Source organism: Lepeophtheirus salmonis, chromosome 4 (assembly GCF_016086655.4).
Source record: "Lepeophtheirus salmonis chromosome 4, UVic_Lsal_1.4, whole genome shotgun sequence".
NCBI classification, from domain to species: domain Eukaryota; kingdom Metazoa; phylum Arthropoda; class Copepoda; order Siphonostomatoida; family Caligidae; genus Lepeophtheirus; species Lepeophtheirus salmonis.
In genome coordinates this window covers 35444052-35588230 of record NC_052134.2, presented here as the reverse complement: position 1 = coordinate 35588230, position 144179 = coordinate 35444052, and the positions used below count along the sequence as shown (strand labels likewise).

Genomic DNA, 144179 nt, shown 5'->3' with positions numbered 1-144179 from the left:
AAAAACCTATACACTTTTCATTTGGAAAAACAAAAATTAACCGTGCAAAAAGGATGATATTGTTTAAATATGTTGTAAACGTGTTTAACAACATAATAATTCAAAACATTGGGAATTTAATCAGAAGTCAATTCGAAAATAAAAAAATAACGTTTACTTTTTTATCAAAGTAGTACAGGAAAAACATATTCCTTCAAATGAAATAAAAGTTATTTGCATAATACGAATAAATAGTAGACCTTTTATCATTTATGTCTTTCCATACTTGACAATAAAAGTAGTTAGCATGATTATAACATAAAAAAACTTATATAAACTTTCGAAGAGAGCCAACCTCCACTAAAAATAATATCTCTAGAAAATGACAAAAAACGACACAAATTTGAGTTTTGTCCTAAAATTCTCAAAATTTAAATGTAGCTATGTATCTAAGTTTCTTAAAAACATTATGGTCGACTATTTATTTTACTATTTTGTGTGACCTTGACTTTTCAAAATTTAATGGTCTCGTACAGTTAACATATATAATTTTACTGGAAATTTCAACTAAAATCGGTTTTTAATTTTTTCTGTAATTCTGCTTAAAAACAAACAAAATTGTTGAAAAGTGATGTTGATTTTACATTTTTAACATTTGTGTGTCACCTAGATCTTTCAAAGTTTAATAGGATCTTACTGTTAATATATAAAACCCTTCTACAAAGTTTCATCAAAATCAATCGCTTACTGTTAATTTTTTGTAATCCTTTTTACAAACAAACAAACTAAGTACATAGTAATGTTCAAAACCGTTTACATGGTTATATATAATGTGATTAATGTCATTTTTATTCGCCTAAATAATGAAAAGATCTACAATTTAGTGCTAAATTACTCTACAATTTTGTGCTAAGTTACTATCCAATTACAAATTAGATTTTGTAACAATTTGAATTAAATGTACTTTTCTAAAATATGACATTTTTTTGCATCCTATTGTATATTTAGTTTTATAAATTTAACCAGGGCCGTTACTAATATATTTTAAGGACCAATGACAATTTTGATACAATAACTTTTTTATTTAATCAGATCAGAAAATTTTAAAAATGACAGCTTTTTGGAGAAGACAAATTTTAAAAAAATGTATTTTTTTACTACGATACATTATTTATTTTCAATTGTGGTAAAAAAAATCCAAGTTTATATAACAAAAGTTATATTTATTACATAAAATATTAACAAATATGGCATACATTTTTTTCAAGAGGGTGTATAAGTGCTTAAAACTACTTCCTTCTTTTGTTAAAAGTATAATATGAAATTTTGAGAAATACGTCTAATACTTAAATTCTACTCTATTACAAGGCATATACTAAGTAATGGGTGTAAATTTAATTATGTCACACTTTAAATTAATGAAACACTTTTGAATTTTTCTCGTAAGTATTTATTAGCTCATATTTGATATTTTGTCATATTGTATAAATAAAAGAAAATTCCTACTTTATTCAACATGAAAAAGTCCGTTGGTCTCAATTGCGCACCTTAATTTGCCCTATAATGGACGAGCAAACCGTAATAATGTTGGAAGACAGCTCAAGTTTTATAAACTTTGTTGAATTGTTCGGTTTTAAGGACACTCAAATTTAGTACACATTTAGCACAGCCCTTAGTCTCAATACCCGTGGTTAAGCTGTAGTTAGGGGATTTTTATCAGGCCAAGATGGAATTCAAAAGTGCTTCGGTTAATAAAACGTCGTATTATTTCATGTACAGTTTACCAGGGTACATTTATTTTTTTACAAATTTCGAATACTTTGGCATTGACGAGGGGAACATCCAAAACTGATTCCCAATTTCTTTTGGCATCTTGAAAATGCGTTGATATTTTTGAAAACTTTTTTTTTTGGTAAGCACAGAACAAAATCAGCTGAATATTTTGTTTTGCATACTTCTAAAAAATGGTTTAAAAAAGTGTGTAATAATTAAATTAACGCTCTACAGAATTGTATTAGAGAGCTAACTAAAGGATGAATGTGGCATGTCTATGAATAATAAAATGAGTTATGGCCTTACTTTCAGTCTTTTCAAAATTCGTCAGGCATATTTTAAACATTTTATCTAATTTGAGTATAATGTTGTCATAGTAAATTAATTTAGATATAAGTACCAATATGAGTAAAATTAAAAAGTTTCTATACTAAAAATAGGATAAATTTTTATTTTTTAGTTTAAAGTAGAGCTTTGTCATATAATGAGGAAACGAATCCCGAGTTTTATACACAACAAATTCATAAAACTAACCAAATGCTTTCAACTGTATAGTTGAGCGAATAATGTAGTCAAACTAAGCCAAATGTCTAGTACTTTAATACATGGGCCCTTTAAGTTGTGGGCCTGGGTCATTCGCATTTTTCCCTCTGCCTTGCTTGACTTCTAATTGCTACACTATCTTATACTACAGCCTAAGTTTAGTTTACTTATATCAGTTTGTTTACAATCGAGAATGGCAACGTCTCGTGGCGCACTTATACAACTCCCTGAATGATGCAATTTTTATAATATATTATTATTTGTAAATTCAAATTCAAAATTGTATAAATGGTATCCTTTTTAAATTTTTTTTATTCACCCTCTAGCTACCTTGCCACTACCTTACAAATAATATATTATATATTTTGTCATCATTTTAGTAAATTATTTGTCGTCAAAGAAGCTTCATTGCCAAAAGGCTCGAATTATTACAATCACCAAGATGAAGATGGATGATTGGTTGGAGCTTTGTACCAAGAATATGTTCATTTAAAAAAGTTAAGCACCAAAAGGAAAATTAACTGCCAAAAAGTCAAAGGATTCCAAGAAAAACTTTGAACAACAATGCCATTTTTGGCCAAATTATTGATAAAATCTTAGAAAAGAGCAAAAAACGAGGTAGAAAAATTATCAATTTCCAAAGATGTTTTAATTTTAAAGAGTGTGAAGACTGAAAGGAAAGATGCGTACATTGGGGAATATATAACTGTTCCAATATTAGAAGGAACACGTCTTTTGCAGTTTGTAAAACCCGACTTTTCAGCAAAGTGAACGGTTGTCAGAGGTAAATGCAAAATCATTGACGTACAATCATTTTGTTGAAGATAAAAAATATGATGACCAAAATAACGATGTGAGTTATGAAGCCCTCAAAAGGTCATACTAAACAGGTACAACTATATTTATCCATCACGACGCTTTAAGGTCTCCAAAATGCGTCTTTGACCTCTGCAAGTAAAAAAGTAAGGTCAAAAGCAATCTCAACCTATATACATTCCTTTATATTTACATGCAATAGGGATTCATCTGACTAATAGTGTTAATCTAAACTATTAGTCAGCTTATAGGTAAGCAATAATATGAAGTAATGTTTGATTTTAAATTGATTTAAATATCAATATGTTACTATTCAACCACTACTGAGAAATTTCGATGCATAAATACAACCTTTTAATAATTTAATATTTAGTAACATATCTATTCTAGAAGGAACAAATTCAATTACAATTATAAGACAATATAATGTTTATTTTGTACTCAAAATAACTTACTTTTTTCAATGTTTTCAATACAGTACATAACAAAAAAAGTTTTGGTTCATAAGCATTTAGAAATTGAAATTGTGCAAGGAGGAATCGTCAACCAAATTTTTGGATTTGTGTTCTACTTAACCTGTTGCAGTATCAAAAATAAGGTCCGCTGATTTTGATAATGTTGTAGTAATTGTATCACCCTAATATATAGGCAAGTAAATCCTACGCATATATTAGAGTGATGGTTTTTGTTTTTTTCTTGGTAACCCATAAAGTTTTGTTTTCATTCATTAAAGCTTTTATCATTATTGATTCCTTCTTGAGGAGAGAACATTTAGTATAAAGTTCAAACGAAAGTTTGTGTGCTTATGAATGGTAAGACTGAGGATTTGTAGGTAAGTTCTTAGTGTAACCCTCTGTTGAACTCGGAAAATAGTTGATGACCTACATATTTTGCAGTGATTCTTGCATATGTCATTGTTTTATATTTTTTGTATTTATTTCCATCGTATTATAGTGGCTTGAAGTTAATATAATGAAACGTAATGGTAGCTAAACTGCTCTCACCTCAAAGAATATTTAAATTGTTAGGGTTACCTTGTTATTTCGGGTTTCTTTTTTAACATCCCAAAAATGCTTAAGATTTACAATATATGTATACATCATCTATAAGTGACTTACTTTTATGTTTGGTAGAAACTGATAATCTTTCATGGGGTTGTACAGAGAATACGCTCTATTGTGTTAGGCATCATGATCATGTATTCCAAATACTTTTTATTTAAATTCCTTTGAAACCAAATATAAAATATATCATATTTGTATTAGAAGTATGTATTTTGATCAAATTCAAATACGCGTTAAATGAAATCTGTCAATCAATAGATCCTTCAAAAAATACACTAGAGGTAAATCCCTGCTTAGATGTTAAAGTGTTTCTTTAAAATATCCTTTAACTCTAGTTTTTTTAGTATGTCACCCTACCAATATTCTCTTAACGGTTTATGTACTAATAACCTATAAAATATATTTCAATATTGCGTTACTTTTTCGACTAACAATATAACACAAAATGTTGTTGAGGGCATTATAAATCTCGAAAATAAAAATCAAGAAATGGAGAAGGTACAAATTTACTACTTTACTTACATGCTTTACGAAGTGGCAAAGATGGTTTATACCTTGTTTGGTGGCCTTGATGTAGTTTTAATCAATCCAGGGATAACTTGGGGGCTTTGGGAAGGGCCTTAAATACTTTTTGAAGTTGTGGTGGTGGATTTTAACCTACATGGTGTGCTTACTGTAGTCTTTAAGAATCCATGACATTAGGGTTCATTTTGAAGTGCTCGGAGGGGACTTAAATGGGTTGCAAAGTGATGACAGTGGTTTTTAACCTTTTTTTGTAGTCCTGCCATTGCACAAAACAAGTTTTTGGGGAACTGTTTTGTTATTTTGTTAGTAAAAGATGGAAAAATTTCCCAAAAGCAAATTGCCTAGAACTGTACAAACAAGTCTTTATTTGATAGACATATTTAAGTAAGTTATAGACTTTGTATTTAAATCATTTAGATTATTTAAGATACCCAAGAATTTTTATTTTATATAAGATACATATATTGACTCCGATATGACCTTTTTAAAACAAAATCTCTCAATTTTGTATGGTCAGGATCCGTTTTTTATTTTTAAAAAAAATGTTTTGAGTGGGAGGGGTTAAGTCATACGCAGCCCGTTTTTTTATGAATTAGCAGATCTAAAAGTATTGTTCCCTATTTCAATTTAGTATTGTACTGTTATAATTGTAGAACGACGAGGTTATCCTTCCTGATACCATTTTAACTTTGTTGTAAAATGTTATCCATTGTTCAAACACTAGCTTTAAAAAAAAAAGATTTACTAGGTATACGAAAACTACTTTTTTTTTAAAGTTTCAGAGCCTTAGCCTTTTTAATTATTCGAAAGCGAATTATGCTACCTTAGCCGATGGTGGAGTTATTTCTTTTACACTTTCATAATAGTTATTAATAGTTCAAGAATCGAATTCAATCTTTTGATGTTTCGTAGCAAACTTATACTTGAGATATACCTCTGTATTCATCAAAATATTTTTGTTCGTTCGCCAACGTAGTTTTCAAGACTTTTGTGGATTATTTTTAATAACAGTCCTCATATTTCTTCATATTATTTCCATTTGTGAGTTTAATATCAGAAATTGTTTTTGAGACTTAGACGGAGTCTGAATTTTTTTTTGTTAGTTTAGTCACAACATTTGAGAAGTTTCTAGTAATAGTAAGATTGATAACCACTGTCAACTAAGCGTGAGCTCATTTATAGACTGATCTTCGTTCAAGCCTTTAGTGAGATTTAGAAATTGTGTAATGGAAATAAAAAGATTAAGATAAAGACTACACTAACAGCATTTGGAAAAGGCCTGATAATAAATCGTAGTAGGAAGTTTATAATGATTTTAGTATGACATTATAAATTATTAACTTAAATTTACTATCAGCAATGAGAAGTATTACGAAGAAAATAGAAAAAATTTAATTGTTAATATTGAACAAATTTGCATTGAATAAATCAATATATACCTGAATGCTTCAATTATTATAAATAAGATATCTACATATGGACGATTACACGCAACCAATATTATTTTTTTACAAATTAAAATATTCATTCTCAAATTTCAAATGAGCTTAATCATTGGGATTCTTAAAAACAATTTTAACTGATTGTAAAATATATTTGAAGACTTCCGTCTCTCTGTTTGTTAAGTATAGACTCCCAAAGGTATGAATTGATTGTGCAGTTCTTGACAGTTGAATCCCTTACAAGACACGACTTTTTTTTTAAATCCCCAGAGTGTCTTTGGAAAGTCGTAAATGTGATTTTGCCATGTTTGTAAGAATTTATTGTCCTATTTAAAATTCGGTCTTGATCAATTGTATAGGTTCATTTCTCATGACGTTATCAATGACGTCATACGAAGAATTTTATATTTATAAAACTCATGTAATTGGCTATGGGAGAAAATTTGTACAGAAGATTTTGTATGACGCACTCAAAGAGAAATCTGAAACTGTGTCCTTAATGCATTATTTTATACAATTTGGTTTCGACAATTTAGATCAGATGGTTCAATCAAAATGACTGTAGATGCTGGATTCATTGAATGTCTTATTAGTCTTTCATTTTAATAGATGCATTAATAATTAGGTTGACAAAAAATGTTGAAATAAAGTATAGTTTAATCCTACGTTAAGCCCCAGGGCTGTTTATCCACCTCAGAGATTTAAATATCCTTTTAATATATTTAGTGTATCCTATTTTTGCTTTCACTTCTATGTAACTTCTTAATTTGTCTTATACTTCTTTTTTTCATATATTCTGTATATGGCACTTCATTAGTTTATCGAGGTTTGAAAGAATATGGTTTATACATACCTTGTTAATATTTATATATATGAAAAGGGTATGAAGGATGCTTCATTTTCTTCTATTATCAGGTTGCGTTATATAATGATTTAGAAATAATCTATTATTTATAACAGTCTACAAAATTTAATATTCTTTTTTCAAACTACAAATTTAGTTTATTAATTTACTTGTACATATAAAATATAGAAGTAAAAAAGTATTCAATTTTTTCCCTCATGTTTATACCTATATAAAGAATAGTTTACCCAACGTTCGCAACACGAGAAAAAAAAGTAAAACACTCCTGTGACTTCATTTCTTAACCGATTTTATTAAAATTGTCACAAAAATGAGCATTATATCATAAATTTGTCATATAATCAAGAAAATTGGAGTTATCTTGGACCACACGCGCACAAAGTTCCTGGTAACGTCCCACTAACTTCTTCACCATCCATATGGGTAAAGTCTAGAACGCCCTCCTTATCTCAGCTCTCAGGGGTCTTGTGGTACTGTGGGGACTTTTATTGGAAACCTGTTCTACATTGCCTCAGACAAAATATTTTAAAGGATTCAATTCCGGGAGTTAGGAGGCCAAAAACTCGGCAACCAAAGTCCAAAGTTCAATTACCTGTGTTTACCCGTAAAAAATTATGGAAAAACATCCTTAGTAACAACTCTACTAATAATTTATCAGGAGGTCAAATACTTGGTATTACTTCTTAACTAATTAATTATATATAAAGTTATAAAATGAATAAATAAAATACTGTCAAATATTTCGACAAATTATGTAAAAATTTTAAACCAAAAAAAAATGTATGGAAGTGACAGTGAAAATAACTGTCCAGCCAGGTTTGACCATTGTTATATTAAAACAATTTATTCAAAAAATAAATATGCGTGAAAAGCATATCCAGGGATCGACAGGACCTAGACAAAATAAATTGATTTGACCTCTTCAAATATCAAATATATAGATTGATAGATTGACCCTCATTTATTCAATTTAAAATATGTCGATACAAAGAGTGTCAAAATTCCTAATTTCTTATATTTTATGCGGAACAAATCAGTTGAAATTTTAGGGAATTATACAAAAATATCTTTTATATGTATGTATATGATTTATAGGTATTATTTACCAACATGTATATATAAAACTAATTTAACCACCTGTTGTACCAAATTATATTTATATAATTCCATTTACACGAGAAAGTTTTTTTTTTTTTTTAAACTAGTTGTAAATTCTGACAGTTAGACTCTATGATATTAATTAAAGGGATATTGCTTTAATATTTGAATTGAATATTTAAATATTACGTATGTATAATAAATGAAATCCATTTGCCTAATAATTTTGAATCCTAGGGTTATATCGGTACTATATGATTGAAAGTCAGTCTTATACTTACCAGTATCTGTCTTTTATGGTGCTCCAGGCGACTAGTACCGGTCTGTGGTTCAACCAGTAACGGGTCGTACAAGAACTCATTAGTTATTTTTCTGTTGTATTTATTAACTAAGAGAGGGACGATAATAAAGGGGTACTTACTACTTCATCTACAGTTCGTAGGAGAAGAAGAAAATATTAAGTATGAATACAAATTACAAAAGATAATTAATTGTGCGAGTTAGTTGTTAATTATTTATGGGTTGATAATTTGTAATTGACTCATTGGATTTCACGGGCTACAAGCTACAATGCCGACTACATGTTCTTTGCAATCATACTTAAAAATGTATTTTTATCCTACCGACTGTAGACGTACACCTCTATCAGACTTCCAGCTTAAGTGGAGTGGTCCTTTATTTTGATATGACGTTTTCTCCTCACTTCTCCCCAAAAGTTAGATCCAGCTAGCAAAATGAATAAGAAATAGGCCCCCGCAAGTATTATCTAGTTGTAAAGAAACATGAATAATCAACGGATAGCAGATCTTCTTCGCGCCCATTACTCAGTATCAGAGTTCATGGAACATTTGAATTCCTCTGTTGAGTTTGTCAGTGAGGTCTGGAGGCTCATAACCATCAGTAAAAGCCTCTGCAGGTAGGCAGGAAGTGAAAGACACAGTAAGATTGTCACTGAAGACTTCTTGACCAGTGTGGCCTTTAAAATTTATCCCAGGGAGTACCAGGAGGTAATGAACCCCTAGTTTTAGACTATCTACATCCCGAAGAGGATTACAGTTGGCCAAAAAGCTCAGTACCTGGATATTAGGCCATTACAACTAGGAAAACCTCACCAATTTCTGGCTTCTAAACTTGTAACCCCCTCATCTCCAGACTGCTCGACACTGGACTATGAAATATGGGCCTTCGTAGAGAACATAGCTTGGTAAGTCCGCCCCACAACACTGATTTGCTGGATGTCTCTGTTGAGAAAGAGTGGAATGATATGTCTAATGACTAGGCTATCCATTTTTGCAAGGCCTTCAGGCCCAAACTGGAGGCCATGGTGATCAAGGAGGACATTTTGAGAAATAATTGATGATATTATAAGTTAGAATTAAAGATAAAAAATACTCCTGAAACTATATACAATATATAATGCACCTGTTGTTTTTGATAAAGTTGAATTAAATCTCACTATTAACCACGGTACAATTTAGTTGCTCTCACTCTATAGTCAAAAATATCATACAAAAGTTTCATAATCTATGTATAGTTAACAGTTGCCTCTATGTGCTATGGATAGGAGAGGGGAAATTATAATTATATTGTACTTGTATGAAAATAAAGTTTATGAAAATTTAACTTATTCATCTAACATTAAACGAACTAAGACACTGTTATTTGTCAATATTAGTCCAAATATAGTTGGCTACAAACCTTTTTTTTTTTTTTTTGTTTGCTAGTCTTCGAGTATACTTGAATATGACATTATAAATACAGGGAGCGGGGATCAAATTGTCGCCAAAATATTTTTCTACAAAATAGAACACAAAATATACATTTTTTAATTTTTTTATTGAAAATCAAAACTATGACGAGCATATAGGTATAGAGTAGCCATTCATTCGATATAACCACCGTTGGTATCAATAACGGCCTCAATACGGCCTCTGAACCGGTCGTAGGCTCTTCTGACCATCTCATTGTCCATGTTACCAAATACCTCCTTGATGGAGTCCATCAGGCTGGCCTTGGTGCTATGGGGATGTCTGTTTGGATGTCTCTCGACATAGCCCCAGACAAAATAGTCCAAAGGATTAAGGTCGGGAGAGGAACGAGGCCACAAATCCTTGGTTATGACGTCATAACAGTTCTCGGTTAACCACTGCATGGAGATTTTGGACACATGGCAGGGTGCTGAGTCCTGTTGCCACACCCAGGGCCTGTCTCAGGGCACCCCTTGGATCCAGGGCAGAACCACCTTCTCCATAACATCCAGGTAGACCTCTGTATTGACCTTTAGACCCGTTTCAAACATGTGGGGAGGCATAACATGACCTTCACTGCTGACCACCCCGAACACCATGACCATTGCAGGGAACTTGGTCTTCATTACCTTCCTCACATGGCTGCTGCAGGTGGCTATCCACCTGTTGTTCTGCTTGTTGACCATCTGATCTTGACAGAAACTCTTTTCATCAGAGAAAAATCACAGCATCCCGGGCTGCTTTGGGTGCTTGAGCTTGTTGAGCAATTTTTTTGACTTCATCAGCCTGTTGTCCTTTGCCTTCTGGGTCAAGATCTGGCCCACCTGCATCTTGTAGCTCCTGCAACTTAAATCCACAGTCCCTTATTGTTTTCTCATGGCAGCCCAGATCCCTCGTCATGGTCTTCATGGACCTGGTAGGGTCATCCTCAACCATCTTCTTCACCTTGCCGACAAAGTCGGTGTCCCTGACGTTCCTGTCGGCGCTCTCCTCCTTGTGTGCCCTCTTTATGGTACGCTGAACAGTCCGTAAATTTACTCCTAATGTTGAAGCAATCGTTGAATTGGAGATTTCACCTCCAATATTAACCAATGTCATGACTACGGCGGACCTCAAAAGCTCCTAGTTCCACTTATAGCTCTTTATCTCCTCATATGATGACGGCATGATGCTAATTGAACTACGTATCGTCAGCTGACGAGAATTGCTTTCCTATTTGGTAACCGGTTTTTTATGTGATAATGTCGTCTTCAAGTTATCAAGGTTTAAAGTAGGCGACAATCTTATCCCCGCTCTCTGTAACTATGAAACCTGCATGAAGTTTGTTTAACTAAATTAACAAGGTTAATTCTGCGAAAAGAAGAAAAAGCTGTATATTTTATGAGTGAAAATGACAGAGCATGATAATGTGACATCCTGTGCTATCATAAAAAGCGACATCTTGCGTGTGAAAATGCCTATTTTTATATAGCTCTGGTCTCATCTATAGTGGTACATACATAATACATTATTAGTACAAAGGTAAGTTTAAATATCTTGATTTTTCCGAGAGTCATTGTGTAAGAGAAAATCCGCACGAAGGTTCTAAGTTCTTTTTATCTCTTAAATGAACACATAAGAACAACACACAATACACACACAAAACAATTATTTCCATCAGACTAATTAAAAATGGACAAGAGCATTGTTCTATAATTGTCTGTATATTTTCTACTCTTAGGAATAATAGGCTTTGTTCCATGTAGGAATCCTTGTTTTGATATTGGTGGGGATGAGGTACGTGGGTGGGTAAGTGAGTGAGTGAACGAATGTTCACATGCAAAGGAAATAGGTAGGTATAATCTATGTGGTAGATTTAGGTTATATGTAGAAAAAATGGAAACAGGTCACGAGTTACGGCATGACGTCACTTGTAGAGCATATTATTTTTGCAAATCCGATTTATGAAAATTGTTCTTTGTAGCTAAATCTATCTTTATTAGTAATAACATTTCCCGCTAAAATAACTAGCTTAAAAATGATTGTGGCCCGTCAACATAAAAGCAAGCTAGAATTATTGTTTTCAAAATTGAGAAAATCATTCTTCGACAAATTGCAACAGTTTATTTCCTTTTACAAATTATTCTGACTAATCCTAGTCACAATAAAAAAAGTTAAAGATAGTGGGATTTAATTTGAAAGTGACCATATTGGGGTCAAATTAAGTATCATAAATTAAACAAAGGTTTGAAACAATGGCTGCCATTTTTTTAGTATTTCAACTCATCCCGTAAATTTGCCAATAATTGACCGAATTAGTCAATGTTACATTCATTGGGCTGTTTGTACTCGTATATATGATGTAAAAAAGAATAATTGGACATTTTTCATTTAAGCATTTTTGTTTAAGAATATTTTTGTGTAACTCAATAACATATACTTATACAATATATTTTACCCGTCATTACAGAAACAAGTTAGATTGATTTACAAAAAAATTGAGTCTGTATTACATTTGTATTCTTTTACAATAAATTATTGTCAATTTCAGTCCTCAAATTATTCTCATTTTTGTGCGTCCAAATTGAACCTAAAGTAGAAAATATTCATAGTCACAGAATTTGAAAATGATAGATTTTTAATATTTGAAAGGCGATATCAGGGGTGTCCGAAGGATGATATTTTTTGGGGGATTGGTTTTTAGAATTTTTTTGAAAAGAAATTCTAATGTTTAATTTTTTTTATAAGCTTCAAAAATCCACAACTATTCACAAAAAATAATATTTTTGGAAAAAAAATACAAAAGTTCATAAGCTATTCTAAAAATATTTAAAATATCTTAGCTAATCGCAAAAAAAGAAATCTTTGGATATCTACAAAATAAATAAAAAAAAATTTTAATTTCAAATATTAAATTTTATTGAATAACATTTCAAAAATATATAGTTCTAGTTATTTTTAAAAAATTTAAAAAATTAAATTTTTTGGAAAAAAAAATTCAAATATTTTTAAATTTGCTAGTAAAATACAAACATTCCTTAATTTGGGAGGGGGCTGAAGCTCCTCCGCCCCACCCCCTTCGCACGCTCCTGCATATTGTGGTCAAATTTAAGAATAATAAACCAAATGAAGGATATATACTATTAGTTAGATTCTCCAGTGTTTCAACTCATCCCAGATATTAGAATACAAGGCCTCGAATTGATCGAAATATTATAATGAAATATTGAGTTCCGTGCACCTACATAAATGAATTTAGCTTGTTTTGTTTTTTTAATTTAGCATTTCTACTTTTTCTTGATTCTTGTTCAAGATTGTTTTTATGTTAACTCACTTTCATATGTGATTTAATTAGTTCATTATATACAAAAATATATTTCTATGTACAAATGTATGGCCATATTTCAATACAATATGGTGTAGGTTATATATTTTCAATGCATATTTTTAAATTGATTGGCGCATAGTTTCATTACATTATATAAATAAATGTCTAATAAAACTGGATATAAATTTCAATTTTACATTCATTATTAATTTTCTTTATTAATGTGTCAAAATTTAATTCGAAGATATTGCTTCAATAAAACAACCCTCCACAACAGTACAATAATATTTAAAAGGCAGAAAATTATGAAGCAATATGTATCGTGTACAAACAAGGCCGGTTATACTGTAGGACGGCTTATGGAAACAATAAATGTGCGGATTTTCAAAAAAATATAAATTTTGATTTTTTTCTTTTTTCAAGGATAATTATTTCGAATCCTTGTTACTTTTTAAATTGCAACTTCATTTACACAGTACAAGCCCATATTTTTTATAATCAACCGTGAAATGGTCTACGCCCTTTTAAAACTGACCCTCTGTACATGTTGGAACTTGTATAAGTTGATTGAATAGGTAAGAATTTCAACGTCTCATAAAACTTTTTATTAATACAAACATCAGCTTCTTTAGTTACGTACTAAAATTGAGAATTAATTATCTACTAGCGAGGGTACACGGCATTGCTTGGAGTAATTAGACGTCGAAACACAGACAAAATATTGAAATTTTAATATAAATTATATGTTATTTTCTTTTCTATTTAATATAACATGGTGAGCTTTAGCTGCATACACTCGCTGCTGAATTGTTATTCTTGGATCAATTAGTTGCACAGTTCTGAAATATTAAGTGCACACTCAAAAGTGAAGCATATACAGACAAACAGACATTCAAAAATATTGAGGATTTAAACTTCATAATGTCCCACAGAATACTTATCAATGAGTAACTTTTATCAAGTGAAATAGTCTAGCATATAAGTCCAAAATTACATCATTACTACAAGAAAACAATTCAAATATTACAGTATTCTAATTTTTTCATCCTATTTTAGTTTTTACTATTTGTAAAATTTGTTTGAATTAGGTATAACTTGTATGAAACATATATATTGTAATTGTAATTTAGTTTGTGATATTTTATTTGTTTATGTTTATAATTAACATACTAAGTAGAATAAAATAATCAAATGCATTGGTTTAAACAATTGAAATCCAATTAATACTGCTTCTGAACTAGACTGGTAGGTTAAAAAAACCTTTGACAATGAAAAACCAATTCCTCACGCTTCCAAAAAATTTATTTTGATTATAAACAAATACAAAACTAAAACATTATTTCATTGGAAACAGAATCTTAATAAAAAGGTTTTTTACCTTTACTTTGTACTTTTGAGGATTAAATTGTTTCACATTATTATTATTATATTTTTTTTTTTTGAATGAGTTTTCGAACCTACGAACAATGAGTCCAAGAGAATCACTTCACCCGGGTGTGTTGTCCAAAGAGCTACTTCACTATTTGTCTTATAGAAATACTAACTAATATATCAATCGTTTCTTCTATTTTGTAGTTATTCATTACCCTCACCAAAATCATAAAACAAGCAGCTTATGTTGACAAGGGTCTTAATTCAGTAGTACCATAAGTATCGCTCCTGCTTTCTTCTGTCACTCTACAAAATGTCCATCCCTATAATAACCCATAACAACAAAGGCTTTACAACAACTTTTATAATCACCTATCGGGCTCTTTCATTAAAAAAAAAAAAAAGTAACTAGAACCCTGTTTCCACTACTATTTACATCATCTATTCGCCATCCATATAATCTATTTGGAGATGGCATTTAAATGAGAAACGTTATTTGGTGTAACTGTATTCATTGCCAAGGATTGATGAAACGGTTAAAAATCGAATTTGAGTTAAAACTCATGAAAAATTAATAGGATAATATATTTTGAAATATACAAAACTGAATCCTTTACATTTTGAATTTTACTCTAGTATATTAAAATGTTATAAAATTCATGATATTTATAAGAAAAGTTCACTCTTACATCCCTCATGAGAGTTGAACTCTGGCTAAACATTATAATGCATTATTTCGTTATAGTAAAAATATATTAAATAATAAAAAAAGAAAGGCAATACGAAAAAAATAGAGCACTAATTACATCTGTATCATTTGTATGTCAAATATCTCCTCAATAAGTGAGTTATAAATTTTAATAAAATTATATCAATTGATAGCAAAATAATCAATTATTGAAATTATATAAGAAAAATAAAAAAAACGGACAACATAATTACAAAAATGTTACTTTTACGAATCAAAATTATTTATTTTTTCATTAATAATTTGCATCATAAAATACATTAGTAATCGAAATTATATAGTTTTTTTTTTTTTTTTGAGGAAAAGAGTTGGATGCTACGCGACTGTCTCCGATATCCCTTACGATATTACGAATATATGAAAGCTTTTTAGAAAAGTATTTTATTTAAATTGTTCTATGAATATAACCATGGTTGGAATCATATTTTCTTCTCTTATTCTTTTTCAAAAATCTGTCAAGGCATTCAATTCCTCATTTATTTCCTTTCATTTGTTTATTTTTTTAAGCCGAAATAATGACCACGAGTATACATTTCGCAACAATTTAGATATTTACCAAAAAAACCTCTAAATATTCATTTTGAGCACAGATGACGTCCCTTCCATCTAACACAAACAATTTTGTCTTCCCTTGCTAAATTATTTCGTAGACAATTCAATTTCGCCAAAAAATTGATCAAGTGGGCGTATATTAGTCTCTTGGTTTTAGTTTTTCCCTTACGGTATGATATGACTTTTCAGAGCAATAAAATTGATAAAATGAACATCTTTTCTAGATGTTTTGTTTTCAGTTACTCAGGCGTTCCATAAAGAACGTAAAATACGGTGCCCATTTTGCACTCAATATGCAAGCTTAATGTTTTTTTACGTTTAATTTTTAATTGTTTCATTCTCTGTTTCTTGTTGACTGCTACCACACATAATATATTACTTCATTTTCCTTATTTCATTTATATTAGACTGTTCCGTTTTGGTGTTAGTATTTTTCTCCCTTTGCACAAAGAATTTTTCTGAAGTGTATCATAAAAAAAAGGAATTTGGAAAAGTTTCAGGCCTCTCAGATCATTTTTAGCACGGTACAGGGCATTTAGTTTATTAAAATAGTATTTATAGGTCAAAAGTGAGCATTTTTAGGCTTCTTGTACTGTCAAAAATATTAGAAAAAAAAATACATAGTAATTATTTTTATGAATATATAAAAATTTTCAGTAATAGTTATAGAACAAGAATGAGGAACTGCAAATAGTTAAGCTCATTATGATCGAAAACTAAAATATATCTAAAGTACAATATTTTACTCATATTTGGAACGCTACAAGAAGTCTAAAAATGCCCAAATTGGATCAAAAATACCATTATTTCTTTTTTAAACAAAAAAGGATCTCTACCACAATAAAAAGAATTTGAGAGTCCCCAAACATCGCGGAAGTCTCATTTTTTATTCTAGCCATTAAAAAAGATATTTTTGGAGGGGAGATAAAACTGAATTCAAGACACTCTAATGTAAGTATCAATGTAGATTTAAATTTACCTACTTCAAAGATGCATTTATTCATTTGTAACAATCTAATTGCATTAGACAAGGGGGGGGGGAATCAAGTAAGTATTGTTTTACTATCATGTCTGCCCCTAATTAAGATTGATTAAATTAAAAGTGTAATTAGATTAATTAAGCTACATAATAATGAATAAAATGTAAGAATATGTATTATGCATAAGCATTCTTATACAAGTAAAGTCATAATTAAATGATAATGACATGGTTTTTTTTTCCAAAAATAACTTTTATGCAACTTTTAATATAAATAAATATTTATCTTTTATGAGTTTGTAATATTAGGTAAGCTGAAAAGTTCTTGGACTGTCATAAATATTGTGCTGAAATCGGCAAAAAGTTATGTCTCCTGTTGGGCACTAGGGGCATACCTTTTGTTGGCTATTTCCAAGTGTTTTGCTCAAGTAGTTCATTTGCACAACATGTGTAATCCTTTATGTGTTTAGCCACGTCAATATTAAAATTGATATTTCAATAATAATAAAAATATCCTTTGTGTTACTAGTATTTTGTCGGGCCTTATTTGATAATATTTTATTAATTTGTAACCAATACAAGTAAAAAAAAAAATTTTAATGTCATATTCAGTTCTTGTAGTACTTGACAAGCTGATTGTGAATCTGTAATTAGATTTCTGGTTTTCAAGAATTTTTAATTTGAAATTTTTGAGTATTTATTAGTTTGAGACAACTTTTTGATATAAAAAAATCAACAATTCAGTTAGTTGTTGTTGATTTTTTTTTGTTGACTTGTGAAAATTTTGAAAGTTTGATAAACATTATCGAACAGTGTATGTTCCAAAATGAATAAAACATCTTTCACTCAATTCATATCTCTTTTTTTTCATATTCATCGATGTTGGGATACACAAATAACAAAAAGGCATTAAAAACATTCTTTGAGACCTCAATAATGATTTATCAAAATTTGTTAACTATTAATAAACTAATAAATTACTATACTAAAAAAACGATTGTACACAGGAAGTGTATGAAAAGTTAAGATTTGGTATAGACGAAGAACCAAAAGTTTTTTTTTTTTAGTGGATAATATGGTTGTGCCAATATACAAAAAATAACACGCCAGAAATCTACATATTTATATATATTTGTGAAAATATTCTCCCAAAAATACTTCAATTTTATTCCATGATATACAAGATAAATTATAAAGCAATACTTACATTGCTTTATTTCCACAAAACCTCGATTAGAAAGTGCTTTTAATACAATAACGCTATAGAAAATTCAAGAACAAGGGTTAGAAAAAGTAGTATTACTATTATTGCAAGATCATATACAAGATAAATATTTTACTTCCCTTTTTCTACCCAAAAGACAGAAATATGTTCCATAAATCAAACCTATTCGATTTTTGTTTATTTATTTTTTACTTATTTATTTGTTGTATTTTATATATATAATTTATCCAAGTATAAGAATCTGACTCGAATGGACTTTTTTTTCTTAGTGCACGGAAAACTGCCCTAGAGAAAATTGCCAGTTAGGAAAATTGCCTGCGGAAAAATTCCCCGTATTTTGTTCAAACTTTATGATGAATGATAACTCTTTATAAATTATCTTAATATTATTTAGGACAAATATCTAAACATATTTGTTTGTTCCATCCTCCAGTGGAGTAACTTCAAGTATGAGTAATCGTATTGCAGTATAGGAGGAGGAAGGGGGGAATAAATAGGCCTCATAAATATTTTTGAATAATCTCCGCACTTTAGTATTAGGGGGTACTTTGGATGTATGTGATGCCTTGGCAGTGGTTTTTAAGGATCCAGGGGTACACCAAGTACCCCGAGCAACCCAAGGCCTTTGAACTAAGATTATATATTAGACTGTACCGAAATTTGGTATCGCCTAATATTTATTTATTTTAGATTTTATAAGAGTTACATAAGAGAGTTTTCGTAGTCCAAAATTAATAAATTGGTAAAATAGAGTATTTTATTTGGCATAAATAAAGACTAAAAGTAACTTTGATAACAGTACATTTGACAGATAGTATCAAAAACCGAGATTTTAGTTGTAAAAATGAAGAAAAAAATCAAAATAAATGCGTGTAATACACGGTAATGAAAGACAATATTGATTTATTAGAAGTATGTTTGGAACTAAAATACTCATATAATGAGACAAGATAGAGAAAAGTTACTAAATAAACTTAAAAGCCTGTAACTTGATTCAAATCGATAATTTGACAAAAACAACATCAAAATTTCCTTTTTTACGAGATTTTCAGATTTTCAAATCAAAACTCGTCCATGAAGGACCATTTTTTCGGAAGTTTGATGGTTATTTTCTTGTTTAGAGAGAAGAAATGAAAATAAAAATATAAGGCGATACCAAGTTTCCAACTTTTGTCATCACGGTACACCCGAATATATATATATATATTTTTTTTATTTGGGGGAGGGAGGCTTGGTTCTTGGAATAACAATAACAAAAAAATCTTTTAATTGAAAAATTGTATTTCAAATGAAAAAGCAAAAATCCACAGTTATATAAAAAAACCCATAGCTAAATCCATAGCAATTTTATACAAAAAATAAAAATAATTGCCCGAATTTACCGGGAAATATTTTGCTATAACCTCGTTATCTCAGGGCGGGCACTGATAAGGTGTCGTTTAAGTGTCCTTCCAATGACCAATAACATATAGCCAAACAACGAAAGAGTGGCCCAAGAAAGAAGCACCTTAAAATAATGTAGTGATCTTACCAGTCTTAGTATATTAATTCCATTGAAAATATGTATCAGTTGACATGCATACAAAATTGGGAAGGGTTAAATACTTATTTCCTCTACTGTACACTAGTGTCTACCCGTACCATAGTGGGATTGGGGTACTGACACATCTACAAAATTACAATATAAAATTAGTATCGGAGCCAGTACTTAGAGTGTCAGTAGGTCATACAACTATTGAACCACTGATAATCTAACTTCCTAATTTTTTTAAGCTGCTCCAAACAGTAAAAATATACGTTTCCAAATTTATGAACTTGTACGCCTTCACTCTTTAGTAAAAATCAACCAGACACTCTTGTAATTTTCTGTCCTTAATGGTGTGTTAACCTTGTTTAGGCATTAGAGGTAGCATCCCCGATTTATAACTAAGCGTGTTGATATTAATTTCATATACCAAATCTGATTAAGTCCCGAGCGCCACAAACTCATCTTTATCTAATACTGTAAAGGCAAATGTATCATAATATCGATATCAATTATGATATCGGAACTGGTGCAAAATATTTTTATTGTATCAACACTACTATTTACAGAAATATATATTGTTATTATATTCGTATTGATTTCAATTTAGTTTTGTTTTCTATAGAGCATCTACCAACTTAAATATATTCTAATAAGGCTATTAAAAAGAGGCTCTCTTGTGTCAATGCTCTATATATCTTTGAAACCTTTGTTTAAATGTTTTTTACCTAAACAAAGCCCCTCCAATTACCCACACACACAATACTAAGGTGCAGAAAATGAGATTATTTCTTCTACTGATCTTAAAAATGAACAAAAATCTAATTAAATTTGCAAAAAGTACTTAAAAGCAATTAAATCTTTAAATTAATACATCATGATTTTGTATATTTGTGTATAGCCAAACTGGGTGCATCATTAGTCGTTGACCACTATGAACTTGTAAAGGAAATGAATTATATGCAGGAAATACTCGGTCCTAACAAAAGTTTATTGCATACAAGTCTAGAAGTAGGAATATTTTTTAAATTTTATTCCTCAAAAAATTCCTTTCTTAGCCTCGGAAAAAGCCTCCATTTGATAGTGGAAGTACTTTTTAACATATCTTCTCTGACTTAAAATATTATTTAGTCAATTTTCTACTGGCCTCCTCTTCAATTGGCGTACATAAGCAAATATTATTGAGTAATTCATATGTAAATGCAATAAAGACAGTTTATGCTTTGAAACAGACATCATTGATCAAGACATAGAGTTAACATTAAATTAGGAAATGAGATTCGCCACACCTACTTGTTCCAAAGTGTCCTAGACCTTAACATTTTTACTGGTGTACATCTGGGTAGTGTTGGACGCGTGGGAAGGGACGCCATAGAGCTAGGAACATTCAATGACCAAGAATACATCGTTATTTAGATTTGGAGATATCCTAGACTTGACAGACCCAACAAGGACCCTAGATCGAACAAATCGAGGTTTCGTAAATATTGTCTTCCTCTAAAAAGTTGCAACACTTATTCACATTGTTCTTGATATTATAAACGTTGTCTATAGAGATGCAGAACCGGCCTCCAGCTAATATGCAAGCACTCTTTTTCGTAGTTACGGCATTTTAAATTTGTGGGTTTACAGGTTTTCTTTTTTCTGTTTTTGTTTTTAACGCTTTATTTAAAAAATTAACAGTCTAAATATATCGGAATAATTTAAATTCACAACACATAACCTCTCAAGCTTCTATAAGCCATAACATTCAATGACTTATGACGCACCTGGTACACTGTAGTATGTATGTACGTAAGGTATTTACATCAAAAACTCATTTTCGTTTTTGTTAATGAGAACCATAGAAAGAATGAAAAAAATTAAAGGATTCCAAACTGTCTTTGTTTTACAGTAAAGTCTTTTATATATTAAGTGGCAAAAACTTTCTATTTCCTCTGTAATTTAATATGTTGTAATTTTGTGGTGTTTTTTTTTGTTTTTTTTACTCACAATATGAGCAAAGATGTTTCAAAATCGGATTAGGAATTAAATTCTGTTTAGAAGGATTTATGCCTTGCGTATCATTTGCAAAAGACCAAAAAAAAAATATTTTTTCTTTTGGTAAAAAGTGTTGACCAGATCCTGAGTCTAAATAACTTTGTAAGAAGAGCCGCCAAATATAATGAGTCATGTCATTTCGATTCAGGTTTAATTAATAAACATAGAATATTTCGACAGCTAATGAATAAGTTCATCTTGTACAATGTATTTGACAGCAAAAATAATCTAATTTTAAGTTATAATATGTTAATATTTTTATGACAGGTTCAGCGAGTAATAAACTTATTAATTTTGCTTCTTAAATTTAAAATGTTAAATATTCAATCTTGTTTCTCTACTTTTCTCATAATATCAATATTCTTTTCACTGATTCTTGAATCAAAAATTGTTTTAGTATTTCAATAATTTCGACTAACAATGATGTCTGTAAGAGATATGTACTTTCAAGGGTGTCTGAAATAAAGTTTTTTTGTTATATATAATTAAATTAAATATATAAAATAATTAGTAAATAAGAATTACGGTCTACATATATTCCATATATTACAGTATTCATTTGTTTCATGAGACTCGGACTTTAGTTCTAACTCAACTTTTCTAGAGAAAGAATAACACTTGATTAAAAATTCATTTTATTAACTTCAAATATAGGGCAATCTACTCCTAGACCAGAGATATTCAAGCCGTAGCCCACTTAAGGGTTAAGTGCAAACCACGACTCATAATCACTTAAAGTACTATTTGTTATCAAAATTTGCATAATATCATCAAAACGCATAGAACACAAATTATTTCTCATACAAATGATTTTTTTTTAATTTTCGCTCTGGAAAAAAAATTAATGAGAAAATAGTGAAAAAAAAAATATAATAGCAAAAATTGTATTTTTTTCTAAAACCAAACTCCAACTCCCTAACTTTTTTCGAAGCATTTTGGACTTGGAAAATACATATTTAGCCTAAATTTGGACATACCTGCCCTAAATAATCAAACTGCTGGACTAATATCTCCTATAAAATTCACACACCTCCGATGCAGTTTGACTTCTATCACAGGTGTTAAACATAAAAATAGTTTATATTTATATTACTTTGATTTTATTCCATTATCTCATGATACAGTTATCGCATTATTTTGTTTCAACTCCCTTAACATTGGACTGAGACATGAAGTGATTTCCAATTTCTTGATTTAGGAAGAATGTATCGTTGTCTTAAGCGATGTGGTGGACTTTTAATGTTGACCAGAGCCATCCAAACATTTACTGGTCTACTCAGTGTGCGTTTTTTACATATTTTATTTGATGAATGATTTCATCGAAAGTTATATTCAATTTTGCCATTCATTCATAGAATATTTGTCTCCTACTTAAGAAGATATTTATTATGTTTTCCATCATTCTATAGTACAAAGCTACTCAAAATGGTGGTCCACGGTCAAATCTAAACTTTTTGAGTGCTGTAGTTATGTCACAGTAGACACAGGAGCAAAAATATAGTTAAATAACAAGGAGATCCAAATGACAGATTTATTGACTGATGCATACATTGGAATTGGTCTATTCTGACTAGACAAATGCCCTTGAGTAGTTCTGGTAAAGTAAAAGCGTCTATTTGGTTTAACTTTCCACTGGGTAAGTGTCCTTATTATGATAATAAGGAAAAATTAGAAACAATATTTAAAAAATTTATAAGTGTGACACCACACCAAAGAGTAATCTCCGTGGGTAAAGTGATCTCAAGTGTTTATGTGGTTTAAGGGGGATAATTCTTTTTTTACGCTACAAGTTAATGTTTAAGACAATCAATATTCTTCTTTTTATGAGAGAGAAAAACAAGGATTTTTAACTCGTCTACTGTCAATTTTTTTATGTCCTATTCCTCTACCCAATCAAAATAAACAGTTTATTTTCATTAAACATAAACGTCTTTATTAGCGAGTGTTCTCGTCGATGTCAAGGAAAAAGGGACATTTTTTGCGAGCATATTCGTATGTAGCGGTGAACGTGTTAGACAATATGCAAAGATTTGGGCTAAGTATTCATTTCTTAAGAGAATTTGCCCTTTCTCAAACTCAAATTTTGCAAGAACGGAACATAAATATAAATATTTCAGATTCTTTTCTACAGTATTTTGCAAAACGTTGTGGCTTTGCAAAAAAAGAAAAAAACAATGGAGAACTAACGACTATGACTTTTTGCAAAAAATAATATTTATTTTTTGTAAGTTCAAAGTATGTCAAGAGATTTTTCTGTAGAGAATATACATGTATAGATGTGAAATAACTATAATAAAAGTTTATGCAAAATGAATATGTATTTGCAAGATGTAATACATAATTTTTTGCATAAATTAATAGCAATGTAAAATATATTACACATTTAATATAGTGCAAAGAATAAAATAATATGTTTTTAATGACATAAATATTAGGTTTTGTTTTTTTAAAAGAAAGATTCAAAAACCAAATATATATGTCCAGTGAAATATAATTGACATTCAAGTTAGGGAAATGATTCGGTTCGTTGTAGTATTGTTACAATTCTAATATTTTAGTACTGGCTACGGTACTAAATAGTTTTTTTGGTGATTTCAGACTAGAAAAATAAAACAAAATGTCGATATGAGTATTATTGACATGCACGTAGAGAATCGTTCGCATGCTTTTTGTTTGGAAGGACCTAGCTCAGAAATTAGATGACTTTTCTTTTAAAATATTTTTTTTATTCTGACCTTTTTGGTAAACGATAACTTTGTTTGGGTCAAGAGGAGGTGTAAAATATTTGAAGGGTTCCGTCATCGGTGGCCATTTTCTCATAGCGTAATGGAACTGCAAGAACTAACTACAATGTCTTATACAGTACCGTTTTAAATGTGAATGTATCGCGGTACCACTAAAGTACCACTTCCAGTAGCAATTTAGTATAGTACGTATTGTCATACGTGTTGTATTGTGGTACTACTGGAGTAGTGGCTCCAAAATCAGTTAAATATAGTACCTTGGCGAATTCTACCTATATGTACATGGTAATATACCCTATAGGTAGATGAAGAATCGTCAAGCATATTTTTTATAAGATAAACAAATTGATAACTAATACCTTAAGAATATAATTTTCTCTGATGTACTGTTTTAAATGCGTGTGGTATCGTAGTATACCGAACCACACCATATGTTGGTTATGTCTTTGTCAATGAAGTTATTTCAGTTTAAAATTTAGTCCCATGCTTTCCTTCCCTACTCCTTCCCTGTTATTCGTCCTTGGAACCCATCATAAATTTTAAAATGTCCTCTATATGGCATAATTTTTCCAATTAATAAGGTACTTAAGGTTTTCAATTGAACCACATTAATGGTTTATAACAACATTAATTATTCAGTGCTGATTCCTATATCAAAATTGTTCCCAATATTTCCTTTCTTTTTCGACAAAAATGTCGTTAACGGAAAATCACATGCACGTACCGAATATAGGTACCTCCATTAAAATACAACATTTTTTTAAATGGCACGTTTTTGTTATATTTCAATGTTTAACCATAATAACTTATTTTAAAAATTACAAATATTACACCTATAAAAAAAAGAAGGCAGATGAGGCAAGGTGACAGCCTTTGTCATGAATTTGACAGCTGCCAGACTACCATGCGCCACTTGCTGAACAAGACAAAAAACCTTAACGCCAACAAGATAACTCCTCGTCAGGCTTTAAAGCCTTTTGATGGAGTAAAGCGTGTGACCGAGTACAAAATCCTCCAAAACTGTTCCCCCCCCCCCCCGGGTTTTTGTACTTTTGGGTACCTGAAGTGGAAGCTTCTGGGAGTTCGATAAACAACACAGAACCAACTGAAGGGATTCATTATCACTGCTTGAGCCAACCTAGAGACGAGCTTTGTAAAGAACTGCTGTGCAATGTGCCGCACCAGGCTAGAACTTGTCATTAAAGCAACCGGTGACTATTTGATAGAGAATATAAATAAGGTGCCTGAATTAATTTTTCCAAATTTGATGATATTTTATTAAATAGAATTTTTTTGTAAGTTTCAAACTATATTTTAGAAGGAGGAGTCTGTACCTGGGCGTTTCAGCCATGATGTTTCTTGAAGACAACTTTTTGTTAGATTCTGACGCGCATTTAAGTTTACAATGGGACATCAAAGTTTGGGAAACGATAAGCAGTATATCGGAACTTATTGTACTTATTAATATTAAAAATTTAAAAGTTGTAAGACAATTAACCTTTATTGCATTATCCTCTTTTCGAACCATTTACTTACAAAAATATATTCATTCTTTCACCAAATTATAATTTGAGTTCAACAAATGCTAGAGCCGCAATGTCATCCTCTACAATTTAAAAAAACTAACATCTATTTTTTGTCAAATGTATCAACTTTTACATCAAACTAATTAAATGGACTCTAAAAGTTTCGGGCTAATCTAAGGAAAATCAATTATATTAAAAAAAAAAAGAATATATTAACAGTTAATTTTGAGCTGTTTTATTTTAATTTTAAGGCATAAATTGTGAGACTGATGAAATATTTCTGTGGTCCGTCAACACAAAAGCAAGTTCAAATATTTTTTTTTCAAATTCGACTGTAGATTACTTTTTTATTATTCAATGAATTATCAAAATTGTAACTAAAGTAACCAAAATTGATCGTCACAATAAAGAAATGATAAATTGATTGATTTGATAAAAAAAACCTTTATCGGGGACAATAAAAGATTTTGAAATCAAGTAAAGGCTTTAAGCTATAGCAAAAATTCTTCTGTACTTTGATTTATCCCCAAATTTGAATACAATGCTTATAATTGACTCATATATGTCTATGAAATATTGGTATGTATGGATATATGATGTAACAAAAATTGATCTGGAATTTTGGGAAAATAGTATGAAAAAGTTTTAATTAACGATATATGCTGGATGTAAATTGATCACCTTTTGCAAGCAATAATTCCTTCGATACAAGGTCAAAAGTACTTACAGGCATATACTACGTCTGTTGCAAATATATCAATCTAGTTACATTATCTGACATTGCTCTGAAGGAGACCCAGGGTCATGATGAAGGCTGGAAATTTTAATCTGAACAAGTGAAAGACATCATTTCTAACTTCAACTACCTAACTATCATTCTGAACATATTTTTATTATTCAATTAATCACATCACTAAAAAAATTATATTTCCTCCATAGAGCTTCATTTGTTGAACTTTCTTTTTTTTAATTTTAACCATGGTCTCTTTCTTCTTTTTTTTTTTTTTTTTTGTAAAGATGATTTATGTTATGAGGCTTTATCTTTGAGACTAAGTTAATAAATTTTGAATAGTTAAATGCTTCTAATTCATTTTTTAGGCTCAAGTTACTGATAGGATTCAAGAATTTAGCATGGTGGATCATTTTAAATCAGCAAAAAAAATATAGAGGTCAAGTTCTTGTGACATTTTGGCACGATAACTTTTTTAAAATCCTTGTCATCCTTTCCAGCGTTTGTTAGTATCATCAACTGTACTTGTACAGCAGCCAACAAACTTATTGATTGTATTAGGATAGTAAACTGCATGGGGTAATTCAACTATTGTATCTTTTTGTACATTTTTTCACTTACACTGATTATTTATTTGATATATGAGATAATAAATATTGTCTCAATTAGCTAACACTTAACAAACAAATTCTTGCAACTTTCTTTTGAGTGAATATTTAATTACGTATAAAATGTTTTATTGATACTTGCGAGGATTTTGATAATATTTACATATCTAACCATCAGTGTTATAAATACATATCTATTTCTCTTTTAAAAACGAAACCGTTATTTTCTTATTCCAGATTCAATTCACATTTGATTATCAAATTTATTTTCTTGTTATCTTGATACACATGTCTACAACGTAAGGTAAAAGAAATCAGCTACTTTGCATTGATAGTTTGTTTTGACTGATAAAAGGTTAGATGTCTTTTTGTGTACTCCGTGATTTTATACTATTGAAAAAAAATTGATAGAAAAAATCAACTACGAGGAAAATCTTTTGAATATTTTTGAAAGATTGTTTTTTCTTCAAAATAGTTATTTTTTTGCAAAATGCTACATTTTGTAGAACAAACAAACTTTTAGAAAGATTTTAAAGGATTCCCCTAAATTGATTTTTTCATTCCACTTTTTAATAGTGAAAAATTGCAGAGCACACCCTAAGACGTCTAACTTCTTTATATGGCAAAAACATACTCATAATGGACATGTGAGGCAAAATTATAAAAAATTAATTCCAAATGAGAAAAATACGGTTTCTTTTTTATCCGACCTTGTATATACTCTTACAATAAACGAAACCTATCGATATTTGAAAAATATTTTATAATATTTTTTGTTAAATAAACTTCCATTAAAATATTATAAAAAGGAATCACAACAATTTTACTAAATATTTTACACCCACTCACAACTAATTAAGTACAAATAAGAAATCCTTTTTGCCTGACTTAATGGATATCTAATGCATTTCCCAACAGTACCTAATTAACTGTTCATAATTACGGAAAATACTTCAGTGAATCCACACAATCTTTTTGATAGTTTAGTTGAAAGTATTTTTCGATTTGAGTTATAACTATCGACTTTGAGCTTTTGAAGATGGAGTCGAGCTCAGACAAAGAAAATGTTTTTCGTTGAATTGATAAAATATAAGTCCAACAATTTGACTAGCTCAATAGAGCTTTTCATATGACGTCTATTGTTGATGTTAGCCATTTTAAGGCCCTAAAAAACAAGTTATTTTTTTTAATAAAAATTATTTTTCATTAATATTATAGAAAATAACGAAGTATTGTTCGTCAAATGAACTTAAATCTTAATGTATATCAAAAATATATCCTCTAATTCTTAGTTTTATTATATATATAAAAGAAATATGTTGTTTTTTGTTGTTTTTTTCTACTTTTTTCTTCCCTAATTGATAATAAATATATATTTTTTTTTAATTTATATATTTCATAGGGATTTAAGTACATATTACTTTGATTTTATTCAAAGTATATTATTTATCACTGCCATCAACTCTTATTTAATGCAGATGTAAATTTTTTTTGTCCTTAAAGTAATTTGATTAAGTTTTAACTAAATATTTAGTAGAGTGGAGTTCGAATAAAGACATCAGGCAAGTAAAACTATTTTTTTATTGAACTGACAAAATCTAAGGTCAATAATTAAGTACATTTATCAATTATTAGTAATCAAACAATGTAGGTAATTTTATAGGACATTTATTATGCATAATAGGAAATTATTTTAAAAGCTGTATCTAAATGATCACAACAAAACTTAAATTAAACTATTTTAGGTTACCATGTATATATAGTTATTAACGTCTAGACTCTATCAACTCTAATTAAATTATTTTACGGAGTTTTATTTAGATAGCAAATAATATATAAGAATAATCTAAACAATTTTGGGAAACAAGCATTTAAAGAAATATAATTAAATATTATATTTTAAAATTTATTAATATTTAAATTTATTTTCATGGATCTTGTAAGTTTCAGAAATTTTTCAAATATAATAAAATCGCGTTTTTTTCCGAGTTCGATAATCCAAACCCTAGTTGAAAGAGTTTTTCCCAATGAAGTTCATGATCTGTGTATACATATTAATTATTTGTTTTTCATACAAAGAAAAAAACACACATGATTCCAATATTTTTAAGCCATTAAATTATGCTTGTGACCTATTTATGGAAGGGAAAACATATACATACAGTTTTAAGTGTTTTGTTGTCTATTAATATATTCAGTGGTTGAAGATGAATGTTTTTGACCTTTGAGGTCTGGAAATGTGACCTCATATGTAAATAACATGTATGTATGTACAAACTCATATATTATGTTGATTGCGTATTCCCATGATGGATTGAATGTTCCTCATTTGTATTCTTTCTTTTTTTTTTCTTAAATATTTGAAACGAAATGGAGAATTGATTTTATGCCAAGAAGCTTGGACATGTTCATAGTAATTACATCACAACCTATATGGGTTTTATTCTTAAAATTAATCCTTAAAATATCAACAAGGCCAATCTAACTAATTTTTTATATTCGATATCTTGTCCTCCTTCCTCTATCAGTACCAGCCATTCATAATTTTGTGACTATGGTAGTAACTCTGAATATCAAATGAAATACAGGTTTTTTTATTTGCTGAGTCTATTACTATACTCTATATACATAAAAGTACAAAAACATTGCATATATCAACAATCATGCCCACAGAAAAATTGGCCACAAGTATGGTACATTAATAGTGATTCATCTACAAATCTGTCCCGTCTACAGATGTGTCTGTCCAATCTAAAAATACCTTGATAGTTTTCCCATCTGCAGATGGTCAATAATAAAATAACCCTCTTAATTTCCCAAATTTGCACAAATTCCCAAACGGAGAATTGTGTAGAATGACCTTGGGATCTCAAGAGATGTAAAAAATCACCGCTGCCACATCAAAGAACCCTCTATAAAATCGCCTATTCTCCAGGTCACCGGGATGTACAGTATAACTTTGGGCCCTTGAAACAGATTAAAAACCCACACCGCCACTTCTTGAACCGTAAAAGACCCTTTCTAATTTCCCTTTACCTTTTTACAATAGCAGCTACGACACCCGCTATCTATGCTCAATAGTTTTTCTGAAGATGGGACAACTATGAGTTAGTATCATTTTCTGATTTTTTTTCTTATTTTAATATTATGGAGGGCAATTTTCCTAGAACCAATATCAATAGTTGCAGTATAAGATTATAGATTTTGGATTTACTTGTTTTTACAAGAGACTTTTTATGACGAAAAAGTCAAACAATGTTGTTTATAAATTATATATACTTTTGACTGATAAGGCAAATAAATACAATCGGATATCGATATAAAAAAGTTTGTTAAATTAAGGGATTAGAGAGAAAGACTACTCTGGCCATATATGTAGAGTAGCACATATGAGTTTCATTTTAGGGTTTTTTATTATTTCTAACATTTTACCCAATAAAAAAGTCGTTTCGAACAACTATTTTAGCTTTCAAGTAGTAATCATTAATTTTTAGCATATACAGAAGATCTCACTCAAAATATACAAGATAGATTATTAATAAGGGAAAAATCTCAAAACTATTTGAAATAAGATAATTAAATTATATGTTTTTACTAACATCATTTTTAGTTGCATTCAATAGTATTTTCTCTCCTTAATTAGCAGAAGTGGGGATTTGGACTCGAAAAATGAGACTAAACTTGGACTTGAGTCTCTATTTTGAAGACTTGCAACTCAACTTGATTCCACAGAAAAATACTCAAATACAAACTAGTGACAAGGTTAAGAGATTGAACATAAACTATGTTCATGTTTTCCGTTCATTTTTGAGCACATGGTTAATATTTTAGTGATTAACGGCCAAATCTTTAAATTTATCCGGGTTTTTTTTAGTTTATATATATATATTACTCAAGGAACAAAACTAAAATCCTATGGCAAAATAATGACCACGTGACCATAGTTTTTTTTCTTCAAAATTTAGTAAACTACGTGAATAAGTTTTTTTTGGAAACCAGGGGTGTTGAGGGTAACATGAATATATATTACTCTATAACTAACAAGACAACATATATTCACACTTTTCATTAAATTTCCCAAAGGAATTTGGATTCTACTAAGGGAAGAAAAAAGTGCATACGTAACATTTGAAAATGATGAAATAGCATCTCAATATTAACATCTTGCAGTTATTTATTTTTTGTATGGAACTAATTTGAACAAACTTTGGTTGTCGTTGAGTATAAAAAAGAAAAGATGAGTAAAACTATGCTTAGAATGAGTAGATAAGCAGAAAAAATATAAATGGCTCAAACGCTGCTATATATAAAAAACTGATTTTTTTGAGTAGTTACGAAATTACTCTAAACTGATGTACAATGTGTATTGCTCAGATTTATCTGTTTTTACATTATTAATCGTACAATTTTCTCTTTTGTTTAGTATTTCTCAGCATGTATGAACTTATGTATTATTTATAGTTTGAAAAAAACTATAGAATATTATAAATGTAGTATATGGATTTAGAGGGAATATTTAGTACCAACAATTTTAATGTAACTCTCAACCTTTAATTTTAAAAAATAACCGAAATTGAAAGTAACTCCCAAGTAGTTTTTTCTATCTCAAAACCTTTCGTTTCACAAAAAACCAAAAAGAGCACACAATCAATAGCTAACTATTCACAACTTATCAAGAGCTCATTAAAATTTAACAAATCAACTATTAGAGGAAGACAAATCGACAGCTTACAACAAATATAAAGTAATTTTTTATGTTATGGAGGTTACGATTTTTTATCATTGTTTGGACAGTTTTCTATTTAACAGTAGGAATATTACAACATTATGAAAAAAAAAAAAATCAAATAATTGACAGTTCATAACACTAATACCGGGAATGGATAGGCAAATCGACAAGTGATAAAAAGTACATTAGAGTTGTTGATTTTATGAAAATATTATTGTCATAAATTATTTTTTTATCAAATTCATAGGTCCTGATTTTATCATTTTATTAATCATTGGCACATTCAGTATTGGAAAACAGTTCATATAAATAAATAAGTCAATTGCAAAGGAATATGCGATGTAAAAATTACACAACGACATTAATAGAATGGATATTTAAGGTTCCTATAAATAAGAAATTTTTGAGTTGTTGAAAAATAAGGAAAAGTTTTAAGGGAGATAAGCATCTCATTGCCTTATATGCAGATGATGTTACCATGACAGTGGAAGCAAATTCAGAGGCTCAATTAATAATGAAGCTGGAGGTACTATTAAATTTCTTTGGAAAATGTAGGAAGAGGTATGGTCTGAAGTTGAAATTGAGTAAAAATGCTATTATGCCTGTCGGTTCATGGAGTCCTGCTCAAGAGCTCAAAGTTAGGAGCTGCAAAATAAAAAGGAAGATTGATATATTAGGCATCACATGGCAGAGTAATGGTATCCAAATTAAGTCAACAGTAGATCAAAAAATAAACCTCTGGAGGAGGTTAAATATACAAAAAGAATAGACCTATACAATACTCGTGTTATTCTTACTGTAATTTATTAAGCTACAGCAAGTCCTATAGTTGCAGAAAAGGCGATTATGGAGGAAAAGGTATGGCTTGGTAGACTATTCTTTAAAAACTACATCAAGGCCATAAAACGACCAAAATCTCACCTGGGAGGAGGCATATCCCATTTTATTTTATCCTTCCGCGAATATACTGTAAAAATTTTGTAGACATGTCGGGGAATCCCTCACTGGAATGGAGAAGGACAATTACTGAAACCAGAATATATAAAAGCCTTATGATGGGAACCAATCTTACCAATGATGTAACCACGGCACTATCTCAAGTGTGGGGTGCGGCTCAACATTTTATCTGGACTAATGATCCTGTCTTTAATGAATTTTTTCTTCAGGAAATTAAAGGATCCATCTATTTTGGAAGAAAATGCTATTAGCAACGGCATTTTAGCTAGGCATGATATTAACTCCTTAGATCTATTCAATGACTGGATATTCAAGTTTCCTCTTGAGAGGAGGTCAGGTCTTTATATTATGCCATGCAGATATGCCATGCAAGACCATGCAAGACAGATATATTATGTGATCTACAAACACGACGATTGAGTCTCCCTGAAAACTGGAAGAGCAGAATCAAGTCATCGATGAGAGGAATTAATGACGGAAAAAAATTCACAGTCCAATTACAGATCTCCGCTAATTGTATTTTTTTCTCCAGGCCATGAAAGGACTGTTGTAAGATATTCAATGACACAGTCCATGCGTTTGTAGATTGCCCGTTTTTAACCATTCTGAAGAAATATATAAAATTAAATGTACAAGGTTTGATGAATGGAGATGAAAAGTTTCAGAAAGCAATTGTGCCGTTTGTACTTTCACAGTGAGAAAAAGGTGCTTCATTCGAAACCAAAGGAATTGACTATGCTCTGCTAAACTCAACAGCTCTTATTGCGAGCAGGCTGACGTCATATGAACCGATTGTTGAGGAAGAAATGAGGGGTATAATTTTGGCCGCATCTGCGAGATATGTGGCCTTATCGCTGAAAATTCCAAACATTGAAACGGATAAATGGACTACAGCATCAGAGTTCATCAAGTTTATTCCATCTATAGAATCCAACAAGGGAAGAGTTTTTAACAGAATAATCAAGAATTTTAGGAAAACATTGTCCTCGTATTGTAATTTTATCGTTTTAATTTTATGTATTCCATTTAATTTGGAGATTTTAAATCATTTGATGAATTTGTTCTTCATGTATAATTATAGGGGATGTGGTTCAACTCTGGGCACTAAATTCAAGCTAAAATGCTTTTTATGTATCTTTTCGTCATTGCCCTGGACTTTATTATTATTATTTTCTTTTATTCATCTGCAGGCATATATCATCATCATAAGAGTCTTTGAAATAATCGTCTCAACTTTTGAAATAATCGTCTCAACTTTTGACATAATCGTCTCAACTTTTGAAATAATCGTCTAAACTTTTGAAATAATCGTCTCAACTTTTGAAATAATCGTTTCAACTTTTGAAATCATTTGCTCCTCTTATTGTAAGAGAAATGAGCCAATCCAACGTATTCAGACGTATACCAAATCTATCGGCTTGATGTTCTACACCATAGATATTCGAAGTCTCACTCGATAACAATAATAAATATATGTAAAATGAGGATTCCAAAGCCTGTTTAAAAAATAAAGATAAACATTCTTTGTTTATTTCGACTTGTTGGTATTTAACGTGGATGTCTCAAAACTTGTACTGAAACCATTTATTAGACCACCAGGTAAAAGGATTTATAAGAATCAAAATCATCATATTCTTAGTGACACCTCTAAATTAAATTAAACTTATTATTATGAATTTAAAAAAAAGTATTATAAACTTCCAATAACATACAAAAGTATGGGGAAAAAAATTGTCTAGATGAGAAGTCCATCTTGAATTTTTTATCAAAAAATCGCCAAATCGAAATTTGTTCAGAAAATTCCGAAAAACTGAATTGTATAAATTATTGCCATTCTAAAAAGGAAAACAAAACTAACAAGATTTTTTTCATACGTACAAAATAACAAAAGTAATATAATTGGTTCATTTTTTCAAATATTGCAAAAATTATTTAATACATTGCTCCGGAAATTGAAAATATTTTTTTTGTTTTCTGAAGGATTTAATATTTTTATTTACGAAATGTATTGTTTTGTGGCATTTTTTCTGAGAAAATGACAATTGACGTTATTTAATAAAGAGAAGAAATGAAAAAAAATATATATTTAGAAAAGGACAGATATTTCCATTTTTATGTGTTAAATTTATATTGAAACGAATTTGCAGATAATTTTCTGCAATCTTTTTATTTTATCATAAATACAATATTTTATAGTCTTCTTACATTTCTTGCACCTGAAAAAAAAACAAAAGTGCCTATTTCAACGATTTCTTATTTTTCTCATAACTTTTTTTGATTTTTAATAAATTTAGAAAATATTTTCATTAGTATTGTTGTTTTTTGAGACGCCAGTTACTTCATGGTGTAAAATTCAACCCCTTATATACAGGGAGCGGGGATCAAATTGTTGCCTACTTTAAGCCTTGATAACTTGAAGACGACATTATCAAATTAAAAACCGGTTACCAAATAGGAAAGCTATTTTCGTAAGCTGACGATACGTAGTTCAGTTAGCATCATGCCGTCATCATATGAGGAGATAAAGAGCTATAAGTGGAACGATGAGATTTCGAGGTCCGCCGTGGTCATGGCATTGTTTAATAATGGAGGAGAAATCTCCAATTCAACGATTGCTTCAACCTTAGGAGTGAATTTACGGACTGTTCAGCGTATCCGTAAGAAGCTAGAGGACACCTGGGATGTTGATGCCGCCATAAAGAGGGCACTCAAGGAGGAGGGCGTCGACAGGAAGGTCAGGGACACCGACTTTGTCGACAAGGTGAAGAAGATGGTTAAGGATGACCCCACCAGGTCCATGAATGCCATGGTGAGGGATCTGGGCTGCCATGAGAAAACAATAAGGGACTGTGTATCTGAGGATTTAAGTTCCAGGAGCTACAAGATGCAGGTGGGCCAGATCTTGACTGAGAAGGTAAAGTCAACAAAATCGCTCAACATGCTCAAGCACCCAAAGCAGCCTGGGATGCTATGGTTTTTCTCTGATGAAAAGGATTTCTGTCAAGATCAGAAGGTCAACAAGCAGAACAACAGGTGGATAGGCACCTGCACCAGCCACGTGAGGAAGGTAATGAAGACCAAGTTCCCTGCAACGGTCATGGTGTTCGGGGTGGTCAGCAGTGAAGGTCATGTAAACTCCCCACATGTTTGAAACGGGTCTAAAGGTCAATACAGAGGTCTACCTGGATGTTATGGAGAAGGTGGTTCTGCCCTGGATCCAAGGGGTGGCTGGAGACAGACACTGGGTGTGGCAACAGGACTAAGCACCCTGCCATGTGTCCAAAATCTCCATGCAGTGGTTAACCGAGAACTGTTATGACGTCGTCACCAAGGATTTGTGGCCTCCTAACTCTCCTGACCTTAATCCTTTGGACTATTTGGTCTGGGGCTATGTCGAGAGAAATACCAACGGGCATCCCCATAGCACCAAGGCCAGCCTGATGGACTCCATCAAGGAGGTATTCGGCAACATGGACAATGAGATGTTCAGAAGAGCCTGCGACTGGTTCAGAGGCCGTATTGAGGCCGTTATTGATGCCAACGGTGATTATATCAAATGAATGGCTACTCTATACCTATATGCTTGTCATAGTTTTGATTTTCAATAAAAAAGTTAAAAAATGTATATTTTGTGTTGTTTTTTGTAGAAAAATATTTTGGCGACAATTTGAATTTTTGTGTTTTGGGAACAGAATAAGCCCCCTTTATATCTCATCCGAAAATTGTCTCCAACGTGTTAGCTTGTACTGGTTCAATAGAGCTACACATGCAAAGTTTCAAGTTCCTAGGCCCAACGTTTTGAGCACCCACAAAAGACACTCGCACAAACACAAACTGAATTATACAGATTATAATTATATTATTGCCATTACATAGCTAAATGAAGTACGGATATTATGTGTATCAAATGTGAATATCGGTAGTGGGGGCAAACACACCAAAAGCTTACGTACATACTTTGTACATTAACCCTGAAGGGAAAAATATTCGGAAGGAGATATTTTTCATCTTAATTATCAATATTTTTTAATATGCATTGGTGATTCAAGAACTGGTACCAATACAGACTAATTTGTAGTAAATATTTTACCTACAAAAGACCTGTAGAATATGACACAGTCTGGACACTACTCGGACACCATACGGGTTTGGATTTAACTTGACCTTGGAAAAGGTGTACTCAAAAATGTAGACCTCTAATCTTCTTTATTAATAAAATGCGCTTAATATCTTAAAGCTGTGTGACTATTTGATCTAAGAAATTTCAATGTAGCAACAAGCGTATTAAACGAAAGCTCAGAGCAGAATATTCAAGGATTATTAAAGAAACAATCATGGTCAGTTATACATTGAATGCTATAGATTCGATAATAAAAAGGGTTTATACATCTTAATATCAGATTATTTTTTAAAGATAAGTCCTTTAGTATCTGTCTTTGCAATTTTAAGTATTTTTTTAGAATTTTATATATCTTTTTTTTTTAACTTACAATCTTTAAATAGAACATGTTTATATTAAAAAATGGGCACCATTATTCATAATATTAAAAAAAAATGTTATTTCTTCAAATTTGCTTTTCAATAAATTTGGGAACATAGGCGAGAAAATTTTTTGTATTATAATTTAATAAATAACTCTGAGGAATTCCAGGAACTTCTGCTAGTATTAAATAAAGTAGTGTAATCCAAATTTTAAATATTCAAACTCTCGTGCATTGATGCATGTTAATTTTTTTAGCAACAACATTTATCGTCAGATATTCTATTGTTTTTAATTCATTTGAATAAAAACTTTTAACAGAACAAGTTAATTAGTTAGTTTATTTTCATATATTTAAATTTTGATTATTTTATCTTTACATAAAACCTTTTGTTAAATTGATACAATGAGTTCTTCTTGAATACGTTTTATGTGAACTTGGTCGAACATAACACAAATGATTAGTTCAAACTAATAAGACAATATATATTTTTTTCTCAATGATGATATACATTAATGACATTAATATCTAATTAAGTAATATTTGTAAAATTTCCTATTTGCTTCAACTTTCAAAAGTTAATATACCGAAATGTTAATTAATAAAAGAAAATTACAGCATTCAAATGAAATAAAACTTAAAACATAGGATACACAAATTGAGGTTTGATAAGTAAATAAACGACTTCCTTTTTATAAGACATATTTTACAAAATTAAATATTTTTATGAAAAGGATATTTTTACACCTGAACGGTGCTTCTATTTTTAGTTAAAAGACAGGATATTGTCTACAATACAATTCTCTTAGGACAAATTTATTAACATAATTTTAAAATTAAACTAAATTTAAATTCATTTGGTTTTTTATAGAACAGATGAAATATCAGGAAGTTATATAATGTTTTCAAAGACAACAATAATTAAATATTTTAATAAAAAAATTCAGCTCTCGTTATTACCATAACAAAATTTTATAACTGAGATGGATTTAAAGAACAGACATACTGAATACAGTATAATCCCGGAACTCGTCACTTATTTGTTATGCACGCATTCTGCTGTAGCCCCCACTCCAAGTTGCAAACTTATCCATCCATTTCGTTCAATTCAAAAAAAATATTCTGAGCTATCCATTTCCATAAAAAAAAGACTTACGGACTTGTTGTCGATTCTGTCATTACTTCAGTATTCTTTGTTTCATTTATGAAATATTCTTTATGTTTCTTATAACTCTTTTGCAATCAAAATCAAATCGGAAATGTAATAAATATACGTACGTATAATCTTAATTAATACTTTTGTCTTTAGAGCTATAGTCCGCCAGTTTAGACTAAGACTTTGATTTTATTTGTTGCATGAGGACTAAATTTTGACTTGGACACGAATCCAACTTTGGTTATAATATGAGTCTTACTTATTATTACAAATTAAGAACACTATTTACACACCATCTATAAAAAATTGAACATGATTTGGAATTTCGACGAGTAGAAAAATAATAAAAATTATTCTTTTATCCACAAAAATCCCATTTTTATTAAAGATACGAGTCAAATGATGATCATAGTGCAGTTGAAGATTTTTAAAACTATCAGAATTCAAGTTTGTCGCCTGTTTCCTGAGATTATTTTTAAGTTACATCTATCTATTGAGTTGTAAATATTAAATTTTTTTGGTGTTAGTTGTTGTCTCCCTTACTCTTAAAACAGCTTGCTTGAATTTAATTGAATGAAATGCCATGAGAACTAAGCGGCTCTCCTTTCAAATATTTTTGAAATTGTCATAGTTACGCTGATGATTTTCGATTTCTTTTTTTACATGCCGAAAATGCTTACAATCTAGAGCCCTATTTATCTATACAAAAAATGAAACTACAGCATTGAACTATTGTATTTAAACATGGAGCCCCTTCATGCGTCTTCATAGTTAAAGCTTACAATTTTCAAGTTTATTTACTCGTACCTATGAGTGGTAAGTCGTGACATTTACTAATTTGTATGTATAATCTTTCATCTTGTAAAAACGAACACACACACAAATGAGATGAAGATTAATTATATTTTTGGTTCTTATAGAAATGTTTATCAAGATGATTTATGGTGCTATTTTTTGAAGACGTTTGTAAACGTAAGTACATTCTCAGAAATGAGGGATATATTATGTACACTGAGCTATCTCCCAGTTGAACGTCAAATTCAAGGGAATATGTGATACAAACTAATATATTATTGGACAATTTCACAATGAATTTTTGATAGTGCACCAACGTTACACACGTTGTTATCTTTATTAGATCACGCAACCTTCCCCAAAAAAGAAACAGAAAAAAAACCCACAATCATCTGGTAGTTAGCCAAATAAGTCAATCATACCAACCGCTGTTTATATTTTAAATACTCGTCGACTATCACTGTCACACTATTTCCTCATCATTTTTAAAATGAATTACATATAATTCAAATCTAAATAGTATTTTATTCGATACTGTATTATAATATTGCTTAATATTTGATACAAGGAAAAGTTATTATATTATTTCTATTAAGAAATAGCCAAAAAAAATTCATAGAAATAATAAAATGGTCAATATAATTATTTATATAAATAACGAGAGATCAATGAGAAATTGTATTCCTGTTCTTTTGGAAACGGAGCATATGTATAAAATAACTTATTAATTTGTGTATTTATGAAAAAGAAAAAATATATGAGATGACGTACCAAGGGAAAAGAGTGAATTGACAGCTGAAAACAAAATACTTAATGTATTTTTGTGTTAGCGATGTAACGCCGTGTACAGTCAACAACAATTCATTTCTATTTATCATCAGCTATTGATAGATTTGTAAATTCTAAGGATTTACTCGGACGAGAAATTTCGTCTTATTAGCAAATTAAAAGGGAGAAGAGATGTTTTAAAAATAATCATTAGTTCATGTGCTCACGAAAAACAGAGAGAAACACTTAGTATTTGCTGAAGATTTATAAGTATAAGTCCTTGTTAGACTTGGACTAGAATTTAGAATATAATTTCGTTTTGCTCGATACGAAGTGGGATTAGTGTTTATCTTCATCCCTGCATATTTGCAAAAAGTTAATCTAATGAATGGGGTTTTTTCAAATTATAAGGTTTTTTTTTTTTTTTTCAGAACAAATAGAGTGATGTGGCAGTATACAAATGTTGATAGCTTAAATTTTTGTCTGTTGTTGACGTGTATTACAATCAAAACGAGCACGGGGTTCCTTCACAAGCATAAAAAATTAACATGTATTTTGTTATTAACGGTCTTAATTGCCTTAATTGATAATACACCATGTACGTTCTACACTTTATTAAAAAAAAAAATTAACTAAACCTAATTATAGTTCATGGAATCAACGTTCAGAACACTGATTAGGAGAAAAGAAGAAAAAACATCGACATCTGACAACAAAATGTCTATTTAATAATATATTTTTGTTTTGATAAATATATTAACGATATTCTACGGTTTATACGATGTCACCTCATTAATACAAAAATATAATATGTGTTTGTTGTCAGCTGACGATATAGCTTTTTTTCCTTCCTCCTATCAAACATTCATAGCCCTAGGAAGCTAGTGGTGTGGACTGGTGTACAAATGCCTCTATGTTTTCTGATTTAAATTAGAGTAAGCCCTTTTAAGCTGCTGTAAAAATCCCCAAAAATCATTGTAAAGATTTTAGGATATTCTTTCTTTGCTGATTTTTCTTTGCATTACATTATTACAACTCATTATTAATCTCTTATTACATAAATATGTAGTGTATTGTCAGCTCTTATTTATTTGGTCCAGTCAAGGAGACTGGTCCTTAGAACTGATTAAACACACGACGTATAAAGTTGTAAACAAGGACCAAACTTTTAAAGTTTTTCAGGACTGAACTGGACCGGAGCAGGACTGAACGGAAGGGACTGCAGTATTCAGTCTTTATAAGAATGGATACAACACTAGTAATATGTATTTGCTACTTACTATTTCTATAAATAAGTTTTGGCTATAAATCTTAATTTTTAATTATGCGCACTTTTTTTTTTAAATACTCTGTGTTTAAAAAACATTAAATTAACATCAATCAAGACATGCTCATTTCAGAATTTTCGTAAACAAATTACAACTTGTACACAACATAATATACAATTTACTTATTTCAATCCCCGTTGAAAATAATAAATTACAGGTTCAATCAAACTGTTTGTACAGTTATTTTAGTTCTATACAATATTGTACATACATCAATTTCAATGGTAATTGTTACAAAATATGCCTAGGATATGCGTCATAGCGATCCCAAAATAAAATTTGAAAATCTTTTAAAAAGAGACGAATTTTTCATCTGTTCTTTTAATTTTAAAAAGATTTGCTCATTGAGAATACTCTTATTCATTTTGATAAAATTGTGTGGAATTTCTTTATTTTATACCTTGTTATATTTAAATGACATCATAAATTGTTAGTAGAAAATAAGGGGTGAATGACGTTACAGATATGAAATACTTAAAGTGGAAACATGACGTCGCAATATATCAAATTTGATTTTAAAAGGGATTGATTCTCTATACAATTACTTAGTCTAATCAATTCACTAAGGGGAGTAACCAGGATTGCTTGGGGGTTTAGGTGTCGGTAAATAGTCAAAAAGACAAAACAAACAGGTGGCTTAGTACCACAAATATTTGGTGCCTCAACATACAATTAAACTATAATAAAATCAGGAACAGGAGAACCACAAAATTTTTGGGGAGAAATTATTTTGCCTACTTTTGACTTGACAGGCCACATAAGTAGCTACTTTTTCTTTTTTAATATGAAGCGCTGAGCTTTAGCTATACATGTTCTTTACTACATTGTTATTTTGTATATCAAACAGTCATGCAGTTCTACGATATTAAGCACACACTCATAAATTAGTCCACCACAAACAAATAGACAGACTGAAAAAATTAGCTTATATATTACAAAAGATTACAAATTAAGGTTATAGAAAAATTGCCAATAGGGAAAATTGCTCATCATTGACCAAAAATTTCAGATTGGACAATACTTAAATATATAAACAATAAACATTATAGTTATTTTCAAAATTATCAAATTTTGCATTTGTTTCTATGGTGAATTTGAATCAGACTTCAATGTACTTTTAAGCTCAATTTAAATGATATAACCTTATATTTCTCTGAAATATTCTTGAATTTTACTATTTCCTTTGCTCCAGAAATACGGATTGCACTGATATAAGTTGTACTCATGTTTTGAAAAAATATGGGGTTTTTTTATTGTTTATCTGCATTGCTAATATTTTTACAAATTACAATATTTTCAAACAAATACTCAATCATCTTATGCTAACAATTAGAAAAATATATTTTAGTTAATTCAATTTAACGTTAAATTTCTAAAAAAAATATGGGGTGATATTCAAATTGTATTCAAAAGTAATAAAGCATACGAAAGCTAAAATAAACATTAATATGCGCAGGATGGTGCAAATATACTAAGTTGTCATAATAAACAAAAAATATGTAAACTATTAATAAATCAATGTGACCCCACTGACACTCACGTATGTAAATAAAGTACTTCTAAGTAAACAACTGAAGGGTTATTCCTCTTATATAATCTAATAATAATTAATGAAAGCATAGCTACTCTTCCACCAAACACTATTCAAATTGTCAGGGTAATGTACAGTGATTTCTATCGGGGTAATTTTGGGCATGTTAAAAATGAAAATGAAAATAAACATGATAATCCTGACAATTAAAGAATGTTTTAGAGGAAAGCTGCTAAAGTTTTTTTTAGATCAGTTGCCACCAGACGTAATTTAAAGGTAGATGAAATAAACAAAGAAATAGACCAGAATTATACTGATGTCGATCCTCAATTCTACTCTGACTTTAACATGGACTTACAATTATTACTCCCTACAAAATCCTCAAGGTTACTCTCCATCCTTTATGAGCACAAACAAATGTTTAATCCAGTTTTGAATATAATTGAATTACATATCTACGGATGTTCTCTCCTCAAGAATTATTAGCACTCCTCAGTTTGGCAACTAAAAAAAAAAACACACAAAGAAACGTTCGAACTAATAAAAACACCTAATTTTCATCACTAGTTATATAGCATGTCATTTTTCTGTTTCTTTTTTGTTTCTTTTTTTGTAAAGGGAGAGTTCATATTTTTGCCAACTCTATAATCAATGGGTGATGATCAATGGGTGATATAATTGTACAATTGCAACTTAAAAAATCTTTTTAACATGTTGATGATGAATAAAACTTCCTAATGACTATTTTATCTTTCCATTTACCTTTTAAAATTGTCAAGATGATACATTATATAAGCATACAATGTATAAAATAATTTCTACCTGGATGTTCTCTTTAAATAAATACCTACATAATTAAACATGCGTGTATGAATTTGTTTGTTTGTTTGTCATTATAAAATGTATTCAACATAGGATGCAACTTAATGAATGCTTAGAAGTAAAACGTATAGAGTTTTAATTTCCTTTATACCCTATCATTGTTTTTGTTCTGTTTATTCCACAATGCAGTTAATTTCCAATTTATTATATAGTGTATTCAAGGTTTTACATGATAAAAAAATACATCATGATATGTCTAATTATGAAAAATAAAATTTTCAAAACCTCAAGTATATGAGTCTAGGACGATCCATGATACACTTCTATGATGTGCTAATTCTCTGGTAACCCCAAATGATCTTTTGAAGACTTTTGAAATCAGAAATAAATGATTAAACCTCTTCAAGCTTTAACAGCTCATCTGTTCTTTTCTAACAAGTTCCCCATTAGACGCTCATTTGTACATTTCTTTAGGTTAGTTCGTTCTTTCTTAAAGTAGAAACTACGATCACATGATCAAGCTAGATTATAGTAAACAGTATGATTGTGAGACAATTTCATTGCAAGGTAGTAGTATTGTGTGCAATTTCATTGCACTTATATTATTTTGGGATAATCAAACTATTGAGTGATAAAAAAAAATTACGGCAGCTGCTTCCCTAAGCATCATGGACTCATTCGAGTATCCAAAAATACACACGGCCCTCAGATATTACAGGTGAAGTGATGTCCCTCAAGGCAGTTTAAACTCCCCATCTGCGGCGTTTTTAAGCGTCAAGGGCCCCTTCTAATATCCTTATATACACCACGATCAAATGACTGTGAATATGAACTACTAGACCCCGGGGTAGGTTAAATTTATCTGCCGCCACTTCTCTGATCATCAAAAAACCCCTTCTAATATCCCTAAATACTGCTCGACTCAGGGATAAACTTCCGTGAGCCAAGGTGTATTTTGGAATATTACAATATATACTTGATATTCTCATGGAAGCGGCAGCAAAGGAGTTTAACCTGCTTTAAACCTCTTGGAAATTGCTCACTATAATATTGTCTTGCAATAAAAATAACACACAATCATATATATTATTTACAAAGACATGGCTTCACGATAATATAAACGACAATTTTATTCCGCAATGATATTACTACAGTGATTTTGTCTAGAACCTATTTACTACAATCATTTTACAGTAAACTGATTCATAAAGTATTTTTTTAGAGCGGGGAGGCGAAAATTTTTATTTTACTTTTGTTTAGAAAATACAATTTTTTTGATATTTTTTTAGAAAATAAACATTGGATGACGTTTATTAGAAAATATTTTGTGGAACACCTGGATAACCTCACGGAGCCCTTGACGATGCACCACGGAGTCCAGTTTTGACTCATTTATCTAGAAGCACAAACAATGTCAGACAATTATGGTTTGTCTAGGAGCACTAGGGGATGTGTGACAAAAACCAAACTTATCATATGGTCCCACTGGTATTTAATGAGTTAATAATATACAGTTGAGCAAAAATTTATCCTAACCCTTTCAATATTTGCCATATCTATATCGGTAATTTAAAAAAAAAATCGTTTTTGGTATGTTTTTTATAATAATTAGTATTTTTTGACTAAAAATATCAACTTCCCATAGAATTTTTGCTTGTTTCAAAAGTATTCTTACACCTCCAAAAAGGTAAGAATAAAAAATATATTTTTTTAGTTTTTTTTTATCCTTGTAAAGTCTGGAAAAATCTATAAAGTACTCGAGACATCAAAAATTTCATTGAACTATCTTCTGAAGTATAAAAGTGTGATGAGCCAATTTCTTGCTTAAGTATTATTCAACTCTCAACATGACCAAGACCAAGGAGTACAGTGAGGACATTTTCCAGCTTATAGTCAATTGCCATCATTAAAGTGACAGCTATAAAGACATTTCCATCAAGTTTTCCTTCCCAAATCATCACCAAATTCAAATGACTGGCCATCTCAAGAATCTTCCTCGACATGGTAGGAAGTCCAAGGTGAGCTCAACAAAAGTGAGATATGTAGTGCAGGAGGTTCCCAAGAATCTAACAACGACTCTCTAATCTATCCACCAGGGGTTGAAAGCAAGAGGAACTTTGGTTGGACAATCAACCGTACAAAAGGTTTTGTACAAGAATGGGTTCTGGGGTTGCGTGTCAGGAAATACTCAACTCCTCAAGAACAGGCACATAAAGGCCAGGATGAAGCATGCCAATAATCACAAAAAGGATGAACTCATCTTCTGGTGCACTGTGCTGCTTCCAGATGAGACAAAGGGGGAGTTGTTTGGCCCCAACCAGCATCGGCACAATTAACGAGATACAGACCAATCCTTCAATCCAAAAAATATTATTCAAACAGTGAAACGCAGTGGTGGAAGAATCATAATATGGCTTGTTTTGCTGCCAATGGAATTTGAGAGCTTCACAAAATTGATAGTACCTTGAAAAAGGAACACTACATCGAGATTCTTTAAATGCATCCATTTCAATCAGCAAATATGCTTAAGCTTAGAAGATATTGGGGGTTCCAGCAAGACAATGACCCAAAGAACACATCCAAAAAAGTTCAAGAATGGCTCCATATGCATAAGGTTAGGGTAATAGCCTGGCCAGCCCAAAATTCTGACCTTAAGCATATTGAGAATATGTGGACTACATTAAAAAAAAAAAAATAGTGTAGTATAGACATCCAACAAACTTCGATGACCATTGGAAATTCTGTCAAGAAGAGTGGGCCAAAACCGATCCCAGTGTTTAGCTTAATTTGGTTAGGAGTTATCCCAAGCGTATTCAATATATGAAGAAACCCAGAGTATTCAATCATTTTGCTCTTTGTCTATAAATACATATGAAATGCAAATAAAGATATTTTGTTATTTTACTCCGAAAACCATTTTGTACCATATTCGAGTTCATACGACTTTATTCATATTAAAATGAAGTATAGTATGGAAGGTTGTGCAAGACTTAATCACTACCTCAAAAGATCTTAATATGTTTTAAAAATAAAAATTATTACATCATTATATATTCAAATCTATATTTATATACGATATATATTATTGATTTTGTAAGGATATGATAGTTTTCTCATAATTTCTTACTTTTTCAATCTTTAATCCATCCAGAACAAAATTGATTTTTAAAATTTATGAAACCTTATCAAATTTATATAGTCAATGTTTAAGTATCTCTTAAAGGACTAAGTATTTATTTATGTTTTGATATATTCAAGTAATTACTTTGAAGGAGATACTAATATAATGGAATTCTTAACTTATTTTAATGACAAAGGTTATAAAATGTCAGTAATACTCAAGAGACTATTACACTTCAAAAAAATATGTGAGTAATTGATATCATAGGAAAATCATACAAACTTTATTTTAGGGATTTTCACAACTCCTAATAGAATTGAATATGGAATTTAAAAAACTTTGATGAAGTCACATTTGTAGATCTGTGTAATCAATCAATATTTTTATAATTAAATAAATAACAGTTGAAAACATTTGAGAGAAAAAAAACATTATTGGCTAAATACCTGTTAATTTACAAAAAAAAAAAATTAAGAGGCGCAAAAAATATACATCGATGAGGTAAACGCTTTTCTATACATGATAATGATTATCTCAGTTATGATTAACATTTTTTTTTTCTATAGCTGTTATCATTATTATTTAATTCATGAAGAAAGAACATCTATGCATGAAGTAATAACTAGTTTATGTGCTCATGAAAAACAGAGGGTAACAATCCCGATTTGCTCAGGATTCATAAGTGTAAATCCTTGTTGGACTCGGAGTAGATTTTAAGATTGACGTTGGAGTAATTCCCCCCTATATGTCCTCATCATATAGGGAGGAGGATATATGGCTAATTCCTTCTTTTTACGACTACTTAAAGCAGATCTAATAAAACGTCATGACAACTAAGCTGTTCTCCTCCCAAATATTATTGAAACTATAAGGACTAAATTGCGGTGAGTGTAAAGAACACCCCTAGGAGAATGTCGAAAAAACTATTCTAACTTTAAGACAACATATCTGCTGACAGAGATCAGTAGGGAAGTGAAAGTTATCCAAACTATCGTGAGCATACATTTAAAAAATAGTTATATTTTGGTAACCTACAAAAATATTAGTACTCTTATTTTTTATTTTTCCCTATTTTGAATATTCAAACGTATTACAAAGCAAAAGACACTATTGTTTTTTATATTGATTTCTTTCAGCAGATATGATGATAATGAAACTGCCAACATATATTTTTCTTTTTGATTTACAACTACGAGGATTTACACAATTTTCACATCCCTAGAGATGAATAAAACTACAGTCCTTTCTGCTCGAGCATTTTAGAATTTTACAAATAATAATCAATATGAAAATTTATATTTTTCTCACACCAAAATATACTTCGTTTTCTAAATTTACGCTCATCTCAATTTATTGAATATTCCTATCCCTACCAAAGTTTATAAAAGCTCAATTACTTATTCTACTGGATTTTATTCGTATACAATTTTACTTACATCATTGAAAAATAGGATAATGGAATTTTCTCTAATTTTATGATCAATTGTAGCAAATGTTTGTATGTGTTTTTAAATGGACTGTCTTTAGTATTTTGTTACCCAAGTCTACATTCTAATAGTAATTTTTAATTAGTTTAATTTTCCTTTCTGATATGTATTTATATTCATTTAACCTACTTTACTTTATCTGTTAAAAAAACAATGGATATTTTTTTAAGAGAAAAAAAGAAAATTTACAGGACACTTTCGATAGTATTATTTTTTCTCACTTCAATACAAAGATACATTTTCAGGAAATAAGATACTTTGATTTATTGACTAAATAAACCGTATCCTCAAATGCCAAAAACTAACTTCTTTTCTGGATTCCTGACATGATTTAAATAAGCAAGGACACATTCGTTGACGTCTTAAAAGCTATGTTACTTCCATTGATCCAGAATGTGTTTTTAGGTTACCATACGAAATTGAGCACTTTTGCTCATACTACCAAAGTTGTTTGGAATGGTATCTTTCAATTTTGTGCATTTGTGGTCCTTTGTTATCATGATTGCAACCTTCTGGACTTTTACTTGAAGGAATTGGCAAAGAAAAAGGTCAATGTTGTTTCAAAAGTAAGCAACAATTAGTTTATGGAAGGCAAAGTTATAAAGGAACTTGGAATAGATCTCAAAAAAGGAGATTGGTTGACAAGATGCCAGCCTCGACTCTGGATCACCTTAAAGCAGAGGATGTCATCACTAAGGTTAAGCGTAAATAATACTACAGGGAAACGACTCGAATTGGCTCAATGATAAAGACGTTAGGACTCGAGGAGTTCGATGATAGATTCAAGGGTTTTATACTATGTATTATTATGAAGTTTAAAACCAAGAGGCTGATTAAAAAACTCTATTATCTCATCTCCCCTTCTTCATTCTATTCTCTTATGAGAACAATTTATTGACACGATGTTATATCACAACTACATTAAGTATTATCTAATATTTTTATCTATTTAAATTGACTACGATTATAAATGTTTTTTTATTAAAACAGTAAATTAGTATGTATTGCACGATTTAAAATGTCAATTTTGAATCAATTTAAAAAAAACAACCATATAATTAATTACACTAAAGAACCAATTTTTTCCCTGGGATTGAAAAAGTGGGTTCTTATTTTTTTAGTTGAGAAACATGAAAATCACCTTTATAAGCAGAAATTCTTGCTTTTATGGCAACAAAGAGTAATATTTTAAATACCAACAAGAATGGGTACTCGGTTATTGTACAAAACCTCCGAATAAAATTAAATTGAGATATGTATCTCAGTTTTTTTTTTTTTTTTTCCAAATTTATGAACGATTACGCAATTTTAATTATTTTTTCTACCTTGACCTCATTAAATTTAATAGCATCTTAATGTGACCATATATGTATAATATTCTGACCAAATTTGATCAAAATCAATTACTAAATTGTGCCGTAATCCTGGCGACTAACAAACAAACAGAGGGGAAAAAATAACCTCCATTGAACTTCGTCGGTGGAGATAATAAGGAAAATAAATAAAAAAATTCTAGCAACAAATCTTAAATAAGAATTAAAATTTGTGTATTTGCTTTAATTTTTTTTTCTTATTACATTATAAACTTTTGTTTCTTAACTTTACGACAAAGTATGATTTTTATCATAGAAAGGAAAAATGAATAATTTGTTAGACTTTAAAAGAAAAGTTTCAGTTTTTGGTCATTTCTTTTAAAATACAAAAAGTGTCAAAAATTTGAGCCCTTCCTTGAAAATTATATAAGAAATGTTCCTTAAATTTTACATTAACCTTTTAAATTATCTGATATACATATACTAGCATGATGTCTAAATAATAATTAATGTATGACGGTACAGCAAGACAGATACAGAAGGATAGCTAACATATGTTCTATATTATTAAAACTTTTGCATTGCCTTTTTACAGTTGAGATTGCGAGAGGATAAAAAGTGAGTAACGAAGCCTTGGTAACCTTAATCCTCAGAGTCAAAAATAATTTAAACAAAAAGAAAAATTATAAAAGTTAGAGAGTAATGAGCCTTAGGGCGCTCAATTATTCTTTTAGGAGAAAAAGTAATGACTTTATTTATGTTTGATTCCCAGAACTTTGTATAATTTATATTATAATTAGAGTTCCAGAATATATGACCTAAAGTGAGTGCAAGATTTTTTTCTTGTTGACAATCTGAGCAGTATTTTTATTATTCAAAGCTGTTATCATGATTCTTTATATCTTGAGGAGAGAACTAAAAAATAATGAAACCACATGTACTTGTACTCTGATAATTTGTTGGGGAGTTATAAGTTTAAATCTTTGTTTGACTCAGAATAGAATTAAGGAGAGACTTCAAAGCAGTTCCCGCTTATTTCCTTGATAGAGACTGGGTGGTATTTGTGTTCTTTTCCTTCCTCTAATAGCTACTTATAGTCATAAACCTCATAACCGCTAGCCTGCTCTTCACCCAAAAATTATTCATATTGTCAGAGGTTATCATAAGGTTTTTCATTTTTTGAACATATCGACAGGTAATATTTTCTACAACTCTTATTATAGGAAGATTTAGAAAAAGGATATGAATATGTTTGCAAATGAAACAAAACAAAAGAAATGCTTTTAAGTATAAATAATTATCAGTAAAATATTGAATCGAATATTAATTTGTTTATCATATCAAATCGGTAGATATTTTGATATTATGGAGCGACGTAGCTCAGTGGACAAGGCATTCGAGTTAAATTAATATATATTGAACGTAGTGGGCATAGGTTTGAATCATGATGGGGCTTAGAGCAGGAAATATACGATATGTATCTTAAATTCAAAGACAAGTTCTTGTTCAGATGGAGTAACTGTAATACTTTACTTAGATATAATCAGTGTAGTAATTCAATCTCACCTATTGAAGGAAGATTCAAAAAAAAAAAAAATCAAAATCAACCCATGGCATAGTTAAAAATATGATAAATATATCATAAGGATATTTCAAACTAATTGAAGAACATAAAAAGCTTTTATTCATATTTTTGATTATTAAAATCAAATCATATTATAATCAAAAAGAGTTAAAACTGTTCCCGGTCTTTCCTATCTTACAAAAAATAAATTAACTTATCAAAAAATAGAACTAAGCATTAAAAGCCTGAATGCCCACCACATAAATACAAAATATAAGCACATAATGCAGTTTCAAATTTTGCATCAAAAGCAGAAACTTTTTGCTTGAATGCATTAATGGTATGAGTTACATTTTTATTCATTATGTATAATTTCCTTTTTGGTGACTTATGTCTATAGGAAAAAGTATGATGAGTTTTAAATCAATAATTCAATAAGGAATTGGGGAGGGGGAATAATCATATGTGAATATATAGGTATTTAACCGTACATTTTTATGTAACGTCTACACTACTTACATCCTTCTTGAGTGAATGTATGTACTTCGAAAAGCTTTCAAAGGAAAGCATATTTGCCTTTGTTTGTTCTCTCGTAAGGAACTATAAATTTGGAAAGTAATTTGAAATATCAAATGTAGATTTAGAGATTCAATCGAAAAAAAGTCCAGTTTTCCGTTCATTTTTGAGCGTCTGAATTGAGAAAAAAGTTACCGGCTATTGGAAAAATCTTTGAATAGGGTACATTTGCTGCCCCTTTTTATTGTTCCTCAAAGACATATTTAACCCCAAGGCCAGAGCTAAGTCCAAGTGAACATTGCACTTAGGTGCAATTATTCTCTTGAACTCAATGTGTGTAGGTTCGCGCCTCGGTGGTTAATAGAAAATAAAATATGTATACCAAATGTATACGTATTTTAAAGACAACTCTTAGGTCAGATAGAGTAATTATAACACTATGATGTTTACTTAAACTTATATATGATATTGCAACTCTATCTAACCAATTAAAGGAACACTAAAAAAATAAGTAGGAAAAGGACGACCACGTGATTGATTTTTGTCTAAATTAAGAAAAAGTGTTTTGTACCCACTAGAGGGACTGTGTATATTACAGAAGTTAGAAGAATTACTACAAATAATTATGTAACTATAATAAAGTGTTGGCATCCGTGATAACTCAAAAGTCATATTTTGTAAAGGAAAATTTCGGGCAAAATGTATCACGTAATTCTCCTTTTTTTTTTTTTTAAATGATGAAATAAGCGAAAATAAATTAATAAGTGAGCGCTTTAATGAAAATTTGTCAAAAAATTGGAGAAAATGTGAACAGATCCAATCTTGATGTATTTTAAAAATGAAGTAATGTGAATTTCATCTATTAGGAAAATCATTATCTTTTGCCTTTGTATGTATTTTTTTTTTTGTAACATACTTTGATTAAAGACTAAATATAATTCAATCTTACATGTAGAAATTAGGGAAGTTGGTTTGCTGTTTATAAACAGAATTGCATAAAAAGAAACTTTGTTAGAAGGTTATATATATGTTTATAGTAAGAGGCCTTTAAACTTTAAGATATTAAAAATAACCATCTGAATTTGATATTTGAGTCTTATGATTGTATAAATATTGTAATAAAATAATTTATTATAAAAATGCTCAAAAACTGAGACGAAAAAAATTGAACACAAACTAATCGTGAAGCAAAGTACACATGCAGTGGGTGTATATATTGTTATTTTAAGGGAATAAGTTTTTTAAATAGCTCTATGAAAGCTCACCTTAGAAGAATTTGAATTTCAATAGTTTGTTGTGGGATTACTCGACTTGAGAAAATTCGCCTTGGGAAAAGCTCGCCAGGCAGAGGAATCATCTTTTTTTATTATTTAATGTTAAATATAGAAAGGGGATATATGTTTAAATCATTTGTAATTCTTAGAATTTTATGGCAAAATTGTATTTCTTAACTATTACTTAAAAGATTAAAGAATTGGAATCGGCATAGGGATTTTAGTGTGGAATTGTTCCATCACTAATTATTTTATGAAATTAACGAACATATTTTAGTAGACGGTATTTTCGAACATATTTGGCATTTTTCTTAATCCATAAAATGTTCGTCACAATTTTTATTCCTAAATTTTTGGAACTTATATTGTTCAATATATAGAAGTAAATAGAAATGGATTTCTAATGCTAATAATTGAAAAATTGAATGATATTTCTCTGAACTTCTTTAGAATGATACAGCATATTTTGATGCTGGTATAAAAGCATAAAAAACGACACTCTTCTTTAGACCCATATACCTTATTTATAAAAACTAGTGATAAGGAATGTTATGGCTAATATTACGGAAAAATATTCAATGTATAATTTTTTTTAAATGTGTATTTAAAAAAATATGGATCTCAAAAGAGTTTTAGTTCATTTTGTAGTGATCCCATTTTTTATGTGGTATGTACTAATAATATAATCAATATTATCGTCATATTGTTTCCGATTTCAATGCCAATTTGATGACGTCATACTTCATAAAATGAAGATAGATGCAATCAAAGGAAGATACTTCTAGCTTGATCATCAATCTCAAGAGGTGTTTCAAATCCGTATTCCGAATTCCATGAAGGACAACGGGAGGATAACTCATCTAAGAAAAACTACCCGACCTCTTAGAGTTGAATGGAATTCCTTTGGAAGAAGATACCCTAATTGCAACAATTAAGCAATCAATTCATGATGAGTAGAAAATTTTAATTTTTCCCAATGAGATCACTTAAAAAATACAAAATGGAACAAAAATCCTTGGAGATACCTATTTTTTAACTAGATCTTTTTTAAATTGTACAATGAATATTTTTTAATAATAGAAAGCTATATTCCTACTTACCAAATCAATAAATTATAAGATTCTAAAGAGAAGTATCGTTTTTCGTCATTTTTCAGCCTAAAAATGGAAATATATCGAGTTCCAAACAAGATAAAGAATCAATAAAAACACATTTACATTAACACAGTTTAATTAATCCTACTTTTAATTTGGATATCGTATAAACGGTAAAAAAAGACTGAATTATAATAGTCCCGAATTACTAAAATTTCAGATATTTCAGAATTCAGATGACTATGAGAAAAACTGAGATCAGTTTTGGATTTTCCACTTAATGTTAGATTCCTTTTTTTGGCTTGAATTCAATTGTACAAAATGAGTGTTCCCCTATTTAATTAATAGGTCAAAATTGCAAAGACTATATTATAACAATATATATTTGGTATGTTTATATAAAAACACTCATAAAGTTTATACTTCAATGAAAATATATTAAGTCTTCATTTTTGGGGTTATATCCTGGGATTTCTCAGGGTTCTATATTTACGAAAAATTCCTGAAGATAAAATATATTTCATAGGATATCTTGCATGAAATAATCTATTATTATCAGCTTTCTTCATGTAATTCATACTTGTATAATGAAAACTTCAAAATATATAGAAGACAAAGTTTCTGACAATCTATTTTTAAATGCAAATGACGTGCATTGACAAAAAATGATGCCCAACAAAGCATCTATAACTAACCAACAAATAAATATTTAATTTATTCTTTACCTTCTAGCGTAAAAAAATAAACGTATTAATTTTGTACCTTACACAAATATGTATGACAAATAATTTACTTTTTCTTCTTAAAATATAAAAGACATTATTTGAATTTAAATGTACAGTAGAGACCCGGAATTTGTCCGACTCTGTTTTCAACATATTCAGAGTTTGACACCAAAATGGGGAAAAACTTTGCCTCTAAGCTCGAACAAAACTTTTTAATCTTATCCTTTTCTTTTTAGACAAAAATATGTATGCAACATTTTGGCCTGAAGCCAACCCACTGAACTATTCTGTCTGAGCACATGTTGAGAACAAGGTTTCCTGCAAACAGCACCCCAATACCAATACTATGTGTGTTTCCGTCAATACAGTTTAAGAAAAGATGAACGAGGCCATGGTAAGTAGGATTTGTATCCCTTCAGCAGTCGTTTGGAAGCATTTATTGAGGCTTTGAGTGGCGTCATTGAGTTATAAATTATAGACAATAAACTTAATTATGCATTTGCAATATATCGTTTGAATCTTGCATATCTAACTTTTTAGCTAGATCTCTATGAAGTTTCTGATAGGCAATAGAGATATACTGGATACATACATAATAAATATGATAGTTATTTGACTTTTAAGTGCATATTTTATAAATGTTTAATGATGATGATTGTATCATTTCATTTAATAATGTATCTATGAATAATAGACTGGTTCCTAAAATTTGTGGTTTTTTGCCCTCAACCTAAGCATAAGGGGTACAATTGAACGATCTCGGATTAATTAACTATACTGGTTAGATGACATGCAGTGATAATTATATGAACTTCTTCCCTTTGAATATCGCTTTTCAAAAAAGTTAATCCTTTGTTATACATAATGGGCAAAAAAAGCGTGCAATATTAAGGGCGTCCACAGGATTACATTTTTTGGGGGGAGAGCCTTGGTTTTTGGATAATTTTATGATTTTTTTTTAAATTGAAAAATCCATGGTTATTCAAAAAAAATTAAATTTTTGGAAAAGAAAATTCAAAAATTCCTAGCTATTCACAAAAAAAATTTTTAAAAATTGTGAAAGAATTTCAAAAATCGATAGCTACTTACAAAATAATTAAATTTTTTGTAAAAAAATTTAAAATATTAAGTTTTTTGCTCGGTTACATAATTTGTTCGAATGGCAGAAAAAATTCTAGTAAAAGGCAAAATTACTTAATTTGTCTGGGCTACAGCCCTCCGGACGCCCCCGACTATACAATTTAAGATCAGTCTTATATATAAATATTTACTCGATCGGACTAACAATAAACCCATCCGTTATTTATGACTCAATTCTCTAAGAGTTTCTCCACCACCTCCACAATACAAATATGTATAACAACAAAGAATAAACATATTCACAAATGTATTGTTGTTGCTTCAACTTAATGAGTCATTCAGACAATGAAAATTCAATGTACAGTTAGCCTACACTTAAAATCTAAGAACAAACTGCATTCATGTCTGCAAAAAATGCATATTTGTCCAGGTAGGTAGAGATGGGTACATGAGGTTTTTTATCTACTTATGAATTTATTTTGGTTCTACAGAGTATTTAACATACATAAGAGTAAATGAACTTTGAATATACATAAGCAAATGAATGCATATGAAATGGGGTTGAGCGGTAAGTTATGAATAGAGTTGTAAAAAAATATGACCTTAGACGAGTTCTAAACCATGAAAAGACTCACTCCAAGAGCCCCATAAAAAAATATTAATAAAAAATTCATTAAGAGCCCAAGCCCTCCAGGCGATTGAAGAACATTTATAATGATGGCCTTTACATTGCTAGAAATTGGCATATTTTTTGTTTATAACTAATGGAGCATCACCGTTATTTACTTATTAGTCGTTTGTTTTTATAGCTGAGGCTAGTGCCTTCATCTTCCAACTAATATATTGAAACTAAATAATAAAAGCTAAATACATCCTGGCAATCATGCGAATATTGATGTTTTTCAGGCTTGTTATGTCCTATTTTAAAAAGAGAAGAAAAGATCAATTGAATGATTTTTGAATTAAATTACTCAAATAGAACATATTAATCTATTGTAGACATAAAATAGTTACTTTTTGTTAGCTACAATCTGGGCGGTATTTTTTTAAACTCTCCTAAGTTGTTATCATTATTCGTTAAGTCTGGAGAATGGAGCATCCAAGTATAAAGTGGGTGTACTCATGAATTACGGATAGTAACAATGATGATTTGTTGGTAGTTATAAGTGTAATTCCTGTTAGAACTGGGAGTATAATTAAGGATTAAAAACGTGGTATTTGTATTTGTTTCCTTTGTCTTACAGCTGCTTGATTCTCATCTAATAAGACCTCATGACAGGTTTTCCTGTTCTTCTCCCAAAACAGTTTTAAATATTCAGGATTACAATTTTTCCTTACTTTTATAGAGCAGTATGTAATATTTTGTCCAAATGATTCCAATGATGGAAGGAGACTGAGTGATATTAAATGCATTTGAATTTTAAATTAATCACACTTACTTAGTGAATGATGGAACCTGGCATGCAACGTCACGTCAACTTCAAATTAATACTATAAATATAAATGAAAAAGTACTTAATATTTTCGCGAAAAAAGGAAATTTGAAATGTACATATTACGTTTAAATTTGATTTTCTATTTATTTTGATAGCATTTGATTAAATTGAGGTTAACATGAGTACCTATACCTAAATATCAAAACGAATTAGTTGAAGTAGTCACGTTCTTACTTTCATAACTTCTCTCATGATGTGATTATATACGCTATACCTACATAGAACACGTTGATACCTTTGTTGTATTACACAACCTTTCCTTCAAATAGAGATAGGAAGAAAAAAAACAGAATCATGTGATAATTAGCATATGTGGGGAAAAGTCTTTGTACTGCAACTCCAAATCGAATATCAATTCTTTGTTCACAAGTGCAGGCCCTTTCAATATTTTCATCAGTCCAGTTCAAGTCCTTGAATATAAAGTTAAGTTCGAGTCCTGATATTTCTTTGGAGTTCATTTAAATTTCATAACTATTATTTAGAATATATAGTGTTAATGTTTTTGTTGAGCTCAGTACAAGGCAATGCCTCTTCCCGTTGTGCGTTTTCTATGGTGAATTCTCCCAGGGCGACTAGTCCCACGGCAGACATTCTCAATACAAATGTTCAAAAGGTGAAATTTCCTAGATCCAATAATAAATAGTAAAATATCATTTATAAATAATAACTCATTAAAATCGGAAATTCATTATTTTCTCGATGCTGATTCTAGAAAAAGCACCCAATTCTATGATTTGCAATTTCAGATAATCGTCCCATCACTCATTTTAATATTGAAATATTGTTCAACTCTCGTAAATTTCCAAGTTATACATGTCTAAAGAACATTTCTACAGTGTGGTATAATTGAGTAGCTACCATAAGAGGTAAAAGGTTTTTCATTAAGAGCGCTTCAACTTTTTTATATTTAAAACACAAATGGTTAAAGATTTTGCAAAATTTATTTTTTTCAGTACAAATTATAAACATTTATGTATATAATTCCAATCGCTGAACCCGATTTTCTACTACTTTTTTCAATAAATTGACTGATATTATAACAAATTAGCGTTCGATATTTTCTCTGAGCTTTTCTAACATCGTTGGCTTATTGGTGTTGACCAATGACTTCATGTGACCACAAAGAAAATAATCTAAAGGTGTTAAATTGCACAATCGAGCACCCAATTAACTGGTCCATTTCTCCAGATAAAGCGCTCACCAAATGTTCTTTGCAATAAATCTATTGTTGAAACCACATATTTGACAAGTCCATACATTGCAAATGGTGTCCAAAAACAATCAGTTATCATGGTACAATAGCGATTTCCATTTACAGTAACGTGGCGATTATCATCATCAACGAAAAAGTATGGCCCAATGATTCCTTCAGTATGAAGTCCATACCAAAAAATAACCTTCTTGGGATGCAATGATGTCTCTTGAAGGACTTGTGGATTAGTACCTGAGCAATAACTCATATTTTGCCTATTAATAAAACCATTGAGCCAAGAATTAGCTTCACCACTAAAAATGATTTCATGCTCTTAAAGTAACGACAATTGAACGGTTATTTTAATAATAAATTTGGATAATTGGCAATCGCTGATCAAGAGTATTTCGTTCCATGATGAAATGCATACTAATTAAGTTTCTAAATATAAAATAAAGAACATAAATATGGAGTCCTTTTTTGGCTAAGGGGAAAAAATTGAAGCGTCCCTAATGAAAACTCTTTATATGGAGATGAACACTGACACACAAATACTAGAATTTATTGCTATATTTATTTGAGAAAAGACCTATAAAAAGTGAAACTACGGAAACGTACCTAAAAATATTGATCACGTGATTTGTGATTAAACAACTTTGATTTGTTGCTTTGGATATATACTGATCGAAAAGTCTAAATAAACTAAGGCAATAATAGAAATAAAAACAGCTAACAGAAAAATAGAACGTAAATTTTTGTAGAAATAAGATATATGCCCATTTGTCTCTAAGCATATAACAAGATTGCTAATATAAAAAAAAATTGATATGAATAAGGTTTTCAAAGTAATTTGAGTCATTTAATATTAATGTGGTTTCTTGTGAGTGTTCTTAAATTATTAAACAGTATCATACTTTGTCATGATTATAAATTCCGTTGGTTTTTTATAGTATATGTACATCAATCCGAAGTTTGAAAATTATTTGACTCATTAATCTTTAATTTACAAATTAATACAGACTTGAACCTTTCTATGTAAATTTATAATAACAACATCGATGTATTTAATTTCCTTTAATCAAAATTTTGAACTATGATAAGGGTTTCAAACTTAACTATACAAATTTTTACATTTGAATATAAATTTACAATTTAACAATATTATATAATATCACACCTTAACATATTGAAAAAAATCAAAAGCTTTACACAAAATTTAACTTTTTGGAACAAAAAATTCAAAAATTAAATTTCTAATATTTAGTTTTTGGAAAAAAATTCAAAAATATTCATGTGCAAGTTATCTGTACCGCGAAAATGATTTTTTTTCTAAAGCAATTTTCTATGCAGCCAGTTATAAGAATAAAAAAATTAAACCAAATTCTGAAAGATTGATGAATTATAGTTTATTTTATATAATAAAATCACCTCTAGCCTCAATCACAGTCACTATCTTAACCCTGAAAGCGCGAGAGAGCCTTCGCCATTTGGTCGCTTAGTAAAATCTGCATTGTCTTCTTGATCGGATTGATAAGTTTGTCTTTGGTGTGGCAGGGAGTTCGGTTGGTCTGTCGTTCGGTCGTTCCCCACATAAAAAAAATCCAGGGGATTCAGATCCAGCGAGTTTGGAGGCAAAAGTCTGGCGATATCAAGTCGTCAAATTGTCTCTGGGGCATTTGAGACTTTTTTTTAAGGTGTGGAAGGAAGCTGAGTCCTGCTAGCACATGAAAGGCCTCCAATTGGCAACCATGTTAATCCAGGGTGATAGAAGGGATCAGAAAAATAAATAAAGAATTTGCAACGATTGATTTCGGGAAGACTTTTGACTCTTTAACTCATAAATTTATAGTAAACCATTTGTATATGGCTGGTTTACCTCCAAATTACATTTCAAATATGGCAACAATTCTAATGTTATCATTCTCAATATTCAATCTGGCTGGCAATAAGAAAAAAAAATTGAATAGAAGATACAAGCAAGATATTGCCATTAATCTGCTATATGAAAAATTAATCTATAATCCATGAATCGAAGGTCTTGAATTAAGAAGGAAGTCATTGAGGATAATGCTAATTGCTGACGACGTCTCTGTATTTATTGCTGGTTCACGGGAAAAAGTAAAAACTGATTAACGAGAACTGGAAAGGGTGTTAGTCCAATTCTGAAAGGAATCTGGATTAAACGTCAGCCTATCACAGACACAAGTTCTTACATGTATGGGAAATGACCTTATTGAGGAGTTTCCTTCGTATTCATACGATGACTCTGCATCACTGTTGGGTATTATAGTTTCCTGTCAGAGTGAGGATGAAGCATTACACGAAAATGGGGATAAAGTATTAAGCATAATTACCAAAGCAGTCGAGGTGTTAGTCCCATTTAAGATAAATAAACTTGATAAAATCTACATATGGAACCAAAAAAAAATTCTGACGAAAATTGTTCATCTTTTGCGATATTCCCCTTTCACAGAAAGAATTTCCATTATAATCACGGCAAAGAGATAGCAGTTTCTATGTGAAGAACGAAGAAAGAGCAAATAAAAAAGAGGTATATATAAAACCTTGATTATGTTTCACGACTACCTAAGAGTTTTATTACTTATGACGTATATGAGCAAGTAAAACCTTGATATTGGCATTGACAATAATGCAGCAAACATAACATTATAAGTATTGTTTAACAATAAAAATTGAACAATCAAATTGCTTTAACTAAACATATCCTTCTTTGGAGATAGTAAAATTACATTATTTTACGTTCACAAATGTATTCAAATATCATATTACACAAAGTCCCTACTGACATCAAGTTCAATTAGATAAAATTACATCCCTTTAAGTAGTACTCGTTCTTTAAGGAAAACATTTATATAGAGGATTCTAATCTTCTTATACGATACATAAACTTTTTACTTATTTAAGGAAGTTGATAAGTGTCCTTAACTCACCAAATAAGTATGCAGTTGAGTTGTATTTTCCAATTGTTAGAGGTTATATGATAAGTACGTCACACTTGGATAGTAGAGTGGTCATTATGACTTTTCCATAGGGTTTAAATAAGTCAAAAATATGACCCGACAATGCCAAAGCAAGCTTGACTAATTTTCTTCCAAATTGAGTGTGAAATAGGTACATATGTATTCTTTGACAAATAATCGTCAATTACCATCTACAAATAATTCTCATTAATCCTTTGGGCGCACCCACCGCAAGTTGCACATAAAGTTGCTGAAATTCACCATCAGAAAATAAGAAATTGACAGATTTTGTTTGAAAGATTAAAATCCTCATCAAATCAAGGCTCTTAACTAAAGTTCAAATTATTTTTTTCTGAACTCATCCCACAAATTAGACATTCAAGGCCTATAATTGACTCATATATGTCTAAGATATATTCGGCTTAATGTATATATTAAGCATAAAAATAAATTTAAAAATTTTCCTTGTCATGATTTTGTTCAAGATTGTTTTTATCTTGAGGTGCCACAGCTATGATTTTTTTTTTTTTTTTTTTTTTTTTGACGTCTTGATTGTGTAATTTTTCGATAAATTTTAAGAGATTTTTTGTTATATAAAGCAAAAAATCAACATTATATTTTTTGAGAAATTATTGCACTTTTTTTAAAATACTTTCTCCCATTAATGAATAAATTTAAAATGTGGCAACTATTATTATTAAATATTTTAGGAATTCACAGATATTATTTTGTTAGTTAGGCCACTGGAGGAGGACTGATGGCCTTCCCGTGGTCATGGGCTTTTTGAATAGCCAATGACTCTCTGGACATTAATTGTATTTCTTCATTATTATTTTTTTTATATATACTCAGTGCTAAGGAAAGGTATTTCCTAGATTACAAGATGAATGTGGTAGCAAGACTTATGGCACCACTGAATTAAGACCCTTAATAAAATTAGTAAACACACAAATAATAACTTTTTGTCTTTGTGTCTAGAATAATAATAAAATTTTCCGTGGACAATCTGCATATCTTCCTCACTCAAGAGTTTTATATCATTAGCACTGCCAGTAGACAAAAAAATAAAAAGCGAAAATACGTCATAAAATTTGTATTAATGATGCCATTTCAAATATTTTTTTGTCTTAAATACAGGCAGCCCATATCTTATAATAATCATAAACATTGTAGAGAATACTTTTACTACATAAAATCGACAAATTTCCTAGAAATCTCATAGGATAAAAAGGTTTAACACGTTCTTTAAATACTACTTGATAAACATTGATATTATATTATCATTAAATTAATATGTAATAGGTACTATCATTTGACAAATAAGACTAAATTTGTACACTTATTTTTTTGTTGGATCAAGTAGGTAGAATAAAAAGTAGGATAATCTGAAAAAAATAACTTTTTTTCCAGTGCTATGGTTAGTTTATTATTTACACAATGGAAATAATACTGTAAAATGATGTAATAAAATATTTTAATAACAAATTAGGGACATATATATAATAAAAACTTAGCCTTAGAGGGATAGTTTTTTGATGGATAAAACCCTTTTATGGGTGGATCCCATTTTGACATAACAAAGTTCATTTTTTTTCCTAAAGATTAATGAAATTGGGATTTTTATTATCATAAAACTTGGTTATTAAGGCCCTTAAATGACCAATATGAACAAAGCTGACGTCACGTGAAAAATCTTAATAAAATCTGATGAGGAGGAAGCAGGTCTTTGTTGTTGTCATCTTCTTTCTTCCTCCCCCTCTAAACCCGGCGTCAACGGCAGGAGAGGGAAAGCCTCTATGTAAATTTGTACTAAGTGCGGCCAAAAAAAAAGGAAAAAAATAAGCAGAGAATAAAAAGAAAGGGAGAAAGAAAGAAGAACGTACTTTCGAATTCAATGAACAGAAGGGGGATAGTAGAAAATAAAAAGAAACGTCTTCCCCCTTACTTTAGTTGAGTCATAACAAGAGTTACTGTACAGTCAGACTTTTTTTCTGTAAGTGTGGAGTGATATGATTCTACGCAGTAATTGTAGATTTAACTACAATTGTTAAAAGGTAATGTAATATTTTTATTATAATTAGATAGGGTTTTATTAAAAGATTAATGTTTGCTTCCCCATGAATATATATTTCCCATAATCCCATCAGACTTCGCGCCATTAATTTTGAAATATTGAACAAAGGGAAGGGATAAAAATAACAGAGGAATAAATAAAAAATAGTAAGAAAACATAGATTTCAAATTAGTATTGGATTCTGTTTACAGATCCAAGACCGGTCTAAAACTAGTATGGGTCTTAGTGGACCAAACGAAAACAAATTTGAGCCTTTAAAAAAGTTTAGTATCAAAGAAAAATTACGTCTAGACCGATTTTGTGCATGAATTATTGCTAACCTAATGTATTTTAAACATTGAGAACATTGGCACAATAACATCATATTATGAATTTAAATGTGCTGCAGAAATCACATTTGTACAACTCATAAATCAGGATGGGAAAGAAAGTCAGTCCATGGATTGAAACCAAAAAAAATTAGCCTTTATATTTTAGAATGAAATCATCAGACCATGATTTCAGAACGATTTTATTAATTTCTAATATCTGAGATTGCAATCAGGATCGAAATTCTAAAAAAAAAATCATTTACGAACTTACCAGGAAAAAATTAGGTGTCAAACCCGAGCGTCAATACTCCTTTACATAGTTGGAATGTAAGAAAAGGTCATTTGGCAAATGTAGGCCTACAAATTTGTATAAAAGCCTTTATTTATAATTATAGATATTGCTAACAAAGGAGGTTATACGGTCCAAGTGAGAAATATAATGCATTTTTTTCCTTTTTATCAAGCTATTTCATTGTTTTTTTTCCTTTTTGGCTGAGCTGAATAAATACATAAACTCATTATTAAGCCTTGTTCATGTATTTATGACATAGTTTTTTGATAGTGTTGGATAAGAATATCATTCGAACGGGGAACTAAGTAGTAATTTGACATGACACAAGACGACAATTCTAAATTTTTTCCACTATTAATAAGATGGAGTTGCTCAGACTTAGGTATAAGTAGGCATGTAATATTACAATTAATCAATCTGATCTAGAAGATCAATATAAATTTGTATCCATGTTAGATGTAGGGCTGTAAATCGTAAGCATTTTCAGTAAGTAAAAAATAGAAAAAACAAAAATCAACATGGGAACCCTGAAAATTTAAATAACGTTTAGTTGTTGATAAACTTAGTATTAGAATATCAGAGAGCAGCTATAAACGAAAAGATATTAGTATAAATCCCACTTTCAATGAAGGAAAGACTAATGCAAGAATGACTCCGTTGTCGATCTTCAACTCTATTTGAGTTTCTATTGACTCTATTTTTTACAAAAAATGTAATATTTTAAATAAAATTTCTAAATTGCGTTCATATAAATTTAATTTTTTGCCATGAGCTTTGGATTTGTAATATTTTTTTCCAATAAAATTGGGATTTTTTTTTCTAAAAATTCAAAACAATGCCCCCCCCCCTTAAAAAAATAATAATAACAATAATAATCATCATATAAAATATACCACCCTTTTGACACCCCAGTGTTCTCAGTATTACTCTCCCTCAATCATGAGCGCACTCACTCGTGATTACGCTATAGTTAGAGTTTCTCTCCTCAAGAATGAAAAAATAATAGTAATAAAAGTAACAGATTTATTATAAAAATTAATAAAGAAACACTGTTCAGGTTGCCCACAACAACAGCGAACAATTATATGCTTCTGATTTATTACGCTATTTATGTTTACATTTCCTTCTGTATGTACAGGCGAGTATCGAACCTTCAAACATTACTTTCAAGAGAATAATTTCTACGGAGCTTGTTGTTCACTGAGCTACACTCGATAAATTCGACTTTATTTAAACTTAGAAGTAGCAAAAAGTCATTATACTGCACATTCAAGTTGAACCTCAAATCATTGTGCATAAGTCCAAGTCAAGTACAGTTTGAATGTTTTTATAGAGTTCTCTGATTTCTTTTAAGTTGATTTAAAGTGCTTCATTATTATATAGGGTTCATAGTGTTGAAGCTTTACTTGAGTTGGTTATAAGCAGACTTTCGAGTAATGGCTTGCCAAATTTCTAGTATCACTTCAAATAACAGTAAAGACTACAGACGCTCATTTCTAATTGAAAGAAGAGTTAATGTGCATACATTAAAAAGGAGAAACCGCATTAGATATAATGTGAAAATTCTCAAATACTTGAACTCGACTGAAGATTAAATGTTGGTATAGAGTCCTAACATCCAAATTTTTTTGACTCGAGTCGAATATGAGTCTTTATCAAAAAAAAATGTCCTTGAGAGAAAGGATAATTTATCTAAAATCTACATGGAATCACTTAATTACATTTAAGGTGAGTTACCACATCTATTGTGCGTGTACACTTTTAAGTGACTAAATAGGTACATATATATACTTAGACATGTATACGCACGATATATATCCCTGAGACCCCGATACGAGCCGGTTAATTAATTAATCTATTGACGGTAACAGGAACATTTAGATGTAAGAAGAAATATTTGATTTGAAAAAATATTTGTTGTTAAATTGTTGGATTCAGTCTCAAAAAGTTAAATAAACATATTCAGATATGTTTATATTGTATTTACATTGACAAAATTCCAATAAAAAATATCATAAATACTAGTATAATTATAACTATTTGTAATAATTATAAAAACAATCTGGATATTGCACAATATTCGAATCTGCAACAACCAAATTTATTCTTTCCTTAACAAATTAGACTTTTGCAATGACTTAACGGAGGAGTAGACCTATTAAGAAAAAAACCATTGTCGTCTCTCAAGTTTTTAGCAGCTGTTTTCTAAAAAAAATCTAAGGAAACCAGATCAATATGACAGATACATTTTAAACAAAACATGCGTCCTAGTCTTGAAGAGTTTAGAAAATAAGGAGCATTACTGACCTTTTAAATATAGGCCACCACTCCTTCATTCATCTAATTCTCTCTCTATAGCAAGCTGTTATTGCGTTCAAGATATCAACATTGTTATATTTAGAAATACTATCAAGAAACGTCAGTTTCTTATACATTTTTCAACTCTATTCTACTCACTTGCCTAAGAAAATGGAGTATCTTTGAAACTGTCCCTAAATTTTATTAACAGTAAGATATTCCCTCATAAAACAATATGTTATTATAAATCACTATGCTTAGCCTACTGGCGGTAGGTTAATCTTTTAACAACCTAATTTCAAAATGAAATAAAACTGTAAAAAAATGAATTAAAAATGAATTCCAAGCAGGATCACAAGAACTTTTCCATTAGAAATTTAATTTTTAGATCTTATCTGTGACAAGATATGAAAGCCGTAATTTTCATTTGAACAACACTCTGTATTCGTGTAGGAATTTTGAGCAATTCAGCGTCCCTGTAAATAATTAATACTAAATTTATATTTATTAACGTACTCCAGACGAGAGATAAACAAAAATTAATAAATAAATGTTCCATGTAGATTGAAAAATTCATACTTATGGGTAGTGGTAAATAAATGCACCAAAGGCCTTAAATGGGCTTGTATTATATATATCCCTCTTCCTGTAATACCTACCTATATTAGTAATCACTTCATATTATAGACACCTTCATTCTCTTCTAATTAGTAGGGTTGTATCGGTCCTTTATATAGAACTTAGAGTTGGTCGAGTCCCACGTTCCATACAGTCAGTCTCTGATTTTTTTCATTTACGTATAATTCAAAAATCAATTGAAAATATTCATTTATAAAGGTTTTATCGGGTCTTAAACATTGTCAATACAAGACCTTTCTCAGGAAAGCCCTAAATATTTATCTCTTTACCACCCTTAAGTTTCACAAAAAAAAGATATCTTTGTTTAAGCGGCTTCTATTGTGGAAAAGTATGAGAATACTATTTTGGCATAAAATAACTTATACAAGCTAATTTTCCAAAATAAGAGTAGTCTATTTTTACAAGCCAAATGCACTTATTCTCCCTTTTTCAATAATAAGATTACCATTAGATATATCAACGTTTTTAACCGACTTTGATTAAGAAAACTTGTTCCTCGAATTGACGCTAAAATTTTTGAATCCCAATATAAGATATGCAGCATCGTTTTAAAAACCTTGCTATTGGGCTTTAATATGGGACTTAAAATCTTTCAAAATTTTAAACAAACCAATAAATTAAACTATACTAACTGAATGAGTTTATAATTACTTTAAGTACATTTTAAGTACGAAATTGGTTTGTAACTATATTCTTAATAATTTAGGCCTAAGTACAGTACTTATTATTCGTTAAAAAGTTTGGTGAAGATTGATTGATGATTATTTGCCATTGTCTGATATTTATGTGAACGTCTTTAGCAAAGATTACTCTATGGAACGGCCTTTTGCGTCCAATTCGTACGTATCTTTAAGATTTAGAAAGGGGCATTAAAAAAAACCGATACATCTCTAATAATTAAGAACATTATCGAAATTCAATTGTAAGTTCCATATTTAAATAAATACATAGAAAATACAAAGAGATTTCGATTGTTAATGGGAAATAGGAAAGCTGTAGTAGAGTAAAGTTTTCAGTCTATAAAAATGAGCATGAACTACTGCAATGGGTATTAAAGTGTATTATAATTTCAACGTCAGATAAAGGAGAGAAGTTGAGTCATTGGTTAACTTTTTATCCCATCATCAAAGTCAGTCCGAGATTAATATTATTTCACTAGTTAAAATTGCTGACTATTATATCAATGAAGTTCTTAACCTGTTAATGTACGAAAACTTAACAAATGTGACGTCATAAACCCTTATTCTCAACTATATTCTTTGCTGACACAAAACGAGCATCTTGTCACCTCTATATATTTCGTTTTCATGGCCCTATATCGATAACACAAAAAATATACAGAGTATTTTCTTTGGAGCTGACGTTGTTTCATACTATTTTTTCCCTAACCAGTGTGCTGAACGATGATTGGTTGAATTTGAATTATCTTCTTTAAATCAATTCCCAACAATGATTGTATAATAGTTCCTTAGTTGGAAAGAATTGGACAACTACCATGTGATTTTGGGCCTTTTTACTATTTATTTTCAAAGAAAAGGTTGTTTGATAGAATAAAGGTATTACCACAGACGTTCACAGGGATATATTTCTGGGGGTGGCTGGGTATTTTTTTTTAATCCAAGACTTACAATTTGCTTGGAAAAAAATTTGAAAATTTAAATTTTTCTGGAAAAAATTTCAAATATTAAATTTTTCGGAGAAAAATTTCAAAAATTTATAGCTATTCACAAAAATTTGATTTTTGGGGAAAAAAATCAAGAGCTGTTCGGAAATAATTGAATTTTTTTGGAAAAACATTCTAAAATTAAAGTTCAAATATTAAATTTTTTGAAAAAAAAATTGAAATATTATATTTTCTAGTAGGAATAAAAAATTACTTAATATGGGAAGGGGCTACAGCCCCTCCAGCCCTCCCCCTGGGGGCATCCCCAATTACTCTATGATGTGTTCCATCAAATTATAAGTGCTCTTTTTATATTGTTCTTATTTGTTCCTAAGTGATATTTCAATATTTTAATCATCTTCATATTCCTTCAAACTTTTTTTCTAATATTTAAATAAGTCATTAAACTTTGACTAACATCATTTTGTCTTTCACTTTTGAGTTTAAACATTTATACTTGTTTCGAGTGTGATGTTATTGTCAAGAAACTTCAATATACATATATGCATGTAAAGGTAGATTTATAAAAATGCAAAGTTACCTTTGAGAAAAAACAACCTTACAAAAAAAAAAAAAAAAAATTATACAATATATTTACCCTGAGGATATTTAACACAAGTTTTATATCATCAGTTATGCAACATATTTTGAAGTTCCATGAAAAGAGATTATGCTTAACTGAAAATACATTCGTATGAGAATTTAAAATACAATTGATGTCTTTCAAGTATTTATTACTGCTTTTTAGAGATGGCTTTCGGTTAATATTTGAACCCATTGACTTGTACCCGGAACATAATTGTAAAAAATACCCACAAAAACAGTTACCCAAGCGGTATAATATAAAAAAACGATGAAAATCTTTATATATGTGTGAGGACCCACGTTTTTATCCGAGTATTTGCCATAAATATGACACTTCAACACAAAAGAAAACTAGAATGATTTTTTTTTAATTGGAGATGGATTACGTATTTTGTATTGATCGGCGAATTCATTATTATACTTTGCTATTAAGAAATTATGTTAATAAATCGTTTCACGACGTCGCAAATTGCACTTACAGAAGTAAAAACTCATTGCCAATATGAAATAATTTAAAAAAAGGTAGATATAAAAAAAATGCAATATCGGGATCAAATTAAGTCCAATACATTAAGTGAAGGCTCGGAACCAGTAGTCGGGGAACAGGGGTATATTTCCCCAATTGAATTAATTTATAAGCTTTTGAGGGGAATGGAAGACTGAAACCTTAGTGAATGAAGGATAGGCTGAAGAACTTATTGAACTTCGTCCCAACGGTGAAATAAGCATTGAATTTGAGGGCAATGATGACTTCTCAAGATTTTTGATGCCAAAAGCTGCAAAGGCTTTTACATAGAACTACACATTTGCAAGCAACTAAAAAGCTGCTACCCTTTGCAATAACCTACCTTTGGGAACAAAGTTTTTCTAGCCTCATAATTTTCAAAACAAAATACAGAAACTGGTTGGATCCTGACAACAGCATCCAAGTAGCACTGACATCAAAAATCCATGATATTGAGACTGTTGTATCAAAGATGAACAAATCATTCTTCAAGGCCAAAAAACTGATATAAATAAAAGATTCAAGTTTGCAATATTTTTTTCATTTGATTTCTTTCTCTGCCATTCTAATGCTAGAAGAAATAAACATTGTCCACCATGATACATTGTGGATCCAATAACATTTGTTTATTTTGTTTTTCTAGCATTTTGAAATATATGAAGTAAAATAATTGTAATGATGGAAATAATAACTATTTGTAAATGTGTAATTCACAAAGATTTTTCTTGTGTGTTATTTCCATGCCTTAAAGAAGGATTTTTACTTCCTAGTGTTAAATGAAATAATTATATAAATATCATGACACTAGTTTGGGGTAAATTTAGCTACAAGTTCTTTTGGGATATCCCTAGAAAAGTTACCCGGCCCCTGCTCTAAACAATAGCTAATACTATTGGGGATCTCAATTTATCCTATAAAATTGAATGCAAAGCTTACAAGCTGATATTAACCAAAATATGTTCATGATTGGTGGTCGACATGTAAATGTTATGATGTCTAAAAAATGATCATTTTTCATTTTCTTGATTTAGCTCACAATATATTTATTTTCCATTTTGTAGGAGTAATTATGTAGAAGTGATGAATGACTACACGAAAGAAATGGATGATAGTTTTTATGTTGACGTCATCATCCCCCTTAATAGATGAGCAATAAATGTGTACTCATCCCCAGCGACTGATTCAAAAGAGAGGAAGCCACTTTTGTTGTTGCTCCTCTCCATTCTAGTAGGCTCATGATTATCACTTTTCAGTAACCTAGATGCATTACTAGGGACGTTAATCAAATCTACCTCCCGGTGCCAGTAAAATACTAATAACATAAATATCTGCTGGCAGGCTGCTTGTTCTTGAATCTGAATTACTGTAATTATTTTCTTATACACTGTCAATTCATTGATTAATTATAACCAATAATAAAACGAAAATGTCTTAACAGACAAAATTGAGAGTGCTATTAAGTTATTTCAGTTAATTCTTTAAGTAGTAAAAAATATGGACTCCTGGTTTGTAAGTCAAAAAAAAAAGAGTAAAATGACGCCATATATACAAATTTATTTTATATGTTTATGACTTATCAAGTTTTTTGCTTCTTTATTTCTTTATCGACCTTCAATGATTTAAATCTCCTGAGTGAGGTGCAAATGCATATTGCCAAGTAAAAAACTTAGTATTATTTTACACGCACCGGAAGGAAGTTTTTAATAGCGTCCATAGGGAGTATTTAGTTGAATTACTGCATGATTTTGTACTTCTGACATGGCGTTCACTCACAAATATATAAATGCACAATGTATTTAGATGGCAACTGTCGATTTTTCTGTTTTGCTCCTCTTATTATTGTTCTAAGCATTAATGCGTTGAGTTTGATTAGTTCTTGTTAAGCTACATGAACAAATCTCAATAATAATTATTCCATAGTCGGGAATAATTAGCCTTTTTTAATTTTCTTTTGTGAGAAACAAATGGTGTGGAATACAGTTTGGATAACGACGTGCTAATGGATTTTCGTAATCCCGAATAGCTTTCTGAAGTGTACAAAGAGACACTGTATTTACCTTTCTTCAGTTTGGATAAGTTGCCTCTTGGATGTTTTAAAGCCACCGACTCTACGTATTATGAACTCAAAAAAATAAATATTACTTATAACTTATATATATAAATCAAAGACCTTCATTTAACTAAAAAATTTGTGATCTCATACTCATTGACTCTTATATTCTTAAAATTATCCATTCAATGTACATATTAATAAACAGTTATAACAAAAAAAGTATGTACAAAATGTTAGCTAACCTATATTTTGTTTTGTTTTCAAATTTTCCTGTTCTTTTTGATGGACAAGGTTACACGTAGATAAATAAGCTCGATGTGAATAGAGATTAAGTATAGTACTGTAAATCCAAAAAAAATTTGAGTGTGCAAATTTTTTTTTCGCAACATGAACAGGCTTTTTATATTCTCAAAACCTGTCATCATTATTATTTCATATTTGAAGAGAGAACATATAAATATAATTATAACCACATGTGTGTGTGTGTGATCATGAATGGTGGAGAGTCCTTGTTGGACTAACAGTAGATTTGAGGATCAAGAACGTAGTAGTTCCTGCCTATGCCCATACCTGGTACGAAGTTGGATTTTTGTTTATTTTCTTTATCTAACAGCTAGCTTAATGAAACGTCATGACAGCTAAGCTGATCTCCAACATTCTTCCAATTCTTAGGGTTACCATCTTAATTTTGGATTGTTGTTTTTTTTACACGCCGAAAATGCTTAGGATTTACAACGTTAACATTGTATCTGTAATTAAGTCGCATGTTTTATATAACACGTTTCCCCCTGAATCTGAAGTTCAACTACTCATGTCGATTCTGCTTAGGAAAAAAATATCTGAAACCTATCCCTAGTGCATTTATAATCACGAAATTTGCATTATATTTTGTATATCTTAAAAATAAGAAGAATAAATCATTTTTATGACATTAGGAATATTTATTAGTAGAAAAAAGAATAACAAAAACCAATTAGGAATTGAGGATTTCTCTTCCTTGCCCTACATTTAAAAATATTTAATTTCTATTAAGACTGCATGAAATATATTTAAAAAATCTATGGGCTTAATGCTCATACAAGTTAATTGAAAACTCTGATTTCATCAATATGCAACAATGCATTTAAAATTATCCACACTGCATTTCGTGTCTTTAAAGAACTTAATATTGTTACATTGTTAAGTGCTATGTGCATATTAAGTGATCATCCCGATTTTTCCTCTATTGGTCAGGTTTATTTTCTCCAATTAGGTATATTTAGGCATGAGCATTTTGAAGGGAGTGAGGAAAAGGCATCCAAATAGTTCATTATTTTCGAAAATATGATTGGAAAAGGATTTTTTATTATAATAATGCTTAGTTGTCTATGCCCCAGGATGTACCACATCAACAGTGCTAACGCCACAGGAAAATATTCTACTTTATATATTTAAAATTAATTATATCGGTCATTACTACTAATGATTGGATATGTTTTTGGATTTTGGAAGATTTTTTTGTTCTTGTTCTAGTCTGACATTTTTTTATTAAAGTAAACATTTGAAAGGTAGTCCTTTACAAACAATAATTTCAATTAATTGATTTATCTTACTAATTGTGGGGAGGGCATTTATAAATTTTTATATCTAAAATACATACTAAATCTAGATGCATACAAATTATTGTTGGGTTGGGTCAATTTGTTCGGTTACGTTCAGTCTTAGGACGATTCCTATAGGCCCTTCCGGAATACCGGTCCTTAGAATTTTTTACCATTTTATATTCTGACGATCAATTTAGTGCAATGTGCAACACACTCAAAGCGTTGCTAAAAATAATTTGTTGATAAAACATTTACGGTAATTATTTGTTGAAGGTACAAATTTAATTCACACTCCTTTTTGCTAAAAATATTCTAGGTTTTTTCGTGTTGACGGTCCAAATACTCTACAAAAAACATTAACAACGCACATTAAAAAAAAAAGTTTTTTGACACTTTTCTACACATTTCATTTGCTTTCTGCTCAATAGATAATATGTCAATGAAATTGCAAACATATTTTTATTAGGACCATACACGGTACCAAAAAAAAAACCCGTTGTTAATCTTCATCCGTCAAAATCTAAGAATTTTTGGCCACCAGTCTCACCCTATCGTACGTACATCTATTAGATTATTTTTGTTGTATTTTATTTTTCTATTATGGATATTAGCATATTGTAACTAATAAATCTTTTTAATTTAGAATTAGAGTTTTTTTTTTTTTTTTTTTTTTTTTTAAATAGATCAAATGAAGACCCTCTTAAGAAAATATCACCCTAAAGGGATTTTGTTATTGAATAGATGGATTAATATAATGTATTTACATTTTTTACTTCATTGTTCCACCTTTTCATTAACCTTGTAGTCGTAAAATTATTTTATTGTACTTTTCGCTAAAATAAAGATATCAGAATCAAAGCTGTTACTAGAGTTGTATTTAATATGTTCCAGAAAGCGGGAGCGGTTTCGTAGTAGTAATTATTATTTTATTTTTGAGAAGGGAATATACAAGCATAAAGTTATCACTTGAATGACTGAGACTAACATAAGTGTAAGTCATTGGTGTACTCGGAATAAAATTGAAGATCCACAGTGGAGTCATTCCAGTCTAAATATCCTTGCTATCTAAGGAGTGGGATTTTTGTTTATTGCCTTCATCTCACGACTGCTTGCAGCTGATCTAATAAAACGTCTAATAAAATTTTGTTTATTGTATTTTTGCATTCCGAAAAGGTATATTTTATACACTATTGGCCGTAACTATGATCAGGGCCTTATCAATTCTGAAATTAATCTATACTCGAAAATTTATTATTTTAAATCATTCCAGTTTGTGTTTAGTTGACTTTTGCAATAATGTTTCGGGCGACTTCGAGTTTTTTGGAGTTTGAGTAATACTGGAATGCAACACTAGCTATTAATTATTACTCTGATATAATAATATGTTCCATATTCGATACAAAAGGAATCGATAATAGTCATCGTAGATAGTTAATTCATTATCAACCCTATGCCATACATATTTAATACTTGACTTCTTAAACTCATCAATCGTGATTATTAATGATATCATTTGTAGCTGCTTATATATGCACATAAATGTATGTTTTGTCCTCATTAGGAACTGATATTTTATTCATTTAATTTAACCCTTCATTATACGTGAGCTTGAAGATAAATAATCGTTGTTCTTAGTGGGTTATTTGTTTTCTTTATTGTGAGATACTTTGTACATGAATAAATCAAAGCTTTTAAAGAGACGTTTATTAGAAGTCCAAGTTAATTTTCAAGTGACAAGTTTGATTAAAGTATCATACCTAGAATTGTAGAATCATATACCCATACCAGTATGTTTAAAAAATATTTTAAAAAAACATTGTACCCCTGACAATTTGAAGAATATTTTGTAGAAAAGCAGCTTAGCTATTATGATGTTTAATTACATTAGCTACAAAAAGCTTTGAGTGGAAGAAAATACACACATATCCCATTCCATAATTTCTAGCAAGGACATAAGCAGGAATTACTCTGTTATCGATCAATTCTACTTTAAGTCGAACAACGACTTACACTTTTAAATTCCTAATAAATCACCAGTGTTTATTGAGAACACACGCCAGCGATTACTTACTAATCATATATTATCAACTCTAGATTGAAAGAATAAAAATAAAGTTTCCCATTCTAAAATATTTTATTATAACCTATAAAATATACTTTAAAGAGTGTCTTATATCCAGTGATAAAATTGAAATGACTCTTATGAAATGTTCTTATATTCCCAAAAATTTACAATTCCAATATATAAAGTGGTATGAAAAGAACTTTCTATATATTTCATGGAAAAAATTGGAGCGATTGTGAGTAACAGTGTAAAAAAATGGTTTAGTCCAAGTCGAGTCCTTGCTCTCGAGTCAAAGTCCCCACTTTGGCTTAGAAAACTTGTGAATCGACTTGAATTGATCCCATATTTTAAAAAAAAGTTACACCACCATGATCTCACATTCAAAGGCTTAAGACTAAACTTGGACACACAAGTTAGCTTATACATAATTCAAGACTAGCCTTATACTTGTCATTATTAAAAGGGATCTGAAAAGAAATCAGAGGATGCAAACTGGACTCAATAAAAATATTAAGTGTAGGTCTATGGCTACGTAGGTGGAGGGATACATATCCCCCTCCCTATGATAATGTTATCAATTTGTCTAAAAATTAGTATTTTTTGTCAAAATTTCTATTTTTTTGTCACTAACTAAAAATTATAATTTCAAAGTCATTTTTTTTTACAAATCACTTGATAAATTTGGCTTAAAAAAACATTGTATTAAGATTGAGAAAGTTTTGTCAAAAAGCCCAACAACACCAGCACCCTAAGGAACATCCTAGTAACATTCTTGATTCAAGGACATGTACAAGTGAGCAAAATCTTGAGACTAAGTTTGAACATGCAGCATTTGCATTTTCTTTCAATTATGAGCTCAAGCCCAAGTCGAGTAGCAAGTGAGATCCTCTATATGCACTTGGTAATGTACTATGTTTTTTGTTTGTTTTTTGGGGAGGGAGGGGGGTCCTTGAATTAGTCCTTGATCATAATATAATTATTTTTCAGAAGGACGAGAGGGTAACAATGAACCTCTTCTGGACAAAAAGAGAGATAGGGAATAAGAACTATATTAGTGAGGCTGTTGATTATTACAGTTAGTATAGATTCAATTATACAAATTACGTAGTTATCTAGAGCATCTATATATCTATAATATATATATATATATATATAATTAGTTCTTATAAAATGTTATAGTAGTAATATAAGATCTACCTAGGAAGCGCAAAGCCTCATGAAAAATAGGTTCTTTTAAAAGAGGGGGCTTATTAAGGGGGAGGGAGAGAGAAGCATCGTTTCTATTTATTACCATTTTTCAAGTATCAATTAAGCTCTAGTTTGTTCCATTTAACTTTGGGATATAAATCATTCCAGCTAGAGGGAGAAAGAATCCAAAATGAGATTTTGAAATAACAAACCATTCTTTGCAATGATGCTCAACTACTTAAAATATTCACTCGTTTATTTTTTGCGATTTAAGTCGATGTAGGTATCTATATAAATCATTGGTGTTGTTGCAAAAACTATATTTACTTATTAAAACATTCCAAGAGGCTCCAATATTTATAAACTATTAAATAATCACCTAGCTTTACTAATAGTAAACCTCTTATATACAAAATGATATTCCCAAAAAGTCAACAAAGTTTAATCTTTGTCACATGTTGATTTGTATCTCGCTGTTTTCCTTATTGTATATCACATCCTTTCCTTCAAAACAAAAGGTCTAAAGACCCATTCCTCCCAACTATGTATTTATAAATTGTTTAATCATTGATTGGAATTGTTCACAGCTTAAAAACAAGAGGTAATTCGAATTTAACCAATCAATACAACCAGCAAAATTGACAGCAAACAAAAATGTAAATGTTTATATTAAGAGATACTCACGTGTTGTTTAATTCTCCCCCGTTCGTAAAGTAGTCTCTATTGGATCTCTCAACCAACCTTAACCAAGTTGCAGTCCGGCAATTCTTCCAAACAGTGGACCCCCATGACCCCACGACCCCGTGATCTTAATGTACTAGTATAGATATATCTGTTGGTTTCATCAGAAATTGACAATCTTCGGTCCTGAAGTCTTTTTGTGAAGCACTGATAAATGATCATGCAAAAAAAAAAAATAATAATAATAATATGTTATAAGTAAAATGTAAATAATTAAAAGGTACAATTCATATCATTTTTTTGCTGAAAAGGGTTAAAAAGCGATTCATGTAATAAAAAAATACGACTGACAATGTTTGAGATCTTTAATGAATATTTAAAGATAGCTCAATTACCATTAATTTTTGAAAGTTTAACTCTTTTTTAAAAAATTTAATATTTATGCCTCATATGCATTGGTCCAAACTTTTAGATTGTTTCTTACTGAAACATAATTACATCTAAAAATCTTCGTTCCTCCCTGTGAGTTAATTGGTAGATACTAAAGGACTCTTGGGAAAGAGCGGAAAGACAAAGAATCAACAACAACGACATAAATATAAGGGGAGAACTAAGATTATCTTCTATAAATTCAGGGAGTACCAAAAATTATAATATAGACATATAACATATATTATATATTACAACATAGAGTGGACGATTTTCAGGAATATACAATATGAACGAACATTTAGTTGTATTTTTGACACAAAAAATACAATTGATAACTATTTAAAGTTTTTTATCATTTAAATCATCGCTATAAATCTCCCTAGTATTTGCTAATAATATAATATCCAAATAAGTGATAGAATAAATTGAAATCAAACAAATTGAAATAAGCTACAACCCAAGGATTCTAAAAGTTATTTTTGAAATTCTAACTTAGTGAAAACAGTATGGGCTTAATCAATTAGCTAAAAGGGATTTCAATATACAAAAAACTATCTGGATATCATCATATATGTATTAAATAATCACACTCCACAAAGAAAATAATTAAGTCAAATTGTTACGAAGTTGATTCAAAAATGATTGGAAATTTACAATAACAAATTAAAACATGGATATTTCCTTCCATTGCACAAGAGATGAGAGGGCTCCAAAAACAATAGTATTTAGATTTATATAGACAGTATAAGAGAAAGTCTTAATACATGTTTGCGTGTTTTCGTTGCCTTTATTTAGGAGCTAAAAAGTAATCATTCCCTTATAAAATGATCTTGACTTTCATCAGAAGAAATGTTGGTCGCTTTCCTCAAAGCTTCTCGAAATTGCATTCATGCAAAGAACTCTATTTAAGTTTATCATCCGGTACTACGTGACAATTAGTAATTCAATAACAGACTATATTCAGTTTTATACTATTGTAAAATCTTTATTCAAACCGATGTGAGCTCTTCCTTATCTTCGTGAGTCTAGGAACGTTTGAATATATGATATAGATTCCCAAATAAAAATCTTAAAGTAAAGGAGTAACTTTGCTTTTTTTTTTTTATATCTAATATTTTTATGTGCAAATACTAAGATATAATTGCAATATGTGACAAACTCAACTATTCTTCTGAAGACTTTCTCAGAAACATTATTCTCAAAATGTGCTTTAGACAAATAATTGAATTACAAAAAATTAGATTATAAAGCAAAGTGACATCCTTATAAACAACCCTTTTAATTGAATTTTTAAATCCCCAAATAATAAAAATAGTTGATTATATAACAAGACAAACTCTTTAGCCTTTGCTTAAATTCCAAATAGCACGTTTGATGACATTGATCCACAACTTCATTCTCTTTATGTCTTTTGAAAAGGTAGACATTATTATAAAAAAGAAAACTGGATACTTTTTATATGTAGCTGATCTATTTTTATAATACATTGCACTACACATTTGATATTACCATTGTGAAAAATACATTTAAATTATTAGCTAAATATAACAAATCATTTAATCAATCAAAAAAAAAAATAGTAGATAAAACCCATCCAAGACCTTTCAAATAGATCTTATAATAGCTGACAATTTTAAACCAACCAGAAACAAGTAGGAAAACATGCTCTTCTTCTACTGAGTGTCCGCTATTTCCCTTGGGTTCTTTAGACGAAACTACTGTTTCGGTGGTAATATATAAACCGAATCAAATCACGTTTTCTTTTCTAACAAAAAAAAATGATACTTTTTAAAGCTTTAGGACCATTGAATTATTATCTCTAAATATTTATAAAAATAGCTTAAAGTTTGTTAATTGTATTTTTTATTTTTTTTAAAAACACTTTGAAATCTCCGGATTTTCACTTTTTTCATAAAAAAAAATGAATTATTTAGCGTCCTTATCTAAAAATTTATAATATAATGCAACGAGCAGTCCCTGTCAACTAATAGAATGTGATTTTCAATTGACAAAAGGGTAGCCCAATGCGGATGTATATTTACAGCTAAATAATAGCCCATTTAAGTTGAAGCAAGCAACGTTCGGGTTACTAAGTAGTAAAAAAAAGTCGAAATTAGACATCTAACAAAAAATGCATACGAGTTGTTGATTTTTGGGGATATTATTGTGTTCAGTCGGATACATTGTAAAATGTATTGTATCTTTTTACTTTTCCTCCAAAAATTTTAATTAACCAACTGTTGTACTTTTCTTCATTCAATAATAGTAAATAATTGCTTACAACTTCATTATTATAAAAATACACTTTTATATCAATTAATTAACGTTCAAAATACTAATTACGGAGGAAAAAGACGTAGACAATCTACCGCTTATTAAAAAAAAAATGAGGCTTGTTGATGTTTTGGAGATTTCCATTTTTGTCTAAACAACCCAGCATTATCAACTAAATTGGGCATAATATGACTCCTTATATATAATATATGAGTATGAACTATATAAACTAAGTTATTGCTTACAAAAATCGGTCCTTTAATGTAGACTTTTTGAACTCGAATAAGCTCTGTGAATATCTGTACCTAAATGAAATGGTAAAACTAAGTTATTGCTTAAAAAATGTGGTCTTTCATGGTGATTTTTTTCTCAAATTGGCCAGGGTCATAATATCCTTACGATTTAATAGAAAATATACCTAGCAGTTGAATGGAATGACGTAATTGGCTAACTACTTTTTGTTTTTGGGTCCATTTTCCTCTTTTTCGTTTTGGACTAACGGTTGAGAGATACAATATGATTATAATAAGAAAATTAGTTGATAATTAATATACAATACCTAATTTATGCAAATAATTACATAGTTTCATAATTTGAATTTCAAAATTTCTTAATTTTAGTTAAATTTTTGATTTTGTGGATCACCATAATTGTCTTTTGAACCTCCGATACTTTCTTATAAATTTAAATGCAAGTACTTCCCTAGGGTTTTCAGCTACTCTAACATTAATATCTATATATTAGTGTTATAAAATATGGTAATTGTTACATATGACACTCTATGCATCAGTGAACGACATGGAATACTTTTTGACCACTATAAATTACTCATGTAAATTCAAAATCTAAAATAACAGTTGGGAAAAATAATATTAAATTTTGTGGACAGAAGATAATAGATTATTTTTAAATTGTCTAATTGTAATCAAACAAAACATTTCTACACGGAATAAGATATTTTCCACTCTCCTTTCATATTTCTTTTTCATAGACAAATAAAAAGAGTACACAAAAAAAATTAATTCAAAATTCGATAGTTAATTAAAGAATTTTTCAATACCTCATAAACCAATAAAGTAACATTCCCCCACCCCCAAAAAAATGGATATTGAAAATATTCAATAAATTAAGACTTAGATAGCAAAAATATGATACACACAATATATTAGATTGATATTTCAGTTTCTTGGTGAGATATACATAGAGTTGTATAAAATATGACCTAAACGAGTCCAATATTTATTTTAGTTGGTTCTAAGCTGTGATCATTATTATTTAATTATTGATGAAGTAACATCTGAGTAGAAAGTAATCTCCAGTGTATGTTCCCATCAAAGACGAAGATTAACTCTTGTAACTTGTTAAGAGTTATAACTGTGACTTCTTATTGGACTTATAGTAGAATTGATGATCCACATTGGAGTAATTTCTACGTATATTTTTCCTAGGTACAAGGTATAATTATTGTTTATTCCTTTCCTTTCAGGGCTGCATACAGCTGATCTAATATAACGTCAGGACAGCCAAGCTGTTCTACTTGAAAATATTTTTCAAATTGTGAGGATTACCACGTTAATTTTTAGTTTCTTTATTTTTACATACCAGAAGGTCATATTTCATATAACTTTAGATATATATCCAAAGGGAAGAAACAAAGGGTTGATTCAGTCTAGGTAAAAAGAACCAAAAAACTGAGTTTAACATTTCATGGGATTGGAAGAACATTGCTATACCTAGAATCCTAATATATTAAAATACATTGTTTATAAAATTAGTTGAAAGGCGTGATTCAGGTGATGATTGATTTTACCCCCCACCCCCCTAACTATAACTAATATATAGGTATATCTACCTATGAATGTAAAGGCATATATATAGATTATGAATGCCCATAATACCTACTCCAATCTACTACATACATGCCTACGTTCATGTATGTACCTCACAGAAAGGTTAACTCATAAATCATCATTTTTATAGTGATTATCATCGTTCATCCTCTGGGCTGTTTCTTTATTTTCTTTTAGAGTTGAAGTTGGTCGCATACATAGGTATATTGTACTTAAGCACATATTCTTAGTGTTTTAAATTAGAGTATAGTAAATAGTACGTAAATTATGGAATTTCGTGTATGGACAGTATACTACATATGTTCGAGTTCCGTCAAGTTCGAGCTAGGACAAGATATCTATTTTATTAGAACACAAAGAGGTATTTTTTAATGTTTCTTTAATAGATTAGATAGATTTGCACTGATTAATTATGTAAGAGTAAATATTATGGTATTACAATTACTCTCACTGACCTAAGAATTGTTTTTAAAGTCCATATAGGTATAGATATAATGAATATTTCCTTCTCTAGGACCAACTGTGAATCGAACCTACTCACATCGTATTCAGGATAATAATTTCTCTGAGCGAGTTGTCCACGGAGCTACGTCATATGAGTTTCTGCGTCGAGTTCAGTTTATGTTATTGCAATATCCCAATTTTCGAGTTCGGTCAAATTCAAGTTAGGAAGATATATCCATACAATAAAGTTGAAATTTTGTTGACTATTGTTATTATACCTCACAATTTGTTGAGATGTGTAACCCAATCACAGGATTCAATTCAATAGACTCAAATAATTAAACATGAGTCGGACCTGCATCTTAAGTACATAGATTTGATTAAGGTAACTCATTTCCTTTCGATTCAAATAAACATCTTTCTGTCACACTCAAGAGTAACTTGATTTATTTGAGTCCAAAGTACTTTAGTACCTGTATTTAAAAAATATTGCAACTGTTTTTTAGCCCTTGTATTACCATGGTGCTTTTATTATTGTTTTTACTTGGAGAACTGAGAATAACCTTTCTAATCCAACTTTTTTAATTTCGTAGCCTACAGAATGCTTTAAAAAATATATATTTTTACAACATTTACATAGATGATTTAGCTTTATTTTTCATTTTGTTTTGCTAATATTTAATTAAGATTTCTTTGTTATGGAAACTCCTTCTGGAAAAATCCTACTTTTGTTTCACTTTTTCTATGGTGCATAATTTCAACCATAAGAAATTGCAAAAACATAGTTCAACTTCATAGCTAGTTTTAACTCAATTTTTTTTACTTTTAAATCGTGAAACCACCAAAGTTCCTCGATTTTGTCTTTATTTAAAATGTATTACAACATTTGTCATCATCATCAAGGTCAAAGAAGACCTTAGTATGAAACCTTACAAACAAACAAAAAACAGCTTCGTTATGTGGGCAATTAAGGAAAGTCAGATCAAAATATATCCTTGATTGGTACACAACCCATACTATTGTTGTTATGATATTTTCAGATGAGAAGTTGTATGAGACAAAAAGAAAATCTGGAAATTACAAAATCTTGGCCAAGGATCCCTCCAGCATCTATCCATGGACTATAAATATGTACAACACCCAAAAACCAGCCTCAACCATAGTTTGGGGTGCATTTGCATCAAATAGGAAGAAATCATCCCTTTTCCGTAAGCAAGATGGTTTGAAAATCAATGAGAACAAATAACAACTTCATGGAAAAGCAAGATATTTCCATAGGCCTCAGAAGAACTTCAGGATATCCATATTATTTCCGACATGATTGATATTATGTACTTTCAAAATTGACCAGGAATAGTATGCCTCTAATTTTGAATATTTTGGCCAAAATAATTTTGGTATCTATTGTAAACTGATTACAATACCCTGGACTTTGAAAGGTAGGGAATAGGAGAGAGGAAGGCTAATGAGGTATCAAGGACCAATAAAAACCAACTAATAGCTGCAACTGAATTCAAAACTGAAGGAAATTTTAATATGTTCTACTATTAAATATCTATATATATTATAATATAACTTTGCGCGCCTTAATATTAAATGTAATAATTTTAAAACTAAATTATATGCTTCTTGATTTAGAGCATCCCTGTAGAACATGTCTTAAAAGTAAGACTTCTTTAAGTATAGATGAAAGATATATGATGTAGAAATGAAAACTTTACCGAATAATAATTTCACCATGTTGTTCACTGAAAATAAAATGTTATTCTTTACTGAGTGATACTCTCAGACACACACAGTATGAAGTATGATATAATATATTATTTCATTTTATTATTCAACAGACAATTTGACGATAGATCCTTGGAATTTCTTTGTAATACTGTTGTCCATATTTGAAAAGTGACGACTAGATATGAATATGTTTAGATCAAATTTTTGGATTTATTTCCTAATAAGTAAAGTTATGTACATACATATAGTGTTGTGTCCTATACACATTCACAGCTAGAGTTGTAAAAAATATGACTTTCCGCTATTCAAAGAACAATATACCGAAAATTAACAGGGTAAATCTGACTATGTAAGTGAAGAGACACTTTTTGCAACTTGATTTACAGACTTGGTTGGTAGTTGTACGAAAATTTGATCTATGAGTCTTGAAGATATATTAGGTTGGGGTAAAAGTAATTTCGTATTTCCCGTCCCTTTTTTTAACAAAGTATATCTTGTTCATTATTGGTCGCATCGGATCATCCGATGAGACATTGTAAGGGTGTGAGTGTATACTAAAGATAATTTTTACATTATTCCGTTTTGAATTATCGTGCGTGGAGCAGGGAGGTCTCAAAGGAAGACATTTGCCATATTTTAAATTTCTAGTACCTGAAAGACGAAAACGTGTCGAAAGTGACCAAGAAAATTTGCAATCTATAAAGGGGCAATACTTTTTCTGTTAATGTTGCACAGCAGTGGTTGGAGCCAAAAAAATCCGCTTAATTTTGCATTCTACTGTGAATATCTCGACCATTTGAAGCTGTTGATTGAACAGAAGCAAACAGAATTAGTGAATAATAGAGAAATCGTGTTGCATGAAGACAACACCAGACTGTACATATTTTTGGTGATATATCAGAAGCTCCAGGAGCTCGGATGGGAAGTTCTTATGCATCCATCCAATAGCCCGGACCTGGAACCAAGTGACTACCACCTGTTCCTCTCTATGGCCAACGCACTTGGGGATACAAATTTGGCCTCAACAGAGAACTGTGAAAATTGGCTCTCAAAGTTTTTCGCCCATAGTAACAAGGGCTTCAACAAAAAGGGGATTATGAAGTTGTATTGACGTTGACAAGAAGTTATCGAACAGAAAAGGGGGTACTTGGCTTATAACGGATGATTGTAAACTTCTTGTAAAGAACTGAAATAAAGCAAATTTTACGAAACTACTTTTTCCCCAACCTTTTTATATAATAAGTACAACCATCACATTTTCTATCAAAGTGTTTGAAATTGAACTTTTCCTTCGAAGCATTGAAATGAGATGACCCATATTTAGGATACATAACAACTAGTGTTTGGTTTGGTCTGAAAATTCTAGATCGGTCTGAGACTGTTATGGTTTTTAGTCTAACGATCTAATTCTGTCCGCTAAAGAAGTTCGGTCTGAATCCGTCTCAAAGTTAAAATTGGTCTGGATTGGTCTCATTTAACAATTGGTTTGTACAGATTCTATAGATGAATTGTCGATGATGTCATGTCTCCTTCAAAATTGTGAATAAGGGTACAATAACGTCATACGAAGTTAAATGTGTTGCATATCTCAGATTTGTACACCTATTAAATCAAGAACAGACAGAAAATCAGTACATTTATTGAGACTGAAATAAATGGAGAGATATAGGTGACTGAAAAAAATATGTCCAGGATTTGAAAATATTTAAGTTTAGGCTTACGCTCTGAAACAAAAGTCTGGACCAAAATATTGGTCTAAATGGGTCTAGAAAAATATCATTTAAGACCGAACCGAGAAAAAATAGTTCGGCCTTGAAGTAAGTCGCAACACTAATAACTATGATACGTAGAACTGTTAGAATGAAATATCTTGCCTATCATATTATTATTTATTTTTATTTTTTTCCTATATGTTATTCTCTCTTCAAATGATTTTATACCTAATACAAACATTGTTAGCGAGATTGATTTTATTTGAATGCAATGCTATTGTTTTTTTTTTCTTAAATATGTATCAAAAATATGGGATTCGTCAACTGTAAGCAAGCAAGAATGATTTTTTCAAATTTATTCTTCAAATTATCATTATCTTCAATTTATGTTAATAAGGGTAATTTTTGATTAAACGTCTATTAATTCCTTACAAATCCAAACGAAATATTAAAAATGGATATTTTTATAACATCTAAGTTTAATTTACCCTTTGTAATTGTTACATATGATACTATAAGCAAGCAGCAGTGAACAAATTAAATACTTTTTTACTATTGTATTACACATATCTGCGAGTTCATAATCTAAAATTGTATTTGGAGAAAAAAAATATTAATTTTTGTGGACTTTAACATAAATTATAGATTGCTTCTTATTTAATAAATTGTTAATAAACAAAGTATGTTCTATACAGGAGAAAACATCTTCCACTTTATTTCTATGTCCCTTTCTCATATTTATCTTTGGGGTAGATGAATAATAGGAACGCATTAAAAACATTCTTTGAAACCTCGAAAATCAATTCCGGTATTTGTCAATAAGGCATAAACCATCAAAGTGCCGTCCCCACCAGAAAGTGGATACGGAAAGTTTATGATAAAATACGAATTTAAATAAATGGTAGAAAACAATGGTGGTGCACTCAGGATATTAGTAGGACATTTCAGTATTTGGAGTAGATTAAATCCCTAAGGAATGAAAAGGGGGTTAACCATTTAGACACTGCAAATGACACCTAAAGTTTGCAAAACTTACCTATCATAATTAGAGGAAATAACGCAGTATATACTATTTGAAAGTGGACTTTTTGAGGCTAAATAAAGTCTCATAAATCAAATTAATGTTTTAACTAGATAACAAACATTATTCAAGGTGTTTGAACTCATCCCAGGCATTTGAATATACAGTCCATTATTAGCAGAAATATGTTTATGAAATATTAGAGTACATAAAAAAGCAATTGGCTATTTCTCCTTTCCTTCATATTTATTCAAGATTGTTTTTGTATTGATTTACTATATATGTAATACACGAAAAATAAATCGGGTCAATATTGACGTATTTTGTTACAAAATAATTGAATTTGGCTTTATGTGTGTTTTTCATTTGAAGACGGAGAGGGGAGGGATTGCTTCTTGTCTTGTATCAATATTATATTTGATAAGATAGGGTTTACTAATACAATATATGTTTTGTATATGCTGTGAAATCGGTGCAAATTGCAATTTCTTCGTCTTAAAATACAGTATTTAATTACAAAATTGGTCATGCTAATTACCAACTATTCATTGATACTATCGAGTGAAATCACATTGTCATTATGTACAAGTATTTATGAATAACATAACTGTGGGCATTTGAATTTAATGATGTGCGTCAGAATACTAATATTTTATTACTTATTTATTAACATAGTCAAAAATTACAGCATTAATATATCAATCATATGTGGAATATTCAATTATTGCATATTCTCGTAGCAAGTACTGAAAATCCTTCATTTAAAATTATTCATTGAAGAATTTGCTTGTACAAGTTACAACATGTACAAAATCACAACTTGTACACACAATATATTATTTTAACAACAACACAAAATGCAAATGTACTTATCAATAATAGTTATTAAATACACATATTATGTGAAATTTAATGGAGTTTTATGTTGACTCAGCACAAATGTTATTCCCTCAATTCATATCTAATCCCTTTGTTTTCATTACACTGTCTGATACTTTTTTTATGTATGCACTAGGGTTTCTCTACCGGTATCTGAGAATCTCGTTTTCCCGGGATTTGTCGTGGTTTTTAATCTATGGGGTCTTTAATTTTAGATCCGGGTAGTTCGGTTGATTTTTTAATTATTCGGGTAATTTCCAAAAAAAAAATTATAGGTGCCGGGAACTGTGAAATATAATATTTTTATTATTATTCTTGGAATTATTCTTTGTTTTTGTAATTTTCTTGAATAAAAAACTAAAAATTGGAAAAAAATTAAAAATTCAATTTTTCTCAATTAAAATTTGAAAATTCAATTTTTCTCAATTAAAATTTGAAAATTCAATTTTTCTCAATTAAAATTTGAAAATTCAATTTTTTGGAGAAAAAATTGAGAAATTTACAAAAAATTACATTTTTAGGAAAAAAAATTAAATTAAAATTAAAATTTTTTGAAAAAAAATTCAAATAAATTTTTGAAAAAAATTCAAATAGTAATTTTTTTTAGAACAAATTCAAATATTAACTTTTTTAGAAAAATTTCAAAAACTCATAGCTATTCACGGACAAATTAATTTTTTTGCAAGAAAAATTGAAAATTTTAATTAAATTTCAAATATTATTTAATTTTTTCAAAAAAAAAATATTAAATTTTCTATTGAAAAGCACAAACTCTTTCATTTCCGGCTGGGGGATACATCCCCTCCAGTCGACTCCCTTCGGACACCCTGATATCATTCACTATAAATAATATATCATTTTATTATTGTATATTTACACATTTAGACTGTATTTCACAATTATGGAACTTCCTAGTTCCATCAAAAATAGCTCGTTCTTCACTTGCTATTTAAGTTTTTTATTGTACGTCAAATTGAGTTACTAAATTCAAATAAGTGGGACCCACAGATTCGCATAAAACCAAAATGTGCGCTATTAAGGATAATGATAAAATGAAAAAAATAAGAATATATTGGAACGACTAAAGAAACTCAACATTAAAGGTGGAAAAGGTTAGGAAAATAATAATGAATCAAAAAACATGTACCTCAAATATATTCACTCATTCACACACCCTCAATCAAAAAATGACTCTGGATGGACATTTGTAGAATGCCATTGGAATAATACTTTAATATTTATCTACAAAATCCATTCCTAACAATGACGCGGGACAAAAAATGAACATAGTGAACTTGAAATATTATAAACCTATTATAATTCAAGGTGATATTTATGTTTCCATGGTTAAGTCTGTCGCATTGTTCCTTAAGTCTCTTCTGGAAAAACTAAAGAAAATTTTTGTTCATTCTTTCAAAAAAAATATATAAATAAATACCTGGGACTAGTTTACATTAAATGAGAAACCTTGTGTTAGTAAGTAATAACATGCACATTCGATAAATTGACTTTTCCAACTGTCAAAAATCTCAAAAAAAAAATCAACATTAAATTAATATTACAACACTTTAATGTAATGCTTGTTTTGTAAGTATTCATTTGTGCTGTATAAAGGGACAGTATATTACTCTTTGATTGAATCATACGTGGGTAATCAGGGATTTAGATCGTGTTCATATTTGAATCTTATATGAGCTATATTACTAACCGTCTGAGGTGAGACAGGTCCTTAAACTGCTACAAGTCCAAGTTAATGCTTAAGTATTAGCACAAAATTACAAGCCCTTAAATATTTTCATTCAGTCCGGTTCACGTCCTCAGAAAATTAAAAGAGTACCTTATACCGAGTGAAAAGTTGAGACGGTCTCTAACCTAAAAATGACACCTTCGGGCTGTTCAGAATGAAAACCTCGACGGTTTTACTTTGGAAACCAAGATATGTTTTAAAAAATTCCCTATGGTTACTTTTAGTGATTATTTGAGAAGGAAAAACATCAACAAAGAAGCATTTTAAAAAATCAAAATGATAAAGAGTAAAAATTTGACTTCTTCGGAGAGATGGTTCAAACACCATTTACACTCGGTAATGTTGAATGCTGGAGCAACATTCTTCAATGACCAGAGGAGTAACTGCCCGTTTTTCAATGAAGCGGGCGAGATACTTAACCATCTCTTCCGGAACTGCTGGCTTTTAAGAGCGGATCTATTGTGGGAAGAGGGAAGGCAAGGTTCACGCCATTATTGCCAAAAGTCACGAAATAATATATTATGCTACGTTACAGACATCACAACCATTTTTAATTTATACATCAAAGAAATTAAAGGAATTGATTAATTCTTTAATTAAAAATAGAAAATTTTGCTACTTACGTTATTTTATTTTCAATTGTTTTTCAGTTATTATTATTATCTTTCTTTTTAGTTTTGTTCCACTGTTTTTAACCAGAAAAGTTTTATATTTCGACCACCTTTTTTTATTTTTTTTCTTATTTCTAAGTATTAAAAATCTGTGTTATGTGGTATACTAAACTTTTTTCTTTGGATTATGTGTAATTGTTCATATGTATTGCTAATAAACCTATGCCAGGTGGCAAAAAAAAAATGATACCTAAAATTCAAATAAATGAACCTTTCAAAAACCTACAAGACCTAGAACAGTTTTGAAACAACTACTCACTGAAACATTCTTAATAAAAATATTTTAATTTTATATAAAAATGAACATAAAAAATTATAGAAATGTTTCTTCATATATCTGTTCCTTGAGATGATTCTTCATTAATACTGAATACACTTAGCAAGTTTAAACGAATGTATTATATTTTTACTACAAAACAAAATTAAGAAAAAAATAGGGTGCTAGGCCCAGGATGTTTTTTCATGATGGAGCAAAATTTGATCTTTGGGTGAAAGTGGAAAATCAGGTAAATGATAGTTTAAGAAAAAGTTATACAGTCATAACCCTCATATACACTGAGGTTAAATGATAATTGTAAATTCAGGTAAATTTTGATGGACATGGTCCCTCTGTTGCACAAACTCTGATATAACTCAGATATCTTCCTAGTAAATTATATTTTTACATCAAATAATATGGCTTGAAAATGATTATTATATAAGTTCAAATAATGTTTATCTAATTTTTTCTATAAATTTTTCATATCTGTGTGTAAATATTTATACAAGAAATGATATTTTCTAGACGTTTAATGTAATAAACCTTTGCTCTAGAATTTTGTTTTTAAATGAAAGGATAACTTAATCAATTGGATTTTTATATATAAAAGTGTATTGAGTTGTATTCACTTTTCTTGACACAAGGACAATATATATTGGTTGTGTTTCTAAGAAAAATGGTTAATTAGTTTCAAATAGTTAAACTTTAAACTTAGCTGAATGAGAATGGTATATGCTTAGAAATATGATATATTTCACATTCCAGTTAATTAATATCTTATAATTAAGTTCATTTGATTGATTTAAAGACGGCATTTACCGGTTGGTCCATTGAAATCTGAACAGTTAATCATTCAATAATTAATTAAGGTTGAGTCATTGAAATTAATTCATATTTCGATATATAAAAACATAAACAATTAGTTACAAAAAAATGAGCTCTGTAGCTTACTTGCAAGTCGAGAAAATGACTCTTGAAAGTGACTGACAAATTTCAATACGTGCACTCTTAACAGTTGGGTGTCTCCAGGACACCCGTTTACCCCGTCAGCAAGTCCAAAACGTTCTAGAGAAAGGAGGATTCTATCAAAACGACCAAACTGGGCTGGGAGGGGTAATATAAAATAGCCCAACCCAAATCCCCTCAAGTCCACGAGGGCCCATGGAAGAGATCTTGGGGTTTTACACCAGATTTTATCGAGAGAGCTATCAAAAAATTGAATAGAAAGATCCTTGTGTTCGTGACACCAACTCCTCCGTTGCAAAACTCTTTTCTATAAGTCTTTTGAGTTCTTTTGAACTCTTATTTGACATTTTTTGGGCCCCTAAAGCCCTGATGCCATCCCCCCTTACAAACCTTTCAGGGGCATGTCTATGGGAAGGTCTGCAGTGTCCATCATCCAAACACCGAGGCCCTCAAAGCCACTGTCAGTCAGCACGGAGACCCCTTAACATAGTACCTTATCTGCAACGTGCCCCATACCTTCTGCTACCGCCTGCAAGTCATCATTGCCACTAAAGGCAGATAAATTAATGATTAAGAGAGCTCAGACACACATAAATTATATTTTGTTGAAGTTTAAAATTCAAACTGTTGAGACTTTAATAGACCACTCGGTAATCATCAAAATTACTAATTGATTAATTACAAATTTATTTATACTTATATAAAAACCGTGTATGGATGTATCACAGTTTTGTGCTTTGTGGTAAACTGGCAAATGGGCAGAAGTATTTATTTACCTTGTAACTCGTACAATTGATTTACAGATCAACAAAATGTTCAATTTTTGGATATGGGGTAAACATTTCAAGAATGATTTCTAGCAATGTAGTAGGCAAACTATGGTCCATGGAGCGCACTTGGATCACTGAATACTTTTTTGAGAATACCAAAAAGCTTTTATGAAGGGTTGTAAATGGGATTTAGATGAAGCATGTACAACATTTAAGTACTTTTAAAGATAAATTAATAAAACACACACCTACATTTCACCAAAAAAAAAAAAAACACTGCACTTTGTTACCTTTATTGTATCTAGTAATCTTCCCTCCAAAAAGAAACAGAAAAAAGATCCAAAATCAGTTGGTTGTTTTTCCCAATTTTATAATAGATATTCAATTATTGCTTGGAATTATTCAGAAAGCGATAAAATTTAACTTTAATTCAACAAAAGATCTTTTAGAATAAGGGCATTTATAGAAATAAGAGTTGATGCAAAAGACAGTATAAATTTTAATATTAGTGGGGAAACGGTGTAACAGAAGAAATACTCAAAATTATTAGGTGACCCAATTATTATCCCTCATTGTAATACTAATATTGATGAAATAGTAGGGATTTGATCATAGCTGAACAAGAGCTACTTTCAATTTAACTCATCAACGTTTAAAACATTATAAATTAGAATATTGATTATGGAATAATAATATAGCTTTTAAAAAAGTATCAAAACATACTTTTAGTACCTCAGGAGATACTCGTACATGGTCGTAGATTTCGCTTTTTATAATACCGTGGATGAAGTCATTTTCTCTTAACCCATATGTAACTTTTCTTCTCTTTGCAAAATTTACCTTGTTAATTCAGTTTGAGGGACAAAAAACAGGGGTTACTAAGACCACTATCTTCTACAAATATTGATTACGTGGTCTTCCTTTACCACTTGATATATAGCTTTGGGAGATACCATTAAGAAAAATCAGTTGTTTTCCCAATAAATATAATAGTTTTGCTTTTTTATGTACATTTGGTATATCTTTAAAATTGTACTTTTCTTAATGCAGTCCTATAAAAAATAACCTTTCCATATTTTTGGGCCTTTTACTGTAAAGTTTGTCCACTCATGACTGAGGTTAATACAATTACTTCAGTAAGTTTTTAAGACAAAGTTCCTATAACTTTTAATTATGCATAGAAAATTATTAAATGTAGAAGTTTTTTTTTCTATTTTCTAGCAAGGAATACTCTATACATGGACCATATACACTTTTTTGCTTTCATTTTTTCTTGCCACGAAAAGTTATTTTTTCTACTTTTCCATTTGTAGAATATTTATGATATTCAAGAGCAAATATATTTTTAAAAAATAGTATAATAAGTGTCTTAAGGAATTACAAGAGTTTTTTTTATTAATTCTTACTCTGACGATATAAGAAAAATAGATTAACTCAAAAAAAATAATATATATTTATTACTGGAGATGGGGACTTGGACTCGAGACTCGGGATTCGACTTAGATTTGATTCCATATTTTGAAAACATAAGACTTGCTCTCACAATTAAAAACGAGCTGTATGACCTAAACTCGATACCTGAGACTTGCAAATCGAATTGGATTCGAAAGCTATTTATATTTAATTCAAGGAAATATTTTACACTATGGGATTTATATTTAAGGAGGGGATTTTGTAGAGAAAAAGAAACAAATTTTAGTTATTAGAAAAGGAAAACGCTTTTTGAGTCTGCTATTTTTTCTCTTTTTGTTAATTCTTGAATAAATCGTCGTGCATGGTGTTAATATATTTCTTTGAAGGAATAATTCCGCTTATTTTTGGTAATTAAAAAAAAAAGAATGATAAAAGAACAATATGTAATTATGTCTTTAATTTCATAATTATAAAAATTTTTAAAAATAGCCCTAAGTTGGTATAAAAAAAGGAAAGAAAAAAATAATATCCATTTCATGTAAAGTCAGCACAGTTGAAGTGGTCCATTTTGATGAATAAACAACCAAGTTTTATATGAATAAATTTTTTTATTATAACTGTTAAGGAACATAGTCACATATTTCTGTGTGTTTGGAGGGCCAAAAACTAGAAGAACTTAAACTTTAATGTCGATCAAACATCTATCCCACAAATACCAACTTTATGGTTATTTCAGACAATAATACTTATTGAAAATATTGTATTATATCGATATACAATCTCATTTCCATATTGTAGACACTACATTATGTATTACTATGGAAAAAATAAGATATTTTTTTGCTAATTATCCTATTTTTCTCGTACCTAACCAACCTATTCTAGCCATTTTTAGTGATTTTCAGTACATGCGACTTGGATTTTGTTTAAATATCAGTGCTTAGCATTGTCATCAAGTAATATTCGTTACAGATGTTAAGTCTTTTTTTATATTTTTAAAGCCATTTGATGAAGTTTATCAATATTTGTTGAAAATGTGTCCATTTTATATAGTACAAATGAGCCCCCTTCATTTAGTATGCAATTAATGATGTCAATGAAAACTGAAGTAATAGATATATCTCTATCATGAAAAGAAATTGAATATACATATTATTCGAACACATGAATTTCGGAACTTCCCCTCCATGTATCATGTTCCATATTCTATTTTTCATTCCAAAGAGCATTACTGACGATTCTTTAAGTGTGTGGTGTATATGTGATCGCCAGTCACCTGGCTTTGCTGTTTGTCTATCCACATTTATTCTATTTAGAGCTTTAAAACAAAGTAGCTGAAGGCGCATGTTAGCTTGAGAAGATAAATGGTGATAGATTTATCGTTTTCCCACGCAAGATGTCGCTTTTTATGAATGCACAAATGACGTCGTTATATCAGTTGTGTCATCTTCCCTTATGTCCTACGCAATTTTTCCTTCCTTTTGCAGAATTTACCTTATATATTTGGTTAAAAGAGTGAATTCAGTGGACAGTAATGTTAATTATGTAGAATACTCAATCCTCTAGCGGGGGGGAAAAGCCCAATATCCTGTACAAATCACGTGGTCTTTGTTTCCCTACTTTGTTTTAACACTGTTTAAATATAAACTGATGCACAGAAGGAAATGTATCTGTTCGATGGGTCGGTTATGTGTATGATATTATTACAATATACGACAGATTTATGTGTGAAAAAAATGAACGATTGAGAAGAGGAACATTATAAACAAATAACAAGTTGTATACATGTACTAATATTTTGAATCTATTTAATTAGTTATCTGTTAAATGATTCAACGTTATCTTTTCCTACGCAAGAGGTCTTTTTTTTTACAATACAACAGATGACATTATTTTCCTTTATGCCGTATGCAACGTTTTCGACCCTTCACAGAATTTACTTTGTCAATTCAGTTAAAATGGTGAATACATGGAGACTGGTTGGTTAGTTACAGAATAATATTCAAAGTGTGACAACAAAAAGTGTCGCTGCGATCACTACCTTGTGGTAATATTGATCTCCTGAAAATGGTACCGCTACTTTGTTTTAAAGGTTTACAGAGATTTCAATAAGGGGTAGGGGGGGGGGGTGGAGGGGATATCATCAAATGGAACTCTGATAGGTTTTAAATATCTGTTTGTTCATCTTTGGACTTGAATAATTGAAAGTAGAAAATTATGGTGTAGAGTTTTATTCTCCTTCTACTCTACAAATGTCCCATTCCTAGTCCTTTTTTGTTCGAACAGTAAATTTTATTAAACTGCAGAATTTTGACTTCATTTTAAATTATTGTCCTTCAGAATTGTATAGTTTTAAATGTGTCTGCAAGACCTGGGACTACTGAGTCAAAAAAATCCGTCTCATTTAAAATTCGGTCCAGGAGTTCTATAGATGAATTATTTATGACATTTAGTATTTCTCAAAAGTGTGTACATCCGCACAATAACGTCATTTGAAGTTAAATGTGCTTTATTAATCATATTTGCAAAAAAGCCAATCGTCAACACTGTGAGAATGAGAAGTTGAGAGATACAAGGATTTTTTTTTGTTAGTTTCCTAATAGATAGACTTTAGTTGCTTCCTGCAGATATCCATTATTGAACTTTTAAAAAATGCATTTCCCATATAATCCCATGGAAACACAATATCAATTTTCATTTTTACACTATCCTCATTAAATATTATTGGATTAATCCCTGACTTACTTATTTAAAATATAGAATGACATTAATGTGATTCTGTATGACATTTTTATAGCTTCTTTGTTCCAAATGTATTATTTGCAATGATCTGTTTACTTGCAGAATAAGTTCATGGTCATTGAGCTCGTACACAACATTTAATCCTAATAATAGGAACAGAGGGAATATTAGATATAATGTCTGTACATATATATTAATATCCAGCATATATTTTTGAAGAATAATAACTCCTTTAGTATTTCATTTGTTTACAATAAAACATTCGAATATGTTTCGTTGACTCAAGAGATGTTTAATTTTCTCGAATGATTTCCATGCGTCAATAAATGTAACATTTATTTTAATTTGTCAGAGCTACAGAAGAAAGTGCACGCGTAGATATTATTTAATGTATATTTTATAAAAGGTGTTCAAAAAGTAAGGGGCTTTCTATTTTTTAGGAAATAATATTTATTTATTCATCAAAATTGATGTTGACCCCTTCAAAGTAATCCCCCTCAAATAAAATATACTTGTAGCAACGCTTTTTCCAATCCTCAAAGCACTTTTCAGTATAGCCTTGAGGTCTTGCAGTGATGAAGTCTTTATCTACTGAATCGTTGTAAACCTCCTTCTTTTCCTAGGTCTCTTCAGTTCCACGAACAAGAAAAAGTAACATGGGACAATATCCGGTGAATATAGGGGCTGAGGCCATTATTGTGGTGTTGTTTTTGCCCAAAAAATCTCTCACAAGCAAATATGAGTGAGCAGGTTCATTATCGTGATGCAAAAGCCATGAACTGTTTTCCCACAATTCTTGACATTTTCTTCGAGTTGCTTCTCCCATGGAACGCGCGATAAGCTCCAAGATAATGATCTTTATTGACTGTACGACCATATGAGGAGAACTCCTGATGCACTACACCACAGTAGTAAAAAAAAGCAGTGATCAAAACGTCCAAAAGTGAGGCTCGTCATTTGGCATCTTCTCGGACATTTTTTATTTTTTTTTCGATTCAGAACATTTTCACCATATGTCACTATTAACATTTCAAGTATTTTGCAGCACTAACATGCATTTTTAACACAAAATTTGATACAAATTTTATGATCCATGTTTTTCAATAGCAAAAAATCTCCAAACACACAAAATACTTCTATCTGTTATGCCTCTCACAAACAAACTAAACATATTATATAGATGATGTGGCTCAAGTATCAGATATATGAGAGTTACAAAGTTATCCTCAATCAGCCATGATGTTAGTGATAATTCCCAATTATAATTGATAGAAAAATGCCAAAATGTATAGCAACTAATGCTATAATTATTTTAGCCCAGAAGGTTTTTTCTGTTCTCAACAGCTTCTGTGGATTAGCAATTTGGTATGGACTTGAGATACACACTATACCATACATCAATGTATTTTGATGTTATTTTGGGAAGAAGCACAAAAGTTTTATACTACTTACACTCTACAAAATCCCATCCCAAGTCAGGGTGTGATCGAGGTTGTGTGAATGAGGAAATTTAATTTACATACATGTTTTTTGTTTCAATATTTTTCTTCTCCTATTTCCTTAAATTATCTTTAGTCAAGCCTAGGGATTTATCTGGCCCAGATCAAAAACCATGGTTGGATATTGAGCGCATAATGAGCGGCATTTATGTTTTCTTGTGCATTTTTGAACGCCTGTGTGCCTAAATGGGAAAAAATAGACTATTAATGGAATAAAACTTTGCACAAATAAACAGAAAAGGAGTGAAATACCTGTCAAATACATACAGAAATGTAAGCTTTTTTTTATTTCCTTTCTATGACTTCAAATGGCTTTTACAATATATGCATAAAATAAATGCCTAGTCAGAATTGGAAAACAAACATAACAACAATTTATTAAGAAAGTATTCAACAAAAATATTATGGAATATTGTCTCTTTTCTATTTACAGATAGTTAATATACCTACAATAACTATAATCAAATATCAATTTTATTATATTTTCGTATGATTAATCCTAATTAAAATATCTCAATATTTGTTTAATAATTATTTATAAAATAAACAAATATTTGGAATTTAACATGAAGTCCCCATTGTAAATGTGTCAACTGCATAGAAACTGATGTTTAGTCTGAATGTTTATTACATATAAAAGTATAGTCAATACGGGCGTGAGTCAATATACTGTATTTAGAGCTGTCACTGTCTAATAATTTCTTGGATATGGGATTTTAATTGAAAAGTTGCTGTTCTCAACTCTGTTTTGGTCGAGCTATTGTTTAAATGTATTTTAAAGATAAAGGCAGTCTTCACTAAGGACAGCATAATATATTGATAATGTTACACTGATGATAGATTATATTATTATAACTTATAATTCCTATCTTCATAGGTCCGTCATATCAACAAAGAAGGCGAGCGAGAAGCGCTTACATGATCGAGGAGAGAGAAGATAACAAAATCCTTATTGTGTGCGCCACTGCACTGAAATATCCTATGGCCATGCCAATTTTACAAGATCAACAACTAAGTTTTCCAATATAATTTATCTCTAAGACACTGGTGAATAGTACAAATAAGAGATTCCTCTTGTCTGGAGTCTCTTTTATTTCAAAACGAGGATGAGTGTCGTCGAAGAAAAAAGAAAAGCTCAAAATGAAGAGCAATTGTCCAGTAGATGTAATATTAATGAGTCTGATTATAAATCTAAGCTTCCTCCTCCTCCGGATGGAGGATGGGGCTGGTTCGTTGTTTTCGGATCTTTTATGATCCATGTCATAGGTAAGAAAATTATTCATTAGATACATTGATTGTTTATATTACTTCCGACAAAATCCTCGGATTTGGTTAAACACTTTTACTATATATTGAGTGGCAACTGAGTACTCATGTGACACTTGACTTACAAAATTGATTACTAATTATCTTGAAAGTCATAAAAGACTCAAATAATTTTTACTTTGCATCTTCCTTCTATGTAAGTTCAAGGTCTGAGTTACTAGCATATTATGAAAAGAGAAGGATTCGGAACAAGCATTTTTGATTCTCAATCCAAACTACTTCTGTACATATGTAAAATGAAAAATAAATTGTCTTATCTCAGTAAAAAACTTCTTAATAATATATTTATGTTCCTTAATATTGTTGTATTGTATAGAGTGATTTCATTTGACGTCAGCATTTTTTATGTCAGCCATTTTGGGGACTAAACAACCGGGCTTTATCATAATAACAATCCCTTTTTTCATTAATATTAAGGAAAATAGTGAAGAACTGGATCTCCAAATGGAGCCAACAAATAAAATGACTTAAACCATATTTCCTATCAAAAATCTAGTACTTAAATGCCTAGTTGTATTATATATATCAGACCAAAAACATGCTAGCACATCGTTATAATATATTTATTTTCCATAGTGTTTATGAAATAAAGCTACAAATCTAGCAATTTAATAGGGATTTTGAATACCTATAACATTGATTTTATTCAAAAATCACTCTTCATCATTGACATTAAGTAGTATTCCATACAGATGCTAGGTCCTTCTTTTTTTTTAAATTCTTAAAGCCATTTATATCAAGTTTCACCATTGAAAATATGGTCACTTTAATTAGTAAAAATATCAACTATGAGCCTCCAAGATCGTTTTTCCTTCTCTTATGAAACAATTTATGACGTCAGTGTATACGCTCATTGTATATTTTCTTAGCCAAGCCTTTAGGTGTGACACGTAATATACTTGTCATTCTCAAAGGAATGCTAGTTTCTATTTTTGAGTCGAATATTATAAACATCAAATGCCAATACATCTTTATATATCAAAAGAAAATGTTCCACTTATTTTTACCGAGAGATCAAAGTATTAAGCGTTTGATCTACAAAGTTTTGCTTTTAAAAAGATATATTCAATCATGCTCTAAATGGCCATTACTCTTAATAAGCAGTGCGGTATAAAATATGTCCTGCCGTTATTTAAAAATAAAAGAAACTGAAAATGAACGTGGTAACCTTAAGAATTTGAAGGATATTTGGGAAGAGGGCATTTTATTAGGTCAGATGCAAGCAGCTTTTATCATATTCCTTATATAGCAAGGACAGTAAGGCTGGAATCACGTTTTCCATCCTTCATTCTACCTTGTATCTTACATTTATAACTCCCAAGCAAATCCACATTATTTCACTCCGTCTTTCATAATCACACACAATAGCCTTTACTTATAAGTTCCCTTCACAAGAATCAAATAATATAGATAACAGCTTTAGAAAAATAAAAATCATGTTCAGCTTGCAACTACAAAAAAAATTAGGGCATATTTTATACACCACTAATAATAAGACATGGTAACACTATAGTCTATATATTTTTCTTGCAATGTTACTTACAAATATCTAAGGTATGCTTTTTCGTCAAAAAGAAAAAAAAATCACTTACGAGCATCGTGATAGTATTTTCCTGCTAGTTATGATTAAAATTCCCTTTTTTTCTCAGCGAATGCATAAAATCTTTCAAGAGAGCTGTTGTTATTATTATGAATGTATATTATGAATGCAAATATAATATTATGTCGCATACATATTGGGATTTTGGCAACTAAAAAATGAACTCTTCAAATGAACATTTACAATAGGGGAGACTGGGGCAGATACAACACTTTTGTTATTGGCTCAGTAACCCATAAATCATTTGAACCAGACATGCTTTAATTTAATACAACTTACAAAAATATGTACACCAATGTTTTATTATATTTCAAGATGACAATAGTCACATATTACATTTGAATACGACTTGTCAAATGTTGCATCTGTTCCTGTAGATAAACACGGTTGCAGTAGTTTAAAAAATCGACTTTGAGTTAGAAATTAAGAAAGCAAAACATTTTTAGCACATCTTTTTGTAGAATCAAACTTTTCAAAATTATCCTTTTCGTTTTCAAAGAAGAGGTTGCGTGTATGAAAACGTTCGCCTATCCGAAGCCACTACTACAGTTTATCAAAATAATATATATATATATGATTAAATAGATTTGTTTTATTGTATTATTAGATCACTGTATAAATTACATTTAGTAGAATCTGTTTAATGGACAAATTACAACTTGTACGAAATACTTATATTTACCTAATTAAATATTATATAAGTACAATTAATATAATTCTTTAGGCTTTCATATGATTAAATGAAACCATTTTTCCATTTAAAAAGTATTTTTTTTGGAGCAAATAAGAACGTTAATATCAAATATGTAATTGATATTTAAATATTCTAAGTTTCCTAATTAATGGATTTACTTAAAGCATAAACATTTATATATATATACATAATATTTACACATGGAGGAACAAATTCTATTTTAGCCAATACAGTGGAGAGAATAAGTATTTTATCCGCTAGCGATTTTGTAATTTTGCACTCTGACAAAGGTAAAAACTGTCTATAATCTTAATGATAGGTTTATTTTAATAGTAAGACACATTGTATGAACAAAAAAATGCGAGTTATAACTAAAAAAACACCTCCCTACCGTTTTCAAGTTTTGGGGTGTTTTCTGCCAAAAAAAAAAAAGTGACAACTGCACTGCATTGAAGAGATGAAAGGATTTTCTATCTTCCAGGAAATTTTTGATTAATTTTCTTTAGGGTAGGACTCTGAAAATGGGTCGTGTAATGAGTTGTCCAGTACGACTCATGACCCCAAACATATTGTTATGGCCAGAAAAAAGTGGCTCAAGAAGAAAAAAAATGTGGTTTTGGAGTGACCTAGCCAGTTTCGGGCCTCATTCAACCCTGTAACAAATCTTTTTCAGTTGAATGTTTTTTTCTGTTTCGTTTTGGAAAAAATGTTGTAAAATGCCATAAAAGTAACAAGGAGACATAGACATGTACAATTTAAACTTCTTTTTACGTTATTGTATTGATACGAAAAAATTTGAAAACACGCATGTCGTCATCAACAATTAATCTACAAAATCGGTCTAGACCGAAGTTTAAATAGTTTTAAACTTTTCTAGTTGATCCATACAGATGGAACTTCTTCAAAGGAAAGATCTAAAATTTCCAGATTGGAACCCAACAGTATTACCTATGTATGTGTATGGAATTATAGATACATGGAATAATGCAGCTTAGCTTATTTTTCTTTATTTCCCCTCTTGAAGAAATGGAGTAAAAAATGACGTACTCTTTTTTTTTAAACAATCACTTCTTTAAAGGATCAAACTAGTTAGGCCCAACAAAAAATTATTATGGTCTCCGACTGATCCAGAATTTATAAATCAATGCTCAATACTATAAATTATCTATGTACTTAATTAAGTATGTAATTTATTATTAGATATGGTGTTCATGCTCTGAATTAGTGAGTAATTATATGTTAATTACTCACTGAAATGCAATTATTGTACTTCATTTTATCTAAGTGCATACTTCTTCTAACTTGACTTTAATACAAAAACAAAATTATTCATTCCTTTACAAAAGCATGTTTCTGTAAAGTCTCAATTCTTAAAGCATTACGACATTAAAGGAAAGCCGAATATTATATACATATGTTTTCTCGACATCTCTTTATAATTTCATTGAAAATACGGCTCGTTAAAAATATTGTTACTTCAATGAATTATATTTTGTATCGTAAATGATCTATTTTAATGATCATTTAGTATTTTTCATATACTCGTTTATCATTTGTCACATCACCTAAAAAGGTTGTCATTATGATTTCAAACTAATAAATATATGCATTAGCATCATTGTGTTTATAGGGAAATACAAGTGATTTTTTATTTATACATAATGTGTACAAATTGCTACCCAAAATGAGATGAAGCACTTTAAATGATAATTTAGAATATGTGTTTTAAGAATAACGCAAAAATGGAATGTTCCAAGGATGTTCGACATAATGATACAATTTTTGACTATTTCAATGAAAATTACTAATTGATAAGTATTATTCCGTAGCAAATTATAATGTTCAAATGTCCAAAGTCATAACAATCGTAAATACATAATAAATACGTACTTCTAAAGGATCAAAAATAAAAAGATAGCGGCAATGTGGCATGACCGTTGTTTACATACATTAATCTGTTTACTAAATGATCGAATGTAGTGCTGTCTTGTAGCAAAATATTACACCTCCTAGAAAGATAACATGTGGACATTTAAACTTCATAATTTGCCACAGATCACTATTAATCAATTAGTAATTTTCATTGAAATAATCAAAAAATGATATCATTAATATATGGATATATTTATTATTTGTAATTTCATAATTGAAATTGTATTTTGTTGGAAAATATAATTTTTATATTTTTTTCATGCCATATTTCTTCTGTTTTGTCACAATTTGTTTTTTTATTAGCAAACAGATTTATATGTTTTTTTTTGTTTTTTTTGTGTTTTTTTTCTTCCTTTACTGGTCAGATGAACTTGCGCTGATAAAGTATAAGTAAACATTATTATAATATTAGACCGGGCACGAATCTACGCAGATTGAGTTCAAGAGAATAATTACTCCCAAGGGCGTTGTCCATTGAGCTACGTCGTTCTATTGTTTTATTTTCCAATTTAAATAGTTAGATTTATAATAATCAGGCCTGTCTCCACGGAAGGATATTTGTGAAAGGGGGGAGAGGTGATGCTTTCATAAAAATTTGTCATTATTCAAAGAAACATGTCTTTAATTCATAATTACCTTCCAAAAATATATTTGTACAAAAAATCAATATCCTATTCTGAAATGTATTAATTTGTAAATATTGTCTTCCCCCCTAAAACCAACATATAATTAATTAGTGATACAATGTAATATTTAATATGAATAGCTACTACACCAGTTAGTCTATAATATTATGTTTTATTTCTTAAGCTTGATGTATAAAAAATGTGACGTCATATTTGGACACATTAAATTACAAGGACAAGGACAAATGGACGGCAGCTGATTGCTGGCTACTACATTTAATTTATGTATGTATGTATGTAATTATATTGTACAGTAATAGCTTAAGATACAAGTGCACAACATACGAGTTTTTTTTAGGCAAAAAAAGCCAAAAATAATTATGAACAGTAACTAATTACATAGAGAATATATACAGCAACAAAGTTTTTAATGATGAGTTTGTTATCGACTCGAGATGGCGTCTGCTGTTGTTCGGGTATTTATGCTATAATTATCTATTGTAAAAATCAAGTTTTTTAAGAATATATAAATATATCACATAGCTTGGGTATATAACAGTTGACGTGATCTACCGCGACACTAGTACCATCACGCAATATATTTTTGCGTAATTAATAGTAAAATAAAAATATATAAGAAATAAGTAAAAAAAATTTAATCAAAGTTTAGTTATGTTACGGAATTTTGTAGTTATTTTTTTTATGTATTCTACATATATGTACTTAAGTTTCCCCATTACTTTGACTTAGGAGTTTGCGACTTACGAGCTCGATCCAGAAACGAATTAAACTCGTATGCAAGGGTGTAACTGTACAGTTTTGTATCCTTAGTAGCAATTGCTCTATTTGAGGTATTGTAACTTAATTACTCGTGCAAGATAGATAGAAAAAACGCGTTGATGGATATTTAAGGAGTAGTAATGAGGAATTTAAAACGCATTTCTGGTTTTGTTTACATACATATATTTATTTACCCTAATATATATGTATATAGAAGGCTAAAGACCCTGTTTTTTTCTTTATATTTTTCATGTTGATATTTACATTAATGTACATAGAGTGCATACATCTATATACACGATCGTTTCTATAAACATTAGTCTTAGATTCGAGGTTTACAACGACTCAACTTTACTAAAGTCCACAATTTTCTCAACAAACTATTCTCCAACTAACCCCAAATATTTTTTAGAAAAATCGAGTTTACTTCAACTCGAATAAGGAACTAATTATTATCAAAACTCAAGACGTTTGAGTAATGATTTGCAGAGGTGGGAAAAAGGCCTAATACTGAATGTACGGGTTAAGTCTCAAGTCTTTGATTACATATTTGAATATTTTTATCAAGTCCAGTTTGAAATTTCGTTCGAGTCCATTTCAAATCCATAATTATTGTGCAGTGTTACACTTCTTTATAGTCTTAACTTTCCAGTCCACGTCAACTCTTGAGTCTTAGCTACGACTATATTGTTAACGTCGAGTTACAAGTTTTCATTCAAAGTCCCCATCTTTACTTTTATTAGTCAAATTGGTTTATTGTGTCCTAAGACAGACACGTGGACTTGACGGCGAACTCAAAAACTCGAACTCGACCGGCCTCAATTTTTTTTAACTCTAATTCAACACTATTAAGTATTAAATGTAGTTTGAACATATAAATTATAGTTGGATTTCAGTATGGAAATCCTATACCTGTTTGACATTGTTATAATTTTAATTAATTAGATCCAAATATGGTCTGGATATTTATCATAGTAAAAATCGGTATTGATCCGATCCCAAGTTATTATTATTTAAAAAAGTACATTTCTATTTGGAGAATGAATTTTTGGTCTTGAGTTCACAGTTCTGAATTGAAATCTTGGAATAGAAAAAATTTCTTAAGCCCCAATGTACAAAGCGGGTATGCATGTAGGATTTGAAATTGATAACAATGGCTATAATAAAAAGCTGAACTGTGTTTAAAGGTGTATAGAATAAGTCCTTGAATGTGAAAACAACTTTTTGTAGTTCTTACCTGAAGATGATTTTAAAATTTATAAAGCTGTTATCAAGCCTTGAAGACTTGTCGGAGAGTTGTACGGGTAAGTACTTTTTGGACTCGGAGTAGAATTGAGTATAGAAAACAGAGTAATTCTAACCTATACATCCTTTTTTAGGATCAGGAGTCGGATTTGTGTTTATTTCCTTCATGTCATGACTGCTTGCAGCTGATCAAATACAACATTATGACAGCTAAGCTACTCTCCTCTAAAAAATTCTTCAAATTGTTAGGAATAATACGTTGATTTTCGGTTTCTTTTTATTTTTACATATCGACAGAACATATCTTATGCAGCACTGAAAAAAATGTCAAAAACTTGCGTAAGTACTTTATACATGACCGTTATGTTCGGACCGAAAAAAATATGTCTCGAAAATAGTCTTAACACTAATATCCATAATATTTTTATTTTTGTAATACTGGGATATAATATTAATATGTATAATGTATGTATCCATTATTATAAAGTATTTTGTTACAAGTTGTTGAAAGCTAAATAATCTATGATACTATTTGTAAAGTCATGATTTTATTATTTACTTATTAATTGTACATACGAATATTTCTTATATTTTAATTAAATATTACTGGCACATGTGTTGTATGTATTCATACTACATATTTATTAATCCATTATCTAAAAAAACACATCAAAATTAACTAACCTTTAATTGAGTACCTACATATTATTGTCTTCTCATTCCCATGAACATAAATCTGAATCATGAATTTAAATTAAGGCGTTCGAAGTCAAACACATGTAAATACATATTGTATAGTGGAAAATTATATGGTCAGGTGGTGTGTTAACAATAGAAAAGACATAATAAACATACCTGAACATTTGAAGAATGTTTGAGAGGAGAGCGGTTTAGCTGTCATGACGTTTCATTGGACTATCTGCGAGCATCTATGTCATAAAGAAAATAAACACAAACCCCATCTATGTATCTAGCAATGATATTGACAGAAATTACTCCAATTTATATCCTCAATTCTACTCTGAGTCCAACAAGGACTTGCACTTATAACTCCGCAACAAATCCTTAGTGTAACTCTTCGTCTTTCATGAGCACAAGCACTAGTGATTACTTTATACTTATTTTCCTCTCTTCAAGAATAAATGAATAATAAAAACAGTAAATAAATAAGAATTTTTCAGGTTGCAACTATAAAAGACGTATTCTTATTGAGAATCATTTGTAGCGTCTTTCATATCCATTTATTTGAAGTGTGTTGTAGTCATGTGGCCCTCCAATAATAGTACTAAAAAAATTTGACCCTCTTTATCATGAATGTTACCCACCCCTGGTTTAGAAGAAGAAAAAAAGGAAAAATAGTGAGGAAAATAGAAATTAAGAAGAAATAGTGTTTATAACGATGACGAAGTAAGGAGTCACAAATCCGGGATCTTTAATTTATTTGGAAAGGACTAGTGACACCTTATTCATAGTAAGAAACTTCATCGATAAAAATAAATAAATGATTCAACAGTTCGAATTTAAAATATAAAACATGAAAAGGCGGAAAATATGTTATGCAGGTAAATCTCCCAGAGACAAAATTACCAGAAATGAAAATATTTATTGCAAAATTACTGAAGGCAGAAAGGTTCACCGAAAAATACAAAGAACCAGGAAAAACGCAGAGAAAAATAAGCACTTTAAGATTAGAAAAGGAAAAATTATACTATTGATCTTGTTTGAAATTTTGTTAATTTTTTCATAGATCGTCGTAGTGATAACATGTCTATCTGAAATACGAATTCCCACTAAGTTTTGGTGTTCTTTTTTTAAAATGCATAATATAACAATAATGTAGATAGTCAAACCTGGTTAACGACTAACTGTTTTCAGCGTGTCACAGATTTACAACTTGAATTACAACTTGTTTAAAAAATGCCATTTAGTAAACAACCTTTATAAAGGGATTCATATTTAAAGTTTTTGTACGAAATCTAAATTTAGCCCCTCCCAGTTAAGATCCACTGCAGTGTAGATAGTCATTTCGAACTTTGTTAATGTTTTTTTATTGATTTACCGAATTTAGTAAAAAATGTTGTAGTCTCAAATTTATTGGATTCATTCACAATGGATAGTGCTGTAGATTTCAGGGTATAAAGTAAACTCTGATTCACTCAAATGACTTTTTATCACTGAAAAGTCAAATAAAGTTGTCTTGAACTTTTATACAGGATTATAGGATAGTTTGAATTGAATCGAATAGTTACTTTTGACAAAATTTTGTTTTGCCACGTTTGAGGATCATTTTTGTCCTCCTTATGCTTTATAATCTTGTTCACAAATATTAAAAAAATGTCGTCCCTAGCATATATTTTAGCTTTGGACTAGTTTAGTTCATTCGTACGATTTACACGGATGATACCGCTCAAAATGAACAACGAAGATCAAGGGTGTGCAAACTTTTTATTCAAATGACAATATTAAGGAAATTGTAAAATAATAAGAGCTACATTCAAAGAAGCTCATTTTTTAAAGATGTATTGTTATTAAATAAAATGCATAATATTAATAAGTAAAAAAAGCTAAAGCAGAATAGTTTTAAGTAGAAAAAAATTGATTTTTCAGAATAGTATCCCCAAATTAATTATTAACGACTATTAAGGTTTTATTTTTGTCAGCCATCAATTTTCTACTACCCTTAATTACTCCTTATTAGTGTTCTGAACCTTGATTGGTTGAGCTGAAATTAGATGTTGCTGAGCTGTTAACAATTCCCTACTATTTAATGAAGAATAGTCCTACAGTTAGGATAACTATTATATAATTTCAGATTATTTTTTTTATCTCTTTTTGAATGAAAGATTGAGAGATACGATATGTCTCTATTGCTATTACTTTTTCTGAATCACATGAATAAACCTTAATTATTATAGAAACTTTTAGTAGTAAAAAAAATATTTTACAGGCTACATGGAGGCTACATGTTTGGCCTCCCCAGATTTACATAACGGTAAAATTGTAAGAGATTAATGATTTTGTGGTTATTAAGGACGACACTTTGACAAATAAGATAGTTTTTTTGTTTTCTTTATGTTGAAACGTTCACCCTCATTTTATCGAAGGATCTTTTAATTAATTAATGAATCTATGTTATGTTATTATTATTGATGGAACCGATTTAAATTTACATATTTTCCTCTTTTTAAGCCGATGGAGTGACATACTCTTTTGGTATTTTCATTGAGGAATTCATGCATTACTTTGGTGTTGGAGCGAGTTCTGTGTCTTTTATTGCGTCCATCCTTGTTGGTATCACACTTGGAAGTGGTCCCATTGCTTCTGTAGTTACAAATCGCTATGGATGTCGCGTGGCAACGATGGCAGGTATTCCCCTCATTTCAACAATTTGTTTTCGAATTACATTTGTATATTATAGGTGCTGTTTTGGCTACATTTGGATTTGCTATATCATCTGTCATGAATAGTATTCCAGCTTTATATTTAACTATTGGAGTATGTACGGGTAAGGATGATTAAATACTTATGTACCCGAAAAATTAAGTCACGCAAAGATATAAACATCAACCATGAATTTGTATATTGACAATTTTGTTTACATTTTTATGGAGTCTGGTCCAGGAATCATATGCAAAAATCATTTCCAAAAGCTTTTTTTTATTACCTAGCTCCTTATTTGGGAAACTTCAGATTTTTTTTTTTTTGTTAGAAAATAAATTTCAAATATTCCTTGGATTTGGCACTCCCTTCAATATATTTTTTGAACGCCTCTAGAACAGAGCCTGTTTGAAAATAAGCTGGGTCTAAGGCAAAGATAAATATTCGTGCTCTTTTCTTTCTTTTTCCTCAAAATTTTCTTTTTTTTTTTCTTTTTAAATCTTTCTTTATAAATAATTTGACTTTTTTTAGACAATAAAATAATGGCTCCTTTTATAAAAAAATGTGTAAATGTTATCTTCTAATCGGCCTCTTTTTAATAAATGGAATGCATGTTAAATGACCAAGTTTAAAGTAATAAATTATTCAATTTTATTCTTAATTTTGGGCCCTATAAAATATCCATTGTCAGGAAGAGGGAATAATGACCCTGTGCCCAGTAGTTTATAAATCCATTATTGTTATATTTAGTGTTGTGTTGGTACTTAATTATTATGAGTAGTCTTGTCTAAGACGGAACTGGACTGGACCACGCCCTTCGGTACTAAATAGGTACCGACACAACACTACATATATTTATGTCATTTCCTACTTTTGAATCATTTTACTATAATGGTTTTATAATCTGCAGGATTTGGATTTGGGTTGATATACTTACCTGCCATTGTTAGTGTGTCAATGTACTTTGAAAAGAAAAGGGCTTTCGCTACTGGAATAGCTGTGTGTGGCTCTGGATTAGGGACATTTATTATGTCCCCCGTCACAACGACGTAAGAAGTAAAACATTTTGTATTTATATTTTGTAAACATTTAAGTTATACTTTATGTGTAGTTATATCAAGTGTTGGTATCATTTATAAAAATATTCAATTTTAAACTTTTTTTTTCCCATTTTAAGACTAATTGAAAACTACAAATGGCAAGGAGCCATACTCATTACATCCGGAATTATTGCATTATGCTTTTTTTTTGGTTTATTGTTTAAGCCATTAAAATCACTAAGTAATGAAGAAGCTGATTGTGATAAAGAAAAAAATATTGCAAACTTTGAAGAGGCTGAGAAGATGCTCTGTCTTGAAAATGGTGCTCCTGTAAGTCCTCCCTTAGTTATATTGTTACACTTTTAATATTACTTACTACAAAATGAACTGTCCAGTTTTCAGGTTAGTGTCTTCTTCTTTTTTCTGCATATTGACCTACTGAGGACACTCAAAAAAAGTTTGAGGCATCTCATGCCATTTTCCAATTTAATTTAGAAAAAAATGGATTTTTGGGTCAAAATTGAACATTTTTAGGCCTCTACTACCCTACCAAATGAGTCATAAATTGTAATTTTCAGATTTTTTAGTATTTGGTTTATATTAAAAAATATTGTGCACCTTGTATTTAACAATTTAAGCAGTCTTTGTATGATGTGGTGAATGATTTGATATTCCCTGTTTTATGAAAGACTAGCAGGAGTACCCGGCATTGTTCGGAGTAATTATGCATCGACAAAGAGACAAACTTATTTTTATTAATAAGGACAAACGAATAGCTAAATTATTCAAGTCATTCATACATAAATGTCATTTATTACATCTAATTCGTATATAAAATATTACGGGCCGTTGTCAAGGGCAAACAATAACTCATCCAATATAACCCTCCTTATTTTGCCTTTTTTTAATATGACGCGCTGAGCAAGACACACCCTTGTTGCTACATCGTTATTTCTTTGATCAAGTAGTTACAGAGTTTTGATATATTAAGTGTTGACAAACATATAAACTTTGCTTTATTAATCAAAGATTATGTTTCTTCTTTTTGTTCAATAACTATGACTTCAACTAGGGTTAAAGGTTATGTTTGATAAAGCAGGGGAACCTCAATTCATTGAGCACATTTTACAAAGACCCCTTAAATTATTAAAAACAATGTACATAATATTTTTCATTGATAATCCAAATACTAAAAAAATATAATAAGTACAATTTTATAATAAATATTAACCCAAAAACGGGACAGTTTCCAACATACAAATGGAGGATCAATCTTTATAATACATTTACTTTGAAACAGGAAATATGTTTGAATGGTGAGGCCCTCCGTCCCATTGAAAAACAATATCAAGCAAACAGTACTCGAATGGCTCTAAGCCATCCTGTTATTTCAAATCTCTCCAAATCTGATAATTCAGATAACGACGGGGATATCATTTTCTATGGGTCCCATTCCAAAATATATGACAAAAACAGACATGTGCCTCGGAACAAACCTCATATAAGAGACTCTAAGCAAAACATCGTTCTTAAAAGAAAGGACATATTTTACAGTGGGAGTTTATATAATCTGAGAGAATTTAGAGATGATCCAGATGGTTACTCTAAAAATGTCACATTACAACTTGAGGAAAGCGAAACTGTGGGAAACGCTTTTCAAGAATGGCTTAAGGTAATAATTATACCATGATATCAAAGGATAACGTAACTGGATACTAATAAAAAAAAATTGTTGTAGGCTTTCAAAAAATTAGTTGATTTTTCATTGCTGAAGGATTCGATTTACATTGTTTTTGTCGTCTCCAATTTCCTCACATCAATTGGATTCAATGTTCCTTACGTGTATACTTTTGTAAGATACTCTTTACCTAAATATTATATAAATATATCCATACCATACTATTTTTCTCTCTGTGGCTAGGACCGTGCTCAAAATACTCTTAAGATGCCAAAAGAAGATGCAAGCTACCTTATTTCTATTATAGGGATTGCCAATACTATTGGTCGTATCGTTTTAGGATACGTATCGGATAAACCCTGGTTAAATACTCTGTATCTGTACAATACTTGTTTAGCTATTTGTGGATTGTGTGAGTTCTTTTGAATCAAATTACCTACTCAAGTAATTATTCCAACCGATATATTGTAGGCCTTGGATTAAGTAATTTTTGTGTTACTTATACCACTCAAGCTATATATTGTGCTGTTTTCGGTGTTACATCCGGAGCGTATGTGGGACTGACCTCAGTTGTACTTGTTGAACTGATTGGACTAGACCAATTAACTCATGGCTTTGGATTACTCCTCCTTTTTCAAGGCATTGCTTCCGTCATCGGACCTCCCATCATTGGAGGATTAAAGGATTGGCTTGGAACCTACGATGTAGGTTTTTATTTGGCCGGATTTATTATTTTCGTTTCTGGTGTAATGTTGTTCATTCTACCCTGGATGCAACGCAGAGATAAAAAGAAGACTAAACCCATTGTAACAAACCCATAGTTTATTTATTTCCAGCTATATGTTTTTTTTTTGTTTACTGTTACCGAAAATGTCCATTAAACTTACATATTGATATAATATCCATCCCCTCTCACACATTATAAATATAATTTATTACGTTAAAAATAGGTATAATTCCAACTTCCTATTTTATATGTATTGAATATTGACAATTAATTACTATTATTTTACAAGTATATGAACTCTTAATTAGAAGGTAATTATAATATATTAAACAATATTTTTTAACTGTACATTGTCCTTTAGGAGGCCTATTTCATTTAAATTATATTTAGGTTGTTCAGAAAAGGTTAAATGAAGCTTGACGATTAGCTCTCAATCGCTAAGTTACCACCACTCAAAAAAATATTTGTACAATTTTTGTGTTACGTACTTGATAGGCCTACTATTCATATTATTTATAATATTATATGTATCGATATATTGAGTAAACCATGGAACTCTATTGAGGATATTGAAATTTTAGACTTATGTAAGCACGAGCGACCATTTGGGAGTACCTCCAGGTTTGGCCCTTTTCAAAGGATACTAAAACTTCAATGGAGCATAACCCCGTTTATACTTAATCAATTTCGAAAATGTTTGTTTTAAATACTCATAAGAGCCAGTGCTTTAATTTAATTTATATTAAAAAAATGATATTTATGGTAAAGATACCATGCAAACATTTTTGCGATAAATTGAAAATCGCGCCCCAGCCATTTTTCGTGCTTCATTTGACCAATTTTTTATTAAACGTTTAACTTACTTATACACTATTACTATGCAAAAATTAGATTGGGATCTCTATGGAATCATCTTTATTTAGACTTATAATTCAAAAAGGTCATATTTGTCATAACAGTAAATTCCTTATTTTTCTTGATTTTTTTAAGTATAATTAAGGTGAATTTGATGACATTAAAGACATTTCTAAAAATTACAACGTTGTAATCCAGGATGTAAATCGAGGTTTTTATAAGTATTCCTAACAAGTGACGATACACTCCCAGGTTCTCTAATAATTAAAAAAATGGCAATCTTCCGCTACAACTGTCATGATATCATCACAGCACATTACCAACACTGTAAATCCTTCTTAAGCCTGGTACGCTACAAAGGGAACTAAAATATTGCTAAAGTTTGATATTCTTCTCTACTTGTCATATTATCAAATGGAGTCAAAGAGAAAATGAAATTTTATTTTTGTACGTAGGCAAACAACGAAACTGAACATAAACTATAAAAAGATAAGGTTGAACATTGCTAAGTACTTGGCAATTTAATGCACGTATGCCGGTAAATGATCAATACTAAAAGTTTCTTAATAGTGCGATACCACCTAGTCAAGAATTAAATTAATAGTTCATAAGTAATCATTCACCTACTCTGGATTGCTCGAAGGTTACTTAACAGTGAGATATAATGATCAATGGGGACTTTCTTGTAAAACCAATCAGGGCAAATAAAACAACGAAGTCACTTTAAATTTTCTCCACCCGCATGGTCCGATATAAAGTTATATATTCCCAAAAACTGGTAATAGATGTATACTTAGGATATTTCTGACATTTTATTGTCTGTTTATCAAGCGACTAATTTCGCTAGACGTTTCAAAATCAGTAGTAAAAACTCTAATGGAACCTCCAAAGTGATGTTATTGTACAAATAACAAAAATGTATGATTTAGTAAGATATAGAACATTTTTAGTTATAGAGTATTTATTTTGATTTCAAATAAAAATGGGTCTGTTAATAATAGAAAAATTGAAAATAGCTATGAAAAAAACTAGTAATGGAAAGACAGTATTTTTTTAAGATCAACTGGAGTATGATTGATTTAAATGGAAGTTTCAACGCGACATTACATATAAAAGGAAAATAGTATGATCAAAACTTGGTGTAATCATAACTCACGAAGATATGATCTTATGACCTTAACATATAATACCATCCTATATTGATAAAATAATGAACTATTTAATTTTTTAAGAGAAGGTGATAAATGATCAAATACATGACATAAATATGCATATTTATAAGTTGGAAGGGTATCATTTGTTGAATATAACTTCATAAGGAAGAAAGGATAAATCATGGCAAATATGGCATTTTTTTAATTATAGGCCTAAATCAAGTTGATTCCATTGAGATCCCACTCTGATATTTTGCATTATCATAGTGTATGAGTAGGTTTATCTTCCAACAAAAATTAAACTTGAGGCCTGGCTGGGCGCCATTTATAATATTTCGGAATAATGTTTTCATGTTATTTTTTGCACGAACATTATTTCTAATAAAAATTAAATGAAAGCACGTATTCTTGTTAATATTTTAAAGCTACATTTTAAAATCGGGTTAAGTATGAGCAGATTTACGTCTTACTGAAGTTCAAGAGTATCCTTTGTTAAATGCCAAACTTTAAGGGACTCCGAAACGGGCTCAATCTCATAATTCTATATTTTCAGATATAGTGTTCTTTTGTTAGTATAAACATCCTCACGAAAAATGATCAAAATCGGTGACGTCGATATTGTGATGTTCGTTTTCTTTTCTTTTTTTAATTTGTACTTCTACACTTGCTCATAATTAAAAATGAGTCCTGAAATCATATTTTATACAAGCACATACAGTATACAATATAAGAGGCCATTATTTTTCAAAAGACGGGGTTTGTCCAAAACCTTCAGTGGATCCGATGTAACATAAAATTAGTTACAAGAAAAAGTTATGATTGTCGAAGATAAACGAATTTAGTGAACAGAACGTTTCTTAATGCACATAAGCAGAGATAGAAAACAGCCCTTATACTGTAATTCCAAGTCTTAAAGATTTATTTTGAGCTCATTTTAAATACAGAATTATAATATAGGGTCCATTGTGGTCAAACTTGTTTTGAGTTCATCTGTATAAAACTGCTTTCGATTCCAAGTCAATACAAGAGTTTTAGCTATCAAGTAAAAGTAATGTCTTTGATTGTTAGATGAAGTCGAGTTGTAAATATAAAAAAGATGGACTCAAGTCTAAGTCTCACTTAAGTATTAAGGATCGCAGTACAAACTATATTATCTAGCTGTTAGCAAACATAAATTTAAAAAAAAACTGTTTTAAAGGAACAAGTATACCTCCTTAATTATTTGAACAATAACAATCCTCAACATGCGCAAGAGTGACGGAAAATATAATCCACCAACATTTTTGACTTGTATGAAAGTTGATAATAAATTAATATATTCAGTCTTGTACACTTATAACTACCAGATAAAGATATAATTTAATAAAACATTATGTATCGAGAGGGCAGACTGAATTGCTAAAAAAAAAGGAAGCCAATGGCATGTATTTATTTACTCCTACAACTTATATTTGACTTACATTATCAATAACCTCGAAGTTATAGATTCACACTAACAAGACTTTAAAAAGGAAATTGATTCCAACAAGTAATAATGGATAGGTTTTTTGAGGATATATTACGTGGCAATGACACAAATAATTGAATATGCCTCAATGTAGTTTGAAACGAGGGAAGTATGTTATGAATGTATCTGCTTAAATTCTATAAGGATCAGCCAATGCAAGTTCAGGCTCATGATATCCCAACTCTTCTAGGGTAGAAATGCCGAGTTCCTTCATTGTAGGACCAATTTCCTGCAAATATATGGAATAATAGATTAATATATATTTTGACTGATATTAATATAGGCCAATTTTGACAGACGTCATAAATTGCACCATAATTGTAGGAGAGGCTATATTGATAGTTGATATTTTGACTATATAAAATAAACAAACTTCCAATAAATATTGATTAAACTTTACCCAATGGATTTGAGGATAAAAAAGACTCTGAATTTGCATTAAATACTTCTTTTTGTCAATGATAAACAATTATACTTTAATATAATAAAAATAATATATACTGAGAATCCCTAAGAAATGTTAAAATTTATTATTACTTTTGATCAATTAGGGATGAGAAAAGTATTATTTCAATTATAATAGTTAACTTATTATCTGCAATATCGAAATAGGATCGTATAACGACGTAATACATATTATAGAGGGATATATATTGGATAGACAGTAAGGTTTAAGTTCTTTTATTTGTGGTTCCCATTTTGACATCCAATCATTTACTATTTTCTTTAATATTAATATAAAAAGGGATTTCATTCTTATATAAAACTAGGCTGTATAGGCCCTCAGAATGCCTAATATCAACAATGCTCCTGAGTTCATGTGAAAAGGCTTTATATTTGTATTCATACCTGCATGATGTAAGGCCAAATGACCTCTTCGTGAGTGGAACACTTCATTTTGGTAGCTTCAAGGAATCGAATGGCCAACCCGAAGTCGTTTAATCTCCTACATGCCTTGAGGCCAGCAATGATGATGGGTGGCTCAGGAACTAAATCCAGAGCGTAGAGGTTGTTAAACCCCTGCCGGGCTTCCCATCCATCTAATTCTGGGCGTTCGAAAAAGGCGATGACTTTTGTCTCAAAGTCTGCATCGTAGATTTCGTGATGGGAAATTTTGAGGGTACGAACACCTGCGGGGCATCAATCAAGTTACTAACTCCAAAACACCGACCCAATCCCCTTGAAAAAACTTGGGAAATACTTACCAGTGCTTGTGACAGGAACTAGGGATCGCCTTTGTAAGAGACGAGCGGAGGATGAGACCAAAGAGCGGAGCATTTTGTATCAGTGCGAAACGAAATATTCCAAGCTGAAGAAAATGGAATCTGCTGTAAGCTGCAACTTTATTTCAATTCGGAGAAAGGGAACTACTAATAAGAGAGGAAAGGATAAAAAAACAGTGATAGAGAATAAATAATATAGACTAATATATTCGCGAGCAGCTGATTATAACAAATAAGCGCCCTCTTTGGATCATATAGATATTCATAAGACAATATTAGTTTGCATTACGGCCAATAGATATCGCGTAATATAAATGGACGATATTGCTACATATTAAATATATCCAAGGTATATATAATCCTTGGATATTACTATTAGTATTACTTATTGCGATTGACTACAAAATATCTGGTGCGTCAATTTAAAAAAATCTTGAACAAGAATCAAGAAAAGGAGAAACTTCCAAATTATTTTTTTACTTCATATATAAATACATCCCAATATTTCATAGACTTGTTTGAGTCCAATATATGCTTTGTTTTCAAATTTTAGGGATATGTAAGATGATCAAAAATGTGTTGTTTTAGTATTCATTGGTAAGATACATGTAACCAATTGATCTAAGAAGTCATTGATGTAACATACTACTCTTGAATTTTAGCCAATTTTAACCTTCATTTGATTTCAGAGTCTTATATCAGCCCTGATATGGCATTTTTAATAAAATATATCCATTTCTCATTCTTTTATTCTGACGATCAATTTTTGTTACTTTAAGTGTAATTTGCGGCGACTCCGAAGGATGAATAGGATTAAAATTTCCCCTTTTTTTAATAGAAATAAACAATAATTTGCCAAAAATACGTATAAAATATCATGTTTAATCCACACTCAATTTTAAGGAAACTCATTATAGGTTGTTTTTGTGTTGATAGGTCACATATCTTGATAAATCATATATTCATAGTTATAAATTATCATTATGTATGTTATGTAACATAACATAAATATTGATAAATACCTCCACATATTATAGCAAATAGGATGTACCCGTTTTATAAATTTTATACTAAGACAGACTTGCTAACCCGCGTGACATATATCTATCTACTATAAACTTATGTTACTATCCCTCTTGATTTGATTTTATCCTCTCTCTATTCCTCTCTGTCCTATGCTGATACTCTTGAATCGTCCGTCATTCATCAGTTTTCACTTAATTATCCGTCACATAACTACAAAATTTAATAATTACAGCAGTATTATGTTTTGTTGATTACTTATCAATAAAAGTTCCGTTCTATCGTAAGAATGATCAAACTCTTTACATTTTGAATTTGTTCCATTATGATTTATGATTTTACAAGGAATATATTGCTTTATATCCCTTGTAGGAGATTACAAAAATATATATTATTAGGTAAATGTGTCCTGCATTATAAATGGAATTATTTATTAAATGTTTAATGCCAGTCCCCCTCTCCTAACAAAACATATAGAGCATTTTCATGTGACATCAGTGACTGATGTCACATGATGTTGCTGTTGACCATTTTGTAGATAAATAACAGGACTTAAACTTTACTATCATTCAGAAATAAATCCCTTTAGTTCCTAGTTAAATTAGACCCAAATACTTATTATTAATTAAAATTAGTTATAACATTGTTATACAATCTTATTTTCATACTTTTTTGATCGTAAATTAACTTGTAAATATTAAGATATTTGACTCTAATTATTTAGGTATGTTAAAAAAAAATCATTTTTTTACTTTTAAACTTGTTTTATCTTATAGATAGCACAGGAGAACAACAAATTTTCACCAATGAAATTAAGCCAAAAATATAGTTTATCTTGGAGCGCAAAATCCAAAACTGATCTCAGTTTTTCTCTGGGTCGTCAGTTTCCGAAATATTTGATATTATAGTAATTCGTGACTATTATTGTTCAGAGACATTTTTAACTTATTCATCATTTATCATTTATAGTGATACGGAGTAAAATAGTTCATATTATAGAAAAATACCTATCTAAAAAATAAGGATCTTCAAAAACTTAAGTTCGAATTGGCATTTTTTCTAGCAATACCTTTTTGTATACATTTATTAGTAAGTGATAAAATATGTATGCTGAATTGATTAATATACAGTCATACATTTTCTTTGAGATATTAAATTCTAATTGAATAAAATAAAAGACTTAATGTGATATATGTAATTATAATTCAGGAAAACATTAGGTATTATCAGAGCATGAATATTATACATAAACTACAATAATAAAATTTAAATATATTACAATATTACATGCAAAAATATTTTTGTAAATGGAGGGGCAAATTATGAATATAAAAGTGTTTTTTATTTGCTTAGATTGATTTTCATTCATTAAAGAAGAAAACTTCTTAATAAATTTGGACAAAAGAAGAAACCCAAGATACTTGATCCTCAACAAGAGATGCTCAAATCCAATATCTACTGGAGTATAACAGGATGAAAATTTAGCCGAAGTAGAAAATCGAACATAATTAAGCTTCATTCTAGAGTAGAGTCGACTTCTTACTTTGGTTGGAATCTATCCATCTATATAGAACAATGAATATATTCAACAGTTGAAACTATGACGGGATCAATTTACTTTCGGATTCAGATGAAATGCTCTAGATGTGAAATATATTATTAATTAGTTGTTAATTATGTACTACAAAATAAGAAGTTATAGTCATAAAACCATAACATGATATAATTTGAATTTGAAATGCAATTTTACTCAGACCATTTTTAAAGCCTAAGATCATTCTTCATTCATGAATACCTGAAGAAGTGTACTTTTTTGTTCTCCAAGAATTAGGACCACAGGAAAATACTTCTAACTTGATCATTCATCTCAAGAGATGCTCTTAGTCTTATTCGGAACTCCGTATTCTATGAGGGACAACTGGATGAAAATTAATCCGAGAAAAACTACAAGGCTTCATAAGGGAGTAGAGTTTACTCCTTCATCGGGAAGGGGTTTTCCAGAATAGAAACAACAAAGATATCCATTCATGATAAGTAGAAATTTTTAAAATTTAAAATATACCTCATTAGTAATTAATAATTATTTTATTTGAATTATTTGAAGCGCTGTGTATATTACAGGGTATGACGTCATTATGAAGACATTGAAATCGTAGACTATATAAGATAATGTTCCATATTTGCTTGTACACCCCGTTAAATAATGGGATATCTAAAAAATGGAACTAAAGTCCTTGGAGATCCTTATTTCTTAAAATAAAAGATGAAATATTTATCTATAATATGAGCTTTGTTACTCCTTATCACTATGAATGATGAATAAGTTATAATGGTCCCAAGAAGAGTGCCGTTTTTCATCATTTTTCAGGCTAAAAATGGAAATATGTCGTGTTCAGAAGAGGATACAGAATCAATAAAAACACTTTATAATCATAAAAGGCATTTTTTTACGTCAGTTTAATTCGTCGCACTTCAATTTGAGGGTGTCTTATTGGTAAAAAATGTCTCTGACATTAATAGTCACGAATTACTATAACTTCAAATATTTCTGAAACCCGACGAGCCAGAGGAAAAACTGAGATCAGTTTGGATTTTGCGCTCAAAGATATATTATATTATGGGCTTAATTTCATTGGTGAAAAATTTGACCCTCTAATTATTCCCCTGTGTAGTAGTAAAAAATACATTTTGATACCAAAATCATGTATGTCTCTGGCCTAAATATTACGGTTCTTTCGTATTGTTTATGTTTTAATCTTCTATTAAATCTGTTATTCAATAAATTATGATCTTTGAATAAAACAACACAACTTTCTTAAACATAAAGAAAATTACAGGAATTACAAAGTAAATACAATATTGTGCAAAAGGTGGTACTTTTAAGTATCTGCAATGGAATTGTTGGAATTGTATAATTAGTTAATTAGAAACAGCAATTTCTCTAACTGACTCGAGAAAGACAAATTTATTTAAATAAAGCATATTTTACTTATAAGGTATAGATTCCTAAATTTGAACCCGATTAAGTAGTAATTTTAGCAATATGATCGTATAAAAAAAAGAGAGCGATTTTTATGGAAAACAAACTTGTTAAATCTAAGTAATGATTAATTAATAAATCTTATTTTTAATTTTTTACCTAATTTTTCTGTCGCACTCCTTTTAAGAAGTAAATAAGTCACAACAGATCAATTCATTCACGTTCGTACTTTATGTATTAAGTATTACCTACCTACAAAAATTGAACAACAATTTTCTTTTAATTTCCTTAATTGCATCATATAAAATTTCATAGTAAATATCAAAATTTACTCCAATACCGATACGATGCTAGGGGCGTCTGCAAAATTAAATCTATCTATCTATCTATATATTTTTTGAGGGGGGGCTTGGTTCTTAGAATTTTTTTGAAAAAAACAAAACAAAACATTCAAAATATCCATAACTATTCTCAAAAAGTTAAGTTATTTGAAAAAAAAATTTTAATATAAAGTTTTTTGGAGAAAAATTTCAAAAATTAAATTTCTAATATAAATTTTTGGAGGAAAATTTCAAAAATCCATAGTTATTCACAGAAAATAAATTCTTTTGAAAAAAAATCAAAACTTAAACTAAATTTCAGTTTTTAAATTTTCTAATAAAAAGTACAGATTCATAAATTTCAACACTGATGGTAAATTTTCCTATCCGTGATTCTTCCAAAAACCGGAAAAAAAACTTACTGAAGATTTATGATCTATGACTTTAGTAATATAAATTTTTCTGAAAAGTACAATTTTGTTGACTTTTGTAATTCTTTACCCCCCAAAAAAAATGGCTTAAAGTTGATGGAAAAAGTTTATTTTATACCGTGGGATATAATTGAGATTTGATGATATTTATTATACCTTCCTATATTAAAGTAATTTTAATCTGATAAAGACACAAATGTGATATTTTATTACTATTTTTCAAAAGTTATCAACAATACGTAGTTCCCTGACAAACAATAGTCCATCCATTAAATACTAAAAACACATCTGTTATTAAAATCAACCAAACTATAAGTAGGAGATTTTTTACTCAGTGTTATATCAATTAGCGTTTCGAATCAACATGAAGTCTTTACTCATTTTTGTCTGTCTTATCGCATTTGTTGCAACCAAGGCTGCCCTTCCATTCGAGTTGGAAGATTTGGTTAGGATTGCTGGACAAGGAGAAGAAATTGACCCAATCATGAATGAAGGGGAAGAGATTGATCCAATCATGAACGAAGGAGAAGAAATTGACCCAATCATGAACGGAAGAGAAGAAATTGACCCAATCATGTTCGAGGGAAACGTTGAGGATTTAGATACAGAAAATTTAGAACCATGTTCGAAAAACCCAGTAGTTACATGTCCTAAAGGAACAATTTGTATCCAATCCGAGGAAGTCCCCATGTGCATTTAAATTGAACATCTAGACTCAATTTAATAAATAACCAATTTCTCATGTGTGTACCTTTATTTATTATTTATCTATTTGGTGATATAAGATTTACTTACTTTTTTTTTAGTAGAATGTGAAACTAGAAATAAAATTATATATATAGTTGAATTGAAACGAAAATATAGTGATTATTGAAAGTATTCTTATTTTTATTTATTAATTATACATTTGGTGAGAGATATACAAGAAATTTATACATTTTTAGTAGAATCGTACTCCTTGAATATGACTACTAAAAATAAAATATGTGGCCCGTCAACACAAAAATAAGCTTGAATGATTTTTCTCTAAATTGAGTGTGAATTACATTTGTATTCTTCGACCAAATTATGAACGAACTCTGATAATTCCCTGATCATATGGTTTGATAAAAAATTATAATCTCATCACTCATCAGCTGACAAATAGTGTATAGGAACTGTAGTAATTATAATAATTTAATACCAGATCGAAAATTTGGATATTAGGATGCCCATTTTAAGAGATATAATAATTGCTGAACTAAGGAATATTCTTTAACACATGGGCTGAAAAGTCCGATTCTTCACGTATAGATGGCACTATTTTTTCAGTTAGTAGCAACCTTCAAAAGAAAGCTGGCAATATTTCATGGCAATCTGTTATTTATTTTTTGAGTTATTCTGCTATGTGTGAAGTCACTTTTTTTTTCTATTACAATGGATAAAAAAATTGTGTTTTAATTTTACACTACTTAAACAATGGCTTGAAAAGTGTTGTAGGAACTTCGCTCCATAAAGCGAATAAATAAATTATAATAATAAAAAAATAAAAAAAATTGAACAACAAACGTGTTTTCGTTGTTACGCTCGGGAGTTTTTAGCCCTTGTGTTTACATTTAATGAGCACTCTGTTTTTCTAACATGTTATGAGCCAAAAAGGTTATCGTTGAAAGTCATATTCTATTCATTTTAAACTTTTCCACCAAAATTTTACTAACAAACAATAAATTAAGGAATGAGAATCACACAAGTCAAATAGTGAATACACTTAAAGAAAAATTGTAACACAACTTCTTATATATTAGGATTTGTAAAATATAATGCATTCCATAGTATAAAAAGTACACCCTGTTTTATTCATTACAATTTTTTTGAACAAAAAGGATTCTGTAATCATTAAACCGAATTGGACTCTATTTTTCCTTCTAGATTCATGTCTTGTTATTAAAGGACAGTTCCTTGATACTCTTTTAGGAAATGAATGTCTACAGAAAACAAGTCCAAACTGGAATATGTGCAGTCCTATATGATGATGATGATGGTTGTGAAGCTTGGGAATTACCAGTTCTAAAGGGTTATACGAAGCTACGTTGTAGCCGTAGTAATGATGCTGAAGCTGTGGTTGTCATAAGGGGGGGTGTATCTTTACTGGATGGATTCATGCTGAGAAAAATAATCTGAACGTGATGAAAATGCAATTTTTGATGGAAGTAACTTTGACTGATGCTACCATTATTGGAAAAACTTGATGTAAAGAGGAAATTTCTAGTTTCCAACGTTACATTAATTTTTCTCATTACTTTCTACTGAAGAAAGCAATGAAAAAATCGGTCTCATTTAAGACAAATTCCTTCTTTGCACATCCAGAAAATGTCTTTATACGTCCCTTGTTCGATTCAAACCTTAAGACAATAAAAAAAGCCAATTTACATCCTCTTATAAGATTATAAAAGAAGACAAAAAGGTCAAACCAGACAATTTATTACAACAAACGAATTTCTAAATTTACTTTCAACTAGTTACCTAGATTTAATTAAGTTGAATACAAATCCTGAAAACTACCAAACTTAACCTCCTCTAGCATTTGATACTACAAATGTGCACAAGGTGAAGATTTAACTCTACCAGGTATTCCATTTCATTCTCAAAACGTTGAAAGATATGTAGCATTAAAACCAGAGGAATCCCAGAAAACATATGCTAAAGAGAAAAAACAAAAACATTTAATTGTTACAAATCACTCATTTTTAATTTTGTTTCTGTTGTATGGGAGTTTAGTTGATTCAAACTATGTTTATGAAACTCAATTCACCTGGCATTTATATAAAAAGTCAATTCTGTACAAGTGCTGTCGTTACATGTACTTACAAATAATTCAAGTAATCACATTCTGTTTGTAAGATTAACACGATTTAATTTTAGTGTGTAATGGACTCAAAATCAATTAATTGCACAAAAGGATTGTACTTAAAATCCGCTTGTCTTTCCTTAGGATTTCAGAAACTTGTAAATTATATTAAACAAATAAATTATCCTAAGAAATACATGGATTAAATATTTATAGTAATAAATATTTATTGAAAAATTAAAAAAAACAAAAAAAAACCCCTTATAGATCATGGAAGAAGATAATGCTCCGAAAGGCCTGAAAATATGGACCAAGGAGTACCAGTACGTCCTCAAGGCGATGGTCTTGACCTGGGTGAATCCAAATACCCGGAGGAAAACTATTTCTTTTAAGCAAGACTGGGGCCTGGGGTTCAAGGCCATTACCACGCATCAATGACTCGAGGAGGTTTTTTCCGATTTTTAAAATACAATTTTTGGGCTCCTTCCTAAACAAACATGAATCAAAAAACAAACTTGAACCTTGATTTCTTTAATTTTTTGTGGGTACTTTTGGAATGGAACGCTAAAATCTAATTTTTAGCGTTCAATAATAATAATAAAAAATTCGTTCCGTTCATTGAACACACATTCCATGGAACGCAGTTAAATTTTTCGTTCCGTTCCTAAGCCTGCCAGAATATTACGACTATAAAACTTGCACACTTTAATATTTATAGATAAAAGCAAAACTGGAGCAAATAAATGTTGATTTCTTGATTACAAAGATCACGACCACGGCCAATCTTACTATTATTCATTTAATTAAACTTCTTCTAGCTCTTCATATACCCGTGTTAAAGATGATCCTTATACAGTATACAATAAAAACTTACATTTTTTAATAGCGTATTTATCATCATATCTTCAATAACTTAAAAAATTGAAATATTTACAATAACGGATGATAAATGATTTATTTATTATTCTAATTATATTACTATATACTTTTAAACAAAAACAATAAAAACACATAGACGTAAAGTTAGTATTACTTTTGCTTGCTTCCAATATCTGATGCTATCCAAATTCACGTATTTGGCTTCTGTCATTGGTTATCATAGATATAAAAATGGTTTCTGGTTGACAAAGGTAGCCATTTCCTTGTATAATTGGCTTCACAATTATTTGTGTTTCAAGACACAAATTTCTTAGCCGTATTATTGATTCAAATAGGTGGTAAGATACCCATTTATAACAGATGCTTTACTTTTTATTTTGAACCACATTGGACCATATACGTTATTTATAAAAGTAACTATTTCTTTCAGGTTTTTAGATGGATCTTTTTGTAGAAACATAAAGCCTTAAATTATTATTGGCAATAGTAATCCCTCTAGAATATGCAACTTTCCCGAGATATTAACCTGATCATTCCAATTGAATTGGAATTGAAAACATGAATGTGTCTATTTTGGAAAAATATATAATTGTCAAATTCTTTCGAAATTTTCAAAAAAAAGCACAACCCAAAAAAAAAAAAAATCATACAGGATCCCTTGATTACATTACCATTTCATAATTTGGCAAACCCTTTGGAAATACACTCTGGAACTTATGCTTTAAGCAAAATAACCATTACATCAAGGCATTCCATAATAAAAAAGTTATAAAATGCGTAAATTGTTCACAATATTCAATAAATAAAGTAAAGTATTTTAGTCTCTAGAGTGCATCCTGACTTAGTTTTAGATACACGCTCTCTTTCCTAAACACGGCTGCACACTGACTCTACAACTCATAAATAGGTGGACGACGAATGAATCATATTCTAAAAGAGTACTGTCCTAGTAACACATGCCTTCAATCCCATCAAGAATACATGGTCAATGTCGGAGGAAATAATCAAAGAAAGAAAAAATATTATCTCCGAAATATAAAAAGTTTTCGATAAATACTTTTTAAATACATAATTTTTTATGTTTTATTTAGTGAAACAGAACTTTATTTGCACACCTTATAATGGCTAAAACAAGAAAAAAATAACTGTGCATTCTAAGATATTTATTTCAGATAATTTAATACATCTCAGTAGATAAAAAATAATATAGAATGTGATTTATCTTATGGGATTAATACAAGCTGTTCGTTCCACTTTCACACAATAGTCATAGCCCCACTTGCCTTGTTCAGCGGTGCTAGAAGTTTGAAAATCCTCAAAAGAAGAGCAGACTCCAAAGATACAATAACCATCTGGTTAACATTGTTCGGTACAAGAGTGTTTACCATCATTTAATACAGGCAGGGTTACATCGATAGTGTCTATGTTTGGAGAGGATGCAAAAACGCCCAAGCAGGCAACAATCACTATGACCTTCTTTTTTGAATTTGTTTGAGTTGTATGGGTTGATTCAAACTATGTTTATTAAACTCAATTAATTCACTGGGAGTATATATACTTATATATATAATGTTTAGAAATTAGGTTATTGGTTAGTAATTTCCCGAACAAAGATGGATGTGCTTTTATAATAAGAATACCAATAAGTTGTTCGTCAACATTAAGACAATCTTGAATTTTAAAAATCTTATAACTAAATATATTTTTAATTCCATTAATACATACAGACCAATAACTCGTAGACATCATTTTCTCAATTATTTAAATTGTAGGACGATTTTATTATTCTGTTATTGTGTTGATCATTTTGTTTACTACTTTAAGTCCAATTTTTGCGTCTTCAATTGGTTAATAAGAATAATTTGCTGTTAGAAATTGATTATACAAATGTAATCTAAACTAAACTTTGAGAAAAATAGTTCTAACTTGGATTTATGGTGAAGTTCAAAACATATTGATATATACAAGTGCATCATATAATTCCAATTTGTTACTCATAAAAGAGAAATAGGGAGTATGAATCAGTACAAAATAGTCACATATATTTAAGTTGTTCCGTATCAGCGCCAAAGTTCCGAACTTTGAATAGGACATTTGTTTGGGAGTAACATGAGATGTGAAATATTTGATGTCGTCCAAAATATAGAAAACTTACTCCATAAATACTTTTTATAACTTTTATTAACTTCTTATGTTTTCTCTAGTGAAACATAACTTTATTTACACACCTTATAATTACTAAAAAAAAAGAGAAATAATAACATTGCACTCTAAGATATTTATTTCAATTAATTTTATACATCTCAGAAACTATATAAAAAAAATAGAATTGGATTTATCTTGTCGGATTAATACAAGCAGTTCTTTCCACTTTCACACAGAGTTCACCACTGCACTTGTCTTGTTCAGCGGCATCACATCCGTTAAAGTCTCCAAAAGAAGAGCAGGCTCCAAAAAGACAAAATTCATTGGGTTGACATTCTTCTGCACAAGAGTGTTGACCATCATTCATTACGGGCAGGGTTACATCGATAGGGTCTATTTTTGCGGAGGAGGCAAGAACGACCAAGCAGGCAAAAATCACTAAGAGCTTCATTTTTAATTTTGTTTCAGTTGTATGGGAGTTTAGTTGATTCAAACTATGTTTATGAAACTCAATTCACCTGGCATTTATATAAAAAGTCAATTCTGTACAGGTGCTGTCGTTACATGTACTTACAAATAATTCAAGTCATCACATCCTGTTTGTAAGATTAACAGGATATAATTTTAGTGTGTAATGTATTTTGAATACACAAACATTTGTGTACTAAACACTAAGAAATAGGTTGCTAATGTCTGCTGAGCTTTTAAAAGCGAGTTTATTGATACATATTTAGTAATGTTTAAATAGGAAACACTAATTATATACATAGAGTTGTAAAAATATGATCTGTAGCGGGTGCAGTAAAATGCCTTGGAGAAAATGGCCAGTTAAGAAAATTGCCAGTATTTTGTTCAAACTTCATGATGAACTCCTTCTAAATTTGCTTAATATTCCTAACGAAAAATGTCAAATTAGATTTGTGTTTTCCATCTCCCAAGGGAGTACCTTCAAGTGTGAGTAATATATTGACATATAGGAGGAGGGGGATTAATAGCTTAGGGCCTCTTTAAATATGGATGAATGGTCTCTACTAACACTTGAAGGTACTTGTTTGGGGTGGGGGGGCAATGGAACAAACAAATATGTTTAGATATTTTCCATAAATAATATTTAGCGAATTTATAATGTGTCATTATTCATGAGGAAGTTTGAACAAAATACGGGCAATTTTCCTAAAGGGCAATTTTCACCAAGGCAATTTGTCTAGTTTTAAATCAGGAGAGATCCTGGCTCCGAATATGCAGCTATTTTAAAATTTGCAACTCCAAATCATAGATAAATGATTTGGAGGTCTTTGCCATCTTCCATACACTTTTTGACCCGATAAATTGTTATACGGTTTAGATTTAACTGTCATGCAATATAGGAGAGGTTCCTGTCCCCCCTTGGTAATGTCGATTTCTTTGGGCGTTTTGTCTCTCTAGTTGTCTTTATTTAACTTATGAAACAATGCTGCTTTTGTTGAATGGGCATCTCCTATAGTCACTGTGCTCAAACCTGACAGAAGCGTTTGCATCTGTACGGACTTTACCCACTTAATCTACCCAGTCATTACCAAATACCTCCACACCTTGCTTGATCCGGACAAATTCATTAAAGATCTCTCATCTATTGCCGCTCCTCTACATTAACTTATGAGACAAAGTGTGGACTTTACGTGGATGTATGCTGCTGAGGTGAGTTTTAGTAAATCAAAAAAATATTAATTAATATACGTATCCTTGCCCACTGTTAGCCCGTTTCGCCCTTGTTCCTCTCCACTGAAGAGCTCCTAGCTGGTGAATGGAGAGGACAGTTCTAGAACCCACTGGAATCATATTTGGCCTAGAACTCCTCTTCCCATACCATTCTACTCCTGTGTTGTGCGGCATCTTACCTGCACAACTGTTATGGTACAAGAGTTATAACTCTCGTATGCCTAAGTGAGTCCTTTGCACTACCATCAAGAAAATAGGAAGAACTATATGGAGTGTAATTATTAATGGGCATATTAAAACACACCACATCAATCAATTCTGACCTCGATGGATCGTTGATGAGTGTGATATTGTTTATTTACGTCATGATTTTATAAAAGTATGTAATTTTTTTTCCGTCTCACTGACACGCTGTACCTGGGCTGGGCTTGTTGAATAAACACTGTTCTCCGTTCTCTACCTTTTTCTTTCGACGACGAGTATGGGATCCCTACTCATTATATTATATCCTCTCAGGTACATCCATTTATTGTTATATAAACACCGCACGTTTGTACGAATATACTTTGGGATGTGGAAACCTCACATAGTTACCATAAGAGTTTTTACAATTTATCCTTTTTGTCCAAAAGAAAAGGCTGTGCCTGACAAAAAATAGTCTTTCAGTAGGGAAAATATAACTTTTTCAATGACGTCAAAAATTACATAAGAAACCGAAATAGAGGCATATTGTTGATATATTTGTTAAAGAAAATGGACAGATTTAGGGGGGAAAAAACTAAGAAAACCGCCAATGGCTTTAAAAACAACAAAGAACATCTCTAGAGAATACAACTTGGTGCTAAAAAAATATTGATTTGAATTAAATCAAAATAATAAATACTGAATAACCCATTAAAACGGCTCAACTTTTACAATTTATCTTGTTTTGTATCGAATAGGTAAGATAAAAGTAGGAAATTGCATGAAAAATATATAATCCTTGTAAATGTAATAGTTAACTGATTGTCTACAGTATCACACAATAGCATATTTTTATACATATTTGAATGAGATAAAAAATTTCATCAGACATTACAGGGATATATTTTTGTTAATAAGGGTTTTTCTCCAGTTTTGGCATCTAAAATCTAAATAGGTTTAAATAGCTAACCATTTTTAATGAAAAAAAAAGTTTTTAATTCTTAATTTTTTGAATATTTATTTATTTAAAATGGCCGACATTAATGACAATGACGTCACTTAGTAACGTCCTATTAAAAAGATTATCCTTTTTATTCATAAATGATCCTAAGAGGATTTATCCATTACTCATTGTATCAAGTACGTTTTTACACATAATTGTTGTTTTGTATGTTGACTTAAGCTACAATTAGGGAGTGATGTATATGTAAATGTCCTACTCAAAAATGGAGCAACTATTGTCATGCATTGAATATTGTACTTATGTGACACTAACTGCTTTGTTTCCTTCCACAAGTGTTTAGTTGTTATGACTAAGTATGCTTTAGAAAATTACTTGAATGAAATGAGTCCCCCTTATGGAATATAATTTATACATACAGGGTAATTCAGATGTGTTGGAACGATCAAAAAGGATGTCAACTCCTAAAACAACTGTTTCTACAAAAGTAGGTAGAATATATTTGGTCAACAATTCTATTATTATCTCCATAAACGCTCTCCGATGATTTTGAAATTAATTTTATCATACGCATGATATACCCAAAAATACCCATTTTCTTCCAATTCTATGATTTCACAATAATATTCCACATTAAATTAAATAGTTGAAATTCAAAATTTTATAACTGTGTCTGAAATATTACTTTTGCTTGCTTCCAATATCTGATGCTATCCAAATTCACGTATTTGGCTTCTGTCATTGGTTATCATAGATATAAAAATGGTTTCTGGTTGACTAAGGTAGCCATTTCCTTGTATAATTGGCTTCACAATTATTTGTGTTTAAAGGCACAAATTTCTTAGCCCTTTTATGGACTCAAATAGGTGGTAAGATACCCATTTATAACAGATACATTGGGACCATATACGTTCATTATAAAAATAACTATTTCTTTCAGGTTTTTAGATGGATCTTTTTGTAGAAACATAAAGCCTTAAATTATTATTGGCAATAGTAATCCCTCTAGAATATGCAACTTTCCCGAGATATTAACCTGAGCATTCCAATTGAATTGGAATTGAAAACATGAATGCGTCTATTTTGGAAAAATATATAATTGTCAAATTCTTTCGAAATTTTCAAAAAAAAGCACAACCCAAAAAAAAAAAATCATACGGGATCCTTTGATTACATTACCATTCTATAATTTGACAAACCCTTTGGAAATACACTCTGGAACTTATGCTTTAAGCAAAATAACCATTACATCAAGGCCTTCCATAATAAAAAAGTTATAAAATGCGTAAATTGTTCACAATATTCAATAAATAAAGTAAAGTATTTTAGTCTCTAGAGTGCATCCTGACTTAGTTTTAGATACACGCTCTCTTTCCTAAACACGGCTGCACACTGACTCTACAACTCATAAATAGGTGGACGACGAATGAATCATATTCTAAAAGAGTACTGTCCTAGTAACACATGCCTTCAATCCCATCAAGAATACATGGTCAATGTCGGAGGAAATAATCAAAGAAAGAAAAAATATTATCTCCGAAATATAAAAAAGTTTTCGATAAATACTTTTTAAATACATAATTTTTTATGTTTTATTTAGTGAAACAGAACTTTATTTGCACACCTTATAATGGCTAAAACAAGAAAAAAATAACTGTGCATTCTAAGATATTTATTTCAGATAATTTAATACATCTCAGTAGATAAAAAATAATATAGAATGTGATTTATCTTATGGGATTAATACAAGCTGTTCGGTCCACTTTCACACAATAGTCATAGCCCCACTTGCCTTGTTCAGCGGTGCTAGAAGTTTGAAAATCCTCAAAAGAAGAGCAGACTCCAAAGATACAATAACCATCTGGTTAACATTGTTCGGTACAAGAGTGTTTACCATCATTTAATACAGGCAGGGTTACATCGATAGTGTCTATGTTTGGAGAGGATGCAAAAACGCCCAAGCAGGCAACAATCACTATGTTTATTAAACTCAATTAATTCTGGGAGTATATTTTTTGAATTTGTAATTTCCCGAACAAAGATGGAGTAATGTACCAATAAGTTGGTCAACATTAAGACAATCTTGAATTTTAAAAATCTTATAACTAAATATATTTTTAATTCCATTAATACATACAGACCAATAACTCGTAGACATCATTTTCTCAATTATTTAAATTGTAGGATGATTTTATTATTCTGTTATTGTGTTGATCATTTTGTTTACTACTTTAAGTCCAATTTTTGCGTCTTCAATTGGTTAATAAGAATAATTTGCTGTTAGAAATTGATTATACAAATGTAATCTAAACTAAACTTTGAGAAAAATAGTTCTAACTTGGATTTATGGTGAAGTTCAAAACATATTGATATATACAAGTGCATCATATAATTCCAATTTGTTACTCATAAAAGAGAAATAGGGAGTATGAATCAGTACAAAATAGTCACATATATTTAAGTTGTTCCGTATCAGCGCCAAAGTTCCGAACTTTGAATAGGACATTTGTTTGGGAGTAACATGAGATGTGAAATATTTGATGTCGTCCAAAATATAGAAAACTTTCTCCATAAATACTTTTTATAACTTTTATTAACTTCTTATGTTTTCTCTAGTGAAACATAACTTTATTTACACACCTTATAATGACTAACAAAAAGAGAAATAATAACATTGCACTCTAAGATATTTATTTCAATTAATTTTATACATCTCAGAAACTATAAAAAAAATAGAATTGGATTTATCTTGTCGGATTAATACAAGCAGTTCTTTCCACTTTCACACAGAGTTCACCACTGCACTTGTCTTGTTCAGCGGCATCACATCCGTTAAAGTCTCCAAAAGAAGAGCAGGCTCCAAAAAGACAAAATTCATTGGGTTGACATTCTTCTGCACAAGAGTGTTGACCATCATTCATTACGGGCAGGGTTACATCGATAGGGTCTATTTTTGCGGAGGAGGCAAGAACGACCAAGCAGGCAAAAATCACTAAGAGCTTCATTTTTAATTTTGTTTCAGTTGTATGGGAGTTTAGTTGATTCAAACTATGTTTATGAAACTCAATTCACCTGGCATTTATATAAAAAGTCAATTCTGTACAGGTGCTGTCGTTACATGTACTTACAAATAATTCAAGTCATCACATCCTGTTTGTAAGATTAACAGGATATAATTTTAGTGTGTAATGTATTTTGAATACACAAACATTTGTGTACTAAACACTAAGAAATAGGTTGCTAATGTCTGCTGAGCTTTTAAAAGCGAGTTTATTGATACATATTTAGTAATGTTTAAATAGGAAACACTAATTATATACATAGAGTTGTAAAAATATGATCTGTAGCGGGTGCAGTAAAATGCCTTGGAGAAAATGGCCAGTTAAGAAAATTGCCAGTATTTTGTTCAAACTTCATGATGAACTCCTTCTAAATTTGCTTAATATTCCTAACGAAAAATGTCAAATTAGATTTGTGTTTTCCATCTCCCAAGGGAGTACCTTCAAGTGTGAGTAATATATTGACATATAGGAGGAGGGGGATTAATAGCTTAGGGCCTCTTTAAATATGGATGAATGGTCTCTACTAACACTTGAAGGTACTTGTTTTGGGGGGGGGGGCAATGGAACAAACAAATATGTTTAGATATTTTCCATAAATAATATTTAGCGAATTTATAATGTGTCATTATTCATGAGGAAGTTTGAACAAAATACGGGCAATTTTCCTGGCTCCGAATATGCAGCTATTTTAAAATTTGTAACCCCAAATCATAGATAAATGATTTGGAGGTCTTTGCCGTCATCCATAAACTTTTTGACCGGATAAATAGTTATATGTCTTAGATTTAACTGCAATGCAATATAGGAGAGGTTCCTGTCCCCCCTTGGTAATGTTGACTTCTTTTGGCGTTTTGTCTCTCTAGTTGTCTTTATTTAACTTATGAAACAATGCTGCTTTTGTTTTTTTTTACTTTATCTGATCTAGTAAGGCAAAATACTACATATCCCAGACATAATTGTTTCGTACTTTAATTTTTTTATTGCAACACCCAGTAGAACATTTATAAGGAGCAAGAATGGGAGAAAACCGACTATTGACAAAGAAAATAGAAACATAATAAATTTTCATGTTTCTGTAATGACTCTGTGATAAATAGACATTCTCTTGATTGCACTTTTCTCTACTTCATTTTACCAGTTTTTAATGTTTTTCTATAAAAAAGTTATTTTTTTGTAAAAAAAAACATGGTTTGTTTAAATATTTTTTCCAATAAATGTATTTTGTATTGTTTATAATTAGCTGTAGATTTGTGATTATTTTACCACAATATTAATATTTGAAATTAATATACATTTTTTGAAAAATTTAATTTTTGAACTTATTTTTTCTAAAAAGTTTAGTTTTTATTTTCTAAGTTATTGATTGCATTCCTTTCGAGTTTCAAATATATGTATTTTTTTGTTCTTAGTATTGCAAATATCAACAATGATGATGTCATTTCAAAACATTATATATTTATATTATATATTCAAGTAATCAGGGTTGTAAACCGTAAACATTTTTAGTATTTAAAAAAAAACCCAAAAAATTAACAGGATAAACCTAATAACTTTTTTTTTTGAGAGGAGAGCAGCTTAACTGTCATAAGTTTTCATTAAATTAGTGGTTAGCATCTGCTACATAGTTCAAGTTACCGACTACAAAAATACGTACCGTTGAAAGTGGTTAGGACCTCCAGCTATACATATACCGAAGTGTTTAACAATGAATAAAAAACTTCGAAGTTAAGAGGAGAGCTCTTTTTGGTTTATTTAAGTAACCAAAATTAGCAAGTACGTATCAATATTTTTCAAGTATAATATATTTTTGGTGGCAATTTTATTTAAATACATTTTTTGTCTTTTGAGCAAACACTTGAAGTTGCAGTATATGGACTTTTTACAGCTTCTGGTAATAACTCATATGTATTAGGTGTAGGAATTTGTACTATCATAAATTGCTCTGTATGAAAATGAAGCTTATTAAGAGATGAAAAATATCCGCTTCAAATATAAACTTAAATAATCAATTTTTTAATTCTCTGTCAAATTAAAGTTGAATCAAACGAAACATGTCAAAGACATAATTTAACATAAATTTTATTAATAATAAGTTAAATACATACCATTTATAGACATAGGTATAATAATATTACATGAAATTATTAAAGATTTTGAGTCAACAAAACATATCCAGATGTTTTATTGTAAATCATTTATAGATGTATCTATAAAGAGATTATACATTTCCCATTATTTTGCCCTCTGGAGCAATACATCTCTTAACCCTTACTCAACCCGTTCAGGACAAAGCCAACCCTATATATGGTGGTCATATAACGATCTCCGATGATTTTGAAATTAAGTTTATCAAACGCATGATATACCCAAAAATACCCATTTTCTTCCCATTCTATGATTTCATAATAATATTCCACATGAAATTAAATAGTTGAAATTCAAAATTTTATAACTGTGTCTGAAATATTACTTTTGCTTGCTTCAAATATCTAATGCTATCCAAATTCACGTATTTGGCTTCTGTCATTGGTTATCATAGATATAAAAATGGTTTTGGGTTGACAAAAGTAGCCATTTCCTTGTATAATTGGCTTCACAATTATTTGTGTTTCAAGACACAAATTTCTTAGGCGTTTTATTGACTCAAATAGGTGGTAAGATACCCATTTATAACAGATAGGTTACTTTCTATTTTGAACCACATTGGACCATATACATTCATTATAAAAATAACTATTTCTTTCAGGTTTTTAGATGGATCTTTTTGTAGAAACATAAAGCCTTAAATTATTATTGGCAATAGTAATCCCTCTAGAATATGCGACTTTCCCAAGATATTAACCTGATCATTCCAATTGAATTGACATTGAAAATTGAAAACATGAATTGGTCTATTTTGGAAAAATATATAATTGTCAAATTCTTTCGAAATTTTCAAAAAAAAGCACAACCCAAAAAAAAAATCATACGGGATCCCTTGATTACATTACCATTCTATAATTTGACAAACCTTTGGGAAATACACTCTGGAACTTATGCTTTAAGCAAAATAACCATTACATCAAGGCCTTCCATAATAAAAAAGTTATAAAATGCGTAAATTGTTTACAATATTCAATAAATAAAGTAAAGTATTTTAGTGTCTATTAAGACAATCTTGAATTTTAAAAATCTTATAACTAAATATATTTTTAATTCCATTAATACATACAGACCAATAACTCGTAGACATCATTTTCTCAATTATTTAAATTGTAGGACGATTTTATTATTCTGTTATTGTGTTGATCATTTTGTTTACTACTTTAAGTCCAATTTTTGCGTCTTCAATTGGTTAATAAGAATAATTTGCTGTTAGAAATTGATTATACAAATGTAATCTAAACTAAACTTTGAGAAAAATAGTTCTAACTTGGATTTATGGTGAAGTTCAAAACATATTGATATATACAAGTGCATCATATAATTCCAATTTGTTACTCATAAAAGAGAAATAGGGAGTATGAATCAGTACAAAATAGTCACATATATTTAAGTTGTTCCGTATCAGCGCCAAAGTTCCGAACTTTGAATAGGACATTTGTTTGGGAGTAACATGAGATGTGAAATGTTTCATGTCCAAAATATAGAAAACTTTCTCCATAAATACTTTTTATAACTTTTATTAACTTCTTATGTTTTCTCTAGTGAAACATAACTTTATTTACACACCTTATAATGACTAAAAAAAAGAGAAATAATAACATTGCACTCTAAGATATTTATTTCAATTAATTTTATACATCTCAGAAACTATATAAAAAAAATAGAATTGGATTTATCTTGTCGGATTAATACAAGCAGTTCTTTCCACTTTCACACAGAGTTCACCACTGCACTTGTCTTGTTCAGCGGCATCACATCCGTTAAAGTCTCCAAAAGAAGAGCAGGCTCCAAAAAGACAAAATTCATTGGGTTGACATTCTTCTGCACAAGAGTGTTGACCATCATTCATTACGGGCAGGGTTACATCGATAGGGTCTATTTTTGCGGAGGAGGCAAGAACGACCAAGCAGGCAAAAATCACTAAGAGCTTCATTTTTAATTTTGTTTCAGTTGTATGGGAGTTTAGTTGATTCAAACTATGTTTATGAAACTCAATTCACCTGGCATTTATATAAAAAGTCAATTCTGTACAGGTGCTGTCGTTACATGTACTTACAAATAATTCAAGTAATCACATCCTGTTTGTAAGATTAACAGGATATAATTTTAGTGTGTAATGTATTTTGAATACACAAACATTTGTGTACTAAACACTAAGAAATAGGTTGCTAATGTCTGCTGAGCTTTTAAAAGCGAGTTTATTGATACATATTTAGTAATGTTTAAATAGGAAACACTAATTATATACATAGAGTTGTAAAAATATGATCTGTAGCGGGTGCAGTAAAATGCCTTGGAGAAAATGGCCAGTTAAGAAAATTCACTAATCATAGATAAATGATTTGGAGGTCTTTGCCATCTTCCATATACTTTTGACCCGATAAATTGTTATACGGTTTAGATTTAACTGTCATGCAATATAGGAGAGGTTCCTGTCCCCCCTTGGTAATGTCGATTTCTTTGGGCGTTTTGTCTCTCTAGTTGTCTTTATTTAACTTATGAAACAATGTTGCTTTTGTTGAATGGGCATCTCCTATAGTCACTGTGCTCAAACCTGACCGCAACGTTTGCATCTGTACAGACTTTACCCACTTAATCTACCCGGTCATTACCAAATACCTCCACACCTTGCTTGATCTGGACAAATTCATTAAAGATCTCTCATCTATCGCCGCTCCTCTACATTAACTTATGAGACAAAGTGTGGACTTTACGTGGATGTATGCTGCTGAGGTGAGTTTTAGTAAATCAAAAAAATATTAATTAATATACCTATCCTTGCCCACTGTTAGCCCGCGTCGCCCATGTTCCTCTCAACTGAAGCATTACCTTTAGGGCTCCTAGCTGTCTTGTCCCATCTAACGAATGGAGAGGACAGTTCTAGAAGCCACTGGAATCATATTCGGCCTAGAACTCCTCTTCACATACCGTTCTACTCCTGTGTCGTGCGGCATCTTACCTGCACAACTCGTATTTTCAAGGCTAATGTTACCCGTCTGAATGGATACTTTCATAATAATACCTCAACAACTAAAAGTCCTATTAAGGAGCAATCTTATGTATGGTACAAGAGTTATAACTCTCGTATGCCTTAGTGGGCCCTTCGCACTACCATCGAGAAAATAGGAAGAACAATATGGAATGTAATTATTAATGAAGATATTAAAACACATCGCATCAATCAATTCTGACCTCGATGGATCGTTGATGAGTGTGATGTTGTTTATTTACGTCATGATTTTATAAAAGCATGTAATTCTTTTTCCGTCTCACTGACACGCTGTACCTGGGTTTGTTGAATAAACACTGTTCTCCGTTCTTTACCTTTTTCTTTCGACGACGAGTATGGGATCCCTACTCATTATATTATATCCTCTCAGGTATATCCATTTATTGTTAAATAAACACAGCACGTTTGTACGAATATACCTTGGGATGTCAAAACCTCACATAGTTACCATAAGAGTTTTTACAATTTTTCCTTTTTATCCAAAAGACAAGGCTGTCCCTGACAAAAAATAGTCTTTCAGTAGGGAAAATATAACTTTTTCAATGACGTCAAAAATTACATAAGAACACGAAAGTAACGTCGAGTTAGAGGCATATTGTTGATATATTTGTTAAATACAACTGCCAGATTTAGGGGGGACTAAGAAAACAGCCAATGGCTTTAAAAACTACAAAAAAAACATCTCTAAAGAATACAACTTGATGCTAAAAAAAATATTGATTTGAGTTAAATCAAATTAATAAATACTGAATAGCCCAATAAAATGGCTCAACTTTTACAATTTATCTTGTTTTGTATCGAATATGTAAGATAAAAGTAGGAAATTGCGTGAAAAATATATAATCCTTGTAAATGTAATAGTTAACTGATTGTCTACAGTATCACACAATAGCATATTTTTATAGATATTTGAATGAGATACAAATTTTCACGAGACATTACAGGGATATATTTTTGTTAATAAGGGGTTTTCTCCCGTTTTGGCATCTAAAATCTAAATAGGTTTAAATAGTTAACCATTTTTATGAAAAAAAATGTTTTTAATTCTTAATTTTGTGAATATTTATTTATTTAAAATGGCCGACATGAACGACAATGACGTCAATTAGCAACGTCCTATTAAAAAGATTATCCTTTTTATTCATAAATGATCCTAAGAGGATTTATCCATTACTCATTGTATCAAGTACGTTTTTACACATAATTGTTGTTTTGTATGTTGACTTAAGCTACAATTAGGGAGTTATGTATATGTAAATGTCCTACTCAAAAATGGAGCAACTATTGTCATGCATTGAATATTGTACTTATGTGACACTAACTGCTTTGTTTCCTTCAACAAGTGTTTAGTTGTTATGACTAAGTATGCTTTAGAAAATTACTTGAATGAAATGAGTCCCCCTTACGGAATATAATTTATACATAATTCAGATGTGTTGGAACGATCAAAAAGGATGTCAACTCCTAAAACAACTGTTTCTACAAAAGTAGGTAGAATATATTTGGTCAACTATTCTATTATTATCTCCATAAACGCTCTCCGATGATTTTGAAATTAATTTTATCATACGCATGATATACCCAAAAATACCCATTTTCTTCCCATTCTATGATTTCATAATAATATTCCACATGAAATTAAATAGTTGAAATTCAAAATTTTATAACTGTGTCTGAAATATTACTTTTGCTTGCTTCCAATATCTGATGCTATCCAAATTCACGTATTTGGCTTCTGTCATTGGTTATCATAGATATAAAAATGGTTTCTGGTTGACAAAAGTAGCCATTTCCTTGTATAATTGGCTTCACAATTATTTGTGTTTCAAGACACAAATTTCTTAGCCGTATTATTGAATCAAATAGGTGGTAAGATACCCATTTATAACAGATGCTTTACTTTTTATTTTGAACCACATTGGACAATATACGTTCATTATAAAAATAACTATTTCTTTCAGGTTTTTAGATGGATCTTTTTGTAGAAACATAAAGCCTTAAATTATAATTATTGGCAATAGTAATCCCTCTAGAATATGCAACTTTCCCGAGATATTAACCTGATCATTCCAATTGAATTGGAATTGAAAACATGAATTGGTCTATTTTGGAAAAATATATAATTGTCAAATTCTTTCGAAATTTTCAAAAAAAAGCACAACCCAAAAAAAAAATCATACGGGATCCCTTGATTACATTACCATTTCATAATTTGGCAAACCCTTTGAAAATACACTCTGGAACTTATGCTTTAAGCAAAATAACCATTACATCAAGGCCTTCCATAATAAAAAAGTTATAAAATGCGTAAATTGTTCACAATATTCAATAAATAAAGTAAAGTATTTTAGTCTCTATTAAGACAATCTTGAATTTAAAAAATCTTATAACTAAATATATTTTTAATTCCATTAATACATACAGACCAATAACTCGTAGACATCAATTTCTCAATTATTTAAATTGTAGGATGATTTTATTATTCTGTTATTGTGTTGATCATTTTTTTACTATTTTAAGTCCAATTTTTGCGTCTTCAATAGGTTGATAAGAATAATTTGCTGTTAGAAATTGATTATACAAATGTAATCTAAACTAAACTTTGAGAAAAATAGTTCTAATTTGGATTTATGGTGAAGTTCAAAACATATTGATATATACAAGTGCATCATATAATGACAATTTGTTACTCATAAAAGAGAAATAGGGATTATGTATGAATCCGTCCAAAATAGTCACATATATTTAAGTTGTTCCGTATCAGCGCCAAAGTTCCGAACTTTGAATAGGACATTTGTTTGGGAGTAACATGAGATGTGAAATGTTTCATGTCCAAAATATAGAAAACTTTCTCCATAAATACTTTTTATAACTTTTATTAACTTCTTATGTTTTCTCTAGTGAAACATAACTTTATTTACACACCTTATAATTACTAAAAAAAAGAGAAATAATAACATTGCACTCTAAGATATTTATTTCAGATAATTTTATACATCTCAGAAACTATATAAAAAAAATAGAATTGGATTTATCTTGTCGGATTAATACAAGCAGTTCTTTCCACTTTCACACAGAGTTCACCATTGCACTTGTCTTGTTCAGCGGCATCACATGTGTTAAAGTCTTCAAAAGAAGAGCAGGCTCCAAAAACACAAAATTCATTGGGTTGACATTCTTCTGCACAAGAGTGTTGACCATCATTCATTACAGGCAGGGTTACATCAATAGGGTCTATTTTTGCAGAGGAGGCAAGAACGACCAAGCAGGCAAAAATCACTAGGAGTTTCATTTTTAATTTTGTTTCTGTTGTATGGGAGTTTAGTTGATTCAAACTATGTTTATTAAACTCAATTCACCTTGCATTTATATAAAAAGTCAATTCTGTACAGGTGTTGTCGTTACATGTAGTTACAAATAATTCAAGTCATCACATCCTGTTTGTAAGATTAACAGGATATAATTTTAGTGTGTAATGTATTTTGAATACACAAACATTTGTATACTAAACACTAAGAAATAGGTTGCTAATGTCTGCTGAGCTTTTAAAAGCGAGTTTATTGATACATATTTAGTAATGTTTAAATAGGAAACACTAATTATATACATAGAGTTGTAAAAATATGATATGTAGCGGGTGCAGTAAAATGCCTTGGAGAAAATGGCCTGTTAGGAAAATTGCCGGTATTTTGTTCAAAGTTCATGATGAACACATTCTAAATTTGCTTAATATTCCTAATGAAAAATGTCAAATTAGATTTGTGTTTTCCATCTCCCAAGGGAGTACCTTCAAGTGTGAGTAATATATTGACATATAGGAGGAGGGGGATTAATAGCTTAGGGCCTCTTAAAATATGGTTGAATTGGTCTCTTGCATTGGCCTTAAAATATTTTTTGGAATTTTGGATTGAATTTTAAAAATGAAAGGACATGGTATTGCAATAATATTACTAACACTTGAAGGTACTTCCTTTGGGGGCGGATGGAACAAACAAATATGTTTAGATATTTTCCATAAATAATATTTAGTGAATTTATAATGTGTCATTATTCATGAGGAAGTTTGAACAAAATACGGGCAATTTTCCGAAATGGCAATTTTCACCAAGACAATTTGTCTAGTTTTAAATCCGGAAGAGATTCTGGCTCCGAATATGCAGCTATTTTAAAATTTGCAACTCCAAATCATAGATAAATGATTTGGAGGTCTTTGCCATCTTCCATACACTTTTTGACCCGATAAATTGTTATACTGTTTAGAATTAACTGTCATGCAATATAGGAGAGGTTCCTGTCCCCCCTTGGTAATGTCGATTTCTTTGGGCGTTTTATCTCTCTAGTTGTTTTTATTTAACTTATGAAACAATGCTGCTTTTTTTTTTTACTTTATCCGATCTAGTAAGGCAAAATACTACATATCCCAGACATGATTTTTACATACTTTAATTTTTTTATTGCAACACCCAGTAGAACATTTATAAGGTGCAAGAATGGGAGAAACCCGACTATTGACAAAGAAAATAGAAACATAATAAATTTTCATGTTTCTGTAATGACTCTGTGATAAATAGACATTCTCTTGATTGCACTTTTCTCTACTTCATTTTACACTCAAAAGGCATCAAAATATCTTCTCAAAAATTTAAACAATTACTTCTCTCGTCAACCCTGTATTAACCACAATTTATAAGTATAATATCATAATCTTCATACTTAAATCCACATGCAATTTTTTTGTGAAATTATCTTAATTACATAATGCAAGGTTACTTAGAAAAATTG

At 30.0% G+C, this 144179-nt stretch overlaps 2 protein-coding genes and 2 long non-coding RNA genes across 5 annotated transcripts; 1 reads left to right on the top strand and 3 right to left on the bottom strand.

Annotated features, from left to right (window-relative positions):
• The first annotated feature begins 63512 nt into the window (after positions 1 to 63512).
• On the top strand, positions 63513 to 113342 carry Mct1 (Monocarboxylate transporter 1). Of its 2 annotated transcripts, XM_040709978.2 has the most exons (10): positions 63513 to 63672; positions 98846 to 99234; positions 109361 to 109537; positions 109590 to 109676; positions 110460 to 110598; positions 110727 to 110919; positions 111890 to 112261; positions 112328 to 112441; positions 112511 to 112679; positions 112739 to 113342. In XM_040709978.2, exons 2-10 carry the CDS (start codon positions 99075 to 99077, stop codon positions 113086 to 113088), a joined length of 1761 nt encoding a protein of 586 aa, XP_040565912.1. In that variant the 5' UTR covers positions 63513 to 63672; positions 98846 to 99074; the 3' UTR covers positions 113089 to 113342. The 2 variants fall into 2 exon arrangements, with proteins under 2 accessions (XP_040565912.1, XP_040565913.1); XM_040709979.2 differs by lacking the exons at positions 63513 to 63672; positions 98846 to 99234 and adding an exon at positions 104342 to 104431.
• A 3062-nt stretch (positions 113343 to 116404) lies between these two features.
• On the bottom strand, positions 116405 to 117930 carry COX5A (Cytochrome c oxidase subunit 5A). Its single transcript, XM_040709980.2, has 3 exons — positions 117716 to 117930; positions 117360 to 117640; positions 116405 to 116739 (listed from the first exon to the last, which is right to left on the bottom strand). The coding sequence occupies exons 1-3, from the start codon at positions 117786 to 117788 to the stop codon at positions 116641 to 116643; spliced, it is 453 nt and encodes a 150-aa protein (XP_040565914.1). The 5' UTR covers positions 117789 to 117930; the 3' UTR covers positions 116405 to 116640.
• Positions 117931 to 128451: 10521 nt separating this feature from the next.
• Positions 128452 to 129289, bottom strand: LOC121115822 (uncharacterized). The gene is made up of 2 exons (XR_005863696.2): positions 128913 to 129289; positions 128452 to 128856 (listed from the first exon to the last, which is right to left on the bottom strand). It is a non-coding gene; the product is annotated as an uncharacterized lncRNA (long non-coding RNA).
• Positions 129290 to 133849: 4560 nt separating this feature from the next.
• LOC121116403 (uncharacterized) lies at positions 133850 to 134685 on the bottom strand. The gene is made up of 2 exons (XR_005863846.2): positions 134309 to 134685; positions 133850 to 134252 (listed from the first exon to the last, which is right to left on the bottom strand). It is a non-coding gene; the product is annotated as an uncharacterized lncRNA (long non-coding RNA).
• Positions 134686 to 144179: the final 9494 nt, after the last annotated feature.

Coding starts and splice junctions, on each gene's coding strand:
- Mct1 (XM_040709978.2), top strand. CDS start 99,075: ATGAGTGTCGTCGAAGAAAAAAGAAAAGCTCAAAATGAAGAGCAATTG. Junction 110,920..111,889: donor GTCTTGAAAATGGTGCTCCT/GTAAGTCCTCCC, acceptor ACTTTGAAACAG/GAAATATGTTTGAATGGTGA. Junction 112,262..112,327: donor CTTTTCAAGAATGGCTTAAG/GTAATAATTATA, acceptor AAATTGTTGTAG/GCTTTCAAAAAATTAGTTGA.
- COX5A (XM_040709980.2), bottom strand. CDS start 117,788: ATGCTCCGCTCTTTGGTCTCATCCTCCGCTCGTCTCTTACAAAGGCGA. Junction 117,641..117,715: donor AGTTCCTGTCACAAGCACTG/GTAAGTATTTCC, acceptor GATGCCCCGCAG/GTGTTCGTACCCTCAAAATT. Junction 116,740..117,359: donor TTTGGCCTTACATCATGCAG/GTATGAATACAA, acceptor ATATATTTGCAG/GAAATTGGTCCTACAATGAA.